Genomic DNA, 144,179 nt, shown 5'->3' with positions numbered 1-144,179 from the left:
TTTGGGGAGAGCTAAAGAGAGTAGATCAGAGGCCAGGGCCTGGCCAAATAGGTGTGGGGAGTCCTGGAACCCCTGGGGTAGGACAGTCTAGGTAAGTTGGGTAGAGAAGCAGGTGACAGGGTCGGTCCAAGCAAAAGCAAAAATGTTTTGTGACTGGGTGTCGAGGCGGATAGAGAAGAAGTCATCCTTGAGGTCCAGGACTGAGAAGTGGGAGGTCCCTGATGGGACAGTAGAAAGGAATAAGGGTCAGCTACAACAGGGTAGTGGGTGACCACTGCAAAATTGAGGAGCCAAAGGCCTGAATCAGGCAGTAGGTCCCATTGGGCTTCTGAAACACAGGTATAGGGTATTAAAGGGGGAAATTGTGGGGCAAAGTAGTGTTTTTCTTAAGAAGTTGGAGATAATAGGCTTAACTCCCCTGAGGCTCTGAAGCGAAATAGGTACTGAGCTTGGGTGATGTACTTTATAGGGTCTTGTAAATGGATGACACTGGGGGAATGATGTTTAGCAACAGAGGGGTTTTGGACTTCTTGGGGGTCTAGCTGATAGGCTGGCAAAGGAAATGATGTGGTGGAACCAGTAGGTTGGGTGGCTAGGAGAAAGAGAGGGGATGCTGGGGTCAGGTGAATTGGGGAAACAAAGCAAATAGAGGCTCCCAGTTTGGCTAGATGATCCCTTCCCAATAAGGTGAGTACCACAAGAAAAGATTGAGAGAAACACCCCTCAAAATGCAATTCAGTGGACAGGTTTGACAAAGTTAGTAAGACTGTCCCCTTACCCTAACAATAGGGAAACTAGAAGGAGAGATGGGTCCCCAAAACTCTATCAGGACTGAGTAAGTGGCCCTGGTATCCAGGAGGGAAGAGATGGGTTGCTTTGATACCCTAATGACTACCTGGGTCTCCTTGTCAAAGATGACAATAGTTGGGCCAAGGGAACTCTGGCCCCTTGAGTCATCCTTGGCCAAGGCAAGGAGGTCAACTGGAGGCTGATCTGGGAGTAATGTCCCTGTGCCATGAAGGACAGTCAACAGCCTAATGTCCTTCATGATGGCACTTTGAGCATGGCTGGGGTGGCTTGCAGGGGCTAGGAAGCCAAGCAGTCACCAAATTGATTGAACAGCCTTGGCCAGCATTGGTGTTTTTTCCTCCAGGCCTTTTTAATCTCTCCCATGGTACACCTTAAAGGCCAGCGCTAAGTCCGTGGAGTTAGGAGTCCTCTCTCCAAGGGCTTAAGCTTGGCCCTAATGTTGGGGAAACTCTGGGAAAAGACATAAATCACTAGGAGTTGTTTCCAGTGCAGATAGAAAAGACTAAAGACATAGGATTATATGCCTGAAACTCACTCATTAATCTGAGGTAAAAGATATACATAAACACTGTTCCCATCTTAAAAGATTTGAATACAAATGTGAAACATAGTTTTATTTAATTTTATTTTTATGTGTATGGGGGCTTTGCCTGTATGTTTGTCTGTGCACCATCTATGTGCAGCACCCAAGGAGGCCAACAAAAGGTATTTAACTGCCCTCACCCTTGGCTAGAGTTACAGATGATTGTGAGCTGTCATGTGGCCGCTGAGAAGTGAAGAACCCTGGTCCCCTGCAAGAGCAGCCACCGAACCATATCTCCAGCCCCCCTGAATATTAACTCTACATTGTGATATAAAACGCAGTGCCCATTCAGTAGAAGCCATATTTCTAATTCTGAATTTTGCACCCTCTTTCCCCCAGCTGGTGACATGTGACAGGATAGTCTTGCATGATGCTGGCCAGCAACAGGGCTGGAGCTTTCATTCCGTTACTAGACCTACCTACACACCCCTGGTCATGTGCTGTCTCATCGCAGCTCAAAACAACGACGTCAAATCAATAAATTTCACTGTCCTCCACTATGAGCCCAAATCAACCCCCTTTTTCCTTTATAAGCTGATTGTTTTGGGTTTTGGTTAACAATAAGAGAAAGTTGACTGCACAAGACTGCAGGAACTCTTGGCTGCCCTGAGGGGTCCCTAGACCACCTGCCCAGGGAGAACAACATTCATAGTGCGGAGAGTCTAAAGCAGCTATGAGCCTTAACCAGAGACAGCAGGTACCAAGAGCAAGCAGAACTCTCAAGACTTCAGTTAAGATGCTGAGAGGTGAGCCCAGGCTGCTATGTTAGCAAAGGGAGTTTGGGGATGGCCGAAGGCCAGGGCTTCACTGCTTGGTGCGGAAGAACATGTGACTTTGAGGCTGAGGTTACTGTGAGAAGGGCCACAAGCCCCCTTCAAACTAGCCTGCAGTTGGCCCCAATTTCATGCAAACAAGAACCCTGCTTTAAGCAAAGAAAGAAAGGAAAGATCCAACCTTGGAGTGCATTCATTCGGTTCTCAAGTACCGAAGGGATCATGTTATATTTTGAAATAAAAATTGTAATTGGATTATGCTCAATTACAGCTGTAATAGGATTGGCTCTTGGTATGGAATATGAACAAGGTCAACCTACAGGAAGTAATTCATTCCTCTAATGACAACGTCTTGGTCTATGAAACAAAGATCAAAGCTCATTCAAAAATAAATGCATTTAATGGCACAGTAGTTAGAGAAGTCTGGAGAATTCATTTTATTTTCATTGTATAATATCTGTTTCTCATACAGTTGTCTCGCTCTCTACCACTTTCTTATTCTTACGACCGTGCATGGGTTTGATTAGCTTAATTAGAGTTAATGTCTTGGGAGCAGAGTGTGGGACTGTGAAAGTTTGGGTTCCTGAAGACTTTGGGGGGGAAAAAAAAGAGAACTGTTGGCCTTGCTCTACGTAAATTCAGAACCGAAAGAGTCTGACGACTATTATCATCTTAAAATAATTGAAGCATTGCTAAAAATACAGAGAGCTGAAGGAGAAAAACTGAACCCGAATAAAAAAGGATTGGAGTTAGCCCGGATTTGGGTACAATTCTTGCAGCAAATTGAGCTTAAATCTCAAGTCTTAGGCAATTTAACACGAATGCCAAAAAAAATTATTTTTCCCACTGTGAGCTGTTAAAAAATGTGGCCTTCTCGGGTTCTCTTTATTTTTCTCCATGTTATCTGTGGCTCCTTGGAAGACGAAGGAAGGAGGGCATTATAGAGAAATGCCCGGCAGAGCTAAGTCTTGACAGATTTACTTGTTAACCAGCATGCGGTCTTGCATCTGGAGCCTACTGGCTCTCAGCGAAACAGCATTGTGGCTTCCTTAATGGATTTCAAGAGCCAGGCTACCCACTCCCTCCTCATTAAGCTAGTGGGCTAGCCTCAGACTGAGCTTGCACATGGACTTACCAGCCGTCCTCCTAGCTGAGGGGGAGGAAGATGTCCCATAAATCTAGGCATGAGCAGAAGGCGAAGGAAGGTTAGGATTACACCCTGCAGTCTACTGCTCAGGAGGCGGAGGCAGGAGGCTGCCATGTATCACGCAGTTCAAGGCCAATCTAAGCAACGCACTGAGGTGCACTGCTCACATAAAGAGGAAGGAGATGAGAAGAGAAATATGCTTCTAAAATTTGCTTTCGTTGAGGATCTGTTCTTTGAGTTCCAAAACACAACTCTAAGCAGTTGGGGGTGAGGAGGAGAGAGGACACTTGTTTGTTCATTATTGTATGTGTGGACTTGTTAGTGACACACTATACTGAAGACTAGGGAAAGTAGGGTTAAGACCTCCTCTCAGACTGATGCCTCTATGCCCAGTGCAGCTTTCAGAGGAGATGGGAAATAAACAAGTGAAGGACAGACAGATCAAAGCCAAATTTCTAACAGTGATCAGAATCAGAAAGCAGAGAAACAGGCCAATGGTACACATAGAATTTATTCGAAGTTATTTCCATTCTTTCTAATTTCTACTTCATCTTTTACTTTCTTTGGGGTTTTTTTGTTGTTGTTTTTGTTTGTTTGTTTGTTTTTGGGTGATGTTAGAGACTGGATCCTGGGCCTGTGCATGCTAAGCATGCTCTTAACCACTGAGCTACATCACCAGCCTAACCTCTTTCTCTGCCCACTTCCCATTGCTTTCTCAGATAAGGCCTTGATATGCAGCGTTGACTGGCCTGGTCCCGACTGTGTAAAGCGAGGTACTCTGGACCTTGTGACTTTCCTTTCTCTGCCTTCCAAGCGCTGAGATCTCAGGTGTGGCTACAGCACCCAGCTTTCCCATTCTCGGGAGCAATATGTTTGGTATTTTAAAATTAATATTTAGGCTTCCTTCTAAAGATGTTTTTCTTGTAAAGAAGTCTTAATCACCATTGATTATAATGTATGCTAATTGAGTAAATACTCTGTCAACTGGAAATTTTGATCTAGTTTAGACTGTTTATCTAAATTACCTACTGTTTTTAATGCCATTTCTGAAAGATACGGTATTTTAATATTTTTCAATCTCATTTTAGTGTTTAGCCCTCCCTCCCATCCAGTTCTGTTTTCTGGAAAATGGACCAATTCAGGGGTAATTCATTCACCTCTTCAATAAACACAGAATTAGGGGGGCTGGAGTAATGGCTCAGTGGCCATCTCTTCTGGAGGTCATGAGTTCAATTCCCTGCAACCACATGGTGGCTCAAAATCATCTATAATATGATATAATGTCCTCTTCTGGCATATAGGTACACGTACAAATAGAGCACTCACAAACAATAAATAAATAAAATCTTAAGAAACAAAACAAAAAATAAAAAAAAACTAGAGTCAGTATCTGCTCTGGAGCTGACTAGGCTCTGGATACAGGGTACCATCCCACAGGAGAGCCCACCCATTTTCAAGCATGATGCCACCAGTTTGCCTGTCTAGTTCCTGTTTACATTTCAAGCTCAGACCAACCAGGGCCCAGTCATTGCCAGTTCTTCAGGTTCCTGCTCAGCATTTGGCTCTTGCTCCTGATGGCCACAGCCATTCTCAGAGAGGTAGAGGTAGAGGTACCCCAGGAGCAAGAGATGTACATGGAGAGGTACCCCAGGAGCAAGAGGTGTGGATGGAGAGGTACCCCAGGAGCAAGAGGTGTGGATGGAGAGGTACCCCAGGAGCAAGAGGTGTGGATGGAGAGGTACCCCAGGAGCAAGAGGTGTGGATGGAGAGGTACCCCAGGAGCAAGAGGTGTGGATGGAGAGGTACCCCAGGAGCAAGAGATGTAGATGGAGAGGTACCCCAGGAGCAAGAGGTGTGGATGGAGAGGTACCCCAGGAGCAAGAGGTGTGGATGGAGAGGTACCCCAGGAGCAAGAGCCTGCATGTCCTTCTGGTGGATCATTCCCTACTAAGTGACACAAAGGTACAATGTTTCAGTCTATTTTCTCTTGCAATACTCAGCCTTGCTCTTGTCCTGATAAGCTTTGACCAGCACTTCCCTGTTCCTTTCTACCCAGCCCCCCACCTCTGACAATCACCCTTTCTGTCTAAGATTTGCCAAATCTTACTAGGATCCAAAATCATCAAAGTTAACAGTTAAAGGATGGTCACTCCCTCGAGAGAATGCAGGAGCCCATTGTCAGTTATCTTCTGTTTGTTTGGAGTCCCACCCACTGGGGCCTAGAGAAAAGAAGATACTTTGAGGTGTAGTGACTTCAAACCACAATGGAAAGGGTGGTGGGCGAGGCTTAGCACAATGCTTCTGATGGGGAAAGCCATCCTGGCTGGCTGGGGTTCTCAAGGGCTGTTGCTTGACATTGGTATTTGGGGCTCTCCCTAAAGCTACTATAACATAGGGGGTGTCACCTTTGCAGGGAAGCCTTTCCTATTGACTCTATGGTTAGAGTCTGTATCTTTGGGGACAACTTGCAGGTCTGTGGAAGGAGACCTCCACATCTCTCCTCTGCGGATTTGTGAACCTCTCGCATTGACCTGCAGACAGCTGTCCTGGTGTCTTGTTCAATTCTGTTTTCCCAAAACCACCTCACAATTTTTGAATGAATGGGAAAGAGAGAGAGAGAGAGAGAGAGAGAGAGAGAGAGAGAGAGAGAGAGAGAGAACTGTTGTATACAAATAAAGCAAAGATTCTGTGGGACTTTAATAATGTCTCTGCAATATCGCCTTTGATGGCATTAACACCTTCCACAGCATATTTTTTTTTCACCTCCCCAGACTCGGGGATGCCCTCCACAAGGCCTCCTGCTTGCCTGTTGGCAGAGATTTCTGTGGCATTCCTTTGTGTGACTTGTTCTGAGGAAGTAAAGAAATGTTCTCCAGTGCACGATTACCATGAAGATCCGTTTACACACCCACTTCCTCACATCTGACTTACCCTCTCTCTCTCTCAGGATGGGGTGGACTGGGGTCCTCCTGGCCTCCTGATTTGACAATTACCGCTCCAGGTTTGTCTCTGAACCCTTTTACAACCCAAACACTGTGAGCCCATTTGCTGCCAACATTTGGTCAGGAGATGAGTGGAGACAAAAGGGATTTAAGAGCTATGCGGGACAGCTTTGTTCTGGGGCTGGCATTGGTGCCATTGTGGTCTGGAGAGGTTTTGTGGTCAGAGTTTGATTATTTGCTAGTTTTGGCAACTGTTGAGATGTTAGATCTCATATTGTTTCTATCATTTTTTATAGTTTCTCGTTTAACTCTTTGCTGAGCGTATCAGACGCACGCACAACCAAGCCTCTTGAACTTGATTTAAAACAGAAGCAGTGGGTGGCGCCTCCTGTTTTTTCTTGGGGGCTCACCTGGCAGGCTGAGTCTAGGCTGTTATATGGCATTGCTTCTCCTTTCTATATTAGTGAATAGGCCTGTGAGTGGCAAAGCCTCAAGCACTTGGAAGACAAAAGAAGAAGCAAATCCTTGTCTGCTCAGCCATTAGCATCAGGGCTTCCTACTACGGCCTGTGTGATACATATATGCCTGCGTTTCAACTTGATTCTTATTTGATACATTGATACTTTTCTCTTCCCTTCTCTGCTCTCTGTCCCTGCCCCCTCTGCTCTTTTTTTTTTTTAAATTTATTTTTAATGTATATAATATTCACTTTACTTCTCGATCATAGTCCCCTCCCTCCTCTCTTCCTGATCCCTTTCTCCTACCCTCTTCCCACTCTCCCCCTCCCTTTGTCCTCAGAAAATGGAAGCCCCCCCTCCATCCCACCCCAGTGCATCAAGTCACATCAGAACTGGAGTGCTATGGACGGAACCTAAGGGTCTCGTGCATGCCAAGCAAGTAGCCTTCCTTTGAGTTACACTTCCTGCCTCACACTTCTTTTTCAAACATTTGGCTCTGCCTAGCTCTTTCCCGATGATCACATATTTCCCCCAAATTTTTTACCATCCAGTGTACCATGTCCAAGGAATTCCCAACCCCTCCCCCACTGCCCCGCCCGAGTCCTATCCTTCACTCTTTTCACTATCTTACGCTTAGTTCTGTTTCTTTAAGCCTTAAAAAAAAAAAGATGACATCTTTGGGGCTTAGGAGATGGCTCAGTGGGTAAAGTGCCCAAGTCCCAATGTCTAACATACCCCAGTGCTGGGCGCGGAGGAGGTTAGAATCATAGGTGTCTCTGGGGCTTACTGGTCCATCAGTCTAGCTGAAATTGTGAGAGATGCTGTTCCCTCCCGCCGCCCTGCCCTCCCCCGCCCCGCCCATAAGTCCACCTCCGGCCTCCACAAGGGAACATTCAGGTGTGCCCACCCCAACCCCCCACTAGTGCATACACCCACCCACACACACTGCCATTTCAAATAACTTTTCAAGAAAGCCGTATTTCCATGCTCCCAACCAGCCACGCCAAACACTAACGTATCCTCCGAGACCGTGCGAGGGAATAACAACTTCGTTGAGTTTGTGTCACAGAGAGGGGCTGCTGGCTCTGCAGCCGAGAATGGGAGGCCGTGCTGCCGTCAGCTCGTAACTGTGAGCTAATGCTGACACTTTTACGGGCCCCTTATTATACTCTTGGTTTTTCAGTTCATAACTTAGAATCATATTGATAGGAACATGACATCTAAGCCTTGGGAAGTTGGTTCTAAGTACTGAACTCTTGCGAGTCAATCCTGTTAGTCACATTTGTGGCATGCTATCTTAGGGACCTGACAATCCCCCAACCCCCATCCCTCCACCCCGCCTCCTCCAGGCTCTGGATGGGACTGTGTGGGTTTTGTAAGCTTGAAAACCTTCAGTGATACAGGCAGGAATCTGGGTCTTACTGACACCTGGCCATTGTTGGTGTTTGCCTGAAAGTACTAGGTGGGTTGTGGCCTCAGAGGACACAAGGAAGCGGTCTCCTTTTTCCTATCTGTCCTTGTGGGTTTATATAGTTCTTTAAAACATACTTAACTTTATCTTTCATTATGTGCGTATACGTGAGTTGCAGATGGCCACAGAGGTCAGAGGCTTCATATACCTGGAGGTGGAGTTACAGATGGCTGCGAGGTGCCCCATGAGTGCTGGGAAATGAACTCGGATCTTCTGCAAAAACAGTGAACCTATTAACAGCTGAGACATCTCTCCAGGCCAAGGTTAAGGTAGTTCTATGTGCTTTGACAGAGAAACTGATTGCTTGAATGATTAATGGATTTGAAATAAATTTCATGTTCATACCAAACTCAATTAGAGCTGGGAATTGGCAAGGCTCTGCTTCAGGCAGCCATGCGATGACCAAAGCTTGTTCGTTCTGTGACTCAGCCGAATCCATTTGCCCCATGGGGAGAAAGACAGTGCAAGACCTCGTGCAGAAGTGTTCCCAGCCAGCGGTCACTAAATATAGTGTAATGGCATGGCAACTGTGCCAAGGTCCTCAAGGAAGATAGACCTCGCACTGCACTTAAGTCCCAAGGGCCAAGGGACCTGTGCTCCAAGTTCCCTCCTGAGTTCCGCCCTTCACAAACATGTGCATATTTAGTAAATAACCTATGGCTGCTTTGAAATGTGGATCTGGTGCCTGGCATTGGTGTAGCCCATAGTGTAATCAAGAGATCAGCAAACAACACAGTTCAGACCCCGGAGAAATGGTCCCCCTTCCCTCCAGCTTTGCTTCCTCCAAGTGAGAGAGCCAGCTGAGCAAATAGCAGCCTGGGATGGAGTCTTCTCACTGAAGAAGCAAGATGAGGGCAGGATTAGACGATCAGGAGGAAGTGTACAATGGGAGGTCTTAGGGATGCAATTAACCACTAGCCTTCTAGTCTGATAGGGAGTCTGCTGTGGATCCCACATCTAAAGATGAGAAGGGATGCGAAGGAGGGAGGAGCGCTCACGTCTCACTTCTTTTTGTTTCCCAGGCTATCAGGGAGGCCTAGAAGGTGGCTTTACATTTTTGGATGTACTACTATGAAGGTGCATTGTCTAGGTGGACCTGGGATTGTTGGCTTAGGCAAGTTAGAATTCAGGATGTCCTTAGGTAATCTGGCAGCCCCAGGGAGGATACTGCGTGGCAGCTTCATTGATAACTTTAAAATGTTTGTGCAAGTGCACGGTGGTTAGATGGCATCATTTTCTTCGCCGAATTTGTGGATGAAGCCTGTAACTTTCGAGAGACCAGGAGGCTGACATCTGATTAACATAGCCCAGTCACAATAAGTCTTTGGACATCTGCGGGAGATTAAGAACAAAGGCACCTTTAATTTTCGTGATGAATTTGGACAACACACACACACACACACACACACACACACACACACACACACAGCCTAGGAAGCTATCAGCAGGCACTTTAAACTGCCAGAAGAACTGTTGTGTGGATTTGAATGAGAATGTTCTCCACAGGCCCAGACGTTTGAATGGGTGGTCCCCATTTGGTGGAGCTGCTTGAGTAGGCGTAGGAGGTGTGGCCATGCTGCAGGGAGCTTATCTCTGGGTTTTGAGGTCTCAACTGCCTATGATTCCCAGTTTGCTCCTTCTGCTTCCTGGTTGCAGTTCAAAATATAAGGCCTCAGGGTCCTGCTCCGACTGCCATGCTTTCACTCTGGCACTAGGGACTCTTATCCCCTCGCAACTGTAAGCCCAAGCAAACTCTTCAACAAGTAGTTTTGGCTATGGTATTTTATCACAGCAACAGAAAAGTAACCAATAAGAATGTGTTAGCTACTTTTGTGTTACTGTGACTGACATACTCAAGAAAGCAACACAGAGAAGGAAGGAATTCCTTTGCCTCCTGTTTCAGAGGGCTCAGTATGTACAATCGGCCCTGTTTTCTTGTGCAGACATCAAGGCAGTGGTAAAGCTATGTAGGGAGAGGTTCTTTACCTCATGTCAGTCATGAAACAGAGAAAAAGGCAGTAGCTACGGGCCAGCTACATCCTTCCAAGGCATCCCCCAGTGGCCTAATTCTTACAATTAGGCCCTACCTCTTCATCCCACTATTCTATTTTAGAAGTTCTGAAAGGCTTAAACATAGGGTAAGGAAGACTAGAAATAGTAGCTGCTGTGAAGGTCCAGGTAAGGTACTTTGCTCTAGGAAATGTTCTGATCGTGGAAAGGGAGCCCTTAGAGATGAACAGAGAGGAGATGAAGATTATCCAGCTGAGACCAGAACAGTCCCTTGGTTTTTTTTTTTTTTCACTTCTATGCTATAGAAAAAGCAATGTTTCAGTGGTCGACTCACTTATTAAACTGCTGCTTGGTTTCCTTTAGAAAGCGTCCTGCCTAGGAACTCTGTCTAGCGGCAAGAGATAATAGGCGAAAGCACGCAAGCATCCTAAAATGCTGTATAGGTATTTGAAACGATTCTGCAAAGCGAGGCCTCATGTGTCAGCAATGAAGGTTTGGTCCCACCTTGAGGCCAGGAATGACTCAGACCAAGGGCTTTGGGCAGAGTGCCTTCCCTCTTATGCTTCCTCAAAGATTAACTAAATACTCTTTGTGTAGATGGAACTAGATGTTGGAAATAAATAATAAAGAGTCCCTGCCTTCAGGGGTATTCCATTTCAGAGACACGGAAACCCATGAACAAGGATGATGATAGGATTCGGAATCACCTAGGAGACATACCTCCATGCGTATCTATGAGGGCTTTCCCAAAGAGGACTGCCTGGTCTGATGGAGGAAGACCTGCCTTCTAGGAAGAGGGAACTTCCTAATGGGTGGTCCAAAATAGAAACCCCAGGGAAAAGCAGAGTGCCCTGCCTGCCCTCACCTCTTCTCTAGTGGGCAGGTGTATTGCTGTTGCCACAATTATCTGCTAACATCATACTCCAGTTTCCACAGCTTCTCATTCTTCCTTTGAAGTTTCAACACCCCTAAGCTTTCAGATTTCCAGCACTAAATCAAGACTGTTGAAGTGTCCAGGTTTGTGCACTGAGCCACTCCTGGTTCTTTGTCCCTTTACTGTGCAGGTGGCCACTGATGGGCTACTCAGCTTCTACCATGCAAACAAATCTATTAAGCCTATAGTATGTATACATTGTATCACATCTGTTCTTTTTGAGAACCCCAACCAACATAGTAACCAACAGTATCTCAGGGGCTGGTAAGTACCAGCACAAGCTGAATTGATGATGATGATGATGGAGGGAGAGTCCAAGATCAGTGATCAGAATCTTTCAGAGGAGTCATGAAAGCAGAAGAAAATACAAAGTAAAATTATTTAATTAAATGACTTAAATTAATATCCCTTCCTTATATCAGCCAATCTAAAATACCATTTCAACGTGTAAGCCATTTCAAAAAATAAGTGAAATAGTTTCTTTTTCTGTGCACTGACTGTGAAATCTTCATAAATAATCCTCCCTATTCCTGCCACAGTCATGCAGACATTGTTTCCTACTGAGGAGCTTTAGAATTCTCTGGTAGCCCAGGGAAGGCCTCTTCCTCTTTTTATTGTGGAGTGCCCTAATTCTATTCTTAAATCATATAAAGGGGACTTGGTAATTTAGATATAAGCCACCAATGTGGACGTTATCAACAATATGGTTTTGCTATAGAGAGCCCACCAGAGATGACCACTCAGACACAGTTTATAGCCAATTGAAAGTCTATTTCATCTGGCTGAGACCACACTTGGTATTTGAACCTCCACGAGGCCCTGGGCATTTAGACCAAGGGCTTTTAAAAGCAAAACCTACATCCTGTTACCTTACTTAGCAGCTGTAGGGGTAGGTTTGCACAAGCAAGCAGCTTAACAGAAGCAAAGATAAGTTAGCTGAAGCATCTTGACCTCCAGTTCCTAGAATAGAGTTGGATAATTTTCCACAGGATTCTCCATTAGGAGATCAAATTCTCATTAAACCTGAAATGGTCTCAGCAAGAATTCAAGATGTAGGAATTCTGCACTGTCTTGCTCTATGGGGCAAGATAGGGCTATAGAGTTTGTCTTGTGAGAAGTTCTCTTATGCTGGGGAAAGTAAAAAGGAGGGACCGAGTTTGATCTTCCAATAGTTTCACACTACAAAATAGAAAAGGAAAGCTGTGAGATGTTAATTATGTAATCTCTGCCAATATTGGCTGCTTCCAGGGCTACCTCATGCTCATTTATAAAAATGAAACCGTTTTCTGAAATGATTCAGGTCACCAGAATATGGCCTGGAGGATACTAGGGTCACCCATGACTTTAGGAGGCTCCAGTGTCCCCTATGCCAGGTCTGACTGCTCTGGGGACTGTTTCAAAATTTGCTTGACAAAGCCTCTTGCATTTACAAACTGTTACCAGCAGAAGATAATTGAGAGCACTTGGTTTTAAGGGCAGCAAGACTTGAGTTCAAAACACAACTTCCGTACTCTTTTCTTGTGGGGTCAAGCAGCTTTTCACATCTTTACAGTTTGTATGTTGAAGGGCCAAAGGGATATTGCTCATGTGGCATGTGTCGCCCTGATTGTTTCTAGTGTGGTCGATGCGTTTCAATGGTTCTTTCCTGGGTTCTTATCACACAAGAGACGTCTCAGCTGCTACAACAGAATAATTGTAAGTATCTAACTTAAGCCACAGAGCTCCCTTTTTCAGAGTTTAGGGCACGAGAAGTCTAAGATCAGGATTCCCATGTGCTTGGTTCTGGTGAGGGCTTGATTCCAGGTTACTGACAAATCACTTGTTTCTGCTCCATGTATTGGGAAGACAGATGGCACATCAGCTTTTTTCTTCTCTTATTAGAGTGGTAGAATCCTATTCAGGAGGACACACATCACCCACTCACTTCTGTATCAGAGTTATGTTGCTGTTGCGAATTGTCCAACATAAACCACTTATAGAGCGAAAAAGACTGAAGTTTGTTCATGGTTTCAAGTGGCTAAGTCCATTTGACAGAAGAGCACTGTAGAGCAGAGCAGCTTACCCAGGAGTGGCAAGGAAGCAAGTAAGAGACTGTGTTGCTAATATACTCTTCTTTTTCCTAGGCTTATCTCAGTCTGACCAAGTTGAAAATCAAGACTATCAGAAGTCTATTCCTTACCAAATGTACATTGAAACACGTTTCCTTACATCATTAACATCCTGCTCCTGCTAACTCCTGCTCCTACTACCTCCCAAAGGCTCATGCCTATCCCATAATACAAAGACCTTCCCATCATCTCCAAGGCCCTATAGTCTTAACAGTTCCACCATCGCTCAAAAAGTCCAAATTCAAAGACTCTTCTGAGATTCAAGGTAAGTGCTCAGCTCTGTAGTCTTGTAAAGTCAGGAAGGAAATTGATACTTATAAGACACAGGGATAGGGTACCCATAAAGACCAGACCACAGCCAACTCCTGGGGTGCTCTGGGTCCTCTCATCCCAATGCATAGTAGTTGGCTTCTTTTTAAGGGTCCTAATGTCTCCTCCAGCAACCACACCATCCTTGATGCTATTTTTAATACATGATTCTTTTCCAGGTGGTGGGAAGTAGAAGGTGGGGCCTGGCTAGAAGAAGTAGATCCCTGGCAGCAGACACACACACCTTAGCTCTCGCCTCCTGGCTGCTGTGAGGTGAGCAGCTTTGCTCCACCATGCCCATCTACCTTGCTGTTCAGCTTCCCCACAGTTTAGGAACAGAAGATGTGACCCCTGGACTGCAACCTCTGAGACCAGGAAAATCCTTCTCTTAATTTCTTTTCTTGTTAGGAACAAATGAAGAAGAAGAAGAAGAAGAAGAAGAAGAAGAAGAAGAAGAAGAAGAAGAAGAAGAAGAAGAAACAAACAACAACAACAACAAAGCGGGGAGGAAAATTTGATTAAACAGAGCTCTGCTCTACAACCTTTCTTATCTTTTATTATGATCTTTAAAGGGCCCAATTCCAAATGCGTACATGCTGGGGGGCTTAGCTTTTGCACAATGGGTTTTGAGATATTCATTTTTGTATACGATAAAGAATTACTGAAACTCTGCACAAAATGTCAAAGTTATGTGAACAATTAACTGAGAAACATCAGACTCCATTGCAGTCTTTGGCTGTCTTGGGAAAGTTCCCCTGAGAATCTTCTGAGAATGAATTGCCTACAGAAAATGTCATTCTAAAACATCAATTAGACCTCTACTGCGGCGATTTTCAGCCTATGAGTCTGGATCCGTTTGGGAATTAAATGAGCCTTTCATAAGGGTTACCTAAAACTATCGGAAAACACAGATATTTACATTAGAATTTGTAACAGTAGCAAAATTATAGTTATGAGGTAGCAATGCAAATATTTTTATGTTGGGGGGGGGGGTTACCACAACATGAGGAACTGTATTAAAGGGTCGCAAGGTCGCAAGGTTAGGAAGGTTGAGAATTACTGGTCCACTGTCTGTTTTTACCCCACGTGTGTTTCCCTGTGCTGTAGTTGATTAGTTAAAGTGTTAAAATTGTCAGCACCTAGAATCACCTGGGAAGCAAATGCATCTGAGGGACCTGTGGGCATCAGGTTGGCCTTTGGGCATGTTTCTGGGGGACTGTCCACTGTGGGTGGCACCATTCCTGAGGCAAGTGGTGCTGAACCGTACAAGGCTGGAGAGGCCAAACAGGCACCGTGGATGTGTTCCTCTCTCTCTGCACTCAACTGTGGACAGTGTAGCTGTGATGGACTGCAATCTGGAGTTGTAAACCAAACAAGCCCTCTCTTTCCTAAATTTTTTTTTTTTTTTTTTTTTTGGCCAGGGCATTTTATCACAGCAACAGAAGTGAAACCCGGACAAATAAATTTATCTTAGAAAGCTTAGATTATTAGCAAGATATAAAGACTGTCTTGCTATTTGCAAATATCAATCACAAGCTAAACCAAAGATTAAAATGTTTTGCTACATTTTCCTGCCACGTGACTTGACAAAAAGCTTGCAGTTACTATATGCCGAACAGCCCGGGCACTTTAAAAATGTAATTTTGTATTTCCTTCATGACCTAGCAATATTTTACTTGTTTCCCTTGTTTATTAGAGGACCAAATTAAGGCACCAAGAAGGGACCTGCTTCTAGAACTTTCAGTGAGTAAACCATATTTTATGTCTATAGATTCAATGGTGAAAGTCCTTGATACTCCTGTCCATATTCTCAGCATGGAAAGTCCAAATTCATGTCAAATAAAAACAAAACACTGATTCCAAGAACCAGCATCAAGAGGTTGGCCAGCACTGCCGTCCAGTCTTCCTGACTTAGAAGGCTCAGATGCCTATAGTGCTTTTAGAGAAATAAGAGTTCATAGGTCAGAGTCCCATCACTGACCTGATTCTTCTTTGTGGGCCTCCCAGCAACTGTTTGCAATCAATCAGATGTCTTTTCCTAGCAGGTAGCAGAAGGCAGAGGGATGGAAAGTGTTAGTTTAAGGAGTGGGTGACCATGGGATCTCCTGGAGCCCAGGAGCCAAGAAAGCACCACATGCTTTTGCCTGGGTAGCACACAGGACCCTTCTGGAAAAAGTGTCCCTCTCCCCCTCCCCCACCTCTTTACTTTCCACCTCCAGAATCAGCTGGGACTCTCACAGCAAAAGCTCCCACAAAGCTCACAGCAGTGAAGTCAGCTCAAGGCTCATATTCATGTATATTAACACCTATTTTAATCTGTGTCATACATGTGAAATTATACATACACACAAGAAATTCTTTTATTGCGTCCTTAGTGATTAACTTTTGCCAACGTGATTCAGATAATAAAAACACAACATTACATGTGGCATGTAAATATCATAAAATATTCTGTTTCTTTCGCCGCGGCCCTAAGTCCACACAGGAAGACAGGAAAAGGCATCTTTCTCTTTGGTCCTTTAGCTCAGCTGTGTCTGGCTGTCCGGATAGTCAAGTGGAAAACAGACAAGCTCACCCAGGCCGTGCCCAACCCACCCTCCTCCGAGAACCCGGAGTAGGAAAAGTCAGCTAGGGAGGGCTGTGGTGGTCCAGCCAGCCAGTGATCTGGGCTTTGCCACTGTCGTCAATGTTGTGTTTGAGATGGGCCCTGGCTATTTGTGCCCTCCCAGCGCAGCAAGTGGCCCTTGCAGTCAGCAGGGGACTAGGCCCTTGGCAGCCCGAGTTTTAAAAGTAGCTTTGTGCAAATGAGCCTTTCCCAGAGGCGGTCTTTGAGCCCGGTGCCCACAGATTTCCAGAGCCAGGAGAAACGCTGGCAGGATTAAGCTCTCCAGGGTTTAGGAGCTGGGGGCGGTGTGTGTGTGTATGTGTGTGTGTGTGTGTGTGTGTGTGTGTGTGTGTGTGTGTGTGTGTGTGTGTGTTTATATTTTCTTCACATCCTTTTGGGATGGGGGTTGGACAGGGAGGAGGAGGGGCCGAGGAGGGAGAATCTTCATTTATATGCTAATAGTTGCCCGCACCCGGGCTAAACTAAGCGAACTATTTCATGGGAAACTGACAATTTTTGTCAGCCAGGCTGCGCCTTCACATCTCAATGGGCCAATAATCTTGATTAGCAAAACAATCGTGGGGCCTTGGGTTCTCGCTCAGGTTACACCGGGCCAGTTTGAGCGTAGCTGGGGCCTGGGAGATGGAACTTATTGTCCCAAGCCAGGAGTTTAGGCAAATGAAGGGGACCACTGAGCTGGGGGAGGGAGGTAATGGACAAAAGGGGTTAATTTGATTGACCGAATCTTCATCGTTTTATAACAATCATTTACTTAGCAAGTAATTCGAAAGAAACCAGTGGCGCCGACAGGAAATTAGAGGCTGTATCTGTGTGCCCCAGATGTGTGGGAATGTGAGCTGCCTCTAGTCAACCCGGAGGGGAAAGGAAAAAAAATCGCAACCTCTTGGGGCCCTAATTACCACATGCAGAATAAGTTCTTATCAAACACACACACACACACACACACACACACACACACACACACACACACACACACACACACACACACACACACACAACCTACGAACAGTCACTGAGGGCTACGGCCAGCACCTTCTTTCGCCGAGGATCGGCTTTCGGTTTTCATTATTTGTTCACAGATTGCTAATTGATGCTGGACGCGGTGCGGGCTTCTCCCTTCGAGGAACTCGGAAACTTCCGAGAGCTGCCCAGGCGCGATTTTCCGCGCGATCACCGGCTCTCTTTCCCGTTTGTACACTCGCAGCCGGTAGGGCTGTTGCTGTCCCTACTCGCTGGTAGGATTTCGTCCTCACCCGCGGGGAGGAACCGCCCCATCTCTGCGGCAGCGACAAAACTGCAGGTCAACGTGGCAGGGGTTAATTCATTGTAAACGTTAACTTCTGAAAGAGTGATGAACTCACTACAGGTGACCACAATGGTACACACAACGAGGTCCCGTGGACCCACCGCGGAGCGGCGCGTTCTCAGAGGTTAGAGATTTGGGCGCGCTATGGAGCTAACGCCGGACCTCACTGCGGGTCAACATTTTAAAATACTTCTGTGAATGTTTCCCCCGCCTCCTCCCCCGCCCCCACCGCCACCGTGTGCATGTACATGAAAGCACGAGTGTGTCGCTCTATGCCTTAGTTTTAATTTAATTAATAAATAACCTAGGAATTTCAGAGCTGGGAAGGCAGTGGCGGCAGAGAGAGAGAGAGAGAGAGAGAGAGAGAGAGAGAGAGAGAGAGAGAGAGAGAGAGAGAGAGAGAGAGAGAGAGATATTTCACCCACTCTCCTCCTGTCCTGCCTAGCCATCTCAGAAATATATCGCCCTTAGCAGCTAACACATCTTACCTCCCTAATCACATCTTTAAGTATCTTTGTCCCGTCTCCTTTGAAAGTTCTCTGGGAGACAGAACTTTAGTGGCTCAGATCAAGTCAATCTAAATCAGTGGGTCCTGCCTTCAAATTACCCCCACCCCTACAGTTTTCTAACTCCCTAGCGACAGAACGGACCCAAATTCTGTGTTCTTGGAGATGAGGATAAAATGGTCCCCAGAGATTCGTGTTTTGAACACATGGTGCCCAGCTGGCACTGCCCTTTTACAAAGTTCTGGAAACTTTGGGTAGTAGGGACTAGGATGGAGTAGGTCACTGGGGGTGAGTTATTGTATATTATTCATGAACCCACTTCCTGTCTATTCTCTCAGCTTCCTGGTGCAGTGATTTGAACTGCAGTTCTTGTTAGATTATTAAGAAATGTGGCTTAAAGGGAGAGGGGAAAAGGCAGAGGAGAGTCTGACCTTTTTTAGGCAGGACAGTGTTTATTGGGGTCACCTCAGATCTCACCCACGTGGATGAGATCATCAAGCAGGCGGCTGAGCAAACCATGCGTGGGTGAGAGAAATTCCCCACAGGAAAAAGAAGCTGTCTGCAACCTTTATGGGGGGAGGAAATGACTTTAGTAGCATGCAAGGAATGCTGGGAAGTGCAGTCTTGGAGCAGGGAGCTAAGTGTAGTCTTTGAGCAGGAAGCCAGCTTTCTGCCTTTCCTTCTCCTTTTACCCACCAGTCCTTTAGTCGAATAGTCCTCTTACATGCCTCCTCCGCCATAACATTCTATGCCTGTGCATGGAACCAAGCAAACATGAAGAGCTGAGCCCTCTGAAACCCTGAGCCAAAATATCTCTCTTTCCTTAAGTTCTGTCAGGTAAAGTTCAGTCATAGCATTGCAAACATAACTAAAAAGGAGACTTGGACAATAGTATTGGTTTTTTGTTTTGTTGTTGTTTTTTTTTTGTTTTGTTTTTTGAGACAGGGTTTCTTTGTGTAGCCTTGGATGTCTGGACTTAACTTACTTGGTAGACCAGGTTGGCCTCAAACTCACAGCGATCTGCCTGCCTCTGCTTCCCGAGTGCTGGGATTAAAGGCGTGTGCCACCACCTCCTAGCCCTTGTTTTTTTTTTTTTTTTAAAGCATCTCAGCTGACCCTGCACCTGGTGACTGCCCGGAAGCCCTCAGAATACTGAAGATAGACCCACCCCACTTAGAGTAAAATACGGCACCAGATTAAACTTCACTTCGAGACTAACAGTGATAATACTTTTTTTTTTCTATCCATTCGTTTCAACTCCTTTCTGCTATACATTTATGCTGAAAATGTTTGAAATTCAAGTTTAGTGGTGTGCCCTATCCTTCTGTTCGCTAAGTCTGGCATGTTGATATATACTTAAGATGTCCCTCCCTGGACCACGTTCTTCCGAAGATGGTACCAAAGCCTTTGCCAGTGAATGAATCGGAGCTGGACGCTTTTTGAGACTGGTTGCAGTGACTGTCCCCTCAGGTTTGGTCTCAATCTCATTTCATACTTAGCTATTCCTACTGTCAGAAAATTGGGAAAGCGAGGGTAGTACCAACAACAGATTTGGGCAAAGCCTGTGACATATGACTTTTCATTTGTTGGCTAATACTGTGTTGTCATTTTCCCTGCTTCACAGTAGGGCACGTGTCCTGGCTGCTCGGTCCAAGTCTTGCGTAAGAAGCATCGGTGTCACCCGGGGAGCGTGGTACTGTGCTGTCTGCAAGCTTGTGAATTAGCTCACCAACAGGCAGAGAAGAAGAGGAAAATCAGCACTCTTGATTAACATAGTGAGAACATGTACACAGGAGAACTGAATGTTGAGCCCACGGGGAGGGGGGCAGGGGGCTTAGAATTGGGGTCCATGTGCCTGACTTACAGGAGAAAGAGAGAAGGGACCAAAAGGCAAAGAGCAAAGATATTTTGGGACAGGTAAAGGAACCTGTGGGAGAACAGCTGGCAGGGCGGCAGGTTGATGTCTGTCTGGATGTAGGGGCAATTTTCCTCTTCGAGAATAGCATTTATGACAATCAAGTAGCTAACAGTGATTCTCTTCGTCAGAACTGTGGTCCCTCTGCCATCTCCTGATGCAGAGCCTGCAGGTTAGCTAGATTCTTAGGCGCTCTTTTTCCACCAGAAATTGTGAGGAACACCGTGCTAAGTGTAGTTGCAACCAGTGCGAATCTCCTGTCTTTAGATAGCATCTGCTTCTGAAACATAAGGCCCTTGTGTGCCATACAGGCCCTGTGGGTGTATGTCTTGGTCTCTTAGGAGAGGTGCACATTTTGAGCCACTCCTCCAAGTAGATGAGAAGAACTAGATGACTTCATTTTTTCCCCCCCTGTTGCCATAACAACACATCACAGCCTAGGTCTTTGATACATACTAGGGGTCCTCTGGAGGCTGGGAAGGCCAAGTCCAAAACACTAGCAGATTCAGCAGCTAAGGAAAGCTTGACTTTGTTTCCAAGATGGCCCCTCATTTCACTGTCTTCTGGAAGGGATGGATACTATGTCTCTCCATGGTGACAGGGACAAAAGACTCAGGCAGCTTTCCGAAGAGTCTCTTACAGGATGTGAGTCCCATCCCAAGAGTGGTACCTTCATAACTTAGTCACTTCCTACAGGCCCTATTCCTAAGACCATCACCTTGAGGCTCAAGTTCCCATGAGGCAGTTTGTAAGTGAAAATCGTAGCACCAAGGAGGCAAGAGACAGACCCAGGAGGCAGAAGTGGGCTCGGTCATTGGTGCTGAGTTTGTTCTTTATTCTTTTATGTCATACACATTGGTCTTGATCTTGTAAGCATGAACCACATTTGAGAGTTCTGACCAGGTGCCTGATGGTGCTTCTAGAAGGCACCAGGATGACTCCTGGTCAGCTGGTCCAGCTGAGGAGAACTCTGCACTGAGAAGCCAGACAGCCTCATCCATCGTCCCCTCAGTGTCCTCCTCTCCCCTGTGAGCATGCGCACAGCCAGGGCTTTCAACACTGTGCAGGGGTTTCCCTTCATCTTGGTTCAGGTCAGTGTCAGGCAGGCACAGCCGTCTGGGAAGCACGGTCTTAGAGCCAGAGATTTACCCTGAACACCTCACCCCGTATAGGCTTCCTTTGCTTAATAACGTTGATGGCTCGTTTTATTGTGAAAGGTGCTTTCCTCAAGGTGTTGGAAAACTTTCCCTATTGGCTCCTGGGAAACTCACATTTCTTCAGAAGCTGAGTTCACTTTATAAGAACGAGGAAAGTTCTCAAGCATATTTGCACATATTAACATTCATGCTCTATAAGTCCCCACTTTGGGGTAGAGGAACTAACACATCACTCTTTTCAAAAGGAAGCTTCTTTCTTCCTTAGCAAAGGCCAGTAGGCTTGACTGTTTCATACTGAGGGCCGGAGTAAGTACAAATTGCAAATCGTCATATTTCAGATCAACGCATTGACTGAATTTACGCTTCCCTTTGTTATGCTTTGTAATTTCTCAGATTCTAACCTGTTCCAACTAGTAGAGATTGTAGAAATAATTTGCTTCAGGGGATATTGACAAAGTTTCTTCTTTTGGTTTAACCCTGGGCAGGGGAATGAGGATTATACTGAAAGGAATCTGAAGCTACCTCTTGGCTTAGCAGAAAAGATAGAAATGCTGTGATTGATTAGTGATGTCTGCTCAGGACAGTCATGTTGAAGTGGCAGCACTATACCAGGCATTAGCAGTGCGTTTAGGCCCACCTCTCATCTTTGCAGACGAGAAAGCCAGAGAATGAGAAGAGCTGAAAATCTTCAGATGAAGCCAAAATGTTTTGTTTTGCCCTCGACTTCAGCTCCAGCAGTATTTGTATGTTATAAAAGGTCTCCAATATCCAATCTGACTGTCTACATTAGTAGAACCCACACATTAATTGCTTAAAGCTGATTCAGAAGACATTGTCTAATTTTACTCATTTAAAGATAGGTAGAGAGTTTTTCAGCTTCTAGTCTACTACACATAAATACTAAAGACTCCAGACTTGTTTTTCCCCTTTTGTTGAAAATAATTTCTTCTCAATAATATATTCTGATTAGGAATTCCCTCCCTTTATTCTTCCCAGTTTCTCCCACCTCCTCCAAACTTATTGAGTGGAACAGAGTAATGATTCATACGCTTACTAACATAACAGCAAAGGAGGCCATAGATCAAATGTTCATGAATGACAGCATGAGACTGGTAATTTTTGAAGGTATGCAGTTATGAATGAATGAGCTGTAATTATTTTAATACTCAAAAGGACACTCTGAGTCCCCAACAGGGAAAGTAGACCAGGAACAGCAGTCTACAGCTAGGAATATAAATGTTTTCCCTTCTGGGAAAAGATCTCCAGGTGAGGTGGCAAATCAGATATGTCCTATTTGTTCAGGTTTTCCTGGTGCTTGCTGTCGTTCTTTTAAAGAACGATTTATTTATTTTTATTTTATGCATATGGATGTCTAGCCTGAGTGTATGGATGTGTTCTATGTGTGTGCTTGATGCCTGTAAAGGCTAGAAGATCCCCTGGGACTCAAGCCACAGATAGTTGTGAGCCACCATGTAGGTTTTGGGAACTGAACCTTGGTTCTCTGGAAGAGCAATAATAAATAGATGCTTATAACCATTGAGCCATGTCTCCATCCTCTTGTCCTTCTATGTGAGACAAAGCTTCCCATAGTCTATGCTGAATTCAAGGGCATGCTGCCCCTGCCTCAGCCTTCCAGATGTTGGGACTACAGAGATGTGCTGCCGTGCCTGTGCAGTCATTTTAATACAAGGAAGCAAGCTGGTCTCCGTGTGCAGCACAGATCTGAGATGTGCCCATTTGCCATTTTTTTAAGTGAGCTAATCATTTATTTGCTAAGGTGTGTAGATCCTCTGAGGATAGAAAACTTCTTTATGAGCTAAAAATATCTATACCCATGGGTTGTTTTGTTTTGTTTTGTTTTTTTCCCCCACAAGGTTGAAGTTATGGAAGAAACCAAAATAATTATCCTCCTAAAATCCTTTTAGGCTAAAAAAATGTTTTGCTTTAGCTCATAGCTAGACAGCTAAAGACTGCAGTTCTCTGCTATCCTTGCAGCGAGCTGAGAGAGAGGTTGAGTGCAAAGGCTGGCAGGACACAGTGGGAATCAGAGTGTATGGGTCCCTAATATCACTGAGGTACCATTTTAGTCCTCAGTCACACAGGGAAATAAACTTCTGACTTATATGAACTGTAACATTTGGGGTACTCTTGGCAGACGGTAAATGTGCATGGCTGGCGGTTGGGCCCCATGGGTTACTGTGACCTTGCTCTCTGCTTCTGGGTCAGTGCCTTGGAATAAGCAACTGCTCCATCCTTGCTGCCATGTCCTCACCACATGAGCGGCAGGATTAGGGCCTCAGACACTTCTTGATGTCTACACCACGTGAGTCATAAGTTAAAAACTCCACCCACAGGCAAGTCTCTCCATCGTCCTGAATCAAGTCCCCCACCCACCCACCCACAAGCCCCACCCCCGGTCAAAGGATTCTATTGACAAGCCACTGAACTTAGGCTAAAGTAGAGATTGTTTATACAGAGCTGGAAGGTCCTGGTTTTGCGCCCCCCCCCCCGCCCCCAGCCCCTAGTACTTTTCCATAGCCGCTCCCACCATCTCCCTTTTTCTCTGCTTTTATTTTGATTCCTCCCTGGGGGCTGGAGAGATGGCTCAGTGGTTAAGAGCACCGCCTGCTCTTCCAGAGGTCCTGAGTTCAATTCCCAGCAACCACATGGTGGCTCACAATCATCTATAATGAGATCTGATGCCTTCTTCTGCAGATAAAAAGCATTCATATGCAATACATAAAACAAATAAATCTTGATTCCTCCTTAGATGTCTTCTTATTGATCATTCCCCTCTTGCTGCTCCTTTCTTCTCAGTAATGGGTTTAAATGTTAGCTCTTTGGACAGCAAACCTGTTTGAGGAGCCATCTGAAGCCTAACTGAAGTTTCTCCTACTTTGCTTTCCAGCCCCCTCGCCCCTCCCCCACCATCATTATCACCATCGACATTCTTGTCATTGTCACTGTCTTCACCATTACTTCTTTCTTCTTCCTTATCCTCCCTCCCTCGTCCTCTCCTTCCTTCCTTCTCCTTGTTCCCATTCCCCCTTCTCTGTCTCCTTTTCCTCTTTCTCTTCCTCTGTTATCTCCTTCCTTCCTTATTATTTTTCCATAATGACGTCAGCATTTGACAGTAGTCAGTTAGCCTGTTTTGCCTGTACTCACTTTTCCAGGGAGAGCACCGGCTTCAGGATGATGTGGACTTATCATCCCACTGACTGTGGGCATCCTAGGGGTATAGTAAGTGCTCACTAAACATTCTCTGAATCAGTGGAGGAGACCATTTATGACATACATCCTGTTGCTGTCCACATTGGACAGGTAAGGAGATGGGAAGCAGGTTCACAGACTCGGAAAGGTGACCAACTCTGTCACAGGCTGGTGAAGCTCATATGCTCAAGATGCTACTCTGCATGGTGGGACTTGACTTCTTTTTTTTTTTCTTTCTAGAGAGAATTTTCTTATCTTCTACAACTCACCGATATTAGAGCTGTCATGACTGTTTATTAATTTATAGTGTGAATGTGCCAAAGGGGACATCTGGCATCATGACACACACTTTCATGTGCAGATAGAGAGAAGATAGCTATGAGCAATTATTTTCTTTTTGCACCCCCTTTTTCTTGTTTTTTATTTTTATTTATTTATTTTTTTAATGAGAATGTGGAAAAGAATATGCTTTTAAACTCAATTCTTGAGCTGGGCTTGCTGGGCAGTGATCATGACACAGTAGTTTTATCGTAGTTTTATCCTGAGACTATTCCATGAAATATAAAGGAGGAGAGACACCAGGATAATGGTTTAAAATGAGTTTATCAACAGCTTTCTAAGAGGAGCTAACAGATTTGGTCATGTCCCTGGCCTCCCCGATTGGGGAAGGAAGGCTTGTCCAGCCAGACCTGTGTTTGGTTATAGATTAATAATCTAAGGTACAAATAGTTCAGAACATTACAGAAAACATAAACAAATGACAATAGCCAACAAATGGAGGTTCAAAGGTTTCTGGAATCTGCTGAGTGTTCTCATACAGACTTTTTTTTTTTTTTTTTTGAAAGTGGTGATGCAATGCCGAGTTTTGAGCTTTGCAACATAAACAGCAGGTCGATTTCTGCCTCAGTATCACTGCAAATTGTGCAACCATTCAACAAAAGCCAGGGGAGGAAGGCAAACAAAAAGGGCAGAGGATGTAGACTGCCAATCAAAGAATAATCGAGTAATTCCTCTGCAGCGAATGTGCCTTTCCTATTAACTCTCTGTTGCCCTGAGTCGAGAGATGGCTGTGGTGGACTCAATGACTAAGCTGAGATTCTGGGAAGACTGAGGCTCTGTTGTGCACAGCCGTGCATGGTAACCTACGATTGCACCCACACCACTGTGTGGTCTCTAGAACAAGTTCGAGACCATCCTGGATAATTTGGCAAGATCCCAGTCCATAGCTTCTTACCCCCAGGGTCTTCGTATCTGCTCTTGCTTCTACCCAGAATTTCTCTTGCAATTCACTTCCCTAACCCATTTTTTAAAAGTTCTGTGTAATCATGAAGTCGACGTGGAGCGGCTTCCATCTTCCCAAGTGTATGTGTGTACACAGGTGGACTCAGACAGTGAATGGCTTGATTAGTGGCTCTTGTCTACTGTCCACTTCGGACATCGGGTTCCATGAGGCGGGCAGCAGAACCAGACCTGTCCATTGCAGCCCTACCCCTCAGCTCGGAGTCTTAGTGGCCTAAGCTCTCCTTGGCTGCGAGAAGAAGCTAGAACAGAGGTAAAAGTGCGGGTCTCAGCTGTCTCTCGTCCTTGTCTCTTTGCAGTGGGAAGACACCGGACCCATCAATGACTAAATGAGAGGTGGCCTGTCCCAGACTTTTCAGGCAGGCCCTGAAGCAGCATGCAGAGGAGGGGTGCCTGTTCAGAATCTACTTAGGAAAATGCCAACTGCGAGGAGCCCCACTTTAATGCAAGGAGATGGATTTTAGTCTGGAAAGGGGGAAGAAGAAAACCAGCAGGATCTTGTCACTTGTAACTGGAGGGACCAGGTGGTAGCATTCAGGTAGGGGGCTTCCTCTTTCTCCTCTCTTCTTTCCTGTGTCCTGTCACCTCTGGAGTAGTGAGGGATGCAGTTTAAAACCTAGCCTAGCTCCTGGGAACACAGAGAGAGGCTCCTTTCTATAGTTGCTGTTGGAGCCTGCCTGGAGTTCTCCTTGGCTTGTTTTAATGAGCTCTTTGAACTGGCGAACTGAACTCCCCTCTGGGGAGAAGGCTGGGACATTATGGATTCACTGGCTACAGATAAGGGACACAGTAGTCTTGGGTCTTGGAGTCGGGGGTTGGTCACACTGAATAACACGGACCAAGAAGGGAATAAGATGGCCTGACGAAGAAAATGGCATTACTTAGCAAAAGCAGGAATTGACTGCTATTGTAAGAGCATGGAGGGTCCTCTGCTATGAGCTAGCTCAAGGAAGGGATCACTGGCTTGTGCTTGGACCCAACAGTAAGAACGAGCTGAGTCCTCTGGCCCCATGCCTCCTGCAGTCTATGCTCTACAGATGTACTCCTCAGGTTAAATGGCCTGGTTTGGGGGTGGTTGGGGGGAAGAAGAAGAGAGGAATTAGGGAAGGCATTTAGGTAAAAGCAAATGGGGCCTTCAGTTCTCTGCACTAATGCAGACAAGAGCCTAGCACCAGAGTGTACTCCATCTGGATCCTGAGAAAAGACAGAGAAACACTCAAAAATGCACTGGGCCCTCTGGCATCATGTAAATCACCAGAAGCAACACAGCTGAGAATGACTAAATGGGATTGGGCTCATTCTTGTGGTCCCCTGGACAAGTGTGACAGATACATGCTGGGTAGCCAGACAAGTCCTTTGTTCAACTACACTTTTGAGGGACTTTCCAGTCATGGTCCTTGATGTCTGTGTTGTTTACTATTCTGTCAACTTGACACATGCTAAAATTACACGGGAAGAGAGAACTTCAACTGAGAAAAATCTCTTCATAAGACTGGCCAATAGGTAAGCCTGTGGGGCATTTTCTTGATTAATGATTGGTGTGAAAGTGCCCAGTTCATTACGTGTGGTGCTAGCTCTGGGCAAGTGGTCTTGGGTTATATAAGGAAGCTGGATGAACAAGTCATGGGGAACAAACCAGTAAAGCGAATTCTTCTGTGGCATCTGCTTCAGTTCCTGCCTCCAGGGTCCTGCCTTGCCTTTCTGCCCTGACTTCCCTTCCTAATAGACCAAGCAGTATGAGGAAATAAACCCTTTTGATGAAATAAGCCTTTTTCTTTCTGAGTTGCTTTTGGTCATGGTAGTTATCACAGCAAGAGAAAGCAAACTAATACAGCGTCCCCGGAGGTGATGCTTTTGGCCTATGAAACACGGAAGGGGAAGTTATTGGATGGATTTATGGAGGTGTGGAAGCCAACTTGTGATTTTTTTTTAAGGACGAAATCCTCATTTGCTTTTTGCTTGTTTGGAACCCTAGTGTCTTCAGGCTAGTTCATGTCTTAGTTAGCTTTTAGACACTGTAGACACGTGATTAAACAGCCCCACAAAGCACTGTTTCACACTTGCATTTTCTTAGTCTGTTGGGAGTCCTTTTTGGATGATAGAATGGCATCACATGAAACACTATTTTTGTTTTTTTTTTTTAATCCATGAAAATCCTCTCCTTTTAGAGTGTATTTTTAGGATTGTTCAGGTAGTGAATCTTTGGAGAATGTTTTATGATAATTTGTGGAAACTCTATTAAGGACATTTGTTGGGTGTTTACTTAGCTCTGGTACTCTGTGCTGTTCTGAAATGTCTGTAAGGACACTGTGTCTGGCGTCTTCCTTGGGAATATGACTCTCAGAAGCTTCCCTGGGGAACTCAGAAGGCAAGAGGCATGGATTTGTCGTTGTAAACATTTGTTTTCCTTTGGCCCGTGGGGGCTATGCCTTGTCCAGCTCTGATGACACTTAGTGACAGTAGTCAAGAAAAAGCTTAGTACATAGGCCTTCGAAGGTAGGGACACTCTAGGGAAGGGACAGCCAGTGAGTCACGGAACTCGGTTTTGGCAAAGCTAGACTCAACTTTGCCAAGAACCTGCTGATGTGAGATGCTTCTCACTTTGTGTTCGAACGGAGCTGTAGAACACTGACGCGTGGGGCATCTCGTTTCTAGAAGAGTCGCAGGCCCTTAGGAACCACTGTAAGGTCTGTCTAGTCCAGAGATGTCTCACTTTACAGCATCAGCACTGTAGGCCAAGAGGGGATGGCCTGGACAGGGCAGCCCAGCCAGGAAAGGAGTTAGGGCTTAAGGCTCTGGCCTGGGAGCCGCTGTTATTTAATCCCATCTCCATGGCTGTGATCAAAGAGCACAGTTTCTCTCACACATAAAGCAATAACCTGGCCTTAATAAAAAGTCGGGTAGGTGACTAACGAACTAGGTCTACCATGAAGTGGGTATCCTTAGTCAACCGCCAAGCCCTGTTCATGCATAAGCTTTTATGTCTGTGTGACAAGCTCTCATTTGAATGCACAAGTGAGCGCACAGACCCCTGTGGAAAAATCATTAACTGAGCTGCGGTGGGGCCCACAGGTGGCCAGACCACATGTCTGTGGCCCTGCTGGGAGTGATGGAGGGCAGGGGAGCTCACTTCCCACCATGAGTGCCTGTCTCATGCGCACGTGAACTTGGGTCCCTCCTGTGATGTGGAGAACAAATCTGTTTATGTTGATTGACTCTCCCCTGCCCACTGGGCCCTCTCTATCTCTCCCTTTTTCCCCCAGTGTCTGCTTTCATGGGTCTTTTTGGGCATGGGTATGCAAACACGTGCGATGAGAAGTGGAGATGGCTGTGTTTTATTTGCAGAGGCTTACTGGTACACCCAAGCCCTCCTCCTTTGTTTCTGGTTTTGTCTGTTTTTGTCTTTTTTTACTCTTTCCCCTTCCCTCCTCTTTCTTTCCCTGATGCTTTCCTTTCTTCGCCAGAATCTTGTCATGTCATACCGTGTAGCTTCAAACTCTCTTACTTTAGTCTTCTGAGTCTTCAGATTACAGGTGTACAGCACACCACAGCACCCCATGGCCCGTGGCTGGTTTTGTCAGAGTTTTTGTTTGTTTGTTTGTTTGTTTGTTTTGTTTTGGTGTAAATTAGAACTCTCCTTTTTAAAAGGTGCACTTAAAAAAAAAAAACCAAACCTAGTTTTTGCCTTCTGCTCTGAGATGGATCTTGAGTTGTATTGGGTCTGCTAGACCACACTGCAAACTAATATACTGAAACATAGTTAGAAATACACTATGATGGATGCGATAAAGGGCTTTTAGTTTTCTTATGCTTTGTGGTGCTGGCTATCCAATCTAGGCCTGGGATAACATTTTACCCCTGGTGTATATGTCTAGCTTGGCCAAGGTTCTCTAAGGAAGAAAAGATGCTATCAAAAGAAGAGCTTTTAGACAGTGTAGAGGGAAAACAAAGCCCTGGTCTGTCCTAAATACTTGTGCTTCATGATTTGGGGCACACATCATTTATTTGTGCAGGTTGAAGTCTCCTCCATATGCCCCTCTTTCAGCAGTGGAGAGGGCCTTTTCCCAATATGGGACTCAAAGAAATGAAGCCGTCAGGTTCAGTTCAGTCACACAGATCCACCAGCCCAGGCAGTCCTTCAAGAACCTCTTTAAAATCCAAGCCCAGTCTTAGAATTTCTTTCCCAATTCTGAATATTCAAAAGGAACCCTGCCACCAACCAAAGCCCGGGGTCCCGAGCTCTTTATGCCCCAATTTTGCACCAGTGTCAAACTCTTAACCTTCTGAATGTACAAAGAGGTTTTTTCATTTTAAATCCATGGCACAAACGACCTCTTCAGATTCATAATGAGGCACGCATTGAATGGAACATAGCTCAAGGTGAGTCATTCATTAATCATAAACAAAACAGCCCCTGATCAAGGACACATAAGCACACACTGTAAAAAGAGGCCAGTTGCCCAATCCCTTTATTTAATATTAACTACATTATGTTTTTCATGTGAGTCTTGAGAAGGTGATTCCTCTCACTTTATTTGTAGGCAGCCCAGTGTGAATAGATAATTACTTCCCTCAGTGTTGTTTCCCCTGAAGGTCCTCTGTGTTCAACAAGACACTATCAAATCTGGCCTCTTGCAGTGAGGTGGGGCGTGAGGGGCCCTGTGCCTGGAGCTGGAGACTTCAAGCTGGAATCCACCAAGCATAAAAAACATCCACCAACAAAAGTATTACCAACGGCACGAGTAATATTTGTGATTAATAACAGCTAAGCAGAGTCTCAAGATCCAAGAAATGCATGATTACTTTATTACAGATATCTGATATGTTAATTATCTTCAAAAAAATTTCACCAGTGTTCTCTGTTTTGGCAGAAATTTGAGCAGGAGAAGAGGAAATTTGAACTTTTATGTAAGTTGGAAACAAAGCGTTTAGGAGATTGGACTTTAGAAGACCTGGGAATGGTATTTGGAATTTAATTCTGTCGGATGAGAAGGAAATTAAATCACCAGAATAGAAATCGGTGTGAATACTGAAATTCGAGTCTAGGAGAACTTGGCTGTCATCAGTAGATGCTTGTCATTACTTTTCTCGACCAAAACGCTCTAGGTGCTAAAGTAAGAGGGCAAAGGGACGAGATTGGCAGCATTTGCTGGGGTGCCAAGCATGCGTCACTATTTGCCCAGGACCAAACCTGATGGAAGAATTTTTTTCCTCACTCCCAGGGGCGCTGTCCCACACCAGCCACTTTCCCAGGCAAGCTGTCATTGAAGCATCATATAGCATCTCAACTGGGGATGGTGGAGGTCACTCAACTATGGATATTGATAGATTGGCTGAGTCAGTGGTTACCATAGACCCCACAGGTAGATATTTTTTTGCTTCCATCTACTAAAAAAATGGTCAGGTCATCTTTGTATTTTAGATCTTAGAAGGAAAGAGGGCACGTCATTCTCAGACCAGTTGCTCAGGGAACAGTGATCAAGGTGGGCTTGGACTCCTCAGGTAAACATGGCCTTAGATTTATAATACTGTACCACAGCAAACCAGCAAGCCTGTCAACAGCAGAGCAAGAATTCACACAGAAAAATCTACCTGCTATTGTTTAAGTTTGTGAAGATCCAGCGCCACAGTGCCACCATTCCCCAGTCACTGCCCTAGAACAGCTTTGACTCAACACAGGCACACTTACTGATGAACAACCAGATCTGACCAGTTTTGAGCTCTTTCTTTGGCTCAGCCTTCTAAGCACCCGAAAAGAGGACAAAGCTACCCTCCCCTGTCTGCAGTGAGCTCTCGGTGTGTATAGACCAAAGATGGAATGGTGAACCCAAAAACTACTGTTGAAGAGAGCTAACAGTGTCAAGACTGGTGTTTGGGACCCTTGGTCTTTATCATCCACTTGTTTGGGTTTAGAATCAGCTAGAAGACTGGCAGGGTGTGCCTCTGGCCTTGTCTACTGGTCTTTGTCTAGAGAAGACTAAGAGTCAAGGAGACATATCTTGGAAGTGAGTGGCATCACGTATGACCTGGGGTTTTGGAGGAAATAGAGGGTTGGGGAGGAGAAAGCGACACACACCATGGCCTCTTCCTTTCCCTGATCCTTATCACGCTGTGCGATGCTCTGCTCCACCAACCCTTCCTTCTATGATGGACTGAAGGCCTTTAAACTGCAAGCTAAGATATAGCTTGAAACTGATACATCCCTGAAACTGATTCTGGCAGATACTGAAGCCAAAGGAGCTGTGAGAGTAAGTAGCAAGGGCGTCGCTCTCTCAGTGCACCTGCTGTGTACCTGTCACAGTGACAACATTTCAAGGTCATGTGTCCTCAACTGTAAAACGTGGAAAATAGTAACCCTTCATACATGGATGGTCATGTGAAAGAAAGTCACAGAAGTATCTCAGAACAAATCTGGGCCCATAGTGAATACTGCTTACCACCATCACCACCGCCATCACCACCACCACCACCACCACCACCACCACCATCACCATCATCATCATCATCATTGATCATTGGTCACTAGCTAGTGCTATTAGTAATAGTTGTAGTAGTGTTACACCATGACTGTTCTTTTCTGTTTTTCTTTTAGCCTTTCTGGGTAAGCTCTCTGCTTGTTAGCTGATGCAAGGATAATTATGTGCATTCCTAGCTGTTCAAGTGATTTGGAGCCTCTTAAAGCAGTGGTTCTCAACCTTCCTAATGCTGTGACTCCCTTTGACACAGTTCTCCATGTTGTAGTGACCCCTCAACAGTAAAATTATTTCACTGCTACTTCATAACTGTGATTTTGCTACTGTTAGGAATCATAATGTAAGTATCTGATATGCAGGATATCTGATATGCAACCCCAAAGGGGTCATGACCAATAGGCTGAGAAACATCATCTTAAAGGCTTGGTTGATCAACTCTCAAACATTTCAAGGGTACAAAAAGAGAATGCTATTATTGTTCTGTATGTTTCTTCTTTCCTTTCAAGTTTGTAGCTCTTTGCTCAAACTCTTTTCTTAGTAGGCATGTTTTATGGTGCCCATGAGCTCAGGTGAGTGAAGGGAATTCAGGTTGAGGCACAGCCCTTTTCTCAGCAGGTGCAAGGGCTCTGAGGCTAGTTTCTAGCATTTACTGAGGGACAGCTGGAAATTCCAAGGAGTCGCTAAGTACCTCCTCTGGTTGTTGCCTGTAGCAGCCTGTGAGCTGTAAGCAGCTTTGACTGAGAAGTTAATCAGCAGACTGGAGGTGCTATCAATAAAGAGGAGAAAGATCAATTTGAATCCTCGATAAATTTTTTCGAAGCCTTAAACCCCAAATACTTGAAAATGTATAATGAGTCAAGAGAATTAAAGATGGGTCGTGGCAGGTTTTTATGAGAACAACAAACAAACAAACCATCTCAGTCCTACACAAGGACCTAAGAAAGAAGATTTGTGGCGGGAGAGAGAGAGAGAGAGAGAGAGAGAGAGAGAGCTCCATGTCCACAATATGAGAAGAAAATAAACATTGTTTCTCCACTAAGCACACATCCTTGGGTGGACTATATTAGCCTTCAGCCAAGTGGTGAGTTGAAATTCCTATTATAAGGAGTAGTAGAGTGTTCACCATAGCCTGGAACGGTGCTGCCTAGTCCTCAGACAGTCCCCGTTTGCTTTCCCCAAACACTCTTGATGGCACCAAGGCCCTTGGATTCCATTTGTCAGATGAGAAAACTGAGGAGAGAGTGATTTGCCTGGGGTCACACAGCCAAAAGTGGGGAGTTAGGCTTGAAAGCTCTTGAACCGATCTGCCACATTGCTTGAAGATGGTTTAGACATGCTTCAAATCTAGCACAGTAAAAACCCAAAGCCCTACCACGTCATGGAGTGTACTTGCCTCGTGATCTAACGCTGGTCAGGTGTTTATCACAGTGCCTGAACAATAAGTCCCTATGCATCTTAACAGAGATGCCTTCTGGTGGTGGTGGTGGTGGTGGTGTGTGTGTGTGTGCCTGTGTGACAACCTTAGGCATTTTTCGTCAAGCAACCATCCACCATCCACTGCTTGTTTCAGACTTCTCATTGGCCTGGAAGTCTGCTAAAAAGACTGTTGTAGCTAGCCCCTGAGCTCTAGGCATCCTTCTGTCTTTTCCCTTCTCACAATCATTGGGGTTATGAGCATATACTTGGCATTTTACGATGGGGTCTGGGCATAAAAAGGCAAGTGCTTTCCAAGTGAGAAGTATCTGCTGGGCATAAACGAAAAGATGCATAGCCAACAGAGGGGGCAGCATGATCAAGGCCTGAGCTGCCCCTATAAATGCCTTTGATATGAGAGGTAGTAGGGAAAGAAACACAGGTGGGTAGATAAACTTTAGTGAAATTGAGAAAAAAGCTCAGGTGACAATAGCATCATCATAGTGGCAACAGCTGCCATTCATTAAGTCCCTGTTTTCTTCTTGACTCAACAGATAACTCTGTTTTTAAATGAATCTTGACACATGTGGTAGAGCCTGCCTATAAATTCAAGGTGCCGGCACAGGAGGACTAAACGTTTAAGGCTAGCCTGGGGTATGTCATAAGACTTCTTGCTCTGCAATCGTAGCCCAGTTTGTAAACTGCTCTTTGGTGTTTAGCTCAGCAGTTAAGAGCACTGGTCCTGTTCCCAGAGGACCGGGGATCAATTCCCAGCATCCACGTGGCAGTTCATAACTGTATGGAACTCCAGTTCAAGGGTCTCTGACACAGTCACAGAAACAAACATGCAGGCAGTATATATATCGATGCCATAGAATAAAAACAAATCATTTTCTAAAAGAAAAGAAGGAAGGAAGGAAGAAGGAAAGGAAGAAATGGCAACTACTCTTCTGTGGTGCTGGCTGGACTGCTTACTGCTTTGCCTGGCCCTGTAATCAGAATCCTTTGATTTCTCTCAAAAGGCTCCAGGCTTTGATTACACCTTGATTAGCCCTGACTAATTTTTCTCCAATGATTCAGAGATGTAAACAAGAACATTCCCCCCCTCCCCTGCTTCCCCCCCACCCCACACACATCTTGAGGGCTGGGAGCTGCCTGTTCATTGGTTTCTCAGTCCCTCCCGAGCCTTCACAGTGCTCAGTGCCCAATAGGCATGCTATAATCGATCAATCTCAGTGGCAGGTTATTTTATGGAAATCCCACTTTAAGATCCACGTCTTTTCTGCGTAGAGGCTGTCCAGTACAGTGTAGCTGCTGCTGAGACCTTACCGGGAGCAAACTGATTTGAGCATCTATTGCCCCTCTTTGAAAAGAGGCCTTGCACGGTGCCGGATGCACGGGTCAGATGGGATTTAAACAGCAATGAGCAGGAGAGGAGATAAGGAAGCTGCTCAGGGTGTGGACTGAGAACAGTGCTGTGGCTATACGCAGACAGGACTGTGGTCATACTGGCTCCCAAACAAGCCTTAGCATGTAAGCTAGGACCAGGGCGGCTGGACCACTTACCTACCCACTGGTTGGCTGGTTACCCTGGGTGCGACGAGCACCAGCTTGGAACCCCAGAACATCTCTTGGTGCATCTAATCCCACTCCCCAGCCCCAGGAGAGCTGTCAGGATCACACATTCCATCAGGCACTACAGCAGCCCCCCCCCCACCACATCACTCCACTACAAAAGCAGCTCTTGATTGATTCATCAGTCACCAAACAGGAAAGACACAGCTGTCACGGAGCTGTGAGCAGCAATTAGCATGGGGGGGGGGGCGCGGGGAAGAACCTCAGAGGCTGGGAATTTTGGGTTCTGGTCTGGAAGTGAGAGAGTTCACCTCCGTAACTGCCCCCCAAACTGCTTGGCAGGGTGACCTAGCTTGCAGACAGGAAGGAAATGGACATGCTGACTCTGTAGTCAGGGACCATATACTGAGACTGGTCTGCTATGGAAGTTTTATGTACATCACCAGTCTTCAAAACAGGCCCCAGAGGGGAGGGAGATGCTGTCTGTATCCCCGACAAGGAAACACAGGGTCAAGGAGGATAGATAAATTTTTTCGCCAAAGTCAAACAGCAAGGAAGAGGTGGTACAGTGATTGGAAAGAGATCTTGATTTCTTCTGTTCTTTCTTCTTGTCTTCTTTCCTTTTATACCCCTGTCCTCACTGCTCCCACCTCTTCTGAGACAAGGGTCTATTGTAGCTGAGGATGACTTTGAACCCCTGGTCTTCCTGTCTGTACCTCCTGAATGCTGGGATTACATACAGTCCAGCAGCACTGTATGTCTCTGCCCCCAAGTGCATAAGCACTTTTAGATCTGCTCTGCCTGGAGTCATCTTCTACCGTTTGGTGCTGTCAGGAGAGCTCTAGCCAGAGATAATATAAAAATTCATCAAGGGCTGGAGAGAGATGGCTCAGCGGTTAAGAGCACCGTCTGCTTTTCCAGAGGACCTGAGTTCAGTTCCCAGCAACCGCATGGTGGCTCACAACCATCTATACCCTCTAGAGCCTTCTTCCAATGGACAAGTGTACATGCAGATAGAGCACTCATATACATAAAATAAATAAAAAAATATTTTTTAAAAATTCATCAAGTTTTGCTTTCAGTGTGAATCTTTCCCTTTCCTCCCTCTTGGCTCCTTTCTGCACTGGCAAGCATGCGAGCAAGCATCTGCGGAGCACTGGTGGCCTGGGGATGCCGGAGGGTCTCCATCCAACCTCTGGCCATATGGAATGTCTCCAACGTGCTTTTAATCATTTCTCTCTGTGGATGCTTTCTTGGATGGTTTGCTGTTGTTTGTATGTTTTGGTTTTCAAAGTAGGAAAATTCCTAGTCTTAAACAGTGCTGAAAATATTCTATTACTATTACTGATATTATTTCTTTACCTTATTGTATCTGGTCTTTAAAAAAAAAAGAAAGAAAGAAAGACTTCATGGTGCACATAGTCTCACATTATGATAGACTTTTGGATAGCTATTGTATTTGTTTTTTTCCTTGAAAAGATTGAACAACATTTTAACACTGGCGTTGCACATGTATGTTTGTTATAGGCTTCATATAGATGTATGTAATCTGAGGTTTTTAATAAGCAGTGAAGAATCCTATCACACCAACTACTCTGTTTGCTGCAGTGATTCTGCCTTGTGTTGAGGTTTGGCCCACTTTTCAGACATCACCAGTCGAATGGTGCGAAACACAACCTCATTCCTGAGGACAGTAATGCCTTTCCCCAGACTTCTTTCCTCTGCCCCTCCCACCTCATTTTAAAGAGCTGATGCAGAGCATTTTATTTTATTTTATTTTATTTTATTTTATTTTATTGAGACAAGGTTTCTCTGTGTAGCCCTGGCTGTCCTGAACTCCCTTAATAGTCCAGGCTGGCCTCGAACTCACAGCTATCTGCCTGCCTCTGCCTCCTGAGTGCTGGGATTAAAGGCGTGTGTCACCATGCCCGGCCTTCAGAGCATTTTAATTAGCTGACTTCCACCATGATAAGTCATTCTTTGATTCTCTGTTCTAATCCAGGCCAGACACCAGCAGGCACCAAGCCCTTGTGATGACCAGGATGTTTGTTGACGCCCTCGAAATGCCTCAATAAATTATTCTAAAGTCCCACTTAAAAAAACAAGGAGAGCCTGGCAGTGGTGGCGCATGCCTTTAATCCCAGCACTCGGGAGGCAGAGGCAGGCTGTGAGTTCAAGGCGAGCCTGGTCTAAGAAGTGAGTCCAGAACAGCCAAAGCTACACAGAGAAAGCCTATCTCGAAAAAACAGAGACAAACAAACAAACAAACCATCCCAAGGAGAACAGCAAGGCTTCAGAATGTGGAGGAGTGACTTGCCAACTTCATGTAGCCGGTAACTGTGGAGCTAGGGTAGAGCCAGGCTGCTCAATCAATCCCAGAGTGTGCCTGTCATCCTTCACCTCTGGAAGCAGCAGATACAGGAAGAACCTGTCTTCACTGTTGTGCCTTGTTGCTCAAAGCATTGTTGACTGTTCTCTCTTCTCTTCTCTCACCTCTGAAAACCCCTTGGTGGCGATGATGGGGCAGTTCCTACAGGAGTCTCTCTCAGATTCTTTCCTTGTTAGAGGGCATGCATTCTTCTTTTCCTTCTTGAGGTCCAACAGATGTTTTTCTCCAAAAAAAAAAAAAAAAAAAAAAAAATTTATCTATGCAAATAATCACAACGTATCCAAAGTGTTTTCACAGAAAAAAAAAATTCCTCCCTCCCCTCAATTTGGGAAGCAATGGAGAGGAGGGGGTCATTACTCATTCATGCTGGGCGAGGAGACCAGCCATTGGGTGTCTCAACTTTGGGCAAACCCAAAAGCAAGGTCACCCAGCCATCCTACATACCTCACCTGCCCCTGGGCGCCCCCTCCCTTGGGTGGAGGAGAAAGGCCTCTGGCTTTAAGGGTCTTTTTTTTTTTTTTTTTTTTTTGGCTTGGGTATGGGTCTATATGGAGCTCTTCTCTGCCTGCAAAACAGAACCTCTGATCACAACCTAATCTCCCACCACCCCAATGCACTGCCCTGACAAAAACTGCGATGCCTGAGGCTAGCAAAAGGAAGGTAGCCCAAGCCCAGTTCCCTCCAACCCAGGAGCTTTTGTTATCCCTCGTGTTAGCTTTCTATAGTGTTGTTGTTGTTTTTTGTTTGTTTGTTTGTTTGTTTGTTTTGTTCGTTGCCTTAAGGAGAATGACTTCTGGTATCCAAGGAATGGCCACAGACCCATCCCTCCCTTTACCCTCTCCCATCTATCCATGAGTGGAAAGGACCTCAAAAGGCAACTTGTTTGGTCTGATTTCATTGATTTCTTCCACCTTCTTCTACTTTCCCTGGGAGTCCTTTCCCCAGACCCCATCTCTTAAAAAAAAAAAATCATGTCCTTAAGCAGGCTTTTGTGTAACACTTGGGGCTTCCCTCTTTCTCTAGAGTTCTCCTCCGAGATATGTGGCTTCTTGTCCGCTCTGTGGTCGAACTCCATGTTGGCGCAACTCAGAGGGCATGGCTTTTATTTCCCTTCCCTTCTCCGGTCTTCTCCTCCCATGGCTGCCTAGAGAGTTACGCTTTGTTACCCTGGGGCTTTCTCTTTGCAACTCTAATAAAATTGGCCTCAAGCTTCCTTCTGAGTCCGCTTACAAATCCCTAAGGGAGGACCCCAATTTCCCTGGTAACATTCAGCAAATCTGACAGGACACCTCCAGTTTTTTCCATTAATGAACTCTTACAGCAAATGTAAAAACTGAACGAGAACCCCCAAACTAGACAAAGGGAAAGCTGGATGGTTGACACTGAAGCTCTTACCAGTGGGGAAATCGCTTGAACTGGAGGGGACAAGGAAGGCCTTCAGTGTTGCCAGAAGGCCCAGGAGAGTAAAGGGTTAAAGGCCTGGGTAGTGGGGATGTCACCTACCCACTCTACCCACAGACAAGGAAACAGTGGGCTTTTCTGTCACCAAGGAGGTCCTTGTGTCCCTTTTATTTGGTCTTTGGGAGGTAGCTTATTTGGTCCTCACCATGCAAGCCCAAGACCACGTCCTTACTTTCAGACTAGCCTAAAAGGTAGTGTGTACTTTGAGGGGGCCACTAGCCCTCTTTTTGAGGGCCTGTCCCAGACAGAGTGAGAAGTTAGCAGCATTTTCCATTCATGAGATGCCAGTACCATCCTTCCCCAAGATACAGCAATTTAAAACAGCACCAAACTGGGCATGGTTGTGCACGTGGGAGACTGAGGCGAGATGTTCCAGGCTAGCCTGCATTCTTCAGTCTAAGTGACCCAGCTATGTGGAGGGGACTCTGAGCTGAGACTCCACAGGGCCCAGGTAGGTGGGTCGTCCTTTCCTCACTCCTTAAACCAACCTATTTCACATAGCAAAGTACCTGGTGTCATGTGGGGTGCTTGGTGTCCACTCTGACTCCACCGGTGCATGCGGGGGTCAGGTGGGGCGGCATTTCCAGCAAGCCCCAGAGACTGCTGCTCTTTAGACCACACACTGAGTAGCAGGTCCCAGGGCTAGCAGTTACAGTTAAAAGTTCTGCTAAGGAAGCGGAGCCTTGTGGAACTTTTAGACTCCGATCACCCGAGTCTATTCCTGGAAGCCCAATTGAGAGCCATAGCCCAGAGTCGATGCTAAAGCAAAGGAATTTTGTTAATCCGATGCGTCGGGGTCCACCAAACTCCGGGGAGATGGAAAGACCCCGTCCTACAGAAACTCAGGGTTTGAAAATCTTTTACAAAAAGTAAAACTCAGTGACAATGGTTAGTTAAAGAATGCTAGGCTAGCAATAGGGGGTCTAGGGTGGTAAATTCTAAGTAGGGTGAGATAAGAGCAGTAATTTCCAGGGTCAGGGTTGAGATGGCGGCTAGGGAGAATTTTAACTTGCTCTCCTTAGTTCGCTACAGCTTTGTTTGTTCTCGTTATCGGCCTGCAGCTTGCTCCCCTGACAACACTATTGTTATGGGAGTTGAGTCCAGGCCACCTGTAATTTTATATTTCCTCAGCTTAAAACTCCATTTCCTTAGCTAATAATGAAACACTATTTCCTTTAGCTTATAATGACACTGCTGTGTTCAGGCCATCTAGAATCTTATAGAACTCTACCCAGGAAACTTTAATTATTTAATTAATATATAGCTCTGAAAAAGACAGGATTATAATCTCAGATCTCTCTTATGATCTCAGCTCTCTTTCTCACCACATCTTAAGTCCTGTCAGACACATGGAACTCACCTGTTTCTTCAGGTTTCTGATGAAGTCCATGCTTAAGGCTACTCTGCTCATACCAGCAGCTGTTGGAGAGCCTACCTCTGTCTGGTCTTTCTTAGGCTTCAAGTTCATTACCTACAGACAAAGTGAATGGTCAGTTATTTTCATCAATGCGTTGGCCTTCACATTCAGCCCACGGCTTTCTATTTTGCTCATCCTGAAAAGTCCTCCAGTCTGCATGGCATAGTTTTTATCTTCTTCCTCGCCCTCCCAATAGCAATTGTCTACATAGTGCATATGGTGCCACGTGATCCAGTTAGCAGAAACTGGTGTAACCAGAGCGCGTGTGCGCATACACGCGCGCGCGCGCGCACACACACACACACACGCGCGCGCACGCGCGCGCGCAGGCACGCACGCACATGCACGCACGCACATGCACACATGTGCACACGCATAGGCACAGGCACCCACAAGCATGCATGCACATGTGCGTGTGTACACACATACACAGGCATACCCACACACACATGCACATACACACTCACAGACACACACACACACACACACACACACACACACACACACACACACACACACACCAATATGAGAAGATGCTTTGCTCCAAGAGTGGATAACCTTAAACATTAATAAGTAGAAAATCTGTGAAATCAAGGCATTTTTTTTCTTTTTTTGTATAATAGCCTTTCATTCTTTTTATGATTTTGTCTTTGAAAGCTCTTTCTACAGATGACAGATGATATTGTTCTTCCATCCTGCTGCAGACAGAATTAAGGGAGGAAGGGGGAAACTATTGTGGAACCTCCATTCTGCACCACGATTTTTATAATTAATATATACAACCGAGCGAAGAAAGGTACGTTATAATGAAATGCAATTAAGAGGTGTTTGTTCTTTCCCCACACATGATGACTATAATTTCCGTGGCTGTTTAGAAGTCAAGCATTATCATTACATTTTGCACATATCTTTTCTTATTTTTTTTGCCCCCAAATTTGTTTATTTTCAATAAAAAAACAAACAAACCTAGATTTAGAGCATTTGATATTTCAATGTCATCACACCACTGGTGATCATCAATTTGACAACACTTATGGAACTTCCTGCATTGGCTTGGCTTCCAATTTTTGATTAATGGACCTTTAAAAAATAGCTCCAAATAAAACTGTAATTTCAATTTCAAAAAAAAAAAAAAGCCTGAATTGGGTGACAACATTATGTTTTCCTCCATGTGGAAAGGAACCGATGCGATTTTATAGTTATCTGTCATCTTGGACTTTAATTATAACTCTTTCCTATAACCTGGCATTTCCACGTGCCTGCTGGGCTGTGCTAGGTTCCTGCTCCTCAGTTTCTTTCTCTCTCTCTCTTTTTTTTTTTTTTTTTTTTTTGCCCAGATTATCCCTGACTTGAATGGAGAAAATGAGGCATGAAAGGTTCCAGCCACTCTCTTCAGGAAGGTGGCGTGGTACGGGTTGAAGTTGGGACCTTTTGGGATCTTGTTTCTTCTCCCTTCCTCTGGCTCTTTATGGGCTTGGAGGAGGATGCACACGTATCAGCACCCATAGAGAGTGTCTATGCTGTCTGGAATCTCAGAGAAACTCACTTAGAGCATTGAAGACCCACCACCCTGTAGAGTAGAGCGAAACCATCAAGGACAAGAAATGCTTAATAAAAATGTGTGGCTTTGAAGCCAGGAGCTTTATTGGGATGAGAACAGGAACAGGCACAATTACAGAGCAGGATCTCTGACAGCAACTGCAAGGCCGTAATTTTTCCTCAACATCTTTTAAGTGTTCTGGGACTTGAAGATAGTGGTGGCATCGATTCTTCTGTACTGGATTTTATTTTGGGGGCTTACTCAAAAGCACACGTCACAGAGGATGGCTATTGCCTTTAAAGGTCAAGGTAATAATTTGGAAGCTGCTATCAGGGAGATGGCTGGGTCATAGATATGAGCTGTTCCTGCAGGAATGGATAAACCAGGAGCCATAGGAAGAACACAGAAAAATATGCACGTTTCCTTTTATTCTACATATGTATGGTGCTTTAGTAAATCACTAATGTCATTAAGAATCTGTAACAGCCCCTCCCCTTTTTTTTTTAGCCTACAAAGAGAAGGCAAAGCAGATAGATAAATAGCAAAACAGAGGAAAGACTCCAGTGGTAATGGAATGAGCCTACAGGCCCTCTGCTTCTTGTTTCAAGCTTGCCTGTGGTTGGCGGACAGTTCCAGTCCGGAAGCAACTTGCACATCCCAGGGAGCCTTGACTCCTTCCCCGGTATCCCTAGTCCCTGATCTTGTCACCAAGGCAGAGAATGGAGGAAAAAAGGCTAAAAAGAATAGCACTCCCAACTCTGTACAGCTTTGCTTCCAACCTTAGGCTAAGTTCCTCTTCTAAGCTGGGACTTAATTAATTCCCCTTTACACTATTCTGCTTTTTAGCATGAGAGGTTTAGTATGAAACCACTTCTTTGCTGAGCTCTGAGCTCTCACTATGTTTGTGAGCCAGGCAGGCTTTCTTAAATCTTTAAAATCATTTCTGACTTTCTCAAGAATGGGAAGCTTACAAGCTTTGGCCAACACTTGTGACATGGTCTCTTCCCTTAGATTTTTTTCCCCCTTTGAGAGATTTTTCTCACCGTGTAGCCCAGGATGGCCTTGAATTCGGGATCCTCTTGCCTCCCTCTTCGATACTGAGATTACAGGAGTGAGCCACTGCTCCTGGCTTCCCTCAGATTTTTTTTACCTTGTTTCTCCCGGGCTGTGTACCCAGCTCTGTAGCACGCTGCCAGGAGTGTGGGATGTGAGACTTGGCTCTTTAATTACAGATACTCAGTCTGTGCCACATTCACATCTGATGTGCCCCTGAATTTCCCAGGTGAATTTCATAGGGGCTTAACTGTTACTTCTGAGTGAAAAGGACAGAGGTGTCCATCCAGTTGTCATGGAAAGAAAGCAAAACTGAGTGTTTAGAGAAGGGACTGTGGCCTAAGGCCTAGAATCCAAGTCAGGAGACAGAATTCAAGGTGTGCCCACTGGGGGCTGTCTACCCTTAAGCCAGATGGGGCATTTTCATGAAGCTTGACTACCCTGTCTTCATTACAAGGTGTGATGGGAGTAGGAACTAAGCTCAGGTAAAAGCTTTCAGTATGTAGATTAACACATAGTAAGTTGTCCTTAAAGGTTGGCAAGTATTGGTTTGTGTGTGTGTGTGTGTGTGTGTGTGTGTGTGTGTGTGTGTGTGTGTGTGTGTGTGAGAGAGAGAGAGAGAGAGAGAGAGAGAGAGAGAGAGAGAGAGAGAGAGGCAGAGAGACAGAGAGACAGAGAGAGAGACAGAGACAGAGACAGAGACAGAGACAGAGACAGACAGACAGAGACAGACAGACAGAGAGAGAGAGAGAGACAGAGACAGATTCAGAGACCAGGGGACACGTGCCGTCATCAGCTGAGGATTTTCTTCAGCAAGAGATGGTCTCTTGGATGTGGGGCTGGTGCGGTTATAGAGGGCCCTGTACCCAGCTTTGAGTTTATGTGTCCTTGTGGTCATCTTGAAGTCCTTTAGTTTTCAGCTCTGGGCTCTGCAAATCACTGAGCCAGCCTCTTTATCTTCAGTCTACCTAAGTGCCCCTTGGTTTTTGGTGGTGACAGGCTCCAGAGAGAAATCCTGCAGACACTGTGGGTGCCCCCTGATCCTCCTCCAGTCCCACACCTGGATCAGGTATTGCTTTTTGCTCAAGGTAGACTTTGGAGAGATGATGGGCAACTGCTTTGTTTTTTACTCTTATGGGAAAATGTAGAATTTGTTTAATCAAACACACACACACACACACACACACACACACACACACACACACACACTTTCCTCAGTCAACAGTGCTTTGCTGTAAGATTTCAAAGCACACTGACAACAGGCATGACTCTCCTGTGGCCTACGTGATGAATGTAAGCTTTTCATGGTCACATGAGCTGAAGGCACCTGGGTCCTTTCAGTTATTTAGGATCAAGCACTCTACAGTTAGTCAGCCCTTAAGATTGTATCTAACTGAGTCCCAGGAAACAGCCCCACGTTACCTTTGTTGACCTGTCTAAGATGGTTCATCCCCATGCCCTTTGAACCGGAACATTCCTTCATTCAGCTCCGTCGCACTGTTGGCATGCCTCTGTCAGTTCCATACCTGCCCGGCACCATTTCAGCTTTCCTATTTCTTTTCTTTAATGTCAGCTTCTGCCCAGTGATTGACAATCACGGTTACTCCCCAGAAAGCCTCATATTACCAACAGCCATTGATCTAACACTGATGATTCCAAGCATCTTCTTTTTTTTTTTTATTCCCTACCTTCCAATGTGAGACTTTATCTCCTTCAAGCTTGAATTCTGTAGCTTGCCATGAAGAGCTAAGACCAGCTTTCAAAACAATAGGTAACCTTCCTCTCCGGATCAGCCCACTGCACAGCCCCCTCTCCTCAAGAGTTTTTTTTCTCTCTCTCTCTTCTTGATCAACATATTATTATTTTAAAAAATCCATTTTGACTTTCTCTTGCCAGAAAAAGGCTCTCTCACCCCCCTGCCGCACAGCAGGAAGCTCCTTTCAGACAAGCTCAGATTGCTGGGTGGAGAAGACCACAATTATACCCCCTTTTCAATGACATGTCTGGGGTTGCAGTGGCTCCAGACAAAGAAGCTGAAATGTACGAAAGTTTCTGTGTCTTCAAGACAGAACCTAAAAATACCTGCCTGAGATGCAGGTTGGAAGCTATTTCCAACAACAGGGCTCCACGCTTTCCCTGCTGGGAGCCTGAGAGCCCGTGAATCCTTTTCAGTGGGCTGTCGCAGGAACCCGGTGATCACAGGAGTGATGCGCAGAGACCAAGGAGGGCAAGTGACTCCTCCGGAGGCACCTTAGCCTCCTGTTGTCACTTGCTGTGCCGGGTGACAGGCTTTTGTGGCAGGCAAGGATGCAGGCTATGAAGAGGACAAGGCTCTCTAGGGACCTGCAAGATTGCTACGGGTCCTACCTCATGGAAACTGCCCTGTCATCAGGCAGTCGAAGAAGAGAGAAAAGTGACCAGCCAGGGAGGACACGTGGAGATTTGGGGGATCATTCCTTTGCTTGATGCTACAGTTATGTCGAACAGAGTCCTCACTCAATGTCCTCTTCCTTGGATGGACAGCTTACTGGCTGCAGTGGCATAAGGTTATTTCATGTTCAAAATTGACCTGCCCCTGGTATTTATTTATGACCCTAGAGCATGCATCTTGTTTTTCTTTTGTATTTGAGTAGACACTTGGGGACTTGCTCACAACCTTCTATAGAACTTGTCTTCCTTAGGCCAAGGTCACTGTTTCCTTCAACCCTTCCTGCTGTGACCTTGGCTCTACCTCCATGTGCCCCTTTTGAGAAGTCTGTCTAAGCTCTCTCAGTGGTGGCAGAGATGGTATGGGTCTGATTTTCACCACGATTAAGGAGGTTAAAAAAAAGAATGGACTGAAACACATGTGCTAACAAGATGTCCTACAAAAATCTACTAAAGCTGAGAGGTGGTAAGCAGGTTTGCTTCTTGACCAGCTTTATACCTCAGGCTGCGTCGACTGCTTGGCTGCCTCCTCCTCCTCAGCTCTGTTCAACATTTTCTTGGGGGGATACGTAGGGTTCTTAGGACAGGTAGTAGCCAACGAGGAGCTCTCGGGGGAGTCTATTCATGAGCTATTCTCTCTGTCTGTCTGTCTGTCTGTCTGTCTGTCTGTCTCTCTCTCTCTCTCTCTCTCTCTCTCTCTCTCTCTCTCTCCTCCCAGCCCCCACCCCCACCCTCTGCACACCCACTCATCCTGTCAAGCCCTAGCTCAAGCTTCCTCAAGCTTGCTGCCCTCAGAGCATTCTTTGCCACCAGGTCTAACCCACCCTGGTTATGGAGCTCGTGTAGTTGCTCAGGAGGACAAAGCTTGGCTTTAAGAATCTCCTCCTCCCTCAGGCCTCACAAGAGCTCTCTGGGATGTGCAGCTATGGGCAATAGAGGCTGCACTAGTGGCTAGTGTCTTGCTGTCCTTTCTCACAGTTTTAATCTTGTCGCTTAGTTGACCGCTGGATCCAGTTTTCCTCCCGACTCTGGCTTGTGCTCCGCCCTGCCCCACCCCCTCCAGTCCAGGTTTCTCACAGTCATCACTTCATATCCACTGCTACTTGAAGAGTGGAGTCACACTCACCTAAGACCCAGACTCATTTCAGTATAACCCAAGCCAGCCTAGACCAGCATTGATGATGCATGCTTCGGTAGCATTAATTTTCTCAGGATTTATATCTGTTTCCCTACAGTTGCAAACATAGATGTACGTCTAATGAACACCCACATGTTTTAGAACTTTACAGCCATGCATGTTTGGGGGCTGTCATGTCCTCACGCACAATGCATATTTCTTCTCCTTGTGGAAGATGCTTATCAGAACAATGAGACTTGTAATGTTCCAAGAAAGACTCACTGTTGCAGGGATTGCTCTAGGCCTTGGAAGAAGAGCCCCAATTTCTTGGAGGAGTCCGTGGAATACCTGCCACTACACACTTGCCTAGCAGTGTCATTTGTTTCAGCAATTGTACTATTGGAGGATGCCAGTCCTGAGGCCCGCCGTATAGGTGTGGCTTATGTCTTACTGCCAACCAATAGGTTTTCAAGCCCAAAGACCAGACAGCACAAAGATAAATTACTTCTTATTTGCAGATTAAAGGTCTGGAGCCAGGCATGGTGGTGCATGCTTTAAATCCCAGGACTCAGGAGGCTGAGGCAGGTGGATCTCTGTGAGTTTGAGGCCAGCTTTGTCTACATAGTGCATTCAGGGCAACCAGAGCTATGACATAGAGAACCTCTGTCTCAAAACAAAAAAACAAAACAAAAACAAAAACAAAAACACTCCCCCACAAAAAAAGCAGCATGATTGACTAATAGATTCTGCCTTCTTTATGAGTCACTGGGAAAAACATTTATGAATATGCTTTTAATTTGGAATCTTTCATCAAGTCTAGAGATGTCACTGGACTCAACATGCCTTTATGAGCAGTATAAGATGACAGCCACTAACCCAGATCTCCTGGTGTCCTGAGGTGACAAAAGGCTTGTTCTTTTCTTGTAATATTACACTCAGAGTGTAGTTAGAGGCCTAATTATGAATCGCTGCTTGCACTCGTCTTATTAGTCTGCGTCCTTTGAGCTTGGCTAAGTCCTTCTCCCCAAGACTTTCCCTGACAAAGTCTGGAAAGATTTTAGGAAGTGGAGGGCTACTGGAGCAGTGTGCAGAGTGCCATCTCTGGGAAAACATGGAGACAGTGGCTGGTGTCAGTTGCAGTCAGTCTAAACACTCCCCACAGTCCTAATGAACCACATCTGTTCTGCCCTTCCTTCGGGGCTGAGTCAGCGCAGGCATGACCAAAGCCACTTAGAGTGCTGCATGATCACATGACACATGGCTACATCCTGGCCTGTGATAAATAATCTTGTCCCTTGACCTGCAAGAGTCTGTAACATACTTTATGGAGTGTGTTGAGTCATTGCTCCAGCTTCAAAGCAAATCAGGGGAATATTGGTGCCTGAGTACTGCCATTACAGAAAGAAAGAGGGAGAAAGGAAGGAAGGAAGCGAGAAGGAAGGAAGGGAGAGAGGGAAGGAAAAAGGGTGGAGAGAAAGAAGGGGAGAAGATGCACAGACAATATGTCCCATACCAACTTCCCAGTGCCCGCCAGGCAGGATAGACAGATTTGATCTTTCATGATATGCTAGAACAGTGGTCCTCAACCGGTGGGTCTCGACCCCTTTGACAAAATTCTATCTCCAAAAATATTTACATTGTGATGCATAACAGTAAGCAAAATTCTAGCAGTTATAAAGTAACAGTGAAAATAATTTTATGGTGTGTGTGTGTGGTGGGGGGCAGTTACTACAACAGGAGGAACTGTACTGAAGGATTGCACCATTAGGAACTCTCTTGCTCTAGACTTCTGGGAGTTTATCCAGTTGAGCCAGCAGGAGCACACCTGGGCCTATGGTTTGAACTCTTGTTGAGACTTGGTCTCCACTATCATCTACTGATGGCCTTTGGGACATAACTGACATCAGATACCACCTTGAAGGTTGGCTCTCATGATGGCATTGACACTTGTATAAAAAAGAGAAAGGCAGACCTAAGCTGGCTAGCTTGCTATCTCTTTATGCAATACTCTCTGGCATATTATAGTAGAGCATGGAGCCCTCACGAGATCATGGCACCATATTATTAAATGTTCAGAACTACCAGCTACCAAAATCTTTTTTCATTAAAAGTTATGCAGTGTTTGATATGGACTTATGTTTGGGAACGTTCTTGTGCACTGTGTGTTCAGATGCTGATTTCTGTGCCCGGAGACTGTTGCAGTCTGGACGTGGGCATTGTCATTTCTATGAAGAATCTCCTGTCTCAATGTCCTATAAAATTGTTCCCCATCATCTCTGACTGGCTAATAAAGACGTTGACCAGACTATAGCTGGGCAAGAGATGACAGGAGGTGGACTTTCATTCCCAGTCAAGGGAGGTCTCAGCTAGGGACAAAAAGAGAGGAAGAAGGAGGTAGAGAGAGCAGGAGGTCACCATAAGGAAGGTCACCATTAGGGAGTCACCACGAGGACAGAGAGATACAGCTGAAAGCCAAGGCTGTATGAGATGACAAGGAATGAGCACATGGTTAGGAAATAGCCAGACTAAACATAACTGGGTTAGACTAGATGGATACCTGCCCAGTTATAGTGCTTAAAACTTGTTGAATAAATCTAATAGATCTCTGTGTCAATTGTTTGAGAGCTAGGGCGGGTATTAGAAAAGGCTCATATTAATATCATAATTCAGCACAGTTATAGCAATAGAAGCATGCCAAGGCACTAGGTTTGAGTGATGTCTCCAGTCACTCTCTGTGAACCTGGGCTACTTAAGCTTGTCGCGGCCCCTTTGCTTTATGACTTGCTGGCCAAACCCTGGTTATCCACACAGAGCAGCTTGCTCAATTATTTTGTCCTGGATTGCTCACTATGGCTGTCATAAAACACCACGAGGAAAAGAAACTTGAGGAGGAAAGAGTTTTTCAGCTTACTCTTGTAGTTTATCATGAACAGAAGGCAGGGCAGGCACTCCAGGCAGGAACTGAAACAGAGGCCATGGAGAAACTGCTTACTGCCTTGCTTCTCCTAGTTTGCTCAGTTTACCCTCTTAGACATCTCAGGACCACCTGCTGAGAGATGGTACCGCCCACACTTGGCCAGGCCCTCCCACATGAACCATTAATCAGGAAAACACCCCACAGGCCAATCGGATGGAGGAACTTTCTCAATTGTGTGGGGTTGACAAAAAAACAAAACAAAACAAAACAAACACAACCAGCCCAACTCTCCACAGTCTTAGAGAAAGCGACTTCACAGAGCCTATTTTGTCACCAGAGTAAGTGCTTTTCCTGGTTTGGCTTTGTGAGTCTTCTGAAGATAAAACAACAGTGCCAAGTGCTCAGCTTAGTGCTTGGGCCACAGGAAACACAAGAAAATTGTAATTTTTTCATGTTTAAGATGAAGCTTATGTGATATTATGTTCCAGGCACCATTTTAAATATTATAGACCTACTGAATTATTCTGTTCCATAAGGTAGTTTTAGGTTGATTGTCATCCAATAAGTCTGAGAATGAGGCACAGAGAAGAAAGTCTTTGTAGTAGAATAGGTCCAGGTCAGTTGTCACCTGTTATCCTTTTGCTTATGACTTCTTTCTTTCTTTCTTTCTTTCTTTCTTTCTTTCTTTCTTTCTTTCCTTCATTCAAGATAGGCTTTCTCTGTATAACCATCCTGGCTAGGGTGTCCTAGAATTTGCTTTGTAGACTAGGCTGGACTCAAACTCACAGAGAACTGCCTGCCTCTGCCTCCCACCACCATCACTGGGTTGCTTATGCCTTTCTTAAGCACAGATGTGATCTTTTTCATTTCTCTCTGCAAGCTTCTGACCCTTTCCTCCCCCTGTTACCAACTGACAGAAATGGGGAGCGGGATGGGGGGGACGCCATGTTTGTTCTTGATAATCTTAAGAGATGTCCTATGGTTTGATGGAGACGTGATCAGAAAAGCTGTAGGAGTGGCAGATGGGGAGCTCATTTGCACTCGCAATGTTGACACTAGTCAAAGAGGTTCCAGCCCCAGCGCAGAGCTCCCAGAGCAAAGGTACATTTCTTTACAAAGCCATGGGACACACTCTGACATCTATAAGAAATAGGAGAAGAGTCAGCGTGTAGGCTGGCCCGCACCACTCACTCCGTACCTAACACAGAACCAAGCCGTCCTCAGCTTCTTCAGCTCGCTCAGTTTTCCAGTCTCATCCTTTCCACAGCCATTCATGTTCTAGCTGCATCCCCACTGGTACCCAGGTCCTGAGTCCTGAGACTCATAGCCACATGGTCACAAGCTGGTTCGGATCTGTGTCCATGCTGTTGGATGTGGAGTTCCTCTGTGGAGCTCAGTGAGGTGAGGACCGTGTTTGTGATGGCTTAGGGAGCTCAGACTCTTGTCAAGTGTCTTCCTTTGGGGATTTCTTCTCATGGATAATGTCCAGGCCTCCTAGCAGAGCACAGGCAAGAGGAGAGCCAACCCCAAGTCAAGGGGCTGTTTGTCTCTTCACACAGTTCCAAACATGTTATCTGTGACTGTTCTCAGAACCCTCAGCTAAATAATGACACGGGGGGGGGGGGGGGAAGGGGGAGAGAAAACAAGCTGTGTTTACACACTCTGACTCAGTTGTTCCTCTTTATTCTACAGTTCTGCACACTGTAGGTTTTATCGCCCCCCCCCCCCGCCCCTGGCTTTTGTTTGCTTGCTTGCTTTTGAGACAAGGTTGCCCTGTATAGCCCAGGTTTGCCTATTACTCTTGGGCCTCTTGCCTCTCCCTCCCAAGGGCTATGATGACAGGCAGGCTCCACACTAGGCTTTCTGCCCCTTCTTGCCTGCACCCCTCCCTCCCTGCTCCACTCAATGCTTAAAAACCTGGGGTAGTCTGGCTGACCATGCCATAAAACTTGTCGTTGATGCCAACAGCAGGAAAATATTGCTGGGCTTTTGTTTGTTTGTTTTGTTTTATTGAAAGGGGGAGGGAGAATTGGCATCGCTTAAGAAGTCACTGTGTGCTCGTTCTCAGTGCCTCGGGTCCCCTCTGGTTGGCCACTTCACAAATCCCCAAGCTCCATGAAACAGCACCAGAGACAATAGATGGAAAACCAGGTGAGCTGAGGGTGAGAAAGAGGAACCCAGAAAGGTTTCCATAAAAACAACCATTTCTTTTTTAACAGCCAAAAAAAAAAAAAAAAAAAATTCTCATAAGCAAGTTCAAAGCCACATTCAGGAGGCTTTCATGAATCTTCTAAAAAATTATTAAGGAGCAGGGCGGAATGGAAGAATAGGGGAAGAATAGGGGTAGGATTTGGAAGTTGGGGAGAGGAGTGCATTCCCCCTCTGTGGAGATGTCAGCAGCCTTGTTGCTCCCAGTGCTCACGGAGTCTAGGTAGAAGTTCGTCTTGTCACGGGCTCATTAGTATTCATCATTAATTCATATTTTCAAAGCAAAAAAGGAGCAAACAGTAGCAGGAAGAATAAGGAGATGTCAAATCCTGGGAGTGACATTTCAGCACAGTGTTCCCACTGAGGTTATCTGAATGTTGTGCTGTTTCGGAAGCCAATCCAAACATAAGGAGGAGAAAGCAGGCGCCGCCCACCCCCCCACCCCCACCCCCACCTCTGCAGTGGGTGTCCGTCACTCCCAACCCTCCTTTTATCCGGAAGGCATTTTTCCTTTCCCTTCACCAACCAAGAAGCATCATGTGACAGAAATGGCATCAGGAAGTGCGTGTTTTATGCCAGGCACATAATACTGTGAGGCTATGGCTACTTCGTTGTTCATACTGTAAAGGCAAGGTGACCCAATGCCGAAGGGCTGGAGCTATGACTCAAACCCAGGCAGTCTGCTTTCAGAACCTGCCTTCATAGGGACACCCCTACCAAAGGACATCTGCCATCTGCTGGACTATTACATCCCAGCCATTCTCCTACCTGATGGGAGGACACATGGATTCTTCATGGTCAAAGTGTAAACTGAGCCAAGACCTTCCTTCACCCTCATGATTCTGTGAGCCACGTGCCCTGACCAGGAGGTGGCAAGCAAGACCAGTGTGGTCTTCTACTGAGAGGAAAGTTTGGAAGTTTCTCTGAATGAATAGCTGCGTGTGGGAGTTGCGTGGGAGGAATTGTATTTCCAATTTTAGACTACACACACACACACACACACACACACACACACACACACACACACAGAGGGAATATGTAGGCTAACATGTTCCTCCCCTCCTTTGCTGTCCTCTTCCCCTCCTTTCCTCCCTCCCTCCTTCCCTCCCTCTCTCCTTCTCATCCACACTTAAACAATGTTCATTTTACAATGGAAGGAGTCCTCCTTTTCTTTGATTTTTTTAAAATTTTCTTATTCTTCATTAAAATTTGCACCGTGTCCTTGCCTGGTTTTCCATGCCTTCTCAGGCTCCAGGGTAAGGACTGAATACACCAAGGTCCCTTGTCTTGGATGTTGGGGTGCAGTGGAGGGGAAATGTAGTATTTTCAGACACAGAAATGGAAAGCCACTACAGAACAAAAGAACTGGCACTTCCCAGTGTTCTTGCGTGGAAAGGGGTCTGACTCTGTGGCCCAGGCTGGCCTTGGACTCCTCCCTCCTCCTACCACTGGCTGAGATTACACAAGACTCCTACCACACCCAGCTCTTACTGTCCTTGTTTTATGCACAACAGAAACAAGGCAGAGGGAAGTCAAATGAGATGCCTATGGGCTTGCAGCTAGCGTTATAACATCAGGAGTCCTGCTTCAGGTTCATAACCTTTCTGCTTTAAAAGTAACTTATCCTAAGGGAAGAGAGCAGTGAGTATATGAATCAGCCACACACGAGGCTGACATCCAAACCAGATCTTGACAGAGAAGCACAAGTTAACCAGGCAGGGGGAATATAAGTCACACAAGGAAGACTGGTCTCTACAAGGGACCCAGGGGTGTGAAAAATCACATGGACTAGCAGACAGTGGATAACATTGTGGGAAGACATGGCATCACGAGGGCTACAATATAGGTAGATGGCCAAATCAAATCGTCTTTTTTTTTTTTTTAAATCAAATCATCTTTTAAACAGTAAAGTATCTGGGCTATTTTGTGGGCAAGAAGGAACCACTGAAGATTCTAAGCACCATGTGTACTTGGTGAACTCTGATGAGAGCCTTCTCTCCATGATTAAAAAAAGAAGAAGAAAGGAAAGAAAGCAAGGAAGAAAAACAAAACAAAACAAAACAAATCCAAAAACCAACAAACAAAACAAAAGAAAAACAAAACACTACCACCACAAATGAAATCAGGAGCCTGGCTCCTTCCAGAGAGTTCTTCAGATGTTAGTTTTAATTATTTGAGGATATTTTTCTTTAGTGTCTCAGAAAAATCTGAGTCTTTTAAAAGTGATATACAACTGAAAAAAAAGAAAAAAGAAATGTCTTTTAGTCTATCAATCTGAACACTGTTTTGGACTGTGTAGACCCGGAGGATGAGTGTGGAGGTGGTCGATGTAGATGGACTCAGAGATGCCCTTCCTCCTGGCTTGACCACAAGAGAGAAGCTTACAGATTCATCATTCCCACCCTTTTGTCAGCTCTACTCATTTGCCATGTTCCCCTTTCTCTCACAGACAGCAAAACACAGAGAACCAAACCTGCCTCGTTGCAGTGGCGGATGGGTCAGGACTCATGTGTGAACCCCATGATGGGTAAGGAGGGCAGAGCAATGATCTTGCTGTTTGAAGGTCCTTTGGGTGATCTCCATGTGGATATGTTTTATCCAAGAGTTTCCTCGGATGACTCAATTCTGACCGATTTGAGAAAGATTGCTACAATCTACTAGTGACCTCTGCTGTGGTTGCAGGAGGGCTTGAGACAACACTCTGCCAAGTATCTATTGCCACTGACCAAAACTTCCGATACAAATGGACACATGGTGGCCTTCATTTTAAAACTGTGTCCCTCAGCCAGGCGTGGTGGCCCATGCCTGTAAACCCAGCACACGGGAGGCAGAGGCAGGCGATCGCTGTGAGTTCGAGGCCAGCCTGGTCTACAAAGTGAGTCCAGGACAGCCAAGGGTAACACAGAGAGACCTTGTCTCGAAAAACCAAAAACAAAAACTGTGTCCCTTGTATGTGATGCTGTGTGTGTGTGTGTGTGTGTGTGTGTGTGTGTGTGTGTGTGTGTGCCTAACTGAGGGCTAGCGGATGGTTTGCTGACCTGGTCCTGAACAGGGAAACAAGACACTCCATTTGCAACACAATATAACACAGAACAATCCCATAGATTGAATAGATACTGACATGTAACTCTTTACGTATGAACTCAGCAGGACATGCTTAAAACTGTTCTGGCCAGTGAACACAGTTAGCTGATGTGGCTTTCTGTTTTGAAGCCTTATCTTAACCGGAACTTTAGTTACGGTGGTCTCAGCTGTTCTGGGCAGACGATTTTGTGCCTGCACTACGCAGGCAAAACTTGCAAGCACTTTGTAAAGACTGCCATCCCGGCTCTGCCGTGAGCAGCGTGCCTGACTTAAACCAGGACATTTTATTCCAGCGACACCCTGGTGACAGGGGCGGATACACCGCCGGCACTGGTGTTAAAGGGAAAACTGACTTTATACAATTCATTTGACACTTCCAGACCTAGGAACATTTTTAGATAGAAAAGGACCAAGGGCAAATTCTCCAAGGGTCACATTGGCAGGTGTCATTGCTGTTAGCGGTTGTTAGTCCATCCCATAATATCTTGGGAGGGGCAAGAAGACAAATAAGCCTACAGACAGACAGGAAAAACCCTTCGCCTTTGGAGGCAGGAGCTGAGGAGGAATTCAGGTGGGTGTGAGGAGATGAGGAGGGTGAGGCTATTCTTTGTAGAAGGTGACTGGCAGGCAAGGGTAATACGCTGTACTAATTTTATTGTTTTTGCTTTAAAAAAAAAAAAATCCTGCCCACAACAAAATAAGAGTGAGAGAAAGAGACACATATTGACAGAGGAAACAGGGCTAGGAGAGAGGAAAGAAGGGAAGAAAAGAGGGAGAGGAAGAGTTGTGGAGGGAGAAAATCCAAATGGGGAAATTTTAGGTTGACTATAACGAAGCTGTTAACATTTAACTGAGTAACTTGCAAAAAGACAACTTCATGCAGTTTAACCCTACAGCTCCGCGGGGCTTCCACGCGGTCCTGTTCGGCCCATCTGTGTTCACTGCGGGCCCCATGGAAAGCCAGCTCTGTCCTGGCAGGCCTGGTCCTCCATCACTGTCTGAGGGTGTTTGTACTGAGCGCCTCTGAATATGGCTCGGCCTCCCCAAGGGGCATCTTTCCTCAGTGCCTCTGACCTCCGCTGAGAAACAAAAATTGCAGGCAGAGAAGTAGCTGTTTAAACATCCTTTGATTTCCCCCCCTCGTCATTTAGCAAATGCATTAAATGAAGCTGCAGATGTTTTACTGTCAACACAGCACTGTGTTATGGTGTGTTATTTGCCTGATAGAAACATTTTATATACTGTAAATAAACACAGTCTTGTTAATTAGTTAATGAATTATTTTTTAATGCTCCATTAGGCTTTAGAAAGAAAAATAGCACAAGCTATTGAAAGTTCTCATTTTTAATAAACAGGCCTTGTAGTAAATACAGAATCTCTACTGTCTACTGAGATGTAGTTCTTGGCCTGGAATAATTACATCTCTATCTCTCTCTGTTTTAAGGTATTTTGTGCTGCAGAGAGAATATTTTAGGTGTGAAATTAAAGTTCATTAGTAGTGTCCAGAACCAAGGATGGAGCACTGGAGTGCAGAGGAAAAAACTTTGGGCTTTGCCCACTTTTATATTTTAATTTTCCAAAAACAGGGAAGTGCTTTAAACAAGTATTAGGAAAATAGAGAATTCTTTACTTAAAGGTCCACATCAGCCCTGAGAAATGCCAGAATTTTAGCAACAAAACAAATCACAAGCCTTTTTGATTCTTGAGAGTCAGGCTGTTTTCCCCCAAACAAGGTCGGAAGGCTCTTCGCTAGAGTGTCTTGGTCCAGCAGTAGATTGGAAAAATGTCCAAGCAGGGGACGAGAGTTCTCTCCCGGATGAGTTCATTTCAATAGTCGCTGTGTTTCATCTGATGCAGCTGGTTACATTTTTAATAGGCAGATGGCTAATTTTACAGTTCCAAGCCAATCTCTCATTGGCTAGCATCCAGAAAGCCCGTGGTAGGGTAATGCCCAGCAAAAAAGTTCAACAGGACACTTGGGGGGAACATATGCTAATGTCAGCCCTTTTACTTAACCGTCTTTAGAAAGAATATTCAGGGCTAAGCTGGGGGATTTTCGTGGACGGGAGCCTAGCACCAGATGGGTGGCCAGCTAGGACATCCTTAGGGCCTAAGCTAATGCACTTAATCAGGCTTGCATGGTCAGAGAATCAAATAGCACCAAACCAGTCATCAGTGAGTCATTTAAAACAAAAAAACAAAAAAGCAGAGGTGTACTCATTTCTACATATGACCCAGCTAACCAGAGTAGTCATTTTCTCCCATCCGCAGTCCACGTTGTCATAAAAGTGCTAGGACCACCTCTGCATTGCAGCTGCCTTTTCCTGTGTCCCTTTCCGACTCTGATGAGGCTGAAGTTTTGAATACCCGCCCCCCCCTCCGCCCTCCCTCCCCACACCCATAGCCCCACAGGTGACGGTTCCCTCCCCCCAGGGCCAGAGAGAGGGGAGTGTGCATCGCAATTCAGCATTCTTCCTTCTAAACTGTTTGGAAATCGAGTTCTCCAAAGCAATGGCTATTTAGACATCTTAATTAAAAGGGAATTGGAAATATCTCCCGTTTTACAGGGCATGTAATCAAGCATTTCTTATTCTCTGCAGAAGGACTTTGGTTCCCTTGTCACAAAAGGCTTTGAAACGTCCTAAAACAATCTCCCCCGCAGCCCAGAGTGGGGGTGACGGTGAGAGGGAGTTAAAACAAAATGAAAAAGAAAAAAAAAGGACCGAAGCAAAAACAACAAACAATTTCTGGGGGGGTGATAAAAGTCTTGGATGCAAAGTCTCTCATTTTCCCCCATGTGATGAATCGCCATAGGGTGACTGGGGAAGGATTTAAGACCCACAATGGCAAACGCTGTTGTTTAAATGAAGCAAATGTTTACCTCTAAGCAAAATAAAAGATGAGGATCAGAAGGAAGAAGGGATCAAAAGAGCTTTCTCCAAACAGATTTATAAAAGAGAGTGATTTTTAAATGATTTCAACTCCTACTTTATAAAAATATTTTATGAGCCACTTTTCGGAAAATAACATGCTTCATGGCTCTGAAGGGCTTGCCTCCTCAGATGGCTTCCTGGAAATGGCGACATGACTTTTATTCCCTGGGTTGCCTGGGACAGACCTCATTTAAAACAATGCAACACAATTCTAACAAAGCCCAAAGCCAGTATCTGCACGCGCGCGCGCGGGCACACACACACACACACACACACACACACACACACACACACACACACACACACAAACCAAGCCTGCCCCTGACACCCCCCCACCCCCCAAGAAAACAACCTTCAAACCTCAGATTGAATTTGTAAATGCTTCTTGTGCAGTTCCTTTCAGAGGCCTGGAAAGCGGTTCATTTTCTCTTACTGAACAGGTTGTGAAAAGAGTTTTCTTGCGGAGTTTTTGTTTTATAATCAAAATAATTCAAGAGAAGTGAAATGACTTTTCTTGTGAGTTTTTTTTTTTCTTTCTCTCTCTCTTTCTCCTGGTCAAAGTAGGAGAAAGGGAGAGAGGAAATCTAACCAAACCTAAAACCTGCAGACAAAAGTTATAAACAATAGAGAAAACCTCAAAGATAGTTATAAATTATTCTGTCACTAAATTAAAGTATTGATAGAAGAAAATGTCTAAAGACTGTAGGATGAGTATTGGCCAAAATTACCAGAATCAGGGTGCTAGGGAAACTTCTTTCCGGGATAAATACACTCAAATACATTGTATCGGTCTATTTTTAAAATGTATTTTCAAGAAACTTTATATTAACAGGGGGGAAAAAAACCTCGAAAAGGGGGGAAATCCAAAAGACAAGCAGAAATAAGGGCAGTTTTTAAACTACAAGCCAACTGTTTGCCCCACTTTGCTTTCTTTAGCAGTTCTCAAGGTATTTAAAACTTGAACATTAAAACTGCAGAATAATTTGCAAATGAATGCAGTTGCAGTGAGAGAATATAACTCACAGCTGAGTGTGGGTTATTCAGACAAATGGCTGCTTTGTTCGAGGAGGGGAAGTAAAGTTCTCTGTTAATTTATTACAAACTGCAGCATTTCATCCCTGATGTCCAGGCAACAATGTTTTTTATTTCAAGTAATTTATAAGCACTTCCCAGAGCACTTAGCAGCGATGTCCTTGGCTGTTTGGCTCCCAGAAACCGAGTGTATATGTATTTACTGTGGGAATTTGTTTTTAATAAAACTGTTGTAAGGCATTTTTATTCCTTTGCTTTGTTACATTAAAACATTCCCTGCATAAGTAATGTATTTTATTCCATGTTGAAAGGCAGCAGATCACAGCCGGCAACTGTATGGGGGGGGTGGTGGTTGGTGGAGAAAAAGGATGGGAGAGGTAATGTTTAAAGGGAACCAGGCCATTTTCTGCTCTGAGGTGTGGCCTCTTCCTGGCCTCTAGGGATGCAGCAATTAGAAGAGCACCAGCCCTTGGAAGTTTCCAGAAGTCCCAGAATGCTAACCCTTCAAACTAAAAACCACCAAAAAAAACAAAAAACAAAACTAAAAACTGATCTTTATTTAAATTCTTTAAGGGAGACCAGGTTTCTGGTAGGCACGTAGATATGTACGACTTTATTTTATATATTTAACTTTTTTGGGGGGAGGGGTGGGGGAGAGACAAGGTTTTATTTTGTTTCCTAAGGTGATCTGGACTTGTGATCCTCCTGCCTCAGCCTTCTTAGTACTTCAGCTAGGACCCACGGATGCTCACCATCACACCCACCACAGCTTCTGTGAAACAAGATGAAACCATGGTGCGACTTTAGCTTTGGTTAAGGAGTTGTGGGATCATCAAGAATAGCCTTACCTCAGAGGCAGTTGTCCACCCATCACGTCAAGAGTCTTTCTGGAGAATCTAGTCAGTGGCCTTTAGTCACTCTACGTGAAGGCACTACTTGTCTGCTCATCAGGGTATCTAAACATCTTTTGTATAAGGTTCAGCAGTCTTGAAACCTCAACAGAGAGAAGAATGCATGCCGTGTCCCAAGAGCTGGTGCTATAGGAAGCTCACAGGTCATTTCCACGGGCCTGTGTATGTAGCCTCTGGGACACTGTCTCTGTAAAGTCTATCACATGGTGCTTTTTGCTCGTGAGCACAGACAGTGGGATTTTGGGCCCCAACACAAAGGTTATAACATGCCTTGCAGCCTCCCGATAGTACAGGTTGCCTAAGCTGACAGATAATTTCCACACATAGGTGCTTGCAATAGCAGACTAGCTATGCGATGTAGTTTCGCCACTTGGTGTTTGCTAACGAACATAGTTGATGGAATAAACCTCTGTCTCCAGTGCAGAGACTATAAACAGGGCTTGCAACCCCCTGAGGTCTAAGAGTTATGTAAAATGCAGCCTCATAATTATCTAGACACATCTGGGAAGTTCTTTATAATTTTAAAATTGCCTTGACTTTTAAAACGAAATTTGATGAGCAATTACTCTATAACAATAGATTTTTAAAACTTATTATTTAAAAAAAAAACAAAACACCGAGAGAACTGTTTGAACAAATTACCTTTAGGAGAACCTAGCTTCCTGTACCCTGTTCGTCCTGGCCACCAGCTTTCCTAGGAGGAGTACAGTGAAGTAGTGACTACTGTTAATCAGCCGCAAGATAATATTTATTATCTGAAAAGAAGCCTGTGGCCAGGGAACTGGAAGAAACCAGGAAGCGGACCTGAGGTAACCACACTCCCCTACCCGACCCGTGCTGGCTGCTGTCACTGTCCCTCAGGAAGAAGCCTTGCTCAATATTGTCCCTCATCCTTCTCATTCTCTTATCAAGAGTCAACTTAACTTTAAAAGTTTAACTTCCGGGCTGGAGAGATGGCTCAGTGGTTAAGAGTACTGTCTGTTCTTCCGGAGGTCATGAGTTCAATTCCCAGCAACCACATGGTGGCTCACAACCATCTATAATGAGATCTGGTGCCCTCTTCCAGAGTTCAGGTGTACATGCAGGCAGAATACTGAATGCATAATAAATAAATAAGTAAATCTTTAAAAAAAAAAAAAGTTTAACTTCCAGAAGCTTTTCTGACATTGGCTTTCCAGTTATGATCTCTCTGGCCTTCTGTGCTGGTGGCCACGTGTGTGTGTGTGTGTGTTTGTGTGTGTGTGTGTGTGTGTGTGTGTGTGTGTGTATACAGGATTTTGCATGATTGCAAAGACCTATGCATAACTCTCGTCCGGGCCTTGATGATCCCACATGACAAAGGCAGGCAGGTTGATTGGGAAGAGAAGTGCGGGCCTGGGCCAATGCGCGGCTGTGGCTGTAGACTGGTTGGCCTCAGAGGGCTGAGTGTCCTCTGCATCCTCAAGTCCTTCCAGAGTTCTTAGGAAAGTCAATCCACATCCCTCCCCAAAGCTTCTAACAACCTTAGTGCCTTGAATAAAGAAAAGTGTCAAATATGTTTTTCCTCAGTAAACAAATTAGCTTAAGAATTGATGGAAAAAAAATGGTGTTCACTTTTCTTTTTTTCTTTTTTCTTTCTTTTTTTCTTTTTTTGGGAGAGAAAGAAAACATTAAATGATAGCACATCAATTCGTGATTTGGCAGTGACAGATGAACATATTTAGCTGACACTGAAAACAATTATCCATCAATCAAGCCATCTCCAGTTCAAAATTTGCCTAAACAAATATTTACCACGTATAATGAATTTTCGTGTTTCTGGAGGGCCTGCTTGTTAGAGCAGATCTCAGTTATTATTTGTTTCTGCCGAGCTGATTTTTAAACTCCATTTTACGCATTTCCCTACCATAAGATATGGTGGCTAACCTATGGGTCACAGAATCCTTGGGAAGAAAAAATACTTAGTCCCCCACAGGGAAGGCCAGGGTGACCAAGAGACCAAAATTCTGTTTCCCAATGAGCACTAAATCCAAGGTAATGGGCTGGGCATGGTGGCAGTTCGCTGTGAGTTCGAAGCCAGCCTGGTCTACAAAGCAAGCACAGGACAGTCAAGGATAACACAGAGAGACCCTGTCTAGAAAGACCTAAATAAATAAATAAATAAATAAATAAATAAATAAATATCCAAGGTAACGGAAGAAAATGAGCACTGATGCTAAAGACACGTTCCACCTGATTGCGACTCCCTGTCCCTTCTCTTTTGGGTGTTTTGGTGTGTGTTCTCCACAGCAGGCACACAGTACCTTGTAAACAGGTGGCAAACACTGAAGGCAAACCACCCCAGCCCCTGGCCCAAGATCTGCTGTTACCATCATGACATTGGGGCAATGGCTTTATCCTGCTGTGACTCTGTTTCCCCTTTTCTACATTTGGGATAATCATGACAGCACCTACCTCATAGGTGTGTTGTAGACATATATTCTATGCATCACCACAGCAATAAATATGGCAAATGCTTTCTTGATTCTTCCAAGGCTGAGTATGAGAGTGCTCAAACTAGTAGCACCCATGTTGAATCTCAGCTTAGTATTGACCTCAGCTTAGGGTCATGCACACTTTCTGCCCACTTTTCTCTTGTCGAAAGAGTCCCTTTGCCAACCACAGTGGGCAAATTACTTGCCCCTTCTGTCTCCCTGGGTCTCTGGTTCTCTCACATTTTTCATCTTTTCTTCTTGTCTGTATCCCTGAGTTATCACTCTGTGTTCTCAGTGTTCTACAATGAGAGCCATTTTTTAAAAATATTTTTCTATTAGCATACAGTTTATGTGTCCCTTTCCTAATAAGCCTTAGGTGGGTTGGCACTCAGAGATGACAGGAAGGCAGGACTTCGCTGTGTTACATAGGTCTAGAGAGAGATTCTGGAGGACATTGGGAAATCCAGGCTTAGACACCACCTAAATAGGCTATTAGCCTCAGCTCTGCTCAGAGCTCCAGAGGAAAAGTGCTCCAATAGGGGCCAGGTGCTTCTGCTTCAAATCAAACCTGGGGTAGCAGGGATAAAGGTCAAATGCAGACCGGGTCCAGGTCTGGGGGCCCCACCGTCTCTGAGTTTTGTTCTTTTGTAGTCTTTCAGTTTCTTTTCTTTTCTTTCTTTTTTTAAGATTAGTTTTTTTCCCCAAAGATTTATTTATTATTCATACAGTATTCTGCCCACACGTGTGCCTGCCCGCCACAAGAAGGCACCAGATCTCATTACAGATGGTTTGAGCCACCATGTGGTTGCTGGGAATTGATCTCAGGACCTTTGGAAGAGCAGACGGTGCTTTTAACCTCTGAGCCATCTCTCCAGCCCCTCTAAGTTTCTTTTGACCTCGTCACAGGCTTCTCTCTGTTCATCTACACCTGTCAGACTTGTACTCTGGTGAAAGGCACTAATCCATCTTAATGCAGTATTTCCCCAAGGCATTTGGGGTTTTGATAAGGTTCAAAGGAGTTCCTCTAGGATTTAGGACAAGGCAAAGAAGCTGGCTGATTATGGGCCGTATTTGGCCCTTACATATCCATAATGTGAGGTCCTAAAGCAAACTGGTCCTAGCCATTGGGAGGGTTCCCATACATGTCTGCCCTTCCATGTAAATATGAGTCTTTAAAGAAATATGTATTGTCTACGAGCCCATTTAGAATTGGCAGAAATGCCACGGTGGGGGCAAACACATGAGATTCTTGGCACATCAACACAGACATAGGAGGACATTTAAAATGACCAGTCCAAAAGATCATTTTTTTTTACAGAGAAAATTAAGTCTGAGAACTTAAGCGCATTTTCTGTGATCATCAACAGGTCCTTTGATGATGAACTGGTTATTTCAGGTTTCTGAGAAGTAACTCATTGTTGCTGTGTACCAAAAATATACACTCCACTGATTAAAAGGAGAAAGTTATCATTTGTATTCAAACTGTATTCTTTATTAGAAATCTTTTCTTATCATTTCTACAAAAATAAATTACTTTCTTACATTTAAATTCAGGCACCACCCATGTTCTTGGTTGTCCTCAGGAAATAAATACATTATTTATTTACTTAAACTTCCTATGATATATACTTCACATATAATTGTTATTATATAAACACACATATATATATATACATATATATGTGTGTATATATATATACACACAAAAATATATATATATTAATATAACCAATGGGGAAAAATTCCAGCTAGAGTACAGTAGAGAAAGCCAGTGATTTCATGACTGCTTTCATCAGGTGTGACTATGGATACAATGGAAGCCAGTTTCCCACTTGTAAATGGAGGCAATGGGGGTACTTACTATACCAGGTTCTTGGGAGAAATTACAAGATGATGCAGGCAGAAGCAGGAGGGGGCCTACGCCATAAAAAGAGCCCGACTAATAGGCCACATTTGGCGATGAAAATTTGAGTCCTTCTGTCAGGTCTCAGCTGCCTGTGTGTCAGTGACTTCTGGGAGACGGAAGCAGCAGATGTAACCTTACCTTACATGGATGTTTGGAGTGAGAACAACTGCCCTCCATCATTAGGAACGGTTTCCTTATGGCCCTTTGCATGCATGAGCAGAGCAAACATAACTTAGCAAGAGTAGGAGCCGAGGCCCAGGAAGAGCTCCACCCTCTAGAGAGGAGACAGCGGTCAGGGCTTAGGTAAGTATAGCCACTGCTCATGGGCTGGCCTTGGCAGACGACACAGTCCATAGATCTTGGATTACGTGTACAATTAGTCAGAAAGATGTTTTGTTTTGCTTTTTCTCAGAAAGAAAACATAGATGTTCACCAGGACATGGTGTGTCCTCTGGTCAGAAGGGTGAGTGTTTGCCTTATAGGATATATGTATATTGAAGATATATGTAAAATTTTTGGTAGGGGAGGGGAGCTAAGGAGTTTCCCAGAGGTTTGGTTGAAGGTCTCCCGACTTATTTTTGTTCTGTTGTGCCCCTTTCTCAGTTTTTCTTCCTTTAGCCCATCAAAAGAAAAACCAAGGACTGTGACTGTGGCCCTGACCCTTCCTGGGTAGAGCACCCGTTCTGGAATGTCAGTGGCCTTCTGCTTGTCCTCAGTGGCTCCATTCAGATGCTGCTACCCTCCCTTACAAGGACAGACTAGAATCACCCTTTCTTTCATCTCTGTACCTACTTTGAAAAACGGTGGCATCTCATCTCCAACTCAAGTCCAGAGGCTTCAGAAGAGCCTTTCCTGTTCTCCACGAAGATTCCTTCATGCTATTTCATGCTATGTTCTAAGGAAGAGACTCAAATGCCAGCAGTGAGGTCTGGAGACAGGATGTCTTATCTCTTGGGCCAAGCACTCTAGCAGAGAAGGAACACTCAGTGCTGGGCTACTCATGTGGGAGGGGGTCCAGCTCCAAAAGTCAGTGCTGGCCACAGTGACTGGTGCTACCATCGGCCAGACACTTCCGGGTCCATGCTACTCCCGAATGGGCAATGGGGATCCTCTTCCTTTTTACTGTGGCTCTATCTTTTTTACCGTGCACTAGTAACTTCTAAAACTCCATTCCCTAGTAATCCCTCGGGGGGGGGGGGCGGGGGGGGAGAGGGAGGGTGTGGGCAGCAAGGGCACCTCCACGCCCCAGGGATATCCAATTAGCAAATCATGCTACAGCCGTCCTGAGAAAGAAGTCAGACCCCCTTATCCACGATGTCCCCAATTAGAGTGTTTATTCATGAAAGACCGAGCTAAGCTGGCCCTTCCCGGAAGCCTGGCCAGATTTAGCACAGGTTCCGTACCCAGCCCAGCCCTCTAGCCCCCTCAACCGCTCTGGCTTCCCCCATAGTCTGCCCAAATCACGAGGAATTCAACAAGCAGCAGGAAGGAAGAGTCAAATTCTTCAGGTTTGGTCATGCCTGACTTGAGTTCCATGTTTTGTGTTCTTTTTTTTTTTTTTTTTTTTTTTTTTTTTCCGGGGCTGGGGTGGGAGGTGGGAAAAGAAATGAATTGCCCCCAAGCGTGGCTGTGATTTAGTTAGTATTTATCAATCTCACGTTGGCAGTAAATCTGGCATTTATCAGACGCCGAGAGCGCCCCAGGTGCTGGGATCACACTCCTTCCCCTTCCTGCGTTCGCTCCTCACTTGCAATCAGTTATGTTTTAACTGCATAAAAATTCGCAACAAAAATTTCATCTACTTTTGCGGTTAAATGGATCCTTCTCCACTGCAGGCTCAGTGTCATCCTCTTCGATTCCATTTCGCCGACAAAGAACGGTGACCATATTAGAGTTGGTTGCTTTTTAAAAAATTTTATAAAGGTCCCCATTTTTGTATGGCTAAGTATGTGACTCCACCTTCAAAATGCTCACATCCGTTCAGTGAGCAGAGAAACCAAGGGACCTGAGAAAGGTGGTCTCGTCGCTATTAATAAACTAGAAAAGAAGTAAATATCTCAATGCACTTAAAGAACAGCGATTAGCCTCTGTTTGCTCATGAGAGGATACCTCAATTTCTAGAGCACGTCAGGATGGGGCACTTTAGGTCTGCTGTAATTTGAGTTTCCTTTCAATAGGAGCTTCAGAAGTGCAGCCTCTCCCCTACTGGCAGGGAGGCGATAGCCCTCCCATTTCCAGCTTGTACAAGTTGAGTCAGGTGGCGCGGGGGTGGGGTGGGGGGTGAGGGGGCGGAGAATTAGGGAGCATCTCTCTCTCCACCAAAACTTGTGTCAGGCTGCTGCAAAAACACAGTCTGTCTGTTTATATTTCTAGAGCCAAGCACGGTGTTATCTCTAACTCTGATTAGCATCTACTTGGCCCCTTTCTTGAAGCACCCTCTGTGGCCATGTTTCAGATAGAGATCTCTGAGCTCTTACAGGCAGCGTGTGTCCGAGCTCCAGGGAGTTGACGGTCAGAACGGGACTTTACAACACAAGTGTTACTAAAATTCGCGTGCCACGGTTGAACAGATTCCATGGAAAACCAAGATAACGCAAGCTGTTCCTAGGGCCCCTCCTACATCCAGCCTCCGCTAACTCCACGGAGGAAGAAACATCACAGGATGGCCTCTGTGACTGTTCCCAATCCCACACCACGGCCGCCCCATAGTAGCCTCTAAGTGAATCTTTGTGGCATGAAAATCAGATGCCTTCAAGCCCGGCTCCTCTGTCTCCTCCTCCAGATTTGCTAAGCATTAACCAACAGTTGAGTGTGCAGCCTTAGGAAAAGCCCCAAGTGTGAAGTTCACTCTGTGACCCCTCCTTTATCTGGCCCGGCTGGTCAGTGCCTGGATAGGAACAAGTGACCTTACATGCACCTGACCCAGAGTCCACTCTGTATGGAGTCCTTTATAGTTGTGTAACACTTTTGCCTTTTATTTTTTTATTTTTATTTTTTGGTGGACATTTTACTAAACCACATTCAGAAACTATTTCAATATTTTCTGGAGGAATAGGTAGCAGCTTTGCTGGGTGCTCAAATGACACCCCAGGAAACTTGAAGGTGTTTGCTATTTCCTGTCAACCAGCAGTTCAGAGAGAGAGAGATGAAACTTTAGTTCTTTCGGCTTTGTTTGCTTTCTTAAACATCTTTCCTGAGTAGTGGAGAGGGATCAGTTGTTAAAAATGCTTTAAATTATACAAATAATAATCTAAGACTATGTTCACTGTGAGTGACTGAAGCAACACACTGGTTATAAATATGATGTTGCCCTTTGGCTTGTTTGTTTGTTTGTTTGTTTTGTTTTTGTTTTTGTTCCTGATTAGAGAATAGCCGTATTTCAGTTTTGCTACAGCTCCTTCACGAGCTTTAGTGCACATTTCTAAATGCTTCTAGTTATAATCATACATTTTTGTGCCATATATATTCAAATTTTGGGTCAATGCAAGGCCTTTTCTATTCTATAGAGTATAAAATTATTTACAATTACAGAAGCAGGACTCCAAAGCCGTAGTTTAACCTTTACCCCACTGATAGGCATTTTGGTTGTTTCCTTCTTTTAAAAAAAAAACTGAAATATTTGCTGTAAACCTGAGCCATTGAATGCCCCCCTTTATACCCCCCCATGAACACATGTAAGGCAATTTTCACAAAGAATCTCTGAGTCATAGGTTAGTCGTCATTTTTTACTTCTTTTGTTTTACTTATAATTTCCACTAAGTTGATGAAAATGTACTAATGTCTTTAAATGTTGTATCTATGAACAAATCTGTAATATGATTAAATCTTTAATATGATTGTTATTAACGTACATGATACAAGGATATTGAGACTCTGGCTTTAAAAAACCCATGACATATATATACCTATACATATACATACACACATATATGTATCTATACATATATATATATATTACCATTGGTATATTAGTTATCTTTTCTGTCGCTATGACAAAATGCCCTAGCAAAAGAAACTAGGAAGGAAGGGTTTGTTCTGGCTCACAGTTTCAGGTTGAGGTCCACCATGATGGGACATCACAGTAGCAATTGGTCATATTACATCCATAGTCAAGAAGCAGTAAGATTTTTGTTTTTATTTTTATACGGTACAGAGTCCCAGCCTGGAGAATTGTACTGCCTATAGTGGACAGGTCTTTGCATCTCAGCTAACTTAATCATGATGACCCCCAACACGTATGCCAAAAGGCTGTCCTCACAACCCGATGATGTCAGATCTGATGAGCTTACCCATCATCACCTTTGGAAAAGAGACAAGGCAGTGTGGTGCCTTTGGGAGGCAGCACCTTGCACAGTCTCCTCCTGCTTGAGGTCTCACCCTTGAGTAGTCTCAATTCCCTGCAGCTAGCCCTCTCTCCCTCTCCACGCTGGGAGGCTTTCTCTAATATCCTTTAAAAACTCTTTTAATGTGAAGTAGACTCAAAATGACAGGGAATCAACAGCCTTCACCTCTGCCTCTTGGGTGGGATCGTCCTGAGAGCTGTACTGCCCTACTCCTTAATATTTCCTCTAGGAACTGAGTCCACGATGGCAGAAGGTGTATAAAACACTGTGTCTTGGTAACTCTCCCTTCCCAAGCTCGTTTCCCTAATTCTCTGCAAAGATTTTCTATACTTGAACCAGTCTCTAGGCTTCTTTTAGAGGAACCTAAACAAAGATGGAACATCGTATTGGTCTTGACCCAGAAACAAGATGTTGCTAAGCATGCATGCTGCTTTCCTCCATTCTTTGCAAGACACAAGGATCTTTTTGTGAGCTAAACAGGCTACATCGGGTTGCTCTTGTACTATGATTTGACCAGCAGAGTCCGCTGATAGTACAGTAGTGTGTTGTGCCATAGTAGACACCTTCGCATGGTACCTCTGCAGTGTGCACACAGGGAAGGTCCCCATCGCTTGACACGCTGTACTTGCCTTTGGAGTTTGAGGAACTTGGATGAGTGGGGAACAGTAAGCAAATCTCCATCAGGTACACATAAGGATGCCAGAGTTTGGGATTGCATCGGCACGGACATCCAGAACGAGAAACACAGGCTGCCTCATAAGGCAATGTTCCTGCTGGAGGCTGAAGACTGGCACAGAGACACCATCACATCATCCCTGCCATGAGGTCACAGTGCCCCAGGGCTGCTCTCTGGCTGCTCGACGGAGGGCTCGTGAATTGTTTTAAAATCCTAGAGAAGCTTGTGGCTTCTTTGAGTTGACAAAACATTTGGTGGAAGAATCCAGCCCTTTTTTACTCCTGAGGTTTGGACCAAGTAGATGTGACGAATGGTCCCTAGATTAGCCACCATAATAGCAGTGAACCTGTAGGAAACCCTCCAAACCAACAGTTCAGATAAAAAGGGAATGAAGTGATTATTACACCCAGATGGAGAAACTGAGGCACAGTGAGGTTTAGCAGCCAGTCTGAGCCATGTAATTAGTAAGTGGGAGAGTTGGGATTTTATCCCAGGTGGTCTGGCTTCAGAGGCCATGGTTATGACCTCTTGAAGTGCACAGACTTGGCGATTAGACCCTTCTTGTGTTGATGACTTAGATTACTCAGTTGTGTGATCTATGCAAGTCATTTAATGTGTCTGAACTTGAGGGTAATAATACTTGCAGGGATGGAGAGGGTTCAGCCATAGCAGTAGTAGAAAATATGTAGCTACTATTATAGATGCTATTGTCTCCTAGTATACACACACGCAGGCACACACACACACACACACACACACACACACACACACACACACACACACACACAACTTTAGGCCAGGATCACTGAACAGCCTTCCAGATGCCTGCACTACCCTTACCTTCACTTTCTGGGGGAATTAACCACCTTTTCGTGTCCAGCGTAGATATCTCCTTGTGTTGAACTTGTTAAATTCTTCAGAGTCACATCTTCATCAACAATTCTCTCCAGTAGGGGGATGGTTTTGTGCTTGACTAGACAACACACAGTGTGGAGATGGACTATGGGACTTCAAGAAATGACTCCTAGTGTAGACATGAGTGTGGTGCCAGTTTATGTCTGTGCAAATGAAGGAAGTGTATCTGTTGCCCCAGATCACCGTGATGCTTAAAGGAGACATAGCATGGTAACATTTGGCATGGGGCTGCAACGTAGACATGTTTGGTAAGCACGATCATATCATTTTAGCCCTCTGATTCTATCTGCTACATTATTTAATATTGAATTTTGATGTGCTTATGCTTTTTATTTCTACCAGGCCACAAACATCTTCAACCTAAGAATGGAATCCTCTCTCTCTCTCTCTCTCTGTGTGTGTGTGTGTGTGTGTGTGTGTGTGTGTGTGTTTGCTCCAATGTCAGACATACAGTAATCGATTCCACACTGAATACACAGATAGATGATGGTTACCTGGTGAAATGGGTAGATAACTGTGGACAGGCTCAGAGGTGAGCAAAGGTTTGGACCATTTCTGCTAACCGGAGTGTGTTTTCTTTTATATTAGGAATAGGAGAACATGAGTGAATGGCCCAGGAGTAGGCTTTGAGTTCTTTCATTTGGGCTGCAGATGGCAAAGACAGAGCAACAATTACAAAACCAAAGGAGCAGTGGCTCCTCACTGGGAACAGGCAGTGGTTGCTCACTGGGGGACAGGCAGTGGGTCCTCACTGGGGACAAGCAGTGACTCCTCACTGGGGGACAAGCAGTGGCTCCTCATTGGGGGACAAGCAGTGACTCCTCACTGGGGGACAGACAGTGACTCCTCCCTGGGGGGACAAGCAGTGACTCCTCACTGGGGGACAGGCAGTGACTCCTCACTGGGGGGCAGGCAGTGGCTCCTCACTGGGGACAGGCAGTGACTCCTCCCTGGGGGGGACAGGCAGTGGCTCCTCACTGGGGGGCAGGCAGTGGCTTCTCACTGGGGACAGGCAGTGACTCCTCCCTGGGGGGGACAGGCAGTGGCTCCTCACTGGGGGGCAGGCAGTGGCTTCTCACTGGGGACAGGCAGTGGCTCCTCACTGGGGGGCAGGCAGTAGCTCCTCACTGGGGGACAGGCAGTGGCTCCTCACTGGGGGACAGGCAGTGGCTCCTCACTGGGGGGCAAGGAGTGACTCCTCACTGGGGGGCAGGCAGTGGCTCCTCACTGGGGACAGGCAGTGACTCCTCACTGGGGGGACAGGCAGTGGCTCCTCACTGGGGGGCAGGCAGTGGCTTCTCATTGGGGACAGGCAGTGGCTCCTCACTGGGGGGCAGGCAGTAGCTCCTCACTGGGGGACAGGCAGTGGCTCCTCACTGGGGGACAGGCAGTGGCTCCTCACTGGGGGACAGGCAGTGACTCCTCACTGGGGGGCAGGCAGTGGCTTCTCACTGGGGACAGGCAGTGGCTCCTCACTGGGGGGCAGGCAGTGGCTCCTCACTGGGGACAGGCAGTGACTCCTCACTGGGGGGCAGGCAGTGGCTTCTCACTGGGGACAGGCAGTGGCTCCTCACTGGGGGGACAGGCAGTGGCTCCTCACTGGGGGGCAGGCAGTGGCTTCTCACTGGGGACAGGCAGTGGCTCCTCACTGGGGGGACAGGCAGTGGCTCCTCACTGGGGGGCAGGCAGTGGCTTCTCACTGGGGACAGGCAGTGGCTCCTCACTGGGGGGACAGGCAGTGGCTCCTCACTGGGGGGCAGGCAGTGGCTTCTCACTGGGGACAGGCAGTGGCTCCTCACTGGGGGGGACAGGCAGTGGCTCCTCACTGGGGGGCAGGCAGTGGCTTCTCACTGGGGACAGGCAGTGGCTCCTCACTGGGGGGCAGGCAGTGGCTCCTCACTGGGGGGCAGGCAGTGGCTCCTCACTGGGGACAGGCAGTGACTCCTCACTGGGGGACAGGCAGTGGCTCCTCACTGGGGGGCAGGCAGTGGCTCCTCACTGGGGGACAGGCAGTGGCTCCTCACTGGGGGACAGGCAGTGGCTCCTCACTGGGGGGCAGGCAGTAGCTCCTCACTGGGGGGCAAGCAGTAGCTCCTCACTGGGGGGCAGGCAGTGGCTCCTCACTGGGGGGCAGGCATTGACTCCTCACTGGGGGACAGGCAGTGACTCCTCACTGGGGACAGGCAGTGACTCCTCACTGGGGGGCAGGCAGTGGCTCCTCACTGGGAGGCGAGCTGACTTCTAGCACATCTCATGTCTTCTGATTCACAGAAAGGACAAGGTACTAGAAGAACTGCTTCTGCAGCTAAGAAGCTGGAGCATTCCCTCTCAGGAACTTCTAGATGCCCTGGGCCTGTTCTAGGAGGGAAGAAGACAGCATAGGACCTGGGCTTGGGCTTAACCCTGACTCTTTTGAGGAATGTGCCTCTGGCTATGGATCTAAGGGCTCTGCCACTGGGACAGAGGCACACTAGGACAGGTCCAGCAAGAGTCTTGGCATTCAATGTTTATCCTCAAGGGCTTTTTCCTACATTCCTCACTGAATTCTTCCTAGTGATTCCAGAACCTTCACCCAACAGGTTGACCATCTCAGTTCCCTCAGGTGAGTATCAGGTGGGTGTTAATCTCTCATGATATCAACCGTCCCTTTTTCCTGAAGCCAAGCACAATGAAAAGGTCCAGTACTTAGAAATTCTTTTCTGTGTGTATCTTGTCACTTTCATGGTTACATCTATTAAAAAAAAAGTTATAATTACCTTTTTTTCTCCCTGAAGTTATCCCAATAAAAACCAGCTATAGGAACTACTAATTACTAAGGATGCTCTCAGTTAATTCTGGGCTTAAATAATGAGCTTTAGCACTTTGGTAGGGGTACCTAAAAGTGTGGGGGGGGCAGAGTTGAGATGAGTCTAAAATAACGTTTACAGGGAAAACAGGGGGAGGAACAAAGAAGAAGAAAGATTATTAATCTCCCAGAGCTTCCTCTTCTCCCAGCTTGGTAAGATGGGCACTGACAGATTGATCAAAGACCTTTAGGCCAGTGATGGGATACTGTGCTAGGTGACCGCCAGGGCATCTGTGCACTAAAAGGAGATACAGAATTGGCGGAAGGGGTTGGGAGACGTGTCTCTCTTTTTACAGTGAAGATACACACATTTATCTAGTAAGCTTTTCCAAGTTATCAGCTATCGAGGAGGGCAGGGCGCAGGACCCCAGAGCAGGGACACTGAGGCCAAGGAGTTGCCACAGGGTAGTAGCTTACTTCTCACGCCCTCTCCTTTCCTTTCTTTTTTCTTTCCGTTTAGTTGCTCAACAGATATTCCTTTGAACACAGTTACCAAGGAATCTTCGGTAGGGTGTTGGGGAGGGCGGCGGGTGCTTGGAGATGAGCTCCAGGTGTTATGCTCTGGCCAACTAAGGAACTCCATGGATAGGAAGGTGTCCCCTTGCAGTGGGACAGCACGGTGCCTGCCTTGGAGGGATGCATGAAGCTCCTGATGAAGTTATTAATGGGAGGCATCACAAGGCATTTCCTGCCACCTCATGGCATTATTAATTATAGTATGACAAAGTCACCAATGAACCTGAAGCTGGCTATCTGTGTCTTTGTCCTTATATTTCAGGGTTTATTTAATAAATGGTTCTAGTACACTTCATTGTTCTTTGTAAAAAAAAAAAAAAAAAGCTCAGAAGGATCAGAGCACTAACATTCCTGTTTAAATTAAAAAAAAAAAAAAAACAACAAAAAACAAAACAGTAGCACTATCACAATTGAAGCTCCTAAAGAAGGTTCATTCTAGGCTGGAAAGGAGGAAAGAAAAATGAGAATAGAGACGACCGAGCCTCAAGCTGGCAACAGAGCGATTCCCAAGATCCGAGGAACACTGTAGAGAGGATGAAGCTGGCTAGGGTCTGAGATGCGGTGTGTCACCTTGAAGCCCTCAGAAGTTCTGAGCTCCCTTCTGGTCTTGCCCTGGAGAGACAGACATAGCAGAACATCTGCCCTTTCAGACATCTTCTTTGAGGCTCAGGTTCTTGACTGTATTAAAAAGGCATTTATGTATATCTAAATTAGCCCGGCGCTTTAGGTTTCTATTTCTCAGCCCCAGCCACTACTTGACCCAATTTTCAGCTAGAGGAGAACCTTTCAATTTTCCTGCTCTGCAACTAGCTTTTTATTTTCCTTCCTTCCTTCCTTCCTTCCTTCCTTCCTTCCTTCCTTCCTTCCTTCCTTCCTCCCCTTAGTAGCAGAGCTATTCTCACCATGCATGTTGGGAAAGACCAAGTGACTTCTTTGTTGTTCTGTAGGGCAGATGGCATCTCACCCAGCCCACCTGTTCCTTCCCAGTGTCCCCCTAGGCCTCAGACTTTGGTGTCCCACACATTTTGACTTAGAGAACAAAAGAAACTATTGAAATGTCATATGTCAACCACTTCCTCCTGTTCTATTAAAACCTCAACCTCTCTCTCTCTCTCTCTCTCTCTCTCTCTCTCTCTCTCTCTCTCTCTCTTCTGGGGAGGGAAAAAAAGAGAAAGGAGGAGAAAACAGCATTGAGGAAAACAGTACAAAAAATTTTTTTAAGAAGTGGGGGGAAAAAAGACCCAGCAAACCCAAGCCCACTTCGGGGACTTGAAACATCTGCACTTTCTCAGCAGTTTGAAAGGAAACAAAAAATTGCCAAGTGGTATAAAATTTGAAGAAAAATTACCCAAAGGAGGAATGGACGTTAACCACGCTTCAATTCCCCACTATGGGTTGACATTTGAAGCACTTTCTTCTCTCCCTTTTCTTTCTGATTCACAGTGTGTCTAAAGAGGTGAATTGGGCGCACAAAACCCAACCTCCTCTTGCCAGGGTGGGTATGAAATATGAAGGCCAGACGATTGTCTGGGCTCAGTGCATTGGAATAACATTGGTTAAATTATGGATAGTTTTTGAATAGTGTCACTTTTTTTTTCCTCTGCAGATGGTTGTTCTCACAAGGAGCCGGGTCTGCATAATTGTATCAGTAATCAGCGGTGAGGCAATTAGTTGTGTAAGTGTGCTATAATCATTCTAACAGAAGAGATGACGAAAAGACAAAAAAGGGAGGGGGGTACCAACATGTCTTTTCTGAATCCATCAACTGACAGCCATAATTAGATATATATAATTGAAAATTCCACAGTAGGGGGGCCAGATTATACAAATGAATTTTCTCTGCTGCCCTTATGCATTTTTTTTGTCTTTGGCTGAGCATCCCCCTAGGAGAGGCAGAAAACTCGTCATTCCAAAAGAGTGCGTACTGTACTCAGCATTGTTCTAGACCCATGATGTCAGCATAGCATTTTTTTTTTTTTGGTGTAGGGGTGTGGGCAGGGGGCTGAGGTTAGCGTGGTGTGAGGACAGTACGTGGCTGATGCAAGTCGTGCTGCTTTGTTGATCATTGTCTTTACTGTTGTTTGGAATTTGTTCTCAGCTAATGTCCATCCTTTGGATTATAGTAAAATTCTGCATGGGTTGATTTGACCTCGGGGCCTGGTAGATGGGTGTGATAGCGACTATTGTACTTTTGGGGAATCCATAGAAATGTTTTAAGTTCTTTATGCATCAAAAGAAAAAAAAATGAACAGAGTGATAATGGATCCAGCCTATCTTGTCACCTGGATGCCAATGCAGTTGTACAATACAATCGTTAATGTACTTTTGTGCAGGAAGTTGTTCGTGGAAGCTTCAGGGTCCCAGGGATCTCTGAAGTTATTATGTGGCTCTCATCCCGGGCTGAGGGAGAGTCTCTTCAGGAAGCAAGAATGATGGCGTTTGAGGGGCTCCCTTACAATGGGATATTTCACCCTCAGTTTTCATAGGGAAGAGGGGACTCTATTTAACCAAAGCCTGATTATCAAAACCTATAATTACATTTGGTTAAAAATTCTTAAGTACCTATGAGTTTGTAGAAACTGTGCAGAAAAAACTCAGCACCGAATTAATCAGACTATAAGTCTCCCATCAGACTGAAATCTTCTTTTTAAATTGGAAGTGCAACCCCAGCCTCCCCCTCTCTCCTTTTGAATTCACCAATTCTTCTATAATTTAATTGGACAAATCTTAACTGTGATTTTTCCCCCTCCCAAAGAGGGGCACATTGCGGCCAAGGCTTGTTAATTAAGGTCTTTAAATGCCCCCAGCTGTGCAATAAGTTTTCAAAGCAACACAACTGCAAATTTTTTTTTTTTTAACATTTTGTGGCTAGTTTTCAATCATGTATTATTCCCCCCTCCTTGTTCTGAGGATGGGAAAAACAGGAAAAAATCTCAGAGAGAGTTCCCATGCATTGTGGAATCTTGGACAGACAGTCAAATTGGAGGTGCCATTAAGTGGTGTCTAATTGGAGCCTGTTTAAAGGCGGGGGTGGGTGGGGGAGTCACAAGGGGGCAATTCTTTGGGCTCATAGGCAGTGTGGGCATATGCATAGTGTCTAGAAATTACTTAGGAGTGTACCAGGAAGGCAATACTCCCAGTGGGGTCTCCAGACAGCACTTCTCCCTATAGACAGAAGAGGCTTTGGGGGTTAGTAGACTGAACCAGGTCCTGGGATTTGTCTCTGGTCTCTTTAGGTGCTGGTCTCCCCCTAAGTATAGCCCATGTTGCTGGTTCTTCTCATCTTAGCTTAGCTGTGGCAAAGGAGGAATTGGAAGGAAAAGAGTTAAAGTGAATTTGTGGCTGTTCTACCCTCTGCAAAGCGACATCCATGAGGCCACATCTTAGATGACTTCATTTAAGATGCCAAAGAAAGATGAGCAAGATGACTTGGTGGGTAAAAGTACCTGCTGCCAAGCCAGAAGACCAGAGTTCAGTCCCTGAGGCCCATGTGGTGGAAACAGAGAACTGCCTCCTGAAAGTTGTCCTCTGACTTTTATACCTGTGGCATGTGCACAACCACAACCACAATAAATAAATTAAAATGTGATTTAAAACTTTTTTAGACGATGCTAATAAATGGCATGATAGTTAAGAAACAAGTGGAGCCCAATTTAAAAGGCTGAAGTTCTTAGCTAAAAGGTCATTCATAGTCTAATTCCAATATGTTTTTCCAACACCTTACTACTCTCTTCAAATAAGACTAACCAAGGTGGAATTCAGGGAATGCATATGTCAAGTGGCCCTCTGCAAGTGTGTCTGTGTTGATAGGGACCAACTCATTTGACTTGGGTCCCTGTGTTTCCCTGATGATAGTTTGAAGAAGAAAGAAACTTTCCTGTAATAAATAATTGTTCTTTAATATGATAATTTAAAAAATCTATAGCCCAGACCTGTTTTCTCTAAAACTGGCCTTGGAGTTGAGTCACCTACTTTGGGGACATGATGTTAGTACCCTTCGTTGTATGACCCAGGGAGGTCAATTACATGGCCCACTGTTCCTTGTAGGCCAAGATCTTTGCCCACCTAAGGAATAGATGGGGTCTGGAAGATAAAGTAGGCATCGTGGTGTCACAGAGATGGGGGCTGAATCTGGAGGTTGGCGGCCGAGTCTTGGGGATGGAAGCTGAGTCTGGGGTATCTTGCTCTTTGGTATGCCTCCTATTGAAGATGACGCGGCTCAGCTTCATACCCGTGATCTGAATTTCACAGAATGGCGATGGCCATTGACTTGAATGAACCTTGGGAAGAGGTTGTGGAAGAATGGCCGCTCACCAACTTTGTGCCAACCACATTTGGCAAAGAAGAGAAGACAAAGGATGTGATTGATAAGTTCAGGGCAGGACAGTGCCCTGTCCTTTCCCCTCCCCCACCTACAACGCCTCTTGTCCTGTCCCCACAGGCATAACACTCTGGTGGCTGCCCATCTGGAAAGCAAGCCTTTTCTGTGATCTCTGGGATGTCTAGTTTTTCTTCCTGTGATAAGAGACTCATCTGTTGCTCTTCTTGTCATCCCAGAGGCTTATAGACACATGGCTTTGCTGATGCTCCTGAGAACCCAAGATGAACCTATGAAGCAGAGAGAGGCCAGAGATGCTTATCAAGAACAGGTGTATCAATACCTCATGGAGAAAGTCAGCTCCCCATGGGATGAGGCGCCAGAGAACAGTGTCCAATGGCTAGTTCGCAGCCTGCCTCTGTTGACTCTGGGCAGGTTTCTTTTGTTGAGTGTTGTCCCTAAGAACCTTCCTCCCTCCTTAACATGCCTGTCTGTTTTCAAGGTGAGATGCAAAGCCTGGGAAAACTCCTAAAGAGAAGGAACTTTTCATCTCCCAAGTCTTATCCAAGCATGGTGCCCTGGCCCTTCGCTCCTGTCTACATCCTCTGCCTACAGACACTGCACACTTTTCCCTAGCTACTTTGATTCTAGGGCCCCAGTGAGGCATGGTAACCAGTGCCTCTGTTTCCTCATTTCATAAGTGGAGACTATAAGACTTCTGTCTTCTGAACGTCCTTAGGTCGTCATTAGTGTATTAGGATGTGTAGACCACTTTAGGTGTCACCTGGCTTCTGGGGGAGGGGCCTCAGTAAGTCAGCCCCTCCGGAGCTCTGCTGCCTTCTCTCTGCTTCTCTTACTGTATTCTTCAAGTGCTGTGTCTTCAGACATCTTGGGGTCAGAAGGCACAGCTCTTCCTCCACCCTTCCAAGTCGGGCAGCATGGACCACCCCTTCCTACCTCTTCAACAGACTTTGCCAAGAAACATATCCTTCGGCTTAATGATGGAGCATCTCCTTCCCAGGATGGAAGGCGGCTTTTAACCCCTCTTCCCTGAGACCCTGATGGAAGTGGCTGTTGCTTTGGCTTTTTCTTTGGACAGTCTTCATTTGGTCTCTACCCAATGATAAATGAGCCATGAATTGAAATTGTCCATCATCAGGCTTTATCTGGAGCACCTTCTAGTTTAGAAGGTTCCATCCAGTTTAGCGGGATGCACAACTGAGACTCTCAGCTGCCAGGGTTGAGAACTGCCATCTGTAGGTTTGGAATTGTGTCCTATGCCCCTCCATCTTTAAGCTTTTTGTGCCGTCCTGGGTACCCTGGAAGGTCCTCTGTCGCCAACTTGTTTGGATTGTGTCTTCGCTTTCCTTAAGCCGCACACAGTCCTGTGTATGTTGTCATCAAGCTGTGATGGGCTCTGAGACCCAACACCAACATGCTGCCTATACTTGTTAGCTTTATGACGGATGGCCAGGTCCCTGGGCGATGACAGCTAGGCTGCCCCACTGCTGCCCCATTTACTGTACCTGATCCCTCAAGAGGCGGATGAGTCAGCTTTGTGCTGAGTCAAGGTTAAGAGAACCAAGTAAGCCCTGTGCTGAGCCTCCTAGGAGAAGGACCTGGCTAGTTGTCAGAATGCTGGTGAATTCAACCTGCACAGCACTTTTTAATAAAACTTAGATTTCAGCATTTTAAAGTGTGATCTCCAGTTGAACAACAAAGTCTAGATCTCTTTTCTGTTCTAAGTCTGGCCTGCTTCATTAGCCGGCATTCTGGCCGTGCGTTAGCCTGCTCAGTCCTTCTGAACAGTTGCTCTGGCAGCCCAGTGCATCCCTTGTAACTGTGGAAATGCCTCCTAGGAATACAGAACATGGAGGCTGGGGCAGGAGTGAGAGTCATAATTTTCTTGGTTAGACCCACATTTCCAAGCAGGGACTCTGAGGCCAAGAGAAGAGACAGGGACCATTACTAACCCCCAGTCACCTGGTGGCCACATCTTCCTTGGCACGGTTTCAAGCGACAATATTTCTTTGGAAGTATCTTGAGAAGCATAAGAGAAGCAGTGTTTACTAAGGGTGTCAGCTTCCCACTTGGCAGCTGTCACTCACTGTGGCCTCTGTCTGGTCCCTTACCAAATGGGAGGACTTCTTAGCGTCTTAGAGGAGCTAGAGGAAGGCCCTGGTGAGCACCGCAGCTATGAAGATTTCGGGTGACCAAGGATGAAGTGGTTTGGGGCTCCATTTACCCAGTTTTCCTATTTCCCTCCATGTCTCCCTTCTCTGCCCAAGGCGTAGCGGCCCCTCTCCTGCCCCTAGATTGTTTTTGCCTAGACATTACCATCTTCTCTGTCCTGCTGAGCTTCACACCTCTCCCCTGGTTTCTACTGCCTTCTGCCCCTTAACACTTATTCAAGTACAAGGGCAGAAATTCTGTTTGTCCTCAACAACCAACCAACCAACCAACCAAATCCTTCTGTTCCCATGACCTGCCTCCATCAATGTCAATGGAAGATTATAACAGACAGTATGAGTAAATGATTTGTCTTCCTAAACACATGCACTCTTCGGTTTTCATTACCGGTTCTGCGAAAGCGAGGAATCCTGTGCACCCAGATCAGAGGGATGAGAGAACAGAAAAATCAGAAGAACACTTGGTCACGGTGCGTGAATGCTACAGAGGGAATCCCCAGCCTCATCCAAACTCCATCCATCCATCCTTCCTTCCTTCCTCTCTGAGGCCACTGGATGAAGGTGGTAGAGAGTTAAGGTCATTGATTTGCCAGTGCCAATTCTAGAACCTTCCCTTTAGATTCTTCTGGGGTCTAGTTACTCAGAGGTGGTGATTTCGGTTAAAAACCCCTCTTTTTTAGAACAGCATTCCTCCACTGGGAGCTTCCCATTATTTAGAAGGAAACCCCTACTGATGAGGCCTCCCCAACTTCTCCTCGGCTGCGCCTCATTGTAATTCAGGCCTACACCTCCCATCTGACAGTGGTCTCTTTTCTTCCCATCTTTAATTAGTACTGTCATTTTTAATCCCCTGGCAAGAAGAGAGGAGGGAACAATGTTCCAAAAGCAGGCACGTTTGTGAGACTCCAATGAGCTCACAGAGTTATAAGATATATGACGAACGCATCTGCACGCATTTCCCTATTAACTTCCAGCAGTGAGTGTTAGCCTCGCCCTCCTCTGGGTGGGATGGGGCGGGAGCTACTTCAGCGCCATTTTTAGTTACCATGTACGAGGTGTTTTAAACGGGGCTGTCAAGCTCTTAGATGGCGTCAACCATGAAATGTCCCAGTAACCCGACCCCTTTAGATTGCTCCAAGTGTTTTAAATGCCTTTGATGGCAAATACAGGAGGGAAGCTGCCATTCCAAACAGTGGCCCCTCAAATCATCCTATGGATTAATGTGCTGGGTGGCCTGAAATAGGTCAAAAGGTTTGGGCTTGGGAGTGGAATTCTAGAAATAATCGCTCTATAGACACTCTAAATCAATCATAATTAATGCACTTGCTGAGTTCTGTCATCCGATTGCTGCTAGAGGGTGAAATAAAGAGACCCTTTCTAATACAATTTGAAAAGAGATCAAATCTGTCATTTCATCTAATAATTGAGCCAAATGAGAAAAGAGAGAGGTCAAAGTTCGCTGGGTGACCTTATGTAAACCCAATAATGCATAATTCATTTCCTTTTTATGGAATTTAAAAGCTGCTGTAAATGGGCAGGACGGAGGCTCTGCTTCCCGCAGCTTCTGCCAGGGTACTCGTGTTCAGTCCTAGGAAGCCGCACCAACTTCCCAGAAGCCGACTCCAACCGACTCATCCCCAAACCTTTCATACGGGCCGGTGTTTAACTCGTCCTTCCAGGCGTGTGGAGTTGATAACTGAATAAATCACTGACAGCGCTCTCGGAAGGATATAAAACCTGTAATTTATTTATTGAGTGCTACAAATACAGTTAAAAACATGTTTTCATGCAAAATGCTTTTTTCTCTTTTTAATATTATCAAAAGGGAGAGTCTAGGTTTGGCTTTGTGGAAGAGGAAGTTGCAGACAGCCTTTGTGTCGTTTGTGCTTCCTGTCTTGGTGTAAGTGTGTTGCGGCATTTCATCTCTTCCCAGCTTCAACACAGTTTGGGCTGAGGATGATGGGAACGGAAGACAGAGCATTTGAGGAAAGCTTCCAGCAGGGCTTTGGGCGTCCTCAGTAATCAGGGCTCAAGTTTACCTGCGCCGGGAACTGCAGGGGGACGACCATCTCCCAAGGACCACTTCAGGAACTCCTGGGTTTCGGTCAACCAGATGCCTGCTCTTCCAAAGAGCCGGCTTCATCAGGTGGCTCCATCAAAAGCCGTTAGTTAGTCTTGTTATTGTGGGAAGTGCTGATGGAGAGACAGTAGGGCCCTGTGGTGGCCCCAAGACGCCAATTTAGAACAGCCAGTGTTAGAACTGCTCACCACTCTTCAGTAGCTGCACCCTCAGAACGCTCAGTTGAAATCTTTCTCACAAGACGGGGAGCCCAGCTCTTCCGGTTGGTCTCCGATCTCTGTGCTGTTCAGCAGTCCTGCGTTTCTGCAGCTCCATGTTCGTTCTTTACAGAGTCCATGCCTGTCTGTTGCGTCCGAGCCACCCTGAGGATGCACTTTCTAACTGAGAGATGTGACCTTGCCATTTTCTCCTGATGGCGACTTTGGTGTGCCTTGAGGGGGCCGAGACAGGATTCATTCTCAACCTGTGGGTCTCAATCCCATTGATAAACCTCTATTTCCAAAAATACTCACATTATAATTCATAACAGTAGCAAAATTACAGTTATGAAGTAGCAACACATAATGTTATGGCTGGGGGCCACCACATCATGAGGAACTGTAATAAAGGGTCTCAGCATTAGGAAGGTTGAGAACCGCTGCTCTAGAGGAAGCCTAAGTATCCTGTAGCAAGATGGAAATTTCACCTACTCTGAGTCCCAGTGCTCTACTATTTAATGATTTTTCCCCTAAGCAATTACTAATTTGCCTAAAATATAAAAGATAGGTACTTATAATACATATAGACTATATTATATTTTGGAGGAACAGTTTAAAGCTTCATCAGGATGAAATCATTAAATGAAATTATACAGTTCCCAAAATGAAGAAATAGTCTACAGGTATGAAAAATAATGGCTTTAGCCACATCCAAAGACACTTAGGACAAGTCATGATACAGCCTAATGTAACCTGAGAAGTGTGATCTCATTCTACTCTTAAAATGTTCTTTTCTCTAAGCAGAAAGGGAAAACCCATGCTTTTGGAGCTTTGCACAGCTCACTAGAAAAACAAATCAAATTGGGGAAGTATATTGGCAATTCTTAGAAGAATGACTCTAAATGACCAGAGAAACTGTGAACACAAACTTGATGTCTTTGGTGAGAAGGAAAAGATAAACTAAATAATAATAATAATAATAATAATAATAATAATAATAATAATAATAATAATAATAATAATAATAATAAAAATAAAATAAAAAATAAAAGTCACCACTGGCATGTATTAATTCCTATGCTTGGCAAAATGATGGGAGAAATAAAAAGTATGGGGGTGGGGTTGTGGATCATAGAATTATCCAGTGCTGGTGGTTCTGTGGAGAGAGGGCCAAGTCGGAGCTTCAGTATGTACTACAGCCCAGTTGTTATTCCTTTTTGTACCAACTTAAAGAGATTCCTGGTCTGGGGAGGTGGCTCGGTAAAGAAATTTCCCCGCCACCAAGCCTGAATACCTGAGTTCAACTTGTGGTGACCCACGTGGTGAATGGGGAGAACCGACTCTAGCCATCTGTCTCCGACCCCGGCGCGTGCGCTGTGGCATGTGTGCCCCTCAAAAGAAAGCAAAACCTTTAGAGAGAGAGGTTCCTATCTACAGCACAAGGAGACAGGCACCGGGAAGTTCATAGTTGATAAGAACACGAATAGGAGACCTTCTAGGTGTTGAACTCGACCACAGAGAGACCTGGGCTCTGGGCACCCGCTTGGGTTAAAGCCTAGACTTCTGATTCACGGATGCTGCAGCCAGGGCAATAGCTTAACTCCAGGGGCAATAGCTTAACTCCAGGGGCAATAACTTAACTCCAGGGGCAACAACTTAACTCCAGGGGCAATAGCTAACTCCGGGGGTAATAGCTTAACTTTTCTCCCCTTTGCTTTTCTCACCATGAAGAAAGACACAAATATAAAAGAGACTACACAATTTTTTTGTTTTTGTTTTTGTTTTTCAAGACAGGGTTTCTCTGTGTAGCCTTGGCTGTCCCAGACTTGCTTTGTAGACCAGGCTGGCCTTGAAGTCACAGAGATCCTCCTGTCTCTGTCTCCCCGAGTGCTGGGATTACAGGCATGTGCCACCACACTTGGCTGGCCGTACAATTCTTAATAAGCATCTGGAAAAGAGGCCGGCACATAGTAATACATTGAACACACAAGAAAGGTGAAGAAAAAGATCAGAGACCCTTGTGCAGCATTAGCTAACTAACAAATGGTTCTAGGAAAAAAAGGAAGCTGATCTGCCTCACATGATGCAGTGGAAAAACTCTCTCACCTTTGAGCAAACACTCACAACTGAGCTATTTGGTACCATGGTAATATCTATGTGAGAGAAATATTAGGATTCACATAACAGATTAAGAGTTCTACTCAGTATAGGAGTGAAACAGGGCAGCCCAGGAAAGGGCGATGGCTTGGCTGAGACAGGAGGATTGCAGCTTCTAGACTAACTTGGGTTACTCTGTGAGTCCATGGCCGGCCTGGGAAACTTAGCAAGATCCTGTTGCAAGACAGCAATTTAAAAGTGCTGGAGCGATGGTTCAGTAGTTAGGAGGACGTGCTGCTCTTCCAGAGGACCAGCATCTGCATCTGCACAGCACCTCACAGCCACGTGTAATCCCAGTGCCAGTGCTCTTTTTTGCTCTCTGTGGGTACCAGGCAAATACACGGTGCACAGACATGAAGGAAGACAAGGCACACGTCTGTATAAAATCTAAATAAATTGAATTTTAAAAAAATCCTGGGGTTGTAATTCAACAGTAGAGAACTTGCCTGGGAGGCCTAAGGGTCTGGGTTCAGTCATCAGGATAGAAAACAGGTATTGGCTTGGATATATTGATTTTGTTTTTTGTTTCTTAGAGAGAGATAGAGAGAGAAAGAGAGAAAGAAGGATAAATAGATACATAGATAGATAGATAGACAACTAAAATATGAATTCCAGGTAGCCAGTGTATAAGACATTTTTTTAAAAAAACATTTAGTGATAGCTTTTTAACTTTTGGACTTTTTTTTTTGAGGTTCTTCTTCAGTCCAGGCTGACTCTGAACTTACTTTAAAGTCAAGGTTTTCTCACCTCCACCTCCTCTTTTTTGAGACCAAAGATTGATATTTGTTTGTTTGTTTTATTTATGAGTCTTGTTTCAGTGTCAAGTTTAAAGTTCCTATGCGTACCCAACAATCCCAAAGAGTTACAGTCCCCCCCCCTTTTTTAAATGAAGGTTCTATAATCTTACATTTAGATGCCAGACTTATCAGTCAATTCATTCATAGAGTCAATTTCTTAAAGAGGTTACAGAATTATATTTCATTGATATGTCACAAGTAACACAATTTACTGTTTACAACTGAGGAGGTTTTAGTGTGTTCACACGATTGCACAATCATCACTACCAAGTTCCAGAACGTAAATTCCGGAGCATTTTCTTGACCCCCTAAGTGGAGCCTTGTGCACAAGAGCAGCTGCTCCCTCTGTCTTCACCTGCTTCTTGCCAGCTGCTAATGCACTCGCTGGGTCCTTCTAACGAACGGAATCACGTGGTTTGTGCCCTCCATGCCTCAGTTCTTTCCTTCAGTATAATAACAGTTTTCACTGTTATCCGTAGTGTGGTGTTTATTCTTTTTAATGACTAACACTCTATGGTATGGATATTACCACACTCCTTTGACCACCCATTACTTGATGGACATTTGGGTTGCTTCTGGCATGTGTTTCCTACGAAAATATAACTGTTAAAGTGTGCACAAGCTTTTATAAAGGTATAATTTTAATCCCATTGGGTAGTAGGTATAAGTAGAGTGATCCAGGGACAACTGTTGGCTATTTATTCCATCAGAATGCAGTTCTCCTCCATGACAGCCCACTCTATGTCCCTTTCACAATCAAAGCTCTGCTTTCCACGACCTTCTTAAAACGCATTATTTTCTAAAATTTGAAATTACATTCGCATTTTATTCTGAGTGAGTGTATTTTGCTCATGACAGTCATGGTGGGGGGGCCATGGTGAACACATGGCAGCAAGGAGGCAGGCATGGTGCTAGAGCGGAAACTGCTAAGAGCTTACATCTTGTCTCCAAGAAGGATGGGGAGAGAGAGGAGGGTGGGTGGACTTTTGAAATCTCAGTGTCCACCCCCAGTGACATGCCATATCCAACAAGGCCACACTGCCGAATCCTTCCCAAATAGTTTTACCAACTGTGGACCAAGCATTCAAATATGTGAGTCTATTGGGGGGGCATTCTTATTCAAACCACCACAGATTCCTTTAAATTTAAAATTTGAATATAATAAAAGTAGTGTTAAAATACATTCTTTTGTATGTGGATATTCAGCTCTTATTTTACTGGTTAAAAGAATTGTTTTCCTTTAAATGAGTTTGGCACCTTTATCTAAATCAGTTGACCATGGATGCATAGGTTCATTTCTAGACACTCCCCCCCCAATTTCGTCAATTAATCTAAATATCAACCCTGGCTGTCCTTAAATTTGCTCTGTAGACTATGCTAGCCTCAAACTCACAGAAAGCCACCTGTCTCTGCCTCCCAAGTGTTAGGATTAAAAAGGGCATGCACATTACTGCCTGTCTGCACAAGAATTTTAAGCAGCAACAACAACAAAAAAATGTTTATACTCTCCTTTTTCTTTATCTGTGTAACCTCCTTTGTGGTGTCCTGCTTAGTGTGGATGAAGTGAGTGTGTGATTCTCTTTTAATGAAGCTGGAAGAACAGCTTATAGTGTTTCAGGTATTTATGTCTATCAGCAGAAAGATCTGATTTTTTTTTTTAACTTGATGTCATACATTTAAATTTTGCCTTAATTTTCCCTTTCTCTATGAAGAATAGTTTTGCCAGATAAAACAAAACAAAACAAAACAAAACAAAACCATTTGGTGGTCAGGGTTTTTGTTTCCTTTTGGAACTTTGAAAATGTCTTTCTGATGCTTTCTGACCCCCACAATTCCTGATAAGAAACCAACTATTAATCTTATTCAGGATTCTCTATACGTGATTAACAGCTTCTCTCTGCTTTCAAGAGCCTCTCTTTGTCTTTGAGTTTTGACAGTTTGACTCTGATGTGTGTAGGTGTGAATTTCTTTGCATTCTATGTGAAATTTTCTGGCTTTTTGAGTGTTGAGGAATCATTTCTTCTAATATTCCCACTATCCCTTTCTGCCCCTCTCACCAGGACCAGCATGCCGCGTGCCTGTACTCTTGATGATCCCACGGGTTTCGGGTGCAATGCTCTTTCTATTCTGGGCTAGTGAATTTTTTCATCTCAGCTTTTATACTTTTCAATTACAAAATTTCTGCTTGATTGCTTTTTTATAATTTGCATATCTTATTGCTTATTTCTTTTTGATTATGCATTTTCCACATATTTTCCTTTAGCTCTGTGAACATATTTAAAGTAGCTTAATTAAAGTCTTTGTCTTAGCTATCTCAGTTATTGTCTGTAAAGATTTCTTTCTTATGTGTAGAAGACTTTTATTTTGCAGGTGATTTCTCTCTCTCTCTCTCTCTCTCTCTCTCTCTCTCTCTCTCTCTCTCCCTCTCTCTCTCCCTCCCTCTCTCCCTCTCTCTCTCCCTCCCTCTCTCTCTCTCCCTCTCTCTCTCTCCCTCTCTCTCTCTCCCTCTCTCTCTCTCTCTCTCTCTCTCTCTGTATGTATGTAAAACTGAAAAGACTATATTTCTAGTGTTCTAATAGTAACTCTGAAAAACAGATGCTTTTCTTTCCTCGAGTTCCTCATTGTTTCCTTTCGTAGTTGTTACTGTGAATTTAGATGTTGTGAACTAATTCTGTGAAATCTATATCTTTGTTATGTATAGTCAATAAAGTCTCTACTCAGCTCCATAATTAGCTAACGATTGGACAGAAATTTCCTTAGACGCCTGGAGCTAATAAGTCTCTATTTTTGCTTAATGGTTGTATATGGATATTGGAGGATGCCTTCAGTTCTTAACTAGCTGGTATAAAATTATACTTCAGCCTTCAATTCTTGCTTGAGTTGAAATGCAATTGGGAGCTTTCCAATAGGTAGCTTCCTTCATTGTTGGCCTCAACCACTAACCATCTCTCAGTGGGTCAGGCAGGTGTTGTATACGTCTATTACTCTACATTGTTGTCTCACGTTTTTGATAGTCTCGTAAAGACTTTTGCACCCAGATTCTTAGATGATCCTGAACTGTGGCTTCCTTTTCTTCTCCACTCTCTTTGGTTTGGATGTTAGAGTAATATTAGCATTCTGTGGTGAAGTTTATTGGATAGAAATTTATTGTTTGCTTTCCTGGAAGCCACAGGGTAGCGTTGGCATTGATTCTCTTAATGTGTTCTGGGGTTTTCCAGAGTTGCACCCAGGATAAAGAGTTTTAGGATTGACAGTGTCCTTTGCCTTATGGAAGCTTTTCAGATTCATGAGGTCCCATTTATTATGTGTTGCTCTTAGTGCCTGAGCTGTTGATGCTCTGTTCAGGAAGGTGTCTCCTATACCAGTGCATTCAAGGCTATTCCTCACTTTCTCTTCTATTAGATTTAGTATATCTGGTTTTGTATTGAGGTCTCTGATTCACCTGGACTTGAGTTTTGTGCAGGGTGATAAGTATGGATCTAGTTGCACTTTTCTACATGTAGACATCCAGTTAGACCAGCACCATCTGTTGAAGATGCTTTCTTTTTCCCTTGTATGGTTTTGGCTTCATTGTTAAAAAAAAAAAAAGTGTCCATAGGCATGTGGGTTTATTTCTGGGTCCTCAATTCGATCCCATGGACTGATCTATCTGTTTTTATGTCAATACTATGTGTTGTTTTTATTACCATTGCTTTGTAGTACAGTTTGAAATCAGAGGTGGTGAAACCTCCAGAAATTCTTTCATTATGCAGAATAGTTTTTAGCTATCCTTTGGTTTCTATATGAAGTTTAATATTGTTCTTTGATGGTCTGTAAAGAATTGTGTTGGAATTTTGATGAGAATTGCATACACATGGTATGTACTCACTTATAAGTGGATATTAGCCATTAAGTACGGGGTAGCCATCCTACAATCCACAGGCCCAAAGAAGCTAAGTAGCAAGGGGGGCCCAAGGAAGAATGCTTGAATCTCACTCACAAGGGGAAATAAAATAGACACCTAAAGTAGATGGAGGGAGGGAACTAGGTAGGAGAGGGGGTGGGGAGGGCAGCAGGGTTGGGGATCAGGTATGGAAAAGGTGGGGGGGGTAGGCTAGGAGAGAGAATGGAAATTGGTTTGGGGGCATCTCTGGGAGAGAGGAAGCTCCCAGGAGTCTATGGTTGTGACCTTAGGTAAGGCTCCTAGCAGCAGAGGATAAGAAGCCTGAAGTGGCCACCTCCTGCAGCCAGGTGGTACTCCCAGTGGAGGGAAAGGGGACACCAAGCCACACACAAAACCTTTGACCCAGCCAATCAATGACTGGCCCAACTTGAGTCTCATGCCATGAGATAGGCCACAACTAACACTACTAATAATATTGTGCTATGCTAGCATAACTGTCATCTTTGGTTTCACCCGGCACTGATGAAGAGAGATGTGGAGACTCACAAGCCAAACATTAGGCAGACTTTGGGGAATCTTATGGAAGCGGAGGGGGGGGGGATTAAAGAGCCAGAGAGGTCAAGGACACCATAAGAAAACCTTCAAAATCAAGTAACCTGAACTCATAGAGGCTCACAGAGACTGAACTATCAACTAGAAAACATCCATGGGACCAACATAGACACGCCCCCCCATATGTAACTGATGCGCAGCTTGATCCTCATGTGCATGTAGTGAAATTATTAATGTTTAAACTGATTCATATAATTATTAAGACATATGTAGAAGGAATTAATTACTTTTAATTTTTAATTAATGTTGGCTATTAATATGGCGGCTGTTATTCTTTAACCAGCATATGTATGTATACATATATATGTATATATACATATAAAAGACACAGAGACCTGTTAGGTTCATGATAAGCCTTAAAACTCAAGAGCTGGGTAGATATTGACCCTCTAAGGTATCTTGTCTACTCCACAGCCAAAAATCCCCATAAATGCTTGCACATGTTTCACTTGAACTACTTCTGCATCATCAGGCCAATCCTCAGAGCAGGCTGCTCTTGGCCATGTGTTCCTGCTTATGCTAGCCCATGGCAACCTTCTCCTTTCTTCCTCCTTCCTCTGTCCCCCTCGTGTTCCTTCTCCAACCCCACAAGCCCTCAAACACTTGCTCTGCCTACCTCTCTTTTGCCCAGTCCTGGCTGTAGGCAAATTTTATTAGCCAATCTGGAATAATTTGCGAGGCAAGGCTCACACAAAGTCGTTTTGGATATGTGAGAATTTGCTTCTAGGACAGTAAGGATCTTGGGGGCAAGCAATTAACATTTGAATAAGCAGAAGCTCCAGATCAACTCCAACAGGCGAGACCACTAACAGCAAGAACAGGAGCTGTCTCTGTTGCCTCCCTTTGTATCCTTTTCCCCTAACTGGACTGCCTCAATAGAAGAAGATGTGCCCAGTCCTACTTGATATTCCAAGGTCTTCCCTTCTCTGTAAAGATAGAGATGGGGAGGAAAGGAAGGGACATAAGAGGGAGGGACTGGGAGGAGCGGAGGGAGGGGAAGTTCCTGCTGGGATGTAAAGTAAATAAATTAATTAATGGGGAGAAAAGAGTTTTAAAACTATCAATGCAATTTCCTTGAAAGCTGTCAGTTTTTGTTCAAGTTGTCTGTCCTGTGTTAGATCATGTACGGTGGCTCACATTTTGTGGAGTTGCTCCCTTTTATATCAGCCGTCAAGTTCACCTGGGTGTAGAGGTTTGTATCACTTTCTTTCTATCCCCTTTAGCTTGTCAGAGTCCCTGCAGCTTCTTTGTGTGCTTCCCTCTGCCTGTTGATCGGCCATTTGGTGTGCTGGCCTCCTGAGCTTGGCAAAACCCAGGGAACTTGCCACCATGTTGTTCTGAGGTCTTAACGCCTCTGGTAGTTCTCGCTTATCCTTTCCCACTTTTCCGTACCTTACTAACTTTATTCTGTGGACAATGCCCGAGGAGTCATGGTACTACAGAAGCGGATAGAGAAAAAGTATGTTCCTCTCATCTTTATCGGGGGAAATTACCAAAGTTTGCTAAAATATAAGTTATAATCAGAGCAGGTTTTTAAAAAAATGAGCATATACTTTAGAATGGCAAAAGGCTCGTACTGGGTGGAGGAGAGCAGTGGATTGGATGGCAATGGGGCAGAAGGTGGTTACATGGTGAGGGGACAGGGATGCACAGGCAAGAGAGAGCTGGTGGAAGTTTCCCAGTGGTGGAAATTGGCGAAGTAAGAACTTGTGAACAGGGCCTGGCTTCTAAAGCCTTTGAGGATGCTGGAAGAATGTCCTTAGCTGACCAGCTCCTAGCAAACACTTATCATCACTCTCCTCAGGACCGCTTCAGCCTCTTTCCTCACTCTTTGGGAGTAACAGACATGGACAATAACAGTTGAGTCCCTTGAATTATTTGGGAGTGACTTCCTGACTCGGAGGTCAACCTTTTGCTTAGCCACCTGATCAGAACATTCTATAATTTGGGAGGAACACATCCACAAACCTTTTTTTTTGTTTTGTTTTGTTTTGTTTTAACTAATTAGATCAACACTTGCAGATCACTGAGGAGCCACAGACTCAGAAGAGGAAACACCAGTGTTGAACCCTCTCCAATCTGTCTTTGGTGATTAGGAAATGAGATAAGGCAGGGCTGCTTTTTAACAAAGTGTGACAGTCACCTTGCAAACCCTGGGAGAGGCAGCTTTCTGTAATCTGAGAGGATCCCAGATGCAGGAGAAAAACAAACACAAAGACACCCCCCCCCACTCCCCATAAGGCTCAGCTTTAAATAAAGTGGGTTTATCTGATGCTCAATCTGTGCAGCCAGGCCAGAGAGGACGGTGTTAGGTTGCCTTCTATTCTTGGACAACTCATCCCATCACTGCAAAGCCTTTGAAATCATATCAGGATGTATGGCAGAGTTGTATTGGTGTAGGTGTGAGGAAGTCTGAGTCAGTGGGCATGGCCTGTGGTGAAGGGACACTTCCCCAAACTACTGAGCTGTAGAGATGTTTGAAGGAAGCGGAACATAATAACAGGATTCTCTTCAGAGTCTGTGTGTGTGTGGGGGGTGGGGGCCAGGGTGGGGGTAAAGGAGGCAACGCGTCCTAGGCCTGAGGCGGGTCTAACAGTGGATGGGGACATGGTAACGTACTCAGACCTTGGACTCTTACCAGCTAGATGACATTTGAGTGAGGTTCCATCTCTCCAGTTTCAGTTGGAATCACATGGCATTAGTGATGGATTGTAGCTCATGGATTTGGGGCAGGATTAAATGGGAGAGTAGTCGCGCACATTCTAAACACGCATGCTCTACGGCCCAAGATGGCTATTGTTTTTTTATCACTACCTGTCTAACAGAATGTTCCTGAAGACTCGGGAGAAGGCTTTCTGAGTTGAGGCCATTTGTCTCATTTTGTAGATGGCGTGGCTGAGATGTAGTAAAGACAATATTCCTAACTGTCCCTATCTCCACCCAAGAGTATCAGTCTAGCTAACGAAAGATCTCCGGAAACCATGCCGGTCTCTAAACTGGGAACTTTCAATTTCTCTGTCAAATCTGGTTTATCATACACATTTGAGTTTCTTAGATTTTGTTTTCCTTAAGTACCCATCTCAAGAGAGTCGTACCAAAAGAAAAACACACTCAGAAAGAGTCAAAAAAGTGAAATGGTGGTTCCAAGAACTGAAGGAAAAAGAGCACTGGAAGAAGAGATTCATAGCTGTAGAAACCGTATCTCAACAAAGGGCCACGTGTCTTGTAGACATGCCGGGCATGTAATGGAACCCCGTCCCCTCACTCCCAAGGTGAGCGATCCCCAGTGCATTCTAATGCATGTTTTATTTCTCCATTGATTTTAATTAAAAGGATATTGTCAAGGTTGCTAGGCATAAATATTGACTGTTTTTGACACTACAGTTGTCCCAGAGGCCCAAGCTTGCTATTTCAAGGTTCCTGTATTTTTTTTCATTTCCCCATACCTCCTTTTTTGGTATATGGGACATGTCAAAAACGAAACTACCAAGAAGTACCTAGTTGAAAAGCCAGGTTGCAAGAAAAATAAGTTCTAGCAAATTAGAATAATAACTCCTACATGAGATCTTGCTTATATAATGGATAAATTCTTCTAATGCTCTGACACGTTAATTTATATATGCAACAGCCCATCTGCACTCAAATAGTCGTTTCAATAGAGCCAAGTGACCCAATCTTTGAAATTGTAGCTTTGCTAAAAAGAGATTTCTGCAGCTCATCACTCCAACATTCCTCCTGGATTCAGGTGTCACCTCTGAGTGTTCATAACTCCTCTACTTAAATAAATTGTTCTCATAACGTCAATTTATGCTCATTTCTACCCAGGAACTGGGAAACTCTGAGCAGGTGCTGGCACTTCAGGGTTAATTCTTGTAGAGTCTTAAGCAGCAGGAGGTGATAGCAGAGCAAGCAGTGTCAGGAGGAAGCGGGCTGCTGAGAATGAATGGGTGAGCAGGGTGAAAAGCATTATGACCATTCTCAGCACAGACAGATTGTCTTTTCTTTGTTGATAGTAGAAAATCAATAGGGTTGTTTTCTGTTCAGTTTTCAAGGGCACAAGTTGCTGCTACTTGGGGCTGGAGAAGTTCATAGGGCGGTTAACAAAATGTCAGCAGTGACTGAGCAATTCAAGCTAAATTGACATCCAGGTACCATAAGTCTACTCCTAGTGAGTTGGGGGCCACTGGGAGAGGCAAGAACATCCGGGCCACGAGGAGTAGGCAGGCTGACTCATTGAGCTACAAAAGGGATGTCTGGCTTCATCCGACAAGTAAAGGGGAAACACGCCATTGTATGTGGAATGGGCAGCCATCGTGAAGAAGGCAGAAACATCTCTGGTCCAAAGTAGCTCTTTTAGTCAGTGTTCAAGTGCTGTGAAGAGAGACTCCATGACAAAGGCGACTCTTATAGAAGAAGACATTTAGTTGGGGCTGGCTGACAGTCTCAGAGGCTTAGTCCATTGTCATCATGGTGGGAAGCATGGGGGCATGTGGGCAGACATGGTGCTGCAGAAGGAGCCTGACTGTTCTATATCCAGATCTGCAGACAGGGGGGAGAGAGAGAGAGAGAGAGAGAGAGAGAGAGAGAGAGAGAGAGAGAGAGAGAGAGAGAGAGAGAGAGAGAGAGAGAGAGAGATGGGCCTGGCTTGGGATTCTGAAACCTCCAAGACCACTCCAAGTGGTCTTTTGAAACCTCAAAGTCCACCGCACATTTCTTCCTCCAATAAAGTCACACCCCCTAGTCCTTTTAATCTTCTCAAATAGTGTGACTTCCTGGTGACTAAGCCTTCAAATATATGACCCTGTGGGGGCGGGCATTCTTATTCAATCCGCTGCACTTCCTTTTACCACTTCTTCTATCTCCCATCGCTAGGCCCTGTTTCCATTCCCAAGTAGCAGAAGAAGGTTGCTGTTACTCAGGATCTCTTGGTGACAAAGGGGCAGGCTCTAGGGCTCATAGGCCCTGACTTTAAAAGCCTGGATGGGCATAGGAGGATAAAATTGTTTGTTGAGTGTTAGCATCTAGCTGCCCCAATAGCCCATCTCTATGTTGCTTAGCAACCTATGACATCATTGCCTGCTGCTGCCAGGTGTGTGCCAGATGCCCTTCAGCTGTGTAGCAGATATAAAAGGGCCAACCTGCCACCTTGTCTCTCACTCTTGCACTTTCTTACTCTCTCGTACTTTCTCTGTCTGTCTCTTTGTCTCTCTGTCCCTCTAGGGGTGTCCCTCCCTCCTTTCTCCCCCTACCCCCACCTCCCTGCTTCTACAGTAAATCTCTCAATATCATATCGGTACTGTGGCATGTCATTTTTAGTGATAACATTGAGCCATCTTTCACCCCATAACTTCAGCTTTATCAACTATAAAAATGGGTAACGATTTGTGAGGCTTCATTGAGACTTTCAGTGGATGGTCTCATTTGTAGCAAATGCTTTTAGCTCTTCTTTGAAAACAGTTAATGGGCTCTCCTGGTTCCCTTAACAGCCCTAAATCTCTGCACAGACCTCTCCTTCTCAGAAAGTAAACTGATATAGTCACTTAGACCGAAGAGTTGACAGCAATTTCCCTCCCATATGCACCTCATGTGGCATAAACTATTTCCAGCAAATTATGAAATGTAACTGTCCCGTAAAGCCCTAAGGGGAAGGTGTGAGACAGAGCTCATCAGCATATTGGTCCTCTGAGGTGCTTCTAAGTTCCTTACTGTAAAGTGACAAGTCAAATTAAGGGATCCTCATGGATGTGCCACTTTAGTTAAAAGATGTTAGGGGCCGTTAGAAAACTACCATGCAGCAAGTGGCTGTACTGCCTTCAGTAGTAAGCCAGGATGCGAGGTCTGAAGTTTTGTTTTAAGGCAGATTTTGTTTTGAGAATTGTCGTATATTCTGCTAATCAGGAAAGACCAACAAGCTGCCACATGTCACTCAATCTGCCAGTAAGCATGGTCAAAAGCACAATTGTACATCCTGTTAGTGTCACTGTGCCATGGTGGCAGGGTGGGTAGAGCAGGACTGTGGTCCATGACGTCATTGGGACTTAGGTCACGTCCATCTGTCTACATTCACTGTGTCACAGGCTATCCCTTGATGGCAAAAGAGTCCGAGGATCCATCCAGGAGTGCTGAGGACCAAGAAACAGCCTGGTGATTCACTAGGCGGTGTTTTTACAGTGGGGATGGTGGTGGTGGTAAGGGGGAAGAGTCAGAGGGTAGGTTACATGGGTAGATCTTGAGTGAAGAGAGTTAGTCACCCAGGGTCTAAAATTAAAGGAGGTACTTCATGTGAGAGGGCTGCAATTCACTGCATGGGAGTGAGTTCCTTCTTAAATCCAGCGTTCTAAGCACCTCACCTATCCCACCCTATTAGGAACTTGCTGTCAGTAACTGTTGCCAGGCTGGCTAACTGGCTCTCGTCCTATAAGATATTTTTTCCTCATTGGTTGACTATAATGTCTTACCTTTTGTTGGCATACACTTAAAAGTTCATTTTTTTTTAACACTTAAAAATTCTTAATTTTATTACTTTTATGCCTATGGACCTATGTGTTCGTGTGGGTGTGGGTGTGGGTGTGTGTGTGTACACGTGCATGTGTGCATGTATTGCAGAGGTTAGATGTCAATGTTGATGTCTTCCTCGATTGTCTTCCACCTCACCTTTGGAGCCGAGGTCTCTAACTCAAGCTGGAGTTCGCTGATTGGCTAGATTGGCTGGACAGTGAGCCTCCTGCCTCTATTTCCCCATGGTGGACATTACAGACACCCACCTCCTCATTTGCATTTTTCTTTTACAGCATGGGAGCTGGGCATCTGACTCATGTCCTCCTACTTGAACGGCGATCATCACCTTACTGGCTAGGCTGTCTCTCCAGCCCCTATTGGTATACAGTCCCACATTTTCGTCCACATGAACTCTCAGCTCATCTAATGGCTGCTGTGGCTTTGTGGCTCACATCTTTTCCTCCTCCCTCTTGCAACTTGAAGATGAAAGGAGTCTTTCTCATTCACTAAAACCTGGAAGCTGGCACAAAACTGCCTCCTAAGAAGTAGCTACCAGTGGACTTGAACTAGAAGAAGGAAGCGACAAATAGTCTTTATGTTCCTGATCTCCAACGAGTTGCTTAGGCCTTTATCTCTCGTTCCTGTTACATGTTTATAGATATCAGTCACTAGACCTTCAAAGAACAACTTGGGACAAGTGAGGCATTGGACAGTTCAACAGTGGCAACACTACCTTATTTTTTATTCTTTGAATGTGATAACTGGGTCATGATAAGAACACATATGTGGGAGCTGTGTGTTGCATACACATTTGTTTTTACAGAGAAGTATGTGCAAGCTTCTATATGTTATACAATTGAGGGCCAAGATTTTAATTCAAATGCATTAATTTTGCATGCAACAAAATATGGGGTTTGACTAAAATCTTATTAAAGGCAAATAGAAGTATAATAAGTATAATAAAATACAAATAACATAAAAATAAATATATAGAAAGGAAATATAAACAGTGTTCAAAATCGTATATTACACGTCCTTTTCTTAAGTACTTTGCCCTGTGGGTGGGTGAATCTCCCTCCTCTCACTGGACTCCCCTTACCACAGCATTTTGGAAAGGAGAAACCAGCCTCAAATGAAGATGAGGCTACCCTCTTAAAGATGACTTGAAGGTCAGGTGGAATGCTGTGTGCTTTTGATAGCAGCACTTAGGAGCTAGCAGCAGGTGGATCTCTGTGGGTTCCAGGCCAGCCAGAACTACACAGGGAGAGGCTGTCTCAAAACAAACAAATCCTAAAAACAGAGATGCTTCTAATGCTCTTCGGATGTTTCCTTTTCTAACTAAGGTGTTATAAGTTAGTCAGGGAAAACTTGAGCAGTTTTCCACACTGTTCCTGGTTTGGGAAGAAGTCCTCCCCCTTTGTGTGTGTGTGTGTCAGTTTGTCTGTCTGTCTGTCAGTCTTTGTCTCTGTCTCTGTCTCTGTCTCTGCCTTTCTCTCTCATTAGATGTTGGGGGTGAGAGAGTTACCTTTGGCTTTTTTGAAAATCCAGTTTTCCATAACTACAAAAAGTGACACCGAAGGGCTCATTGGAACAGATACTAGAGCAGCAGCTCGATGCATTTTGAGAAGATGGACCAGAAGCATATGGACTCAGTTTCCCCTGGAAAAGTCTACTGGGAAAAGGAAAACCACCAGGGCTCCAAGTATTCGTTTTCTATTTCTGGTCCCGAAGCATAACATGGCTCTGTCAGTTAAGAAACTCATTAGGTTGGTTTTAGCTCTGAGTCCAGATTAGATTTTTGACTCCCAAGGAGCACAAGAGTTCAGCCACTGTCTATCTAGAAAGAGTACCCTGTATTTTAATCATTGAGCAGAGGAACTCATCTTGGAGCGTGGAGAAGGAATGAGAGAAGGGGAGAAAGGACCTGGATCCCCCAGCTTGCGACCTCTTATCCCAGGTCTTCCATCTTCAGGCGTCATCGGTTCTGAAAAGATCACTGATTCTTAGCACATCTCCTGCGGTGGTTGATCATTCTTTTATTTGGTGTCAATTAGATAAGAAGGAATTTCCAATGATTCAATAGCTCTGTATTAAAGGGCGGCTCAACCACACATAGCTCATCTCCAGCGTTATCAATTGTTTTGATGGAATAGCCCAGTGGAGATCACTTGGACGACTCTCCATCCATCCATCAGAGCTCAGACTTATCTGAGGAAATGCAGTTATGATTTAATTACCGAAGGCTGGCTTCAGATACAACAGAATGAGATTTGTTTATAGAAAGATGGCTTGTTTTTCTGTTACTAATCATGAGCTTAATTTTTAATGGAAGAGCATTGCTAGCATAATTAACACCCAATTTACATGTGCATCCATAGAACCAATTAATTAAATTTTATTGATGTCTAGTTGCTCTTTAAAATGCTTTCCAAATGCCTCCAAATTGATTTTAAACTGTTGATAGTGGAAGTCAGTTTACACTTTCTTGGTTTATGAAACACTAACCTCTTCATTCATTAAATATGTTTTATTCACTAGAGGCATTCCATAATTTCCCAGGAATATCCTGCATGGAATGCACAGTGAAATCTGATGGCATTGCCAGTTTTTAACAGCACTTAAAACAGATGCAATACATTTAGGGCTATAGTCAAATGGCTCCCCGGATTTAACAGTGAAGCAAAACAGTATGACATCTGCACCCAGAGTGGAGGCAGTCAGCATCAGCATCACCCAGAGTGGAGGCAGTCAGCATCAGCATCACCCAGAGTGGAGGCAGTCAGCATCAGCATCACCCAGAGTGGAGGCAGTCAGCATCAGCATCACCCAGCGTGAGACAGTCAGTGTTAACCGAGGGAGTCAAGAAAGCTTCCAGGATAGTAGGGCAAGGATGTAGGTTGAAAGATATGCAAAGAGTGCTCTGGATGTACTTTACTGCCATAAATATGTGCACTATAAGGACAAACTCTGGGCATCTGAATTTCAGTTCCTCATGAATGACTCTTACTGCAGCTAAAAACCTCTAGGACTCTTAACTCAGTAGCAGTGAGTGCTAAATCACACACTCTCTCCTGTTCAGCTGGAAGCTTCTACAGGTAGATGTAGAGACACAAGCAGGGAAGACGTGAGTGGCCACAAGGACTTCTCCTGACTTTGTAGGCCTTTTGATGGTCATTACACACGCAGAATCAACTGTAACAGATGAGGGAAGGGATGACCGAGTATCCTGGACAACTCCGTACCTTCATTAGACCCCAGAAAGAACATTGAACGTATGCATTTCCTTCACCCCATAACCCTAGCAAAGCACTACGATACCTTGCCTGGGCTTGGGTAGCAGTTGGATACACTTCCAGCTCGGATATCTCAAATCTGCCCCCTGTACTGGGAGTGACCATGTCCCATGGGTGATATCTCTCCCTCTGAAAACACACACTCGTGCATACTCACACACACACAAACATTACACAAACTTCCAACAATCCAAGCTCCCATTGCCAGGCCAACATTTCTCCACATGCCAAGGTCATGTGACTAGGCCACCTCTCTCTAGCTCTACGTAACATATCCTTCCCTCTTTTTACCAACCATACTGTCTTTCTTAGTCCCTGGTGCAAACCCCCACTCCTCATTACCATGGAGACTGTCAAGCACAATTTTCTCAAAAGAACAAGGTTATAGGGAAAGGGAGACAGCTGAATGGGTAGACGTGCCTGACAACCTGCCTTAGAGCCCAGAGCCCATGTTAAAAGCTGGGTGCAGTCCAGCTAGCCTGGAGTAAGCCATGCTACAGTGGGAGCAGGAGAGGTCCAGCCTCAGCTAGGTCAAAGTCAAGAACTGACTCCAAGAAATTTGCCTCCTGACCTTCACACTCACGGCACGTGTGTTCACACTCACAGGTACAGGCCAAATAAATTTAATTGAAAAAAAAAAAAGGAAACATGATTGTTATCCACAAAGAAAGTGAACGCACGCAAATGTTTATTAATCGATTTAATGAGGGGATCAGCAAGATAGAAGAGCTGGTTTAAAGCAAGTTTTGGAATTAAGTACTTGATGTTGGAAGAATGATACTGGATTGAGAGCGCCAGTTTTGACCCAAGTGCAGGGAAGGCACACAGTGTGATGATAACTTGTAACCTTAAGCTAATTTTCCTCCTATAGCAGAAGTAATTTCAATCCCTACCCAACAGAATCACCCCTGAGTTAGTTACTTGGAACTTTTTGGAGTGCATTACCCTAGTTGATAATAAAGAACATGGGAAACAAAGGCAGCATCTTCTAGAACACAAGCTGACAAGCTATAGTTCATAGGCCGAATGGCTTCTTATCATGCACAGCTGGAGGACAGAGACTTCTAAGAACCATGTGAATTCTGCAAGCAGTCCTCCCAGACAGCAGTGAATACACAGCAGGCACTGTACATGGCTTAAATTTTTAAAATATTCTCCTTTTTGAAAAATTATGGAACTCACTCTCTCTCTCTCTCTCTCTCTCTCTCTCTCTCTCTCTCTCTCTGTGTGTGTGTGTGTGTGTGTGTGTGTGACTCATAGGTCGGAGTCATTAGGTCCCTCTAGAGCTGGAGTCACAGGCAGATGTGAGCCTCCTGCCATGCTTGTTGGACACTGAAACTCAAGTCCTCTGCAAGAGCAGCATGAATTCAACTTTGAGCCATCTCTTTAGCCCCAATATGGCTCAATTTTTAAAAACTGCATTTAAGTTCACTAAGGTGCAGAGACTTTGTATCTAGTTAATTTTGATGGGTGATATTCTTATTTATTGTCCAGCTCCAAATCACATGTCTCTCCTTCTTTTCACCAGTCTTACTGTCTTTCTCTGTCCTGTGTGCAAAACAACACCCTTTTATCTCAGGATTTGGGAGGCAGAGATAGGTGGATTTCTGTGAGTCTGAGGCCAGCCTGGTCTACATAGTGAGTTCTAGGACAGCCAGGACTATGTAGAGAGACACTGTCTCAAAAACAACCCCCGCCACCAATGATAACAAAACAGCAAGATAACATTCCAGTTGCTATTGCTATGGAGATGGTAAAGCACATTTTTTTTTTCAAACAAAACAAACAGATGAACCAAATGGGTTATGGGGATGGGAAGATGGTTGAGTAGATAAACCTGTCAGGTGAGCCTGACATCCCTCATCTTAGTCCTCAAACCCACATGGCAACTCACAAAGCTCCTGCAACTCCAATCAGGGAATTTGATGCCCTCTTCTATCCTTAGTGGGTACCAGGCATGAACATGATGCATACACATTCGTACATATACACGAACAAAAATACATCTTAAAATAAAAATAAAGCAAATCTTAGACAAACAAACAAACTAAGCTGGGCAGTGGTGGCACAAGACTTTAATTCCAGCACTCCGGAGGCAGAGGCAGGTGGATCTCTGTGAGTTTGAGGTCAGCCTGATTTACAGAGGCAACCCAGAACAGCCAGCACTACACAGAGAAACCGTGTCGATTAGATGCAAAGGAAGGCATGAGATCCTGAAGATAGCCCCCAATGACGCATCCTCACTCAGTCCGAGCCATATTAGCCAAGGCGTGGGCGATCTCTTCGTTTCTTTTTCTGATAAAACACACCGATAAGAAACAAATTAGGGGAAGGAAAGAGTTTATTTGGCTTACACTTCTGTATCACAAGTCCATCACGAGGGAAGTCAGGGCAGGAGCTCAAACAGGAAGTGAAAAAGAAACCTCACAGGAATGGTGCTCACCGGCTCACTGCCTAGCTTCTACATGGCTAGATTTCTCATAGGACCCCTGTCTGGAGATGCCTTTGCCCACAGTAAGCTTCATAAACTAGCAATAAAAAAAAAATGCCCCCCCACACACACCCGCAGACATGCCCACAAACACACCCATAGACACGCCCACAGACCCACCCACAGACATGCCCACAAACACACCCGCAGACATGCCTACAAACACTCACAGACATGCCCACAAACACACCCATAGACACGCCCACAGACCCACCCACAGACATGCCCACAAACACACCCGCAGACACGCCTACAAACACCCACAGACCAATCTTATGGAGACAATCTCCCAACCGGAACACCCTTAGCTAGATTGACAGCTGAAGCTAGAAGAGACCGCTAGTACGTTTCTCCTGAAAACCACTGAACATCACAGACGGGTGAAGGTGCTGGCTGGTCACACGGAGGAGGCTTCCGATCTTGTCACTGCCTACACCTGGAAAGGAAGAATAACACCAGGAAGAAGATGAAAACACCAGGCACTGACATAGAGATGCCCAGGAACTGCTCAGCAACGGCACACAGAAGCGTGTGCTTCTGGCCTCACCAAGTGGGAGGCCGACGCTTGTTCAGAAAGCTTCCGTGTTAGGGTATTTGGGGTTCAGTGTGAGTGTCCATCAGTGTCCTTTGTCCTCACACTAGGTGTAGATCTGAACTCATAAGCGTCTGGGAGCTGACGGGCTTTGTGGGAACTGACTGATGTTTGGGAAGCCGCAGCCCAGTGAAACTTGGGGCTTAGGCTGAGAAGGCTCCTGGGAGGTTGTATGGTTTAAATGCTTAGTCCATCCTGGAGATTAGAGGCAAGAGACACCGTGGTCAGGAACGGATGAAAGGGGAGAGCTGGAGACACTGAATCTGGACCACAAAACTGAAAATATCCCTGAAGAATGAATGGATTGCTTCCTTGAATTGGTAGCTGAACACAGGGAATTCCTTGGAGACTTTCTTGGCTCAGTTATGGGCGTTAACTCCCAATTACAGACTAGAGAGAAAGCACCGTGGGGCAAGCCCAGCCCGGAGCATTGGCGATCTGCTTGCTGTAAGTCCTGTGTTGAACCCTGTCTGCTATGGGGGGCATGGTAATTGTCTTTGAGCTCTGGTTTCTTCCTCTGTAAACTAGATGTCGTCATTACAATATCATTGGCAGTGTGTACAGGGAAAGTGTGTAAGACTCAGGCAGAGTGGTCAGCTGTGATGTGTTAAGGTCTTACAATACGTTTTATTTTGTATCCTTCGCATTGCTTGACGTTAAAAATCAAAGTTCAAGATGAAACACAGTAAAATAACCAACAGGAAAATTTTATCAATAGAGCTGTAGGGACAGTATAATGTCAGAATTGAAAGGTGAGGTGGCTCAGAGAGTTACAGTGCTTGCTGCCAAGCCTGAACACCTGAGTTCCATCCTTGGCAAAGAGAGAACTGAGTCCTGCAAGCTGCCCTTGGCCCTCTTCCAGTGTGCTATGGTACTCTCACCCCCCCCACATACATATACATACAAAGCAAATCAATGTATTTAAAATAACTTTAAATCCACTTACAAAAGTGTTTCTCTTCTGTGGCATCACAGGTTCCTCAGGAAAGCAAGCTTTCTCTGCTGTATTCTGTTGTTACACTGAGGCTCTGGATCGTTTTCAGCTGGTCTCCATGGGCCCTTGGCAGCAGCTTTGTCCTGAGGAAGGCTGGAACAGCATCGGTGGGAGAGTCATTGGTTCCTCGGTGACCTTGGGTAGGAGGTATAGCCGTGGGCTGCTTACCAAAGCTTTCTTGCGGCAGGACATTTCTGTCTCTAGAAGCAGCCACATTTATGGGTTTGCTTGTGTCTTTTGTCCCAGTTCGCAGACTTCAGACTTGGGTTGAGTTCACCCTTCCCTTGTTCCTTTACCACAGTGGAATTTTCTTTGTCTTAAACTCCTATCATACTTGGGGTCTGGGTCCCAGGTGACTTACTTGTCCTCCAATGGTTCTAGCTACTTAGGAGCCATTCATTTCCTTAGGTGTAATATCCTCCTGTTCTCCCCGCCCTCCACACCAAACAACATAGGTCTAAGTATCTGACTGCTGCTAAGAAGTAGCTGTCAAGTAATAGTTCAGTAAATTGAAAGTTCATAGGTACGCTTTCTTAAAAAATTATTTTATGTATATTTGCATGTATGCTTGCATGACAGAAGAGGGCATCAGACAGAAGGGGGCATCAGATCGCATTATAGACGGTTGTCAGCCACCCTGTCATTGCTGGGAATTGAACTTAGGACCTCTGGATGACCAGCCAGTGCTCTTAAACACCACCATCTCTCCAGCCCCACAGGCACACTTTTAATAAATTATTTATTTAAAAAAAATGAATAGAACGCATGTACTGAAATTGCCCTGGACATCCTGTGAGTCTTCCCTTGTCTCAGACAGCCTGGCTGGCTATACAAAGTAAGGTTACATTGTTACCATTTTACAAGACACAGAATTTCTTGTTTCAACTTTGCAGTCCCCACCAGAGTGATGAGATCCCACCACTGAGCGCACAGGCAGGCCGCTGTAGCCTGGCTTTTGGCTACTTTCTTGGGTTCTTGTTCCTACCTCCTACACCACTTCTGTCCCTTCCAAACCCCAACACTAGGTAGGAGAGAAAGAAGGTAAGAGGGGAAAGGGGGCATCAGTATCATTAGACTACTTCCTGCTGATTAGGGGAACCCAGCCCCTTGGGCAGGGTTGATCTTTGTGGTCAGTTAGTCAGGATGTCTCCAGCCAGCCACAGCAGCAGGGGCAGCAGCAGCCACTGCCTCTCTTGGGGCTCTGGCACTTTTATACCCTCTGAAGAGGCACCAGAATCCCTCATGTAAACTATCTGCAGCTGGCAAAATCTCACCCCTGCCGGAGCACCAGACAGATCATAGTCACTGCTTCGGTCAGTCTGAAGTAGCCACATATCCCGCACCTGGTATTAAAATGAAACCATGCTCACAATCCACATTTAACCAAAATTATCACTACAGGGTGCCACTATGCCTGTTCAAACCATAGCTGGCTTCCTTGTAACACAGCTAGGGCACCAATGGCCAAGGCATGGGTGTGGCTCCACTCACACTCGCCAGGCCTGCCTAATGAGAAGCACTCACACCGAGATCTTGAGTTTGGCTACACCTGACTTCAGAGGCTCAGATTTCTAGAGATGGAAAAGGAACCCACTGCCTTGCTTCGCCGTGATCTTCATGGACAGAATAATGTTAATGTAATGGAAGTTCTGGTCAACATCAGACCCCTTGCGTGAGAGAGCTGCCTTGGGATGCAGTCACCAGTATTGTGAAGACAAGGTGGGAAGAGATTTTATGATACTTTTCATTGGAAAATTCATTATAAAGTAAATTTCATAGGTTAAATTAATTTCTCTAAACTGGATCACAAATTCTAAGTATTGGGAATGAAATTAATAGCCCTGAGATTATTTTATGCCTAGGCTGATTGAAAAGTTAGATGTTTATTTAATATGCACATAGTTGGCTATCTCTTGAGTAAAATGATACAATATGTTTGGACAAGTGTACAGTTGTGCACATATGAACATAGATATTATACATGTCTCCATACTCTTTCTCTTTGTTATACAGAGTCACGAATGGCTGTGAGCAGCCTCCTGTGGGTGCTGGGAACTGAATTCCCACCCTCTGTAAGAGCAGTATATTCTTTCTTTCTTTCTTTCTTTTCTTTTCTTTCTTTCTTTCTTTTTTTTTTTTTTTTTTTTTTTTTTTTTTTTTTTTTTTTTTTTGAGCTTGCCTCAGGTTTATTTGTAAAAACAGCACAGGACACTGGTCGTCTGTAAATAGTGTGTAGGTAGGTGTGTCACACCAGTCCATCTGTCTTCACATAGGCAGAAGCCTTTTCTATGGGGCCCTCACAGGGGCCTGGGCAGCTTTGGGAGCCTGAGCTGGGGCTGCAGCCTGGGCCTTAGCTGCGGCTTTCGCCTTGCTTTGGACCTTGGGCTGTGGTTGGTAGAGCCTACTACTGTCACTCGTGTAGCTTCGAATCTTCTTCCCAAGCTTGGGATGAGCGATGAACGCAAGCCGGCTGAGTTTGTGGCTGGGGCCCTTTGGCATCTTGGGCTTAATGGCCTCAGGCATCACAAGGGCCGTAATGGCCTCTGCACAGGCATTCATTGCCTTTGCGCTGTTTGCCTGCATCTTCTTCAGGCCTTTCTTTTGCTTCTTGGCAAAGCGCATGTTCCTCAGGAACTTGGCGTCAACCCCTTTAGGACATTTGTATCTTTGTGACCGCGGTTTCTTGATGCCATTTCTGTGCCATTTGCAGGACTGGTTGTGTGTGGTGTGGTTCTTGGACTTAGCCATGTCTGCTCCCACAGTGCCTGGGACCGGAAGAGAAAGAGCGAGTAGTATATTCTTAACCACTGAACTATCTCTCTGGCTCCCTGGCCTCTCATTACAGAAAACTGAACCAATAAATATTCCGATGCATAATTAAACAGACGAGCCTCTGCCTCATATATTGCTGGGCCAGGTTTTCTGTTACCAATAGCTGAACCCACTCCTAATTTACTCAGAGGTAACTCCTTGACAACCCTGAATTCTTCCTCCTCTGGCTTTTCTGCTCCTTGTAAATGGAAAACTGTTTCTTGGGATTTCTTGACCATCTCCAGCTTGTCTCTGTCAAGGAACAATTTAAATGGAAATTCAGGGGCTGGAGAGATGGTGTAGAGAGGGCCACGACGCAGTTCCCAGCACCCACACAGGGCAGCTCACAGCTGCTTTTAACTCCATTCCATAGGATTTACCATCTCTTTCTGTCCTCTGAAGGCACCCTACACACATACAAGCCTGTACACACACACACACACACACACACACACACACACACACACACACACCACACAATCTTGAGGTTAAAGAGATTCATCTACTCAGTGGCTTAGAGCCCTTGCTCCTCTTCCAGGGGACTCCAAGTTTGGTTCCCAGCACCCATATCAGGTAGCTCACCAATGCCCTATAACCCCAGTTCTAGGTAATCTAATAACCTTGGTGGGCACTGACAGAAAGAAAATATATCCTTAAAATAATAAAAATCTTAAAAAATTAAATTGCAGTGGACTGTAACACACTGCCCTCCTTACTCATTTTTGAGTACTTGCAGGTCCGGGACAACCCACACAATCTTACACACACACACACACACACACACACACACACACACACACACACTGGAGGGAAGTGTGGAAAAGCTCAAGAGATCAAGAGGCAGAGAAAAGCCCCTGAATCCATATCAGTCAGCCGTGAGCAGCATTAAATGAGTGTTGCACACACACCATTCATCCTCTGAGCACATAAAAGCACATGTGCAAGGACAAGGCTATGTTCCCGGATGCCTTAGTCACAGCTGTGGCCTCAGTGCCAGGCCTGTGTGACAGACTGTGGGGAGAGGTTGCAGACAATGCAGACGTGCAGCCTCACTCAGGACTCTGACCTCTGCTATGTGATCTTTGACATATTTCTTAACTTATTTGTAACTCAGTTTCCTTATCTCATGGCTATACTGGAGAACAATATGTCTGCTTTATGGGGGTAATTTTCCATAATAAATGAGTTCATGCATAAAGACGCTTGTAAAATTGGTGCCTGTGTAAGTGTGAGGAAATTCTAGAAGTCCAAATGTGTCCAAAGGAGTGATTGGTCAGCATTGTTTTTAAGAGCGAGGCCGAAACAGGGAGCGACTGTCAGAGTCATGGAGGAGGCATTTGAAACTCCCTAAGTCAAGTGCTGGGATTCTCTACACGCCTTCTAGACCTTTATTTTACTGTGGTGTGTGATCTGAAAAGAATGAGGGGTATGTGTGTTCCTCTGTGTGTGTGTGTATGTGTGTGTGTGTGTGTGTGTGTGTGTTGTGTGTGTGTGTGTGTGTGTGTGTGTGTGTGAGAGAGAGAGAGAGAGAGAGAGAGAGAGAGAGAGAGAGAGGGAAGGAGAGGAGGGAGGGAGGGAGAGAGGTGGAGAGGTTTTGAGACACATGGCTTGATTTGGGTTCTGCTTCTAGCTTGGGACAGTGAGCTGGTGAAAGGAGACTTGCATCCTAGGCTCTCTCTCACAGGTGGAGTCTAAGGCTCACGGGGTGGGGGCTGGGGAGACATTGTTTCTTGGAGTCTATCTGGGAAGCTGTTTGTTTTCTCAGTGGTTACCTGGATGGCATGAGAAACATATTGACCAGCCAACCGTGAGCAATATATCAAGATTTATCATCTCTTGGAGTAAAAATTGACCCCAATTTAACCTCTATTAATATTTATTTCTCCGGTCAATAAATCTAGAATTTGTCTTAGTAAAAGTCAATGTCAGTTGAATTCTGTCTATTCATCTTGGAGGGCAAAGGAAAAAAGGAAACTATCATTTGAAAATATTATAAATGAAAGAGAGCCACACACAAAGTCCCCAGGAGCCAAAACCAAAACAAAAGCCTTCTTATTTAAAAACAAGTGGGGGGAAAAATGAATAGTCAGCCTCAAACGTAATCTGTCTTCATTCTTACTGTCCTCAGTGGAGGTCACTTCACTACCCAGAGACAAGAGGCCTGGGGCTACGGCTCAGGATGTGGAGTCCATTACTTTAGTCTTCTGATCATCTGCTTCCAAAGACCTGCATTTCTATGTACATTCTTCTGTTGGGATGGCACTGTAGCTCAGTGATAGGTTGCAATTGGGGTGTGGGGTTGAGAAAGAGGCAAAGGGAGATAGGGAAGGGGTGATGGTAGTACAAGCAACTTTAGTGTTGTTTTTATTTTACCGACACCCCGCCTCCCCAGCCCCCTGCAGCAAGAATGTCAGCTTTGCCATATATTTTATATGTTTTTCTGGCCTTCAGAGAAAGAAACTTAACTTACTATGTTATGTTTTTAAATCCCATAAAATTTAATGCTATGTATTGATAAGTCCAGCCAGCAGATGTACTGTCCATCTTGTTTTCACACCGCCTGGTCCTCTCATGGTGTACTGTGGGAAAGGGTAGCTAGCCACAACCTTCATGGGTTTAGCACATCAGTTTTAGACATCTTGGCCACCTGCAGGTTACTATCTACGTTCCATGGTTCATTGTCTTACTTGCCCTTTTCTCCTTGATGATAAATTTGATCCCTCTGAGTCTTGATCCAGGTTTGTGAGATATTAGAGTACCTGTTTTGACTGCTATATACAGAGGTTCATCTGCCTCAAGTTATTGTGGTTGGAGAATCCAAACTGCACAGTGCTTGTGTCTAACAAGGCCTCTTGTTGCATAAAAACAGGGTAAATCGTGAGAGAGAGAGAGAGAGAGAGAGAGAGAGAGAGAGAAAAAGAGAGAGAGAGAGAGAGAGAGAGATCTTCATACAGAAAACAGGCTTGTTCCCCGACCCCCATACATCTTGCATTTGCAGGTGACTAACTCATCCTTAGAGACTGCCATTAATTCCTCCTAGGGATAATGTTCCCAAGACCTAATCATCTCCCTTAAGGGTTCCACTGCCACATCATTACATTGTGAATTAAGGGTGGAGACAAGCCACATATCTTAGGGATACCCTACTTCGAGGTATTTCATTGACATTGAATCAGGTGTCTTGATGTCTAATTTATTCCCAGCCGATTGCCAAGACACTCTACCGGCCTGAACCTACACAAAAATCTGGGAAAACACATTGTAACTAAGGCACCAGATAGTGAAGAGGACTTCTATTTTTTTTTTATTATTATTTAGCCTTAATCAATATATACCAGAACTAACACGGAGGATCTTCCATCTATAGCTAGACACATTATCATTGTCCCCCTGGCCTCCTGCCTGACCTAAGCATCTAACAGCCAGTTCACACTTAACACTCCCAAGGCCTGGCTCTTTATGTGAGTCAAGTATACAAATGGAGTCGGGGATGTCACTCACTCTCCAAATTTTCCCCTCCCCCTTCACCATCTCATTAATTCATTTACTTTATGGTGGTTATAATAGTGCCTAGTTGTTTTTATTCGTTTAACCAGTTCATTGTTGTCATGTGACAGGGACCTCCTGGTGTGTCTTCTACCTCTACATACCTTGAGCCCCACAGATACTTTGTTCTTTGTAAGTATTTATTGATTTATTTGTTACCTAGTGCATACTGAATAAACAGATACATTGGCACAGGGATGCTTATGAAAGCAGAGGAAGCTGATTGAATTAAAACTCCCATTCTTTACTTTCCCCTCTCTGTATTCTTTGCTGTGTGACTTAAAGTCTTGTGACCTGCTTTGCAGAAGTGAGGAGGGTGTGGTTGGCTGAAGCAGGGCCCTCAGAAGCTTCATGTTTTCCACCTGCCTCCTTTTACCCCCATGTGGTGCGATCCTTCCTCCTGCGCAGACTCAGGAAAAGAACAGCATCTTTAAGAACAGAGGGGCTTGCAGTCCACTAGTCTAGAAGGAGTGGGTCCTCTGGCTGGTGGGTGGGCTGGATACTGCACAGAGATGCTAACAAGAGGTAACAGCAACAGGTAGGCAGGTGAGCTGTTAGAGTGCGGGTGGTGCAGGATTCTATGGCCCTGACTTTTGAAGACTCGAATTTTCCAGGTTCAGCAGGGAGGGCAAACAATTAGGATGTCGTGAGGGCAAATGGAGAAAGACCTAGCTGCCGTTCTTTACCCCTCTCCTCCTATGTCTGGCCTCCACACAGCGAACAAAAGTCTCAGCGTGAATGACTGCAGCGACTCCCAGCCTCCTATGCCTGTGACGGAAGCCATAAGCCTTCCCATCAGGGCCGAGGGAGAACAAGTCATGCCTCACTATTTGCTTTTCTATTCTCCATTTCCGCCATTTATGAGAGGAAGAAAAGTTAATTCGACGGCATTTATTCATCTTCTATAATGAACTTGTGAAGAATGGCACGGATGGCTTCCCGCAGGCTCCCAGAACATCATTTTCTAAATGTGCTTTTTTTTTTAATCACCTAAAATGTTTATCTGCCCCGAGGTTTCAAGACAGAAGACTCAGTGTTCCAAGCACGATGCAGAACCCATAATAAATTCACTATTAATTGGAGCTGCAAGAAAGTCAATTACAGAAAAATACCCAATCTTTTTATCAACCTACTCATATTTCTTATTATCCGGCATGCAACGTTTGTTTTTCCAACACAAATAATGCTAACACTTATGCATTTAATTTACTTGTCTTGGAATCTCTTTTTGGTTTACTTCTTTAATGCAGTTAAGAAAAATTTCCGGCTTCTATTTAAATGGTGGCATTAAAAATTTTTTAGAACATTATAATTTAACTATGTTGCTATGACGATAGTGAGGCTTTCACAATGAGTATCCGGCTTTCCGAGTTCCAGAGTTAAGAGTGTAGGAAGTCACCCAGTGATAGAGAGATCTTGGCAGGGTCCAGCATGGGGGCGACTCTTCCTCTCTTAGAGAGTGATGCTTATTCTGGGTGATGCAGTTATAATGCCCCCAAATCAGGGCTCAACATGGAAAGGGAAAGGCCTCCAATGAGATGATGTATCCCGGATATGTCACCCAAACTATTGTGTGCTATGCTGGTGCAGTTACACCTAAAGGCCCAGGCTTAGCTCTCATTGGCTCGTGCTAGATCACATGATCACCACTGAGCTAATCAGAACCGACAAAGGGATAGCTAGCTTTTCTTGGTTCTAGACCTTAGTTTTTTTGGGTTTTTGTTTTGTTTTGATGGGCCTCACTTGCATTATATAGAAGGAAATGAAGTTCCCCAAAGAGAAGTTGCCATCATCGCCAGAAGTGGATAGAGAAAACGGCTATAACCCCTACCCCACCTCATTTTTTTTTGTGACTATAGAAAACAAAAACAAACCCGACAAGACAACAACGTGTATCACTACTTGGAGAATTATGGCCCTCTACAACAGACTCCATTTTTGATTGCACAATAATTATCCATGTAATGATATGAATGTTTGTGTTTACTCAAATTTCCGGCGTTGGAACCCTGTCTCCAAGTTGATGGCGTTAGGAATTGAGACACCTGGGAGATGGTGAGGTCCCATGGATAGAACCTTCCAGAATGAAAGGTATGCTCCTATTAAAGTACCTGAGGGCTACCCTCGTCTCTTTTACCGATTGCATACTTTACCAATTGCGTTCACGGACAGGGAGCTGTATATGGTCCAGAAATGGAGAGTGAATCTGCCTTGAACATGGTAGCCCTCACAACTGTGAGAAATGGGTTTCTGTTGTACATAAGGCAGCTGGTCTCATGCTATTTTGTGAGAGCGCCCGCATGGATTTAAACATTTCATCATGGTCTGTTAGATTTAGATCTTTGCTTTGCTCCCATCATGGCAAAGTGTGCTTCCTGTCCCTTGACCTTAAGTTTGAGAATGTCATTTACTTTGGCCTCCTGGACATGGGAGGGTGGTGGGTCAGGGTACAAGCTTGAAACGTGCTGCTGTGTGTGGGTTTGCCCTGTGACTTTTGTTTACTTTCATGAGAAGAACGTGCTGTGGGGATCTGCTGGCCACAAGTCTGTGATGCACAGCTGAATATGAATTGTCACCTGGGCCCGGGTCATAAGTTCAGATCGTCTGAGCCCAAGTGAGCCACAGGTGCGCAGATGAGAAGTGAAGTTTGTTGCTGAGGGTTAGTGAGGTTTTTTTTGCTTTTTTATTTAATTTGTGTGTGTGTGTGTGTGTGTGTGTGTGTGTGTGTGTGTGTGTGTGTGTGTTTGAGACCTCTCACTCCAATCTCCCTCTGGAAAAGTTGGCAATGGATACGCACCTGATAGTCTGTTAGCTCCATTTATAAGAAAGCTATCCATCTTTTCTCTGTAGTCTGTCTGGACACCATCTGTGAAGTGAATAAAAATGATTTCTAATTTGGTTGAGTAATTTCTCACCATAATCCCCCCAAATTAGATTTTATTCCTATTGTCGCTCTTTTTTTTTTTTTTAATAAACTTTCTCCCAAACTCTAGGAGTTTGTAATTTGTGTCCCCAAGTGTGTAGCACTGAACAGGATGCTATAAATACTCTACCACTCTGAGCATGCTCGATAAGAATTACAGCACTATTATTATGACTACACTTAGCATCTACAAATTTGCCTGCAAATGGAGATTTACTGGGGGTTTCAGCTTCTCTGTGACAGAACAATATTAATGTCTTCACAAGGACAAGCAAGTTAATCCAATCTTTCTATATGCTTAGAGATGCTAACGCTCTCAGTTTGGGCAGCTGGCTTTTTACATACAGTAGCCTCTCTGTTACATGCAAGGTCTGGGAGGAGGGGTGATATTTGTGTGTGTGTGTGTGTGTGTGTGTGTGTGTGTGTGTGTGTGTGTGTTGTATTACACAGGACTTGAGATTGAAGAGAAAAACTCCCATAGACATAGGCTTCTATTTATCCTGAGCTGCAGGCATTTAAAGAAGGCATGAAAAAGGGGCCAAGGCCTGGTCCCTGCAGGAGCATCCATGGTGTTTTTCATAGTGGCTTCTTGAAGAAGGTGCATAGCTGCAGAGGGAACTCGGTGACTCAGTCCACAAGGATTTGATTCATATGATTCGTACGAATCACGTAATCAGTGCAAGAGACATTTACTTGAAGTGTGCTAAGCGGAGCGAGGCTTAGACAGTCGGGGTTCTGGCTTGGTAGGGCTAACGTCCTACTGAAGTGCTCCTAGGCTGATCAAGGTATTCTGCAGAGGTGGAAATGTAGCCCAGGAAAGTTCCAGATGAATGTAGAAGGGGACTTGGCCTCAGCAGGTGCCTAGAGAAACATCCACTAATAAGAGGTGATGCATGGGCGTTCTGGGCAACAGGTAATGGGGCAACTCTGTGCTTCAGAACCAAGACTGGTGCCTACAGGTCTTGGTTGCTGTGGGATGAACCACACTCCAGAATCTGAGAGGACTGTGGCAGTGGTAGGAAAAGGCAGTGGATGGGCGTTCTTAGGTGTGCCTGGTGAGATTGGTAGAGCCCATATGTTCAGGACAACCTATGGTGTTTATGTTCACTCTAATGGCAGTTAGAAGCCATTGCATAGGGCTGAGCAGGGCTGGGGTGCCTGGAGGACCTGCTACTTGAATGTTCTCGTCTCTCATGAGGAGAGATGGACTGGGAACTTAAGGCACCCCATCCCTCAGACTGAAGGAACGCCAGTGTGGCATTTCCACTCTCTCTCCCTTTCTCTCTAGCCGGGCATTGGTTATTTATCCCCCTGTTGAAAGGTACTTGCCTCTGTAAAGGTGTTGAAAGGCTGGATTCCCTAGGGATTGTTGGCACATGCCTGTAACCCCTGAGGCATGGGGATCACAAATTCCGCCATGGGACAATGCAGTGAGAAGATCCTTCCAGTGTCTCGGTTTTCCTCCTCCCTGCCTCCTGAGCTGACATGGATGGGGACATCTTTAATTCCAAGAGAGTAGAATCTCCCGTTTGTGGCCTGTGCTGGTTCTCTCTTTTGGTAGGTATTTTTTTTTTTCTGTTTGTGGATTTTCTGAGGTCAACTCTAGCGGGCTTAGTACCCATGAGAGCACCGATGCCGTGGCTTGTGAAAGTGTTTCTATTCATATCGATCTGTGATCTGTAAACTGGATACCTCTGGATGGTATTAGTAAGAGTCTGAGAAAGGTACGAGAGAGGAACTAGCCCTCTTCCTAACCTAAGGGTAGGACTTGCATACCTAAGCTGAGAAGCCACCCAAATCACGACTGGCTGTGTTGCTGCTAAAGGCGCGATTAGATAGTATGGCTCAGACACGTGAGCACCAGAGCAAAAGGCTTCCTGTTGCCACACATGAAAACTAGAGCTATCCATTTCTGAAGACGTGATAAACTGCTAAAAAGCACACACGTTTGTGTTGGCTAGAGTTTTTACTGCGGAGCCAAGTGAAGGCTGAGATCACGGAGACCCTTCTCCTGACAGGAAGAGATGAGGAAGTGGGACTGTGGCTGAAGACCATGAGCGCAGAATGCAGAGTGTTTCTTGAAGAGAATGGGATTCGAATGACCCTTGAGTGACAGACTGCTGAGTCAAAGACTAGCGATTGCTTACTATGCTGTAGGCTCTGCTACTGGGGATGGCTTTGACTTGACAGAGGGAGATGATGGAATTCAGTGATAAGGTTCCATGTTGAATAACCACACGGAAACATTCCTGATGCAGAAAGCAGCACTAACTACTTAATAGGCTTGTTGGTACTCCACTGATGTCACCATAGTCACCACTCATGCTAAGGACGTCTTGCTGGTCATATCCTTCTGGGAACGTGGCAGTTGAGCCAGAGGCTAGGACAGAGAATGAGTGCTGGCCCCTCAGCATCTGCAGGACCAGTACTCAGGCAGGGATAGACAGGAGCTGGTTCATACTGGCTTCTTTACTGATGACGTGAGCCAACTGGGAACTCAGTTTTTCCATGTGGGGCTCTAGTGCAGTTGTCCATGTGAAAACAAGATCCCTTGCTTGTCTATGGGTAGTTCCTCAGAGCGCTTCTCAAATGGAAGAGGCTCACACCTTATTTGCATCTCAAGATCTTCCCCTGGTAAGATGGTTCTCCACATTTTCACTATTTGGAGAACAACACAGAAGTCAATTACCTACAAACATAACTAAACATTAAACAAAATCATATTCCCAAACACTTATTCATGAGAGTAATCTGCTATCAAATATTGTTGAGGCACTGCAGCTGGTCAGTGTGGGACATTGTGACAAACACTTACAACATCACATGCCACACGCTGGAAGTACCCGTGGGATATGATTTCACCAGGAATATGATTCACAACACCACATTGACTGCAATAGGCTTGTTTTTTTGTTTTTAAAATGGGTTTGTCTTTCTTCTATCACAGTCGTCCTAATATGTTTATAACATGTTGCAATGTTGACTCAGCTGCTGCCAAATGCCAAATGCCTTCCACACACCATCACGGGTGCTTACCTGCAGCCCAAAGGGCAACGCTTGGCTAGTCATAGCAAGTGTGTCATGCTGGTGTTGACAGCCCTTGCTGTTCTCAGGTCAGGACTTGGGCAATCACTTGGACAGTTTAGTAAGCAATCACTCTGCTTTTGAAGAAGAGGTCAAGGTTGCTACCTCAGCTCAGTGCCCCTTTGGATGGTGGTCCAGCCTCTGTTTCTATATTGTCATTCTTCACATGGGTGTCCACATGTGTGCAGCAATACTCCCCTCGTAGGTATATTCCTCTTTCTATGAATATGCCTAATATTTCAAAATAATACATTTCAGCAGGAAATCGTTCTACCTATATATAATGCACCTTTAATCACATGGACTTCTTCATATCTTCTTTGGTTCTCCCTCTCTCCTTCCATTTTCATGACTTAAATGTATATGAATATGTATCCAAAACTTTTTGGACTGTGTGTATGAGATGAATCATGAGCTGCCTGCTTCCTTAATGGTGGTTGCTCTCATTCAGATGAAGTAGATTTGAAGAGGACCCCATCCCAAAGCCCTAAGTCATGCCGTGCTGCTTGTTTTCATACCCTCTCCACATCTCTGGCTATAGGTAACATTTTCATGTAATTACAGTACACATTTCCTGTTCTAGACACTTCTACCTTTATTTTCACTAGTATTTTCCTCTCTATATATTTGTTGAATGTTTTTTTAAGTGTCAGAGGTAGAATCCTGCATCTGGAAGGGACTTAAACTATGCTGAAACCCTACTGGGGACCCAGAGAAAACTCCTTTTAACCTCATGTATTCTCAAGAGAATTTTTTTTCCCTTACATGAGAATGTGCCGGGATATTGTCTCAAGCAGGGGGAGGCCCCAGGGGATCAGGCACACAGTCGTGGCCTGCCGTCATTTATTCACTCACGTATTCTCTCTTGGCATAGCTGCCGGGTACTACCTATCTCACATACTACCTATGCTGCCTTCTGTAGAGGCAGTGGAGGCTCAAGGTATGCAAGGATCAGGAACCAGAGGACCAACAAGAAACCGCTAGAACGGGGTGGTGAGAGATGGTTCACACCTGCCCAGATGAGCAGTCAGGAATATGAGGTATAGAGAATGGATGCTGTTCGAAGGCAAGAACCGGAAAGATGGACAGAGGTCCACAGCAGATCATAAAGAGGTGACTGTGAGGCATGAACAGTAAAGCCTAAAGGCACCCGTAGCAAATACAGACCCTGAGAAAGTCAACAAAGAAAGCACAGGTCCTATTGAGCATGGCTCCTGGAAAGGTAGCCACACGTCCCAAACGGGTTGCATCTGTCTGCTGCCAGAGCCTTTGGGAAGGACCACCAACTTGAGCCAGGCTGCCTGGGTTTGACTTTCAGGTGAGTGCTAAGTGGCTTCAGGCAAGTTACTTAATTTCTAGATTCATAAGGCAGTGATGACATAAGAGAGCTTAGTTCATGGAGATACAAAGACATATACAAGAGTCTATGCTTGAAAACTGCTTAGACCAGTGCCTGGCTCTAGATCCCTGCTGTGTAAGAGTTATTAGAGCAAGTTAATAGAGATGGCAGAAACATTTCTTGACAAGGCTTAATTCTTTCAGAATCCACAGGCACCAACATTTTTAGAGGCTTACAAAGACAAGCACACTAGCTGCTCTTTTCTTTTAATTGTCATCATGTGGCTTCATTGGTGGCTTCTTTCACCACCTAGGCAACCACAGTTTCCACCCACCTTTCTCCAGCAGCTGGTGCCTTCCCTTCATGCTTTGCTGCTGGACAAGCCAGACTATAGCACCTCTGGGTGCTGGCTCAGGCCCTTCACCCTCACACATACCAGACTTCCCTCTTTGCCTGTCCCGTGTTTTCATGCATCATTGAACGACACTTCCGAGCTCCTCTGAAATGTCCAGCGTCTACGCAGGTTCCACACTGGGGCAGTACCACTGCGAGCCCCTCCCAATCACAAAACCATCTTTCAAACCTGCCTGTAATGCTCTGGTGTGCTCATGCGGCCTTTCCCCAGCTGGGATTTGCACCTCAGTGAGGGGATTTGTACCATTTTGCCAGCAGGTCACCTTGCATTTCCTGTTGGCACCCAGCATGTTGAGCAGCAACTGGGGATATGTCTTTGCAAGTCTCCTGAGCTTTTCCTCAGATGCCAAGCATTTGGGGTGCTTTAAATAAGGATATCCACCCCTTGATTCTCCAATTCCAGCTGAAGAGGTGCCAAGAACAGTTCTTTGAAAGGGGATCTTTATCCCTTCTAGGACCCTGAAGGTTGGAATCAACTGGTGCTACTGCTGTCTTCTCTTCCTCTTCCTCCTCTTCTTCCTGGTATATTTAAAACAACAACAACAACAACAACAACAACAACAAAAAACAAACAAACAAAAAAAAACACCACACACACAACCAACCCTAAGAAACGGTATAAGACATTTTCAAATTTACAAAGTGGCATGTCAAACAAACATGGCTCTTCCTAAAGCAACACGTGCATGAGGTGAGTGCACAGAGAAGCAGACATGGCAGTGCTGGTATATGCCTGCATTCAAATATGACACCAACACTTTGCATTTGAAGAGCAGGAGGAAGATGTGGCTCCCTATTGGATGTTTCTGTGCCCCCACCGCAGCCAGACTGTTCTGTCTGGGTATTCCTCAGAAGGAATACTGCCCTCTTCCCCTCCCTACGATGCCAGATCTCACTCTGTTTCCTTTGCCCACCTCCTTGAGGTGCATAGTGCCCTACCCATAATTTCTTTTCTTTTTTCTTTTTTTAAAATTCCTCCAAGAGAAACTCCAAATGAAAGCAGAATATTCTTTGTAGGTTTGGAATAAGACTAAAAACCAAAGCCTTGTTTCTCCTTTACTCTTTACCCATCCCGCACACCTCCCACCCACCTACCTGCTTGCCTTTGCTCTCACATTTGCTCACCCAACCACACACAGGCTTGCACACTGAAACCTTCCTCCAGCTCTCTGTCTGCGCTGTCCCCTTCCCTCGACGCATCTGCACAGACTTATTTCATAAAAACGTCAGCTGTTAAGTTAACATTATTTAAGAGGCTTTGGGTTTTAGTTCCCTGAGTGCAACCTAAGCTGGATCCTCAAAGGCCTGACAAGAAGCCCAGGCTATATAAAACATGACCCACGGAGGCACTAAATAAATAACCTGGCTGTGGGCTCACAGGCCTCTATTTATCACCGAGGCAATGATAAGGATCTGATTTAGAGTGAACCCTGCTGAGGGTCGAACCAGCACAAGCTGTAATATGATCTGCAAGGGAGGCCTGATAACCTTAAACAATGAGAAGAAACCCTGTCAGATAAATAAAACAAACTGTTTGTCCATTAAATAGTGCTGTCAGTAAGAGAACCGGGAAGCCAAGCACAGCTAAATCCAATTCCTTTATGGCTTCACAAAGCCAGAAACATCCAGAACCAAGCCCGGGAGTAAGTTCCCTCAGAACGGACTCGGGGCTGGGAATCTGATTATTGAAGTCTTGGGGGGCGGGGGGGGGGGGGGGGGGGGAGGAGAGAGCAGATTTTTTGATCCAGGGCGTGCCCTGTGCCCTCTGCTGTCCCTGTGCTCTGTGCAATGGCTTCTCATTTTGCTGGTCCGGCCCACCCTGCTGGCCTGTTGATGTGGATCCCTGAGGTGACCTGAGGCAGCAAAGGAATTCTGAAGAAATGGCGGGATGCTCAGAAATGCTAGCGTCTCATCAGCAGGTTGGTCACAGAAGGGCTTGCCAAAGGCAGACCCAGAGGTAGAGGAGCTCTTGTGAAAGGACAGACTGGCACTCATCCCTGTCCTGTTGATCACGACGCCTCCAGGTCCAGTCCACTGCTGTTAAGTCTGAGTGTGTTCAAAGATCAGGACAGGGATTGGAACGTGAAATTCCAAGAGGACACACAGAAATGTGAGAGTTCTGTCACGTTCGATGCTGCCGTAGAATGTTCTTGAATTCCATGTGTGGTTAGTTGAAAGCTGCGTGGGTCTGTTGGAGCTTACAGTCCACAGCCTTCCGACTAGTGAAAGCAAGGGGCGGGGAATGTTTTCCCGGTCATCACCGTGAAACTGTTCTTTATATCATGTAGAACTGTGACAACTGTGTCCATCCGCAGGCTCTCAGGCATACCTACCCACACCTGTTTCTCCCTTACAACTTTCCAGTATAATCCATGTAGTGTGTTACTGCACATGACACAGATCACCCCATGATAGAGAATCTCTGTGATTAGTGACCTCCCACGGTTCCTGAGATGTTCACTGCTGCACAGAAAACTTTCATCTCTCTGTGTGTTTCTTACGAGTTGGACAAGATCTGAGGGTCAGTTGTTCTCTTGAGGCTTGAGGCAACCAAAACACGGCCCCACGGTTTAGTAAAGATAACGATGGCAACAAGCCAGTCCTCCCATCCTTCCTACCTGTGCAAACCAAAGTTTAGTCTAGGTTCTCGAAGAAAACCAATGATGCAAGTGGTCAACACGACCGAGCCAAGCTTTGTGAGGGGGATCTCCAGAACATGTCAAACTGGCCAAGAGGAACAGACTCTTGTGGAGGCCTGTCCCTGGTTCTCAGCACAGGCTCAGAGCTACCAGTGATGCTCGCTGAGCAGGGACAGCCCAGGGCCGTTTCCTGGCAGGCTTAAGGGGGTATGACTTGGAACATTTATTCCTGTCCGCAGCATCACTGGTGAGTCTTCACTGTGTTCTACTTGCTGACTCATTGAAAGTCTTAGTTTTTGTTTCTATTCGTATCAGAATCCTCAGAATTGCTTGCTTGCCAGACTCATAAAAACATTTGCCAATTGTGGCTCCGCAGAGACCCTCTAGAAGACAGACTTGGTTTGGATATGGGGTTGAATTTTGATGTGCTCATTGTGAATGTGGAAGTGGAGAAACCATTGTTCTCTTTGCGATGATCTAGAGATGTAGGTCTTATTCAACCTGACATTCAAAGATGGAACATGACCATAATTTTAGATTCAGGACAAGTTTAGGTCTCTTCACAGAGCCTGTCACCATAGATGCCTGATGCAGATTGACGGTTGTTGTTTGTTCAAGCCACTCACTGTGAGGGAGAGGAGGAAGAATTTATTTCTATTGAACTATTTCTTGTATTTGATATGTATTATTGAATTATCATGCCAACTACCCTAAGTCAAGGCAGAATCAGGTTCAATATTTCCTTGGCTTTGAGATGGTTCTTGGTAGAAATTTGTTAACAAATGTTAAATGGGTTGACAATACAGAAATCTGAAATGTTTTTCCTAATAAGTTTTTTTTTAAGATCAGAATGTTGTATATACAGCCTTTAGTTCTGGCATAAATGGAGTATTGGCTCAAGAGTTTATAGGTGATGAGTCTGGACTTGGAGGCATCTGTCTGTAATCTTAGCATGTGGGATATGATTGTTGGAGCCCACAAGTTCAAGAGCAGACAGATAAATATAGCAAGTCCGGATCTGAAAACAGCAACAACAACAACAACAACAACAACAACAACACATACACAGGCATTTCTGCATGGAGAACCATTTCTTAATATTTAAGAGATTCCTAAAGTGACTATAATTACAATTTTTAATAAAAGAAATTAAAATATAATGTAAGATGGCTAAGAAAAATATTTAAAAAGAGGTATATCAGGATCCAGTAGGAGTGGAAATCCCAGAAATGTAAATGACTTCAAGTCTGATCAAATCCAGAGCTTGGAAGGATAGCACCAGGAATCCTTCCACCTTTGCTTCACCTTCTGTGCTGACTTTATTTCTGATGAAGTTTCCATTTCCCATGTTGTAATTCCCAACCTACATCCTACCAGCTGGATAACACTCGCCTTCACCTATCACATTTTAAAAATTGTCTTATTTTGAGACATGAACACTCCCTACCCTCCATCCGTCATTACATAGCAGGCTGACTAGCTGTCCTGCATTAGGCAGCATGGGCAGGGAGTAGGGACATGGCGGCCTCCAAAGGCGAAGGAGACCCGGATTGTTAAAGACAAAGAGGGAACTAATCCTGGTCAGGAATAAACTATGCATATCTTCTACAAATAGAGACAAGATGGATGTAGGGGAGAAAACCAAGACTGTTTTCTTTTCTCTGTCACATATTAACACTCATTAAACTAGGAAGTCAAAACACTGAAATGGGCACTCACTGGGAAGGGGATTGCAGACAAGACCCTGCTCTACTTGTGAGAATTCTCACTTGGTATTGTTTATGGGAAGGCTGCTTAAGTTTTTGTTTTCCTTTAAGAACCTACAGTAACCGAGTCTGGCTAATAAAGTGTTTGCCTAGTACATTATAGAAGTCCTAGGAGACCATTGAATCAATTAGAATGATTTGTAATTAGCACACCAACCTAATGACAGGGTGTCTCTAAATTGCTTGAAAATAGTTTGGTCTTTTAAGGGATTTGCAGTGCCCCTCTTGTGAGCTCATTTATATTAGTGATAGGCTTATTAGCTTGTTTAAAAATTCAAGATGATAAATTTCATTCAGATTCTGCAAGAAATATCCCAAATTCTGAATTAAATGGTTTTGAATAATGGCTAAGTTATTTTATTAGATAGACAACATCCCATCCATGAAGAAAATTACTGACAAAAATCCTCTTAAATGGAATAACACAGAAAGAAGCTTTGAAAATTCTAATTTACAAGAAAAAAAATAATGTTAGATTCTAAGCCCTGTCAAATGGAGAAGCCAGAAAAAAATAGATCTGCCACTGACGTGCCATTGTCATAGGCATAGAGATTGCACAAGTTGCACAGTGGTGTAAAATACTTCCTTACTTTTGTTTGCCTTGGTTCTAGATTGCATTCTATTGATGTGATGAAGACCATGACCTAAAGCAACTTTAGGAGGAAAGAGTTTATTTCTGCCACACTCTCAGGTAACAAGCAGAAACTGAAACAAGAGACCATGGGAAAATGTCCCTTACTGACATGTTCCCTACGTTCCCTTTCTAACATGTTTTCTTATGGAACTCCAGGACCATATGCCAGGGCTAACCCTGGCCACATTAAACTAAGCCCTCTCACATCAACCATCAACCAAGAAAATGCCCTGAAGACTTACCTATAACCAGTCTTACAGAGATTTTTTTTTCTCAATTGAGGTTGTTTTCTATGATGACCCTAGCTTGTGTTAAGTTAATAAAAAAAAAAAAACATAATCAGAACAATTGACCTCTTGTTAAACACATCACTATTAAACCATAACCTTTCCTTTCTTAATTATCCCCAATATCATGTTAATATCAATATCACAATATAAAACACATCCCAACCTTTGAAAGGCCCAAAGTCTTCAAAAATTCAGTCTTTTTAAAATATCCAAAGTCTCTCTAAAAATATCTAGTCTCTTAACGGTGGGTTCCTGTAAAATAAAACACAGCTACATATTTATTTCAAGAGGGAAGAATGAAGGCACAATCACAATCAAATAAAAGCAAACCCAAAGTCCAACTGTACAAAATATTTAGTGCTAGACATCTGGGAGTCATTGAGCATACTCTGGTTCCAAAGATCTTGGGCAGCTCTGCATCTCTGCTCTGCCATCAGCTATTTTCATAGGCCCAGGCTACCTGCATTCTATGGCTGCTGCTGTCATTGGAGGTTGTTCCATGGTACTGGAACTTCTAATATCCTAGCTCTCCATGGCAACAGGACTGCACTTTCACCACTAACCTCTCCTAGAGGTTGCACCACCACAATGAACTGAGCTCTCTCCTGTCAACTATTAATCAAGAAAATGCCCCACAAACTTTTCTACAGGCAAAGTTTTTGGAGACAATTCCTCAATTGAGGTACCCTCTTCTAAGATGACCTTCACTTGAGTTGAGTTGAAAAAAAAAAAACTAACCAGCAGAGTCCAGAAGCTTTTAAGGCAGCTGGTCACTGGTTGATCTTTTCCAAAGGTTTGAAGACTAGATTCAGAGGCCAGATGACCATCATTTCACACATCCAGAGCCCAGCATAAAAGGAAAGTGTCTCTGAGGGTCATGGCTTCTGGCAAAACCCAGAGCAGTAATGATCTCCTTCTTTGTTATAGGTATGGAATTTCATGTAAGTGACTTGAACTTCCTCTTTTTAATACTTTTTTTTTTTTCAGGAAAATTGATATCATCTAACTGACATGTCATGGGAAAACTGAGATTTTATACAACTACATATTTGGTGGACATTAATTAGCCTAACATACTCTTTTTAATCATATTCTATATGACTCATATTAAAGGCACCAAGTTGATCCTAGTCTAGAGCAGAAAGTGAATAGAGGAGTGTTTCAGTAAAAAATGTATATATGTATATATGTGTGTATATGTATATAGTGTATATTCAAATTCTGTATCCAACACTTGCCTGAACATCAGTTTTCTTTCTTTCATACTTTCATATACTTTACTCCATAGACGTTGGCTGATGTCATTCTCTGTGGAGACTAATTACTAACACCAATGGGAATTCAGTAGAGATTGAATTCATAGAGCAATCACATCCTTAAGCCTACTAAGTGAACTAATTTTCAGCTCCATGGAACAATAAAACCTGTGATATTTCACCACATCCATGCAACCAACAACAAAAATTAAGAAAAGATAAGTTTTCTAGTTCAAAACCATGGATAAAAGACAGAAACATGTATTGTGCTTTCTACAGGGTTGTTCCTCACGACACGGCATAGCTCAATATGAAGATTGAGTGCATCTGCTGCTGCAGCTACTTGTGTGGTTGTCTTTTAACGAACTATGATGTTCCTGGGTCTGGTAGTTCACATCTTTGATCCCAAATTCTCTGAGGGCAAGAAGATCTCCGTGAGTTCCAGACCATCCTGGAAGAAGACCCTGACTCAAACCAAACCAAATGCAAAAGTCTCCTCCCTAACAACAAAACCATGACAGAGATTAAAATATGAAGCACAACTTGACTCAGGTCTGGCCTGGCCTTTTAAGTGAAGACAATTGTGGGTAAGTTGTTCTGTCTTGCTCAGCTCTGATTTCTCATACATGTTAAGTGACTATGAGGTGGGGGGTCTGACTCACAGGGCAGTTGTAATCATCAGGTGATAATTTGTCTGTCAAGACGCTCATACAGCACCTGGACTGGACTCATTGCTTACCGTAATCAACAGGGTAACAGGCTTGTGTTACATTGTACATAGATGTAGTTCTTTGATGTACACAGTCTCAAGTCTCATTTCATGCTTAGAGAAGCATAGAAGCATTACTGACTGCTGTTGCCGCCATCTGTGTTATACCCACTTATAAACTAAGAAGGGGCTCAGAGGTTTTCTAAGGTCACCAGGCAGGTGGACAATGTTGGTTGGTCCTCGCTGCTGATTTTTGAAGTGACCCCTTTGGCCCGAAGAGAGTGCTTCATCTTAGATCTTTGTACAAGGGACTCAGCAGTGACCTGGACAGCTTGGAGATGTTCTGAGATGGCGTACACATTTTGGTAGGGAATGAGGAGGATAAGTTAAAAGAAAAAAATTGTCTGCATGTTAAGTTGAAGAACCTCACCACAGGAGAGGCCTATGCTGTTATTGGGAGAATCTTAGTCCCTTTGTTTCAGTTTCAATCAAAACAAAGATATGTGGGTGTTTTAGTCATTCCTCCAAACATCTTTCCTTCCCGCTGTGGTGTCTCTTAACCATAGGCAGGGTAACATGTTTTCTTTAAAGAGGAGGAGGAGGAAGAGGAGGAGGAGGAGGAGGAGGAGGAAGTTTCTTTTGCAGCAAAAGTCAAATATTCTAAGACCATGGTGCAGCCTGTGTAGACCTTCTGGTACTTGGATGTACCTAGAAATGCACATTTTAGTATGAAATGTACATATTTTAAAAGCATGGGCTCCAATGAGACAGATATGAACCATCTATTACCTGGATGAGGCCCGGAGACTGTGACTACAGTCTCAGCTATCACCAGAGGTGAGATGCCTCTCAGGGGGAAGAAAAGAGCTCTGTGAGCAAGAAAACTGGATTCTCAACCTGTCAGGGAGATAGGAATGGGTGGAGTTCTGTTGCTTATTAGGGATGTGCCCAGCAAAAGGCATGGTGGAGATGAGGATGCTGCGGTCAACCTTAACGTTTAGCAAAGACATGATATCGTCTGGAAGCTGGGACTTTGTATGACATTGTTGTAGTGACTCAAACAAGTACTTCTTATTCCCACTGGCATCTGATCGCCATTGGAGCCCAGGGCCAGCACACTTCTGTTGACTATGTCAGACTGAATATACTGCTGCTCTGTTCAACTCTCATTAACTCTCCTTTCTAATTCTTTACCTCTAGTATTTTTATTTTACACCTAAATGCCCAATTTTCAACTGTCACCGAATGAAAATCAGGAACATGATACATTAAAAAAAAAAAAAAGGAACTTTTCAGCATATGAAACCTTCTGACAAGCATTAAGGTTGAGGTACCCACTGTCATTTTCTTTTATATCTATCTAAGGAAACACTTCCTCCTTTCATATCGGTGACATATATTTTGAGAAATGCAGCCCTTGGGTTGTTTTTCTGCACTCCTCGAAGACATCGTGAATTGAATAAAACTAGTCTGATGGCAAACTGCCATGGGATTTAAACAGTGTGTGTGAAAAGATAGTGGTATTCCCTCCCCCTGCCCTCAGTCATTTCAAGTCTCCAAAGCCATCCTGTAAGATGGTGGGATTGGTTGGTGGCAACCGTCCCCTAAGTGTGTGTCCTCACACTTCTAAACGCCCACATAAAATTGTTAGAGCAGTGGCCATCAGAGCATCAAGGCTGTCATATTGCCTCCATGACTTTAAGTAGAAAAAGATCGAGATAAGTGAAGAAATTACATGTCTTTTATTGATCCTAAGAAAGCTTTGATTTTATTATAATATATAATGCACCATGTAGAGAGGGTATGTTTAGAGAGGTTTTCTGCTAACTGTATTAGCTAGCCTTTGTCCTTCGCCTTTTCTTTTTCAATGCCATCAATTTCAATGCCATCAAATCTCTCATTTCCTGCTCCTAGTTTATACTCTGGGAAAAGAGAACAGAGACCTCCCTTAGAGAGGTTAAATGTGCAAACTCCAGTGCTCTGTGTACACAGAGACTCCACTGCCATTAGGATATATGTATTGGTGTGCTGCTGGGCCGTGCTTGTGTCTGTCTGATGGGCATGCTGCATTTTTCCTGATGAGTCAGGCCTCACATCCGGTCCCTTCTGCAATGCTGCAACTTTTGCATCTTTTTTTTTGAGACAGCGAATAAATTATTTCTTTTACATTAGATAAAAAGTTGGTCTTGCTCTTTGGAAGCAAAAGACTTCCAGGTAATTCCATGTTTTCACTATAAACTGTACAGGGGTAGATTTGAGCCAGATTTATGCCCTTGAGAAAGTTCAATTTTTGCACGATTTAAACAACAACAACAAAAAAAGTGCTCTCACAGTATTCGTCAGCCTAATTTATATGAAACTGGGGGGTTTGCCACCTGGAGGTTTGGGTCTGCTCTGTGAGATGTGTCTGGTATGTGACTGAAGGACCAAATGAGGAGGAAGAGGAGGAGGAGGAGGAGAAGGCAGAGGGGCATGAGGGAACCCACTTGAAAGGGAGACAGTTACCCCAGGCAACTGTATGGGGCATGCCCAACCAGCTGGGAAGGCAGCTTCTACACTGTGCCTTTGGTATTGCTCTTGTGTACAAGCAGAAAGGCATCTCCTCCCCACACCATGCTTGCTGCTACTATCAGTTCCCGGAGACCTGTATGCATTCCGAGGAACCATTCTTTCGCTCAAGACAGGCTTCTGTTGCTCAGTTCCCAAGCTGCCAGCATTTTGATTCCAGACCCTTCCAAAGCCCACTGGCATCTGAGACCGTGTGAGAAGGAGGTGGGCAGAGAGCAGCCCTTCCTGCTATCTTCCTTGGGGGTAGGGGAATGTCCGCAGACCCATCCAGTCTCTGGCAGCCTGGGGTCGCTCATGCTCACCTGAGCAAACTGTGGGCAATGGGCTTCGGTTTTGCCTTGTTTGAGCAATCAACGACCTTATCTAAGACCCTTGCCATTTGCAACAGCCTACACTCAGGTGCTTTCACAGCATGAAGGCTGGTTGTCCAAGTTCTGTACATTTCGGAGCTGGCGCTGCCTCTATGAAAGTTTGCTAAGTATACCTGAGTGGCAGTTCCATGTTCTAGTCTGGCACTGCGCCTCTGGGAGTATGACACAGCAATGAACATGGTAGGTGTGTTCTTAGCTTCTAAGGAGTTCATGGTCTGAAGAGAAAGAGCTGTCGGGTCGGTCCAGTCACCACAGTGATATACATGGTCTTCACAGAGTGCCGTCTTTTTCAGCATTGGGTGGTGCCGGTGGCTGAAAGGCTTCATAAGGAGGGGCTACTGGATCTCAGACTTGAAGTATAAACCCAGAAACCTGAGATGTCAGTCTTTGGGTACAGGGGATGCTAGTGCCATGTAGCTCATGAGGGGTTTCTTTTGACTTGACCAAGAACACTCTGCATACCAGCAGCCGTGGTCATAGCAAGACCTTCCATGTGTTCAAGGAGCGTGCGTCAATGCATAGTTCTGAGTCAGAGGGTCTGGGCCTGATTTCACAGTCTCCCCACTACACGGCTCATCTGTCAGGCTCTTTTTTCTTTCCACACCTGTGGCATGCGTATCAGAATAGCTGCTTCTGTACAGGGATGCATCGAGACATAGCTCAGATCAGCACGTAATGTGTTTGTGCAAAATGAGTGTTAGTTATTGCAACGATTTATTCTTATTTTGTCTTTGGAAGCAAGTCTATAGATTGTAAAGAGAAAAAGAGCTATTTCTCCAGTATCCACCCACAAATCTCTTATTATAAACAAATGAAGAAAGAGCTATAAAGGTTGTTCAATCATGCATGAAGGAATCTATTCAAAATATTTATTTATTAACTTCTCACTATGGTAGAAGGTATTATTTGAGATGAAAATGAACTGTGAAATAGGGTCCCTGCCCTCAAGTTCAGATAACCTGTGTGAAGAGCACCCGAGTTTCAGAGAATCAGGTGTGAGGGTTGGGGCCCACGAGGAGGTGGGGTTGTGGAGCGTCAACTATTTTACTTTCTTGTTTCCCAAGTGGGGGAAACTGATCCTCGCCTGAAAGCTTGTGAACCAAAACTAGAACCCAGTCATGTCTGTGCTTCCTCCTCCCATAATGAATGACCAGCCAGCATACCAAGGGTTAACAGTGTGATCTACTGGCTAGCCTGGGATTGACAGTGCAATCCATGTCCATCCCCTCCAACTCACCTTGACAGCTATCAAAAGACCCTTGAAGAGGCCTGGAGAAAACTTTTCACCCTGGTCCTTCCAGAAAGAACAGAAAGGGCTCCCATCTCCCAGTATCTGCTGAACGTTTTGTTTGTTTTCTGAGACAGGGCCTCTCTGTGTATCCTGGGCTGCCCTCAAACTGTCCATCTTCCATCCTTTGCTACCCGAATGCACAGATTGTAGATGGGCACTGCCATCCTCTGATTTAAAAAAAGGTCTAAACAGTTTTTATTTCTATTTTTGCGTATGTGTATGCCACACATATGTGGGTACCCTCGGAGGCCAGAAGAGGGCGCTGGATTTCTTGGAGTAGAAGTTACATGAGGTTGTGAGCTGCCGGACATGAGTGGTAGGAATTGAAATCCACTGGGAGACTAGAGCACTGTTCATCTTGAAGAGGAGCAAATGGTGTTGAGCACCGAGCCATCTCCAACCCTATCCTCTGAAATTTTATGAGTTCATCTGTGCCAGGAATGACGCAAGGCCCAGGCAAGTGGATGCTCCTTAATGGATGGAGGTCTTACTTTATGGACATCCCAAAGTGCTTCCTAGCCCCTCCTAGCTCAGGTATCCTGTCCCTGTTGTCAGCCCTTCCCCCCACCTTTTCAGAATGTGGTAGGTCTCTGGGCTTAATTATCTGAAGTGGTACTTGCCATATGGTTAGAAAGTATGCTTTACTCTCTTAAAGGGGGCATGGCCGAGAGACAAAGCACTCTCAGGGGATCTGGGCGAAACCCACACGCTGAAGAAACTTTAGAAACATCCACCTGGCTCCTCCCCAGCCAGACTTCACTTAGCTGATGGATTTGGGGGGTGGGTGGGCTGTTTCTGTCTTTATTAGGGACCAAACTAAGACTTTCTGTGTGCGGCAAGCAGCGTGTCATTTGCGATGTGTCCACATGTCAATATCCAGAGGCTGAACAGAAAAGGAGTCATGCTGGACCGAGGTGGGCAGGGGCCCATGCACCATGCCTCTCTCGGAGGACCCTCCTGGGGCTCTCCCCATCCCCCACCACTGGGCCAGAGTCTGGGGTCCTTCTGAAGTGGCAAGGAGCTGTCTTCAGAGCCTGCAAAGTTAAGCTTGGCTCCCTGTGTTGTTTTTGGGCAATTACCCTGAAAGTCCTTCCTGTAATTAACCCCAGCTTCACGGACATTGCTATTTGAACATCGCCCCCCCCCCCCACACACACCCCTTGTCCTAAACCCGCCTCTCTGCCATTATTTTCTGGGAAGATGAGGCCCAGAAGGAGCTGCCTTAACTCAGTTTGCAACCAGCTTTGGTCTCCCAGAGATATGTGTGGTTCTTCTTAGGGATATTGCAAACCAGACACTCCTGCACACCCTACCCCCGCCTTCAACTTTTCTTCTTTCTTTCTTTCTTTTTTTTAAGAAAAAAAAAACATTTTCTTCCTTTGCCCTTTTATATTTCTTCCTCTCCCTCCCATATTCTTTCATGTATTCAGAACGTAATAGAAACAGCATCAAAGCCCAGAGCCCAGGCGAATCCTCCTCCCCTGTCCTAAGTGTGCCCTTCTCCTGTCTGATCATTGACTCATAACCACAGAGATTTCCAGGCCTGGGCTGGGGAGGGGAAGGCTGAATAAGCAGAGGACCACGGTCTGCAGCCCCTAGTAGAAAAAAAAAATGGAGGATTTGTTGAACAGGACCGCTCCCTCCCCCTTTGGAGATAATTGTTCAGAATAGGCTGAACTGACCCGGGTTGTTAGGAGGGGGAGGAGTGCGGGGGGGGGGGCGAGGGAGGAGGGAGGGAAGCAAGCCTGCCACCCCCATCTAGCCACTGATGACTCCAATGAAGTGAGACTCATCTGGTCCGGCTCCAGACTCCCAAGGCCAGGCAGTGTTCCACCCTTACCCACACCACCAAGACCTCTGGGCGTTATTGAATTCCTCTGCCACAGGACACACACACATATTAGTTGCCTACTAAGCGTTGGGCTTCGAGTGGGCAGGTGACAGCTAACGGCTCCAACACCGGGGAAGTTAATGTGCCTGCCTTTGAAGACAGGCTGTGGGCCAAAGACAGCTTGGCACTTGCCCACCACCCAGACCCCCCCCTCCCCTCAGGCCTCCATTGTGGATGAATGGGGGCCACATCTGTTTCTTTTCTTACTGAGAAGTAAGAAGCTAAGACCCTAAAATGGGGACAGGCCAGCGCATACCTGGGTGGTCTCTAAATCAGAAAATGTGCCCCTCTGTCTCTGTCTCTCTGTCTGTCTTTGTGTCTCTGTGTCTGTCTGTCTGTCTGTCTGTCTGTCTGTCTGTCTGTCTGTCTGTCTGTCTGTCTATCTGTCTGTCTCCCAGAGTTCCTCATCTGGGCCTGTGTGCTCAGTACTTTTCATTGTTCCCTGCCCCTGCCTGGGTAGGGAAAGCTCTGGATGAGTATATTGTTCCATCCTCCTTTTGGGTGCAGGCATATCGCTGCTCACCTTGCTTCCGGCACTGGAGCATCAGTGTATCCTTTAAAGTTAAGCTGTTCATACAGTGTGTTGGGATCACCTTTTGCCCTAAGCCCAGTGTCTCGAATCAGACTGTGTGGCTTGAGTCTCTATTTCATAGCTGCATGGTTGCTATGTGCTATATGCGATGAATTCTTCCTCGGTTGTCTCATCTGTAAAATGGGGATGATGTAAACTCTCCCTAGCCAGGTTACTGTGAGTCAGTCCCCAAGGCTGGCTGTTATATCTGCTTAGGTGACGGCCTGTGATTGTCTCTCTCTGCCTTCCTGCCCCACATGGGACCTCCCTCAGTGACCTCTTTTGTCTTATTGAGCAGCCTTGCAACCCCGGGTGATTCCACTCAGCCCTCTCCTTAAAAGAGTTGGATAGCTTCCACTGCTCTCCCAGAGTCTAGAAGCTCCAGAAAAAGAGAAGTGGACTCAAACTGGGCTTGGAGACAAATTTATACTAAAATGTATTTGCTGATTATCTGAAATTGAGAGTCAGTTAGGCACCAGGTATTTTTATTTGCCGAACCTACACTCTAACGTGGGTATTTCCTTCTATGGTGACTGCGTGGCTGCCATGCCATTGTAGCCCTGGAGTGGAAGAGGACAGCTGGTCTCCCAGAGCTGGCTCTGCTTGTGGGAAGAGATGCTCTGAAGCTCAGAGCTGGTGGAAGAGACACGCGGTTTCAGCAGAAAGCCAAGAATCCCTGGTTCTCATAAAGTTTTTGAAGGAGCCATTTGCAGCATAACTGTCCATGACCAGGCACGAGAATGGACTAAGCCTTCTGGGAAACTCTGTGGGTTTCTAAGACTTCCGTGTATATGGGACATAGAGATGGAGAGGGAGGAAAAGGAAGATAGAGACAGAGAGGGAGACTGAGGCAGGAAACTGGCAACAGCGGGAGCCATCAGGATAGAGAAGTCTGTGGAGGCTGCACTGGGGTGTAAAGTGCGAGTGGCTAGCCTCTGTGCCTTTCACTTGCGTGTAAACACACTGTTTAGCTGGATGGCCAGATGGTTTGGTGTAATTCACTGAAGGACTCCGTGTTCCTTTTGCTTTGTTAACTTTCAAACTACCAAAACTTCTAATTCCTCCTTGAGCAGGAACGATCCCACGGGGCCGGATCAAATTTAGGCCTGTGGTTGTGTTTCAGAACTTACCAAAGGAATCATGTAGGGAGGCTGTCGAGGCTTTTGTGGTTGTATTTGAGAGTCAGCTGGCAAGAATTAATTATTATCACTGCTTATTATTATCACTGTACGTCAGTGAGTTCAAGGCAAAAATCTGCTGTCTTATGGAGGCTCACAAAGGGTGGCTCACTTTATAGAAGACACTTGCAATTGAGCCAGGTTGTCATCTGCTGGTTGTGACACCACAGAAGTTAGATCAAATGAGAAAACTGGTGTGTGTGTCTGTTTCTGTTTCTTCTTCTTTTTCTTTTCTAGAAAGAGTGTTTCGTCGCTGGCCACTACAGTGGTGTGATTCAGACCCTAGTATTTACAGAAGCAAACCAGTAGATGTACCAGCATACTAATGTGGCAGACAGCCTGAAGAGTGCACAGGGGGCGGGCATCACCTCAGGAGATGGTTGAAGTGCCCAGAGAGTCTGGTGGGGGGGGGTGGGAGGGGGTGTGGGAGGATGGGTGGATGCAGGCTTGAATAGTGGAGTGCCCAGTCTGCTTACCTGTAAGGGAAATCTGTGTGGGTATTTTTGTTTCCTAAATATTCTCTTCTGTCTCGTTTACAGGAACAGCAGGCGAATATATGGAAATACATCTGCCACTTGTTACAGGACTAAATCCTTATCTTAGCGCCCACAGTAAATAAGTAACAGCATAAATAAACAAGTAAGCGAGGTCATAATTTCTTCCCGAGGTCTCCAGAGAAGACAGCCAGGCAACAGTTCACTAACAGTAAAATTCCAGTCTGTGTTTAGAGCTGTCGGGGGAGACTCCCGCCTTGCTGAGCCTGATTTGTCTTCCAACCCCTCGGCTTGCGAACTGCGTGGCTTCCCTTTAAAGAACAAGAGACAGAGGTGCAGGCTGGGGTTTGTGAATGGCAGGAAGTCGGTGACCAACAGACTGAAGGAGCTGAAACTTCAGGGTAAAGAGCAGAATGGAAGCCACTTTTTTTTTCTTCACAGAAACGGCCCTAACACGTGCGGCAACAAAGGGCCAACAAGAACAGTTTGCATTATCTTCTCCCTGTTAGCTGGTTTGACAACAAACCTTTCTAGGAATCATAAGGACCCGTTTGTCATGACCGTATTTTCTTTGCTTCAACCTAACTTTTCTAGGAGTTTGGTTTCTAGGCATGGCAAGGGATCACCTGCTCTGTGCAATGCTTTCTTCTTCTCTCTTCCTTTTCTTTCTTTCTTTCTTTCTTTCTTTCTTCCTTTCTTTCTTTCTTTCTTTCTTTCTTTTTTTCTTTCTTTCTTTTCGTTTTTCATTTTAAGCACCAGAAGATGGGGGTCTTCCTCTGTCAACAATTCTTGGTACCTGCTGGCTCACCCTTCTCTCTCTGACCCAAGGCCCATCCTTTTTCTTCTCAAATCCTATTTAATTTTTTGCATTTCCTGATTTTTATCTTGGGAAAACAAAAGCCAGCTGCAGTCACTAAGGAGACAGCTGAGGGTGCTGGCAGGTGGAGGGAAGCCTTGCAGGTTTTCAGCCCAGACTCTGAGAATGAAAGCAATGTGTCAGATTGCAAGGGTTTGTACACTTCCCAGATTCTGTCTTCTACGTGCGCGCGCGCGCACACACACACACACACACACACACACACACACACACACACACACACGCATGCACACACACAGGAATGTTTGCACACACGTCCCCCTTTGTGCCTCTTCCCCGGGCATCGTTCTCACTCTCTACAGCTGTGCTTCTAATCAGTAGAAGATGCATCTTGCTTGCAATCCACACTCCTTCCCTCTGCATTCTTAACCTTCTATCTTATGCATGGATCACTGGTTAGCTTAGAAATGCGCGGACACAAAGGAGGAGCTGCCATGTGAGGTTTGACGGCCATAATGGCTGTTTATAAGCCTAATCCATCACGTTTAGTGGACACCTCCATTTTTGTCCCTCTGAAAAGGTATAAATAATAAAATGGGATAGCTCCGGCTCGGAGGTGCCTTGGTAAATATTTTAACTATTTACAAGCTCACACCACCAACAATAGAAGCATCTGTACACTGCAGATCCCCCCCACCCCCTCCCTGCACCCCCTGCCCACCCCCATCCTTCTAGGAGCCCCAGATGGTCCCTACTATTCAGCCAACAATAACATTGCTCTATGGTAGAGTTTTCGCTACTTGGGTTACATTTCTTTTTGCCATATCTCATTGTGATATTCCCAACTTGTCCCCACTCAGTCCCCACAGCCCCCAGAAACCCTTCCAAAGGAAATAGCTCTAAATAGCTTTTCCACAAGCAAGCAAAAAAAAAGGAGGCCTGGGAGCAACATGGCAAAGGGTTTCAAAGCGCAACTCAGAGACAAGTCTCACCTCCTCAAAGTTGAAATATTGACAAGACCCACTCATTCTGTGGTCCAGCTCAAGGTGAGCATTGGGCAAGTACCCTGCAAAGTTAACAACATGCTGAGCCAACTCATTATTGGTGTGAATCTGCTTCTGGATTGAGGCACAGAATGGATGAGAATGCAGGGAGCATTGCCTGTCAATTCTTTGGGACTTAGTATGTCTGACCATGGGGTTGAGGTGGGGACGGGACTGGAGGTGGAGGCACAGGGCAGCTTTTTAATCCTTTCACTTCTTCTTTGCTTCGTGCATGAACAAAGCAAGGAGAATCTGCTGCAAACCACCGAAAACTTAAGTTGTATCCAAGCTTCCGACGATGATAATGTTAGAGTCATGCAGAGATGCAGAGAGAGAGAGAGAGAGAGAGAGAGAGAGAGAGAGAGAGAGAGAGAGGGAGAGAGGCAGGCAGCTGGCATACTTTAGCGTCCTGTTCTGGAGAAAGGGAGACCCACTTTGGGGCACTCCACCGCCTCACACTGGTTTTATTCTATAATGTGGGCTGGGAGACACTGCAATAATTACTGGATGGGTGGATCTGAAGGAGCTGTGTGCCTTATAAAGGCTGTGATGATGAGCGCTGACAAACCAACCTATCCTGAAGACACCAACTCTGAGGCTGGAGAAATGGCTCAGTGGTTAGAGGCACTGACTGCTGTTCCAGGGGATGCAGGTTCAAATTCCAGCACCCACGTGGACAGCTCACAACTGTCTGTAACTCCAAGATCTGATACTCTCACATAGACATACATGCTGGCAAAACAGCAGTGCACATAAAATAAAGGTAAATGACCTAATTATATATATATATATATATATATATATATATATGTGTGTGTGTGTGTGTGTGTGTGTGTGTGTGTGTGTGTGTGTGTGTGTGTATTTATATATATGTAATCAAATCTTTTGAAAGTAGCACTGGAGTTTGAAATTTCCTCCAAGGGGTGAAGAAAAAACAAAACAAATACACACACACACACACACACACACACACACACACACACACACACACCCCAAACCACAGGACCACACTCCTGAACCTGAAATGGCCATTGCCCCTCCAGAGTCCCCATTTCAGTATGGAGCTCCCTGCTTTCCAAATTTGGTCAATAAAATTAACAGCCACCCTTTGAGTGGAACATCACACCTGCAAATGAGCTCACGCTGGCGGGGCTGATTGTCCTGAGGAATGTGAGGGTTACATTTCACAGCTCCTCTCCACGGAATGAATGAAGAGCTCATAAAGAAACTCCTCTCTCCCCTTGTTCTGTGGCCCCCAACATGGGGTGTGTGCTGCAAAGAAAAATATTTATCCTGTTTGTGTGGTGCCGGGTTCCTGAATGGCCCACCAATAAAACAACACCATAAAGGGCATTTCACAGCTGAGCTTGCAATTTAATAAACAGATGCAAACAGGAGGCTTTGGAGGTCAACAATTAAAAAATAAAGCAGGCTAAAGTTCTGTAAAGTCCAGGGCCAGGGGCCTGCAGCTGTGGCAAGGGAGGGTGAGGGGTGGGAAACAGCATCTCCAGGCACAGGGCTTTTAGGGAGCCTTATGTGGCCTGTGAGATAGGTCCGAGAACTCCACTTCCATGAGGAGAAGGAACCTGTGAAAGCTGGTAGACTATCAGGAATGAGACAGGAGATCCTGTAGTAGCTTCCACGAGCAGACTAGTGCTGTGTTGGTTTCTCTCTCTTTCTGAGTCAAAGGCAAAGATTGGAGGTAGTGAATAATCAAACTGCAACCCCCATTCAGTTGGCTTTGAAATAGGCTTTTTCTCTAAAATTTGAAAGTGTATGTGTGTGTCTGAGTGTGTGTGTATGTGTATAAGTGTGTATATGTCTGAGTGTGTGTGTGTCTAGTGTGTGAGTGTGTATGTGTTTATAAGTGTGTATACGTCTGCGTATGTATGTGTCCGAGTATATGAGTATGTGTATAAGTGTGTATATGTGTGAACGTGTGTCTGAGTGTGTGAGTGTGTATGTGTATAAGTGTATGTATGTATGAGTGTATGTGTATATGAATGTGTATAAGCTTGTGTATGTGTGTGTGTGTGTGTGTGTGTGTGTGTGTGTGTGTGTGTGTTATGCTGCAAAATGACAAATGGAAACCAGAAAAGCTGAGCAGGCTCACCTTTCTCTGTCTGTTCCTAACTTGACCCCCATGCCTCTCTAGCCACTGCTCTCTCCAAGCGTGTCCGCCTGCATGGGTGCAGCTATGAGTGCCATTCCTCCTATGCTACCCCGGGCTCTGCCCTCTCCTGGTCTCAGTTTGCTCTTCTGTGAAATGGGTGAACCGCAGTGCCTAGCTGCTGGCTGCTGTGCTGGGGGAACACTACGTGTGACAGTTGTCCTTGGCAATGCTTGAGACAGTGCTTGCTAATATCCAGGATGTTGGCTCTTTTTAGAGTTAGCTGCGTCCTTTAAAAGTTCTTGTTTTGGTGACACTGGGGCATTCCACTGTGGCAGGCAGCGCTTATGGGTGTGTGTAGGCACATGCCTACGATTGGAGGCCTGAGACCAGCTTGACCATTCTCAGGAACACTGTGCAAGGGTCTCCCACTGGCCTGGCATTTGCCAATTAAGGTGGGCCTGCTGTCCTGCTGAGCCCCGGGGTCATCTTGTCTCTGGATTGAGATTAAAGGTGTGTACTGTCATGCCTGACTTTTAAATGTGAGTGCTGGGAGTGGAACTCCTTGGGCCTGCAAGATGAGTCCTTTGTCAACTGAAACCCCCCACCTCCCCATCCCCACCCTGCAGCCTTTGCTATACGCTTTAGTGGCTTGCTTTGGTTAGTTTTTGATTTATATTTGGAATTTTTAGTTCCGAAAACTCTCAGTGGTTCACCTGGTATTTCTCGGTCAGTGTTGTTTCCATTCCTTCTCTCCAGGCTGGTGGAATCAGCTCAAAACATCCAGGAATTGTGAGGGATATCTTTTTCTGGATCACTCAGGAGTCTAGAGAGCTCACCCTGGTGGCCTTTCATAAGTGTTTAACCTATAGACATGCTTTGTTCAGCCTGGAGACCTTAAAGATGCTCGAAGCCAATATGAAAAAGAACAGCATCCACACTGACCCTGCCAGAACCAAACCAAACCCCCAAAAAAAAACCAACACAAAACCCAAACCAATAATTTCATATTAATGGGCTCGGCTAGGACTCTACGAACAGGTAGTAACACGGGGCCTGGATGACTGGATGTATCTGAGAAGCAATTGTCTGTTCTGAGAGGCCCATGACCCCTTATCCTCTGCTCTCCCCACTCCTGGGACCACCTGCCATTTGCAGTAGCCCCCCATGACACTGCTTTTCTAATGAGAGAGAAATGTCCCGTTAACCAAAATGGGGCCATCAAGGACGCTGAAAGGGAGTCTTCATTTATTTACTTATTTTTTAGCCAGGGAGGCTCTAATGAAAGTCTTTCTGCAGTGTAGAACACACCACCGCACCTCACCGTTCAGTTTTCAGCTTCAAGCCTCCAAGGACTCCCGTTGTGAGGAGAACAAAGTCTCTTAGCTTGGCCTTCGATCCTTTGAGGCCCCATCTAAATTTCCTTCCCCCGGGTATCTGTGAAGGCTAAGAATTTAGAAACTGGGTGCAAACTGGATCTTCCAAGCCTCACTGCTCACTTCACATCTCCTAATTTTGGTCCGTGCTTCTCGCACTTCCTAAAAATCAGTCTGTCCCCGTCACCCTTTCCCCCTCCCTCTTTCTCCCTCCCTCCTTCCCCCTCCTCTCTCTGAGATGGCATCTCGCTGTACTAACCACAGGGTGGTCCTGAACACATAGGCTCTAGTGATCGTGCCTCAGCCTCTCAGCCTCAGAGTGGCTGCGGTAATGGCTTGTGTCATCGGGTTGGCTTCGGTGTTCTTAGATGCCATTTGTCTGCCGCTGCTCCTCATAACTGTTGCCTATGTGCTGAAGATGCACCAGTGTGCCTCCGCACGCCGCGCCTTCTCTGGATCCAATACTGTGTGTGAGCTGCCTTTGGCATTACTACGTTTATGTATTTTCATTTCAAAACATAATTCCTTCTGCTCTGACATATGGCCCTGTACAAAACAACAGCTAGTGATTTTTGAAGTATTTAAACCATGACAGGCACATTGCCAGCTCTTCCGCTTGTAGTTCACTCACTCTCCCAGCTGCCCCCTGACTCAGACAATGACAACGGTTCCCAATTTACAGATGGGACGGTGATCAGAGAGGCTGGAGGTCGTAAGGCTGGGATCGGCATCCTGACATCTTGGCTTCAGACGTCAGCTGTCTAAAGACTATGCAAACTGTGTCTGTAGCAGCCGATCAGCTAGGATGTGGCTACCTTTCCTTCCTTTCCCCAGTTGACCTAACCACAGTGTCTATTCACTCTGCAAGTGTCTTGCCCCGAGACTGGCATAAGTTTGGGGTACCTAAAGTGTGGAGTGTCAGGCAGGAGCAATGGAACATTCAGAAGGAAACAAAAGTTCTGCTGCAGGTACGGGGCTGCAGCTGGTTAAGGCAAGGTTTCCCAGACTGGAGGTGTGGGTTTGAGCCGAACTTTGAAGGAGATGTTGGTGTTAGTAGGTGGGGAAGGAATGTCAGATGGGAGTCCAGGCAGAGGGAAGGAACACGTGACAGTTGGAGCCAGAAACAGCCTAGTGCATTTGGAAGCTCAAGTTGGCTCTGGCTGGTTCACAGCATTAGAGAAAGTTAGCAGAGGAAGCTTGCAGGGTAGGCCGGCCTGGGAGTGCAGAGTGGGAGGACGAGATGCTGAACTTCCTTCTATCATCTCAAGGCTTCTTGGTCTTGTTTCTTGGTTTCAGTGGTGGTCATAGTCAAAATTATATTTTGTCTTTCTCATCTCTAGGGTCAAGGACAGTCTTCCTCTTCCTTCCAGAGTATTCACAGAGAGATTTCCGTTATTATGGGACCAGTTTAAGGGCGGGGCCCCGAAAAGCCATCTTTTGGGTTCTCGAGGTCACCCATTGCTTGAACCTTAGTAGAAATTCTTTAAGAGAGTATGAGGAGCCCCAGACTGTGCCAGGCATATGCCAGACCCCAAAGTACTGAGGGACCAAATCCTTTCCCTGAAGATCCCACTGCCATGTTCAATTTGAAAGTACCACTTGCTCCTCTAGAAGGTTCTAATAGGTTTTCACAGCAGAAAGCTCTTCATCTATTTTCCTACATTTGACCTCATCTGTTTCGTAGATGTATCCTAGACAGTGCCTAAGAATGACTAGAGTGCCCCAGAGCCTGAATTTGATACTTATTAGCCTTTCAGGCATCTGTTAAGTTTTGCTACAGTAACAAAGAACCAGGAGATTTCAGCAATCCAGTGAAAGTTTATTTCTCACTAATATCTTCTGTCCCTCTAAGGATAGGAGGTTCTGTTTGTCATACTCATATGTTAGGATTTGTGATAGAAAAATAATCTCTCACACACTGTTTTAATAGGCCGATATTTGCTCTTCACCTTAGGGTATGGCTTGCTTTATCAATGGGGTCATGGGAAATGGGATTTGCAGAGGTTTGAAAACTGTGTAGTCAGTTGTAGGCCTTTGAGCATCCTCTCTCTGCCTTAGGACAGACATGTACACACTAGCTCCCAAGCCTTCCTGTGCGCTACATCAGCGTCTGTGCTCTGTACCACTGAGACTCTGTGATTGTGAATTATGCAGTTAGCAATCAACAGCTAGAGAGATGTCGGTCAAAAGCCACACACAAAGGCTGCTGGAGAGATGGCTCAGTGGTTAAGAACGCTTGCTGCTCTTCTAGAGGATTGGAGTTTGATTGCCATCACCCATGTCAGGAGGCTCCCAGCCACCTAAAACTGCCACTGCAGGCGATCTGATACCCTCTTCTGGCCTCCGTGGGTATGTGAATGCATGTACATCCCTCTTTCTCTCTGTCTCTCTGTCTCTGTCTCAGTCTCTGTCTCTGTCTCTCTGTCTCTCTGTCTCTCTCTCTGTCTCTCTATCTCTCTCTGTCTCTCTCTGTCTCTCTCTCTGTCCATATGGACACACACTCATGCACACACATACATTAATAAAAATAAAATAAATATTTTAGAAATACATCAAGAGCAGAAAAAAGCCCACCCAAATAAGCTTTTCTGTATCTTCCCACTACAATTGAGAAGTTGTGCATAGCTCTAGAATATTCTCTTGGGGGAAGAAAGGCAAGGAGTTTAATATCTAGAAGAGCCTTTTGACAGTTCACTAAGCAGCACTATGTACTGGGCCTTGCGGTTGGTGTGAGGGAGGGGTCACACTGGTGAGTCAAAGCTCGTCAACCCAGCAGTCTCCTCTGCCTGGTACCGTTTGGACAATGGCGATGCCTAGAGGGGACCGTGTGCAGACTGTGCATGTTTTGGTTCCTGTCTAGACCATTCGACCCCGAACTGAAATAGCTGAGCTGACCAAGGAGCTGAATACAGAGCTGAAGCAGGCGGGAGGCAAGCCTGGGAGGGGAAGGGGGACAGAGTGCTTAAAAATAGTGGGAAACGAGTTGCCCAAGGCCTCAGAGATAAACAAAGCAGTTTCAGTGTCTAGTCCCACCGCTAAGGTCATGAGACTTGGGGAAGTTGGTTGTTTTGGGGTCAAAGGTGCCTAGTGTGGGGGGGGGGTGCTAAGGGGAGTGGGTGGGAGGGAGTTGGTTGTTTCTGGGGTAGGAAAAGGTGTTCACTTTCCAGCCAAAGTAAGAGATGAACAGTCACACTGAGGGGGTCACAGATTCTATCAATCAGTACTCCCAGCTGCAAAGAACAGAACGCTCAGCTGTGTTAGGGTGCTGTGGCCTTGGTCGTTCTTTATATAGTTCAGGCCAAGATGGGTGGTGGTGTGTGTAGCTCCTTCTGTCATCTCTCCTGGGACTTCTCCCCATTCTGCCTCCCACCAGCTCTTCTCAGGTGCCCAGGCATGCTGCCCTTGTGAGAGAATGAGTGTGAGCGTTAATATGGTGGGCTTGCACGTTCACTTCCGGGAGCAAAGTTTACTTTATTATAAGCAGGCTGTTTGCAAAATGTCAGCTTTGCAGCTCAGGACTGGTTTTTTTTTTAAACTGGCCTCTTATAATCTTAATAGCTAATGTTCTTTTGATTGTTTGCTATGTGCCACACACGACTCGAAGCTCTTCTCACATATTGGCTCATTTAACCCCCAAGAAACCAACGGGCAGTACAGTTATGGGTCTCATTTACAGTTAAGCCTCGAGGCACAGGCAGCTCCCTTAGCTTGCCTGAGAAAGAGCTGGGATTCGAACCCAGCAGACCAGCTCTAAAACCTGTGCTGCTGTTTAACCTCTACATTGGCATGGACACTGTGACGTCTGTAAGTATGCTATTTGTTGACCCAGTATGTTGCTGCACTTTGTGCATTTTCTCCAACCAGAAAAAAAAAGCTGTAACATGTAATCAATGTCAACCTTTACATGCGGCTCAGTGAGCGTCAACAGTGGTCTCAAGCCACAAGCCAGTAGCAACAGAGTGCACTTTGGTTTTGAGCACAGACTGGGAAACAGGTGAGCACCCAGTGGAGAACGGGATAGAGGCTGGACATGGGTGAAAAAAGAAATGGAATACTGTTGGGACTTTAAAATATCAAATCAAGAATAATATGTTTTAAGCAATGTTCCGTGCAAAAAGCAAAATTCACCGCACGATGACACATATACACACCCCGGGCCCTCCAACTCATTTAAGTCACACGCGACAGAATGTGTCTGACAGAAAAATATCTCATAGACACTGAAACCGTTCCTAGTTTTCAACAGCAGCAGAGTTCAGCCTCCAACCCTCCATCATCAGACAACGCTTTGTCCTGGGGCTTAATTAATCCTAGTTCAAAGCAGCCGTGTGACTCCAAGATGTTCATGGCAGAGCTTTCTGTTTCCCAGGAGACTTTTTCTGGGGAAGGTTCCTCCTGGCATTGATGGCATGTTTCAAAGCAACACGTGTCATCCTGTGGCACCACCGGGGCACATGCATAAGTCCCAGGCTAGAGAGAGGTCTGTGATCCTTGGTCAGCTCTGCCTCCCTCCAAATGGCAGGGAGGCTACAATGGAAGGCAAGGATGCCCAAGTTACCTGTATCCACAAGAAGTTCCAGAGGCCTGGGGTGCTCCAGTCTCTGCTCAAGAGTTGGTCTTCCCATTGGGTAGATGCTGTCTTGTGAGTCAGGCCCCTGATAAAGAGAAGCCAGAGCTATGAAGGTAGCCTCAGGAAGCAGACAGGTGCTTGAAGGCTGCTGGGCAGACAGAGTCCCAAACAACCAGAGGGTGGTGGCATCTTTTGTTGGCTTTTCAGGCCAGATGTCATTGTGAATAAAGAGGATTTGGCTAGAAGAAGCTGCACAGGAAAGTGATTCTTCGGAGGGTCACCTGCTCTGCTGTGGCAGGAGGTCCCACTGAGATATAGGTAGTGGCCAGAGGCAGAGTAAAATGTCACAGCAGAAGCATTCAGGTGTGAGAGGGACAAGAGGCTCTTAGAACAGGGACCAACTGGGCTTGCTGGACTGTGCACCTCAGTTTAGGCATGTGACTGCACGTCAGGGAGGGAGACACGGCAAGTGTGCTGGGAGCCAGGGTGCTGGCTGTGATTGTTACTATAATGTGGGGCAGAGGAAGAGGCAAAGACTCTAGACAGAGAGAAAGAGGCATTAAAGGAAGGACGCCTGGGGAAGGACACACTCGGGAGGCCCCACAGACCATGTTTTGTTTTCTGGATGGAAGGTCTGGGGAAGGCTTTCAGGGCTTCAGTCTCCGGAAGCTTTGCCTGAGTGCGTTGTGTAGTCATGTCTGGAAGTGAGAAAGAAGAAAGTGTGAAGGAAAGGGGAGAGATGGGATGGATGAATATTTTAGCTTGATAGTCTTACATCAGAATTAGCCAATTCCTGGTGAGCTTCTCTGTCAAAATATATAATATATATGGTTTATATTATATATTAATCTATACTACTAAAAAGATATATATGTGTATATATACACTAGTATATACATATATACATATTATAACGCTAGTTATATTAGTATAAAATACATATCTAGATGTGCTCACTGCCTTCTGGCACACGTTTCCTACATGCCTTGGGACCTCTGGGGTTGTCAGAGTGTCTTTTACATGAACACAGAGGCCATCACTGATTGGAAACCCCCAGATGCCTTCATGATAGAAGCTGTTCAGCAGAGACCAAGACAGGATTAGAAGACTGAGACGTTCGGTCCCAACTTCCTGGGGCAGAAGGCCGAGTTGATCTCAGCAGCCAACAATGTAATGAATCATGGACCCTTTAGTGGAACCTAAAGTAAAACCAGAAAGG

General features: G+C 45.2%; 1 protein-coding gene and 2 long non-coding RNA genes across 3 annotated transcripts; 2 read left to right on the top strand and 1 right to left on the bottom strand.

The window, feature by feature from the left end:
• Positions 1 to 55,121: 55,121 nt before the first annotated feature.
• LOC311582752 lies at positions 55,122 to 66,128 on the top strand. Its single transcript, XR_014774216.1, has 3 exons — positions 55,122 to 55,209; positions 64,286 to 64,336; positions 64,477 to 66,128. It is a non-coding gene; the product is annotated as an uncharacterized lncRNA (long non-coding RNA).
• Positions 66,129 to 72,081: 5,953 nt separating this feature from the next.
• LOC311582753 lies at positions 72,082 to 134,301 on the top strand. Its single transcript, XR_014774217.1, has 4 exons — positions 72,082 to 72,409; positions 74,775 to 74,843; positions 124,251 to 124,558; positions 133,090 to 134,301. It is a non-coding gene; the product is annotated as an uncharacterized lncRNA (long non-coding RNA).
• On the bottom strand, positions 105,356 to 106,017 carry LOC311582600 (large ribosomal subunit protein eL29-like; the record flags this gene model as incomplete). Its single annotated transcript, XM_084755791.1, has 1 exon — positions 105,356 to 106,017. One exon carries the CDS (start codon positions 106,015 to 106,017, stop codon positions 105,556 to 105,558), a length of 462 nt encoding a protein of 153 aa, XP_084611917.1. The 3' UTR covers positions 105,356 to 105,555.
• Positions 134,302 to 144,179: the final 9,878 nt, after the last annotated feature.

Source organism: Acomys minous (assembly GCF_964271855.1).
Source record: "Acomys minous genome assembly, chromosome: 14".
NCBI lineage: Eukaryota > Metazoa > Chordata > Mammalia > Rodentia > Muridae > Acomys > Acomys minous.
The sequence above is the reverse complement of the archived record's forward strand: the minus strand, read 5'-3'. Positions and strand labels throughout refer to the sequence as shown.